The sequence below is a fragment of the Mirounga leonina genome, unplaced genomic scaffold, assembly GCF_011800145.1.
Source record: "Mirounga leonina isolate KUSES-001 unplaced genomic scaffold, KU_Mleo_1.0 Mir_128, whole genome shotgun sequence".
Classification (NCBI taxonomy): Eukaryota; Metazoa; Chordata; class Mammalia; order Carnivora; family Phocidae; genus Mirounga; species Mirounga leonina.
In genome coordinates this window covers 25,655,006-25,799,184 of record NW_023270320.1, presented here as the reverse complement: position 1 = coordinate 25,799,184, position 144,179 = coordinate 25,655,006, and the positions used below count along the sequence as shown (strand labels likewise).

Here is a 144,179-nt window from a genome sequence, read left to right as displayed (position 1 = left end):
CCCCCCTGCTCACTTGCTCTCTCTCTCAAATAAATAAAATCTTTAAAAACTTTCATTTCTTAAAAAAAACTTACAAAACTCAACACCCAAAAGGCATACAATCCAATTAAAAAATGGGCAGAAGACTTGAACAGACATTTCTCCAAAGAAGACATTCAAATGGCCAAGAGACACATGAAAAGATGCTCACCACCACTTACCATCAGGGAAATGCAAATCAAAACTACAACGAGGTATCACCTTACACCTGTCAGAATGACTAAAATCAATGATAAAAGAAACAACAGGTGTTGGTGAGGATGTGGAGAAAGGGGAACCCTCATGCACTGTTGGTGGGAATGCAAACTGGTGTAGCCACTGTGGAAAACAGTATGGAGCTTCCTTAAAAAATTAAACAGCAAATTGCACTACTGGGTATTTACCCAAAGAATACAAAAACACTAATTCAAAGTGATACATGCATCCCGGTGTTTACAGCAGCATTATTTACAATAGCCAAACTGTGGAAACAGCCCAAGTGTCCATCGACTGATGAATGGATAAAGTGGTGTATATATATACAATAGGATGTTATTCAGCCATCAAAAAAAAAAAAAAAAAAAAGAAATCTTGCCATTTGCAATGATGTGGATGGAGCTAGAGAGTATTATGCTAAGTGAAGTCACTCAGAGAAAAACAAATACCATATGATTTCACTCATATGAAATTTAAGAAACAAAACAAAGGAGCAAAGGGAAAAAAAAAAAGAGCAGGAGGCAAACCAAGAAACAAACTCTTAACTACAGAGAACAAACTGATGGCTCCCAGAGGGGAGGAGTGTGGGGGGATGGGTGAAATAGGTGATGGGATTAAGCAGTGCACCTGTAATGAGAACCTGGCGATTAGAATTAAAATAAAAACTTTAGTATATGTGCTGCACGAAACTTAAAAAAAAAAAAAAAAAAGCTTCTCCCTCCCTCCCTTTACCTCAAAGCTAAAACCCCCTTCACAAGCATGTTTTCTAGGATAGTCTGTTGTCAATTATGACTACTTTGGGGCTTTTTAGATTAAATTGGACTGTTATAACTGAGGTAGAACTGACATATATTAGTTTCAGGTGTACAACGTGATCATTTGCTACTGTACACATTGCAAAATGATCTCCACAATAAGTCCAGTTAACATCTGTCACCATACAGAGCTACAAAACTTGTTTTTCTTGTGATGAGAACTGTTCAGACCTACTCTCTTCGCAACCTTCAGACATACAACACAGTATTAGCTACAGTCACCCTGCCATAATACATGCCCAGAACTGTTTTCTAGGACTGAAAATATGTACCTATAATTAGTTACTATAAGTAGTGTTATTTTCTGAGAACAAGTTTTCATGCACCAGTTCTCTTGAGGAAAAACCGAGGTTGGCTCCGAAGATGTTTAGAAAGCTTTAGTTTTATAAGCTTGTATCTTAGAGAGCTTCTCAGAAATCCCATTGACCATGAATAAACAACTGCTTGAAATGTAACCGTACCCTTTCTCCACTTCTTTTCCTTGAGGAGTTGAGGGGATGGACGACCCGCAGTATTCGGAGAATTCTTCTTCATCAGCATATATAGCGGTGCTGTGTAAAGGAGGGTCTACAAAAGATTATTTAAAAAAAGAAAAAATGCCACTTCAGAAGTCTGGCGGCTTGGGCAGTGTCTATGCCCTTTACCAGGGCAAGCTCAGTCTGAACGACTCACCACCACACAGGCGACTTACTCCCCAAATGCTTTTGAGCTCGCACCTCAACACTAAGAAATTTAAACCGTTTCACTAGTACATACATGGACATTTATCAGTTATAACCTGTATTACTGTATTTACATACTATGTGGGAATTTTTTAATGAGCTAAAAGAAATCTAAATAGGAATCCTGGCATTCTCTGTTCTCACCCGATGGAGCGTCACGGCTCTACGTGAGAGACCACTGCTGGGAAAGGCACAGAAAGGACTCAGAGTAAAGGAGGACATTCCTACCTGCTCAGGTCAATTGGGACCTCAGCACGCCAGGCCAGGCTGCTGGCTGACAGGGGGAGCTTGGGGGAGGGCGGGGGGCGGCCAGGGATTGCTGCAGGGTGCCTGGTAAGAGCCAAGCGACCGTTGCTTCATGCTCAAATTTTAGCATGGCGGTGTAGATTTAAAAGACAGGTGTTCAAATAAACAGCTGCTTAAACGATGAACATTATCAATGCACGATTTTAAAGTTAGTAGTATATTCTGTGTTGCTCTCAACCAAGCAAAGGGATTTGTTTACAACTGCAAATAACAAAGAATAAAAGAAATAAACCAATCCTGAATCTCCATAGGTAACCAGTCATCCAAACTGGACTCTCACATAGAGAGAGAGATAACCCAACTTTAATAAGATAAATAATCTGATTTAAAAATGGATAAATGATCTGAATAGATCGCTCTTAAAAAGATACACAAATGGCTAATAAGCACATAAAAGGATGTTCAAGATCATTAGCCACTGGGGAAATACAATCCAAAACCAAAATGAGGTACCATTTTCCATCCACTGGGATGGCTATCATCAGAAAAAACCCAAGTGAGGATGTGGAGAAACTAGAACCCTCATGGACTGCTAGTTGGAAATGTAACGTGAATGTTGCAGCCTCAATGGAAAACGGCATAACGAGGCCTCAAAAAAGTGAACACAGGGGGCGCCTGGGTGGCTCAGTCGTTAAGCGTCTGCCTTGGGCTCAGGTCATGATCCCAGGGTCCTAGGATCGAGCCCCGCATCGGGCTCCCTGCTCCGCGGGAAGCCTGCTTCTCCCTCTCCCACTCTCCCTGCTTGTGTTCCTTCTCCCACTGTGTCTCTCTCTGTCAAAATAAATAAATAAAATCTTTAAAAAAAAAAAAAGTGAACACAGGATCCAGCAACCCTACTTCTGCATCTGTACCCTGAAGTGAAAGCGGGGACTCAAACAGATGATCGTACGTCCGTGTTTACAGCTGCGTTATTCACAGTCATCAAACGTGGAAGCAACCCCAGTGTCCATGGACAGATGAATGGATAACACAGAGGATGGAAGATGATTCAGTTTTCAAAAGAAATTCAGACACGTGCCACAACATGGGCGGACTTTGAAGACATACTGCTAAGTGGAAAAAAAAAAAAAAAAAGGCACGAAAGGAAAAATACTGTAAGAATCCGCTCATACGAAGTATCTAGAGTCGTCAAATTTCTAGCGTGGACAATGAGGAGCTACTGTCTAGCGGGCAGACTTCCAGGTAGGGGCAAACGGGAAGGTTCTGGAGGTAGACAGTGAGGAGAGCTGTACTCTTACAAATGGTGAAAACGGTCAATTTCACGGTCTGTAGAGGTTACCACACAAACACAGTGAGACCGCTTCACGCTCATGGCCAGAATCAGACAGTCAGGTGACAGCAAGGGCTGACCAAGCTGCAGGGAGACTGGGGCCTCGTGCATCGCTGGGTGGGGGGCGGCTGCTCGGTAAAGCAGTTCCTCAAAACGGTGATGGGGCACGACCATACGCCTTAGCAGCTTCCCCCTCAGGTGTGGACCCAAGAGAAATGAAGACACAGGTCTGTACAGAAACTTGTACATGAACGTTCACAGCAGGATAACTCAGACTGGGCCCACAGGGGAAACAACCCAGGTGTACGTCGACTGCTGAGTGGAGAACAAAGTGAGGTATAGTCAAACAATGGATTACTGAGCTACAGCGTTTTTAGGAATGAAGCACATCGACACTTGCTACAATACATACGGACCTTGAAACTACTGCGCTGAATGAAAGAAGCCGATCACAGACGAACAGGGTACGACCACTCCATTTACGTGAGCAGGCACACCCATGGTCAGGAAGGAGGTGGAAGGTTGCCAGGGGCTAGGGGTGGGGGACGGAGGGGTGAGGAGGGACTGCTAATGGGTACAGAGTTTCTTGCTGGGTGATTAAAAGATTCTGGAATACACAGTGGTGATGGTCGTACAATTCTGTGACTACATGAAAATACCACTGAACTGTACACTTGGGGCGCTTGGGTGGCTCCGTCGGTTAAGCAGCTGCCTTCGGCTCGGGTCATAATTCCAGGGTCCTGGGATCGAGCCCCGCATCGGGCTCCCTGCTCAGTGGTGAATCTGCTTCTCCCCCTCCCACTCCCCCTGCTTGTGTTCCCTCTCTGTGTCTCTCTCTGTCAAATAAATAAAACCTTAAAAAAAAAAAAGAATTGTACACTTGAAAACGGGGAATTTTTTGGTAAATGAATTACATTTCAATTTAAAAATTTATGTGGGGGCACCCCAGGGGGCTCAGTTGGTTAAGCGTCCAACTTGTGATTTCGGCTCAGGTCATGATCTCAGGGTCGTGAGATCGAGCTCCGTGCTGGGTGTGGAGGCTGCTTAAGATTCTCTCTCTCCCTCTCCCCCTCTCCTCCCTCCCCCTCTCTAAAAAATAATAAAATGAAAAAAAAAATTATGGGGTTTCTTTTGGATTCCGATCTTTTACATTTAAATTTCCTTTAAATAAGTAATTAAAACATTTTAATAAAGCCATAACAACAGATGTATTCTGGTAATGCTTATCTTATAAAACGTACAATATTCTTTTATTAACGAAAGACTACAAGATCTTAGAGACCAAATTAAAAATATGTCAGAGGTTACAGGTTTTCAAAATGCCCTTTAAACTTATTCCAGCAACAATGTCTGATCACTGCTGATCTCAATGCTGATCTCAAAGCACCTGGTACTTTCTGTTCAGTTTTGGCCTGTGGAGTGGCCAGTGAGGACCCAGCCAGAAGCAGGCCCAGCTGGACAACTCACATACTCCTGGTCAACCGGGTACCAGCCCTGTTTTCCTCACATTCCAAGGAACACAGGTGAAGCTCTCCCCCGGCTCTCCTGAAGGAACCTCTGACTCTGTATTAAGGAAAAGGGAAAATTACCCCTCTTCTCCTCCCTCAATTAAAGCGCCTTACTGAATGACTCTATTCGTGGTATGGAGTGAGAAACACAGTTCATATTCTTCTTGTTAGAGAGTACTGTAACGGGTGTCCTGATCGGACTGGCTTGTTGACAAATGCTACTAGAAGAGTTCCACCCTGATAAATGTTTAACAGAGTTCTTAGTTCCAACGTACCTAGAAGTGGGGAAAATTAACTCAAATTATCAAGTACTCCCCCAAACGCTATAGTCATATGCAGACATAGGGTTTTTATACTTGAAGATATTTCCATATTTTTATCAATAACTAGCCTAAAGCTTTTAGGATAAACTACTTTAAAATTTTTAGGATAAAGACTTAAAATACTAACCAAAGATTTCGTAAGGTTCTTCATCTTTCTCATTTTCACCCAGTCTGCCGATGCTGGAGATAACAGAATTATCAGGAAAATGAAATACATCAGTGGGCTTCTGCTTTGGGCCGGCTTTCTAAAAGTAGACAAAGTCAAAGTCATTGAATTGGCGCTAACAAGCAGGAACATTATAAAGCCGATTTATTTAGCAAGGACAATTCTGCTATTAGTGGGGCTGAATGAAATGATCCTTCACACTTGCTGTGGGGAGAGGCACAGACCACTTTGACAAACCAAGGCCAGGACTGGCGAACTTTTCTGGAAGGGACCAGACAGCAACTACATTAGGCTTTGCATCTGTTCCAACTACTCAGCCGCTACTGACTGAAAGCAGACAGCAACAATGCAGAAAGAATAAACATGGCTGGGTTGCAATAACACTTTATTTACGAATACGGAAACGTGCATTACATAACATCTTCCCCTATCATGAGATGTTCTTCTTTTGACTTTATTTCAACCATTTAAAAATGTCAAAATCATTCTTAGTCCAAAAAAACAGGGGGCAGGCCAGATTTGGCCTCTGGGTCATAGTCTGCCGACTCCTGATCTCGGGAGAGCTCTGGGCCCTCTCTCCAGAAATATGCCCATACACCTGAAAGTTCGTAAGGATACGGGGCAGGGGGAGCTCCCAACCAAAGGAGAGAGACAAAGGTTTATGGTTCCATATACTAACAAGCCCCATGAAGTTTGCTGCCCTAAATCCTCATGAATAGACCAAAACATACAGAAAATGAGAAAAACTTCCATCATAACTCTGGAAAATGAGGAAGGGTGCCATTAACAGATGAGAAAGTATGAGAAAATTCTGGAAGATATAAAGAAGATGGAATAAATTGAACAACAAAAAACAAAACTTTCCCATTTATAGACCTTCCATCTCCCTGAGGCAAACTGGCCTCCGGCATACAGCCACTTCAAGGGAAGAGGTCCGAAGAGCTGAGAAATCCTCCTCGGGCACTGCGGACTTCCTTCCGGCTAAGGCAGGCTGGGAGTGGGGCTGAAGAACTTGGAGAAACCCACGCCAGGTACGCTGGATGTTAGCCACCGAGGGCAGAGAGCTGAGAGAAATCCATCCATAGAACAAGCACGCTAGGGCAGTGTGGGAGCCCAGAGCTGAGCGCAACCTTTGCAGAGGTGTCCCAGGCCTTCCCGCAGGACAAGAAGGGGGTTAGGGCAGCAGGTGGAGAGAGCTCACAGGACAGGAGGGCAGGGCAGAGAGCAGACAAAACCCCCCACTCCCTGCACCCTGAAAGCAGCCACTCTCAGACGTCGTTAATGTAGGTTTCCACTGCCAAGTGGATGAGCCATTGGAAAATAATATGAAATGAGCTATGGAGAGTGAAGAAATATACCCGCCTTTAACGTACATTTATTTTAAGACCCTAAAGAGAAACTATAATGTGAACTAAATCAATAGCATGAAATCATAAACAATTGTGGGAAACAAATGGAGAAGTAGTTAAATGAAAAAAGCAAAATACAGAGAGTTGTACACATTTTTATAGGATATCAATTATCCAACTGGAAAAAAAACCAAAAAACAAAACGGAGGCCCAGAAAAAAAGATTCAAAATGTTAACAGTGGTCATTTCTTCCAATATACTGGCAAAGGTGGGAGGAAAAGGAATATGCTTTTCATCACAATAAAACACTGAGTTTACCCAGTGAAATCTATGAGATTCGAAGCTTCCCACGAAACGTGTTATTTCATATCATCAATTATGAGAGAATCACATTAAAATACAAAGATAACTTACATCTTTTGTGGAATGTGTTCTTCCTACAGTGTTCTTTGAAGATCTCACACTATTAAACAGCAAAAACACAGGAGGAAATATTTAAAATAACTGGGGAAGCACCCTATAACTTGCAACCCTCTCTAAGCATTTTTTCTCCCCAAATTATATTCCTTGTTAGTTGCACGAATAGTGTGCACCCAGTGCAAGTCAGGTTATGGCCAAATCCTTTCAGAAAACCGAACCTGTATCTCACACATATTTTTTACAGGTCAAATCATATCACCGGTGTAGAAAGTCGCACACCTCTCTTCCTCAGAGACAGACACTCTTCATCCTGCTGTTATCCTCGGCCCTGAGGACAAGTCAACAGCAGCGACTGACCGTTTCTGCAGAACTAAGCAAAAGGGAGGTCCACTGGCATTTAAAAAGCACCTGACACCCATTCCACCCCGTGCCTGGCTCTTGCACATACATTTTCTCATTTGGCTCTCACAGTCCTATAAAGCAGAAGCGAAGCCCATGTTGCAGATGTCGATTCACCCAAAGCAGCACACAGCCAAGGAGAAGCCTGCATTAAAACGTGCACCAAAATAAATAAAATCTTTAAAAAAAAGGGCGCCTGGGTGGCTCAGTTGGCTAAGCGACTGCCTTCGGCTCAGGTCATGATCCTGGAGTCCCGGGATCGAGTCCCGCATCGGGCTCTCTGCTCAGCAGGGAGTCTGCTTCTCCCTCTGACTCTCCCCCCCTCATGCTCTCTCTCTCAAATAAATAAATAAAATCTTAAAAAAAAAAAAATAAAACGTGCACCAGTTCAAATCCAGCTTCCCTCCTTCCGCCCCTTCATGCCCCTCCACTGGACATTACGATAAAAGGATAAAGTTGTACATCTTCAAGCTTAAAGTAAACAAGATGTAAAAACAGGGACTAAAATACAAACTGGAAATAAGAGTGGCAGGAAATATTATCGCCAGTGAATGTGTATCGAGTATCCTTTGTGCACCAGGCATTGTACTAGGGGCACTGGGAATGCTCTGGGAAATTCCATCCTCAGCCCCTGACTTTACAACACGCCACGCAGACACCCGTTTGTGGGTAGCAAAATCAGCTTAGTGTGTCTGAATCCATATTTGAGTAATGTTGTATTTGATAAAACTTCAAACTCACAGAAAAATCACAAGTGTAAGAACATTCTGTATATCCTTCACCCAGGTTCACCAATTGTTTCCATTTTGTTTCATATGCTTTCTGTGTGTACATGTAAACGACAGACACCATGCACCTTTACCCCTAAATAAGTCAGTGTGTCTCTCCTAAGCAAGACAGTATATTGCATCGTCATGGTACAATTTCCAAATTAAGAAAAGTAACACTGCTATGATTATATAATCTACAGTCTATATCCAAATTTCATCCGTTGCCCCATCATGTCCTTTAAAAATTTCTTTCTGCGTTTTCAAAAAGGAAATACAAAAGAATATAAAATATAAGATTGGGCGCCTGGGTGGCTCAGTTGGTTAAGCGACTGCCTTCGGCTCGGGTCATGATCCTGGAGTCCCGGGATCGAGTCCCACATCGGGCTCCCTGCTCGGCAGGGAGCCTGCTTCTGCCTCTGACCCTCGCCCCTCTCATGTGCTCTCTCTCTCTCTCATTCTCTCTGTCTCAAATAAATTAAAAAAAAAATCTTAAAAAAATAAAAAATTAAAATATAAGATTGCACTGGACATTGTATCTGCATAAACTCTTTCTTGTTCTACATGTGTGTAGCGCACATTTATGTACAGTGATGTAAAAATATCATTATTGTGACTCACAAACAAAAAAGCTGAACTCCTCAGAGCAGCAGTTTTCAAACTTCTGGCATCAGAATCACCTGGAGGGCTTCAAACCCAGAAGGCTTGGCCCCAGCCCCAGAGTTTCTGATTCAGCAAGCCCAGGATGGGATCTGAGATTTTGCATTTCTAACAAATGCAAGGAACCACACCTTAAGAACCTCTGCTCTACTGGGTTCTCAGCTCCCAAGAAGAAGATAGAACAGGTCTTCATTTTATGGCATTTATGATTCTAGGGTTTCAGAAAAGTGACTTATCCATGGTCATACAGCCAAGGAACAGAAATAGGACTAAAACCCAGATCGCCTAATTTCTTATCCTCCTCCCCACTGGCTCCTGCCTCCTCTGTGTTTAAGAAAAAGTCAGGTTTCCTCCTTACCTTAGCGTAGGAGCAAGGTGAGGTTGCCGAAAGACAGAAACCTCTGTGATACCATATGTAAGATTTTTGGTATATGTGCCCCAGTGTGCTTTAGGGGGAGGGGTGAACAGATTTCAGGAGTCTCAAAGGCAAGAATGTTACATGTATACACACACACACACACATATGGAGAAAGAGGGCGAAAAATGGGGAAGGGGAAGTCGGGGGACAGAAACAAAAGCTACCTGGCCTATCAGAATAAGCTTAACTCTTGTCAGGTGATGTTAAGGCCCATATTCTTTCCCCATCCTCCCCTCCATTGGGAGAGTCTTCCGTTCTTCCCCACCAGCCACAGGAGTCTAGTCTGTTTATTCCACCTGCCTGCTCCGCCCTGCTCCAGCCTTTCCCCACCCTATATTCTGCTTGGCTCACCTTCCACAGTCAGCTCGCATCTAAAATGCCACCTCCTCCAGGCAGTCTTCCCACCGTCCTGGAGAACTCCTGGATTTGTATGACCCTGTGTACCCACTGTGGCAAGCCGAGACTCCTTTAGTGCTCAAGACACCGCCAGTGGGCCAGATGTCAATGAATCCATTAAAAATAACATTTTGGAGAGCGGTTTGGCAGCCTATATTTAAATGCATGCCCTTTTTGATAAATAAAAACCAAGCGCCTGACCCATCCTGGAGCGCCCCTTTTAAAAAATAACAAGCGGCAGCTTGGTCTCCCAGCTGGAGATTTGATTCAGCTTTAAGGTCTGTGTTACAAAACCACCAGGGTCTTGAAAATAAGAATACTGACTACCAGCCGGAGTGCAAACGTTTCTAGAATGTTATGTGTGGCAAGCAGCAGATAATCGATGCGTTATTTATTGGATATTTTGTTTCAAAATATTTTGAGTCTTTAGACTACAACCGCCCCCGCAAAGCTAGCAAACGTCCTTTTCCACCCTCCAGGCACAGGGTTCAGCTGTTAACTCCTTTAAATCTTGCGGCAACCCTAGGTAGTCGGGGTAATTATTCCCATTTTACAGGTGGAAACCGAGGCCCTGAGCGAGTTCCAAAGTGGCAGAGCCAGGGAGCGTCGCTGCGCAGCACAAACAGCTCCGAGAGGCACAAACACCGCAGTAGAGGAAGGAGATAAAGCCTGTCCCCAGCCCGCGTCCCCCCGGGCCGCACAACTCACCCGCCCGGCCCCGGGCACCGCACCCTCCGCGGCGGGGCCATCCGAATCCACCGCTCTCGCCGCAGTCTGAGCCCGGAAAGCTCCCGCCAAACCCCGCGCCGCTCCGAGCAGCCAATCGGGACAGAGCACGCTCGCCTGCCCCCCAAGCCCCTCCCCGGACCTTGAGCGCCAGCGGGCCCGGGGCTCCTCCCCGTCCTGGAGAGCGAGAGAAAACCCGGACTGGACTTCTGGGAAAGCTGGAGTCCACGCCTTACAACCAATTGCTGATGGTCTCTGAGTCGTCAGCAGTTTGCCGGGCTTTTCTTCGCACCCGCGCTCCGCGCCAGTTTTCCAAAGCTCCGCAGTTCCTTAATCGCATGGGCCCGCCCAGGGGGCGGGGAAGGGGAGGAGCCGGAGCTGAAAAGAGGTGGTGCGGTCGCTCTGTGGACCGGATCCAAATCCGGCTAGGAGCTCCTGGTGCTTAGGCTTAGAGCAATGCATCGCAAAAAGGCAGGATTTGACTCCGCCGCTGCCCTCAACCAGATGTGTGAGCTGCGCGTGTTATTTTACCCCTATTCCAGTTTCCTCACTGCAAATGGGGAGGGCCCCTTCTGGAGCTAATATTCTCCTATTCTTTTCTTTGTTTAAAAATGTATTGTCCTGCAAACCAACGTTGGGCCCTAACCATACCGTAAATAAAAATGTACTTAAAATGGATCAAAGACCTAAACTTGAAAATTATACAACTCGTAGACGAAAACAGGCAAAAATTTCATGACGTTGAATTTGGTGATGATTTCTTGGATATGAGGCCAAAGGCACAGTTTGGGACGATGAAAAAGTTCTGCAGATAGGTAGTAGTGGTTGATTGCCTAACCTGAATGTACTGAAGTAGTGTCGCTCAAGTGTAGAGTTAAAAATGATTAAAATGCTAAATTTCATGTTATGTATATTCTATCACAATAAAAAGTTATAACGTATTTCATGCACACAAAAGAATAGAATATATATAATGTACGGATAAAAAGGAACACCCATGGGGCGCCTGGATGGTTTAGTCAGTTAAGCATCGGACTGGTGATTTAAGGCTCAGGTCATGATCTCAGGGTCATGAGATCCAATCCTCCCCACCCCCCACTAACGTGGGCTCTGTGCTGGGCATAGAATCTGCTTAAGATTCTCTCTCTCGGGGCGCCTGGGTGGCTCAGTCGTTAAGCGTCTGCCTTCGGCTCAGGTCATGATCTCAGGGTCCTGGGATCGAGCCCCACATCGGGCTCCCTGCTCGGTGGGAAGCCTGCTTCTCCCTCTCCCACTCCCCTGCTTGTGTTCCCCTCTTGCTATGTATCTCTCTGTCAAATAAATAAAAAAATCTTAAAAAAAAAAAAAAAAGATTCTCTCTCTCCCGGGTGCCTGCTCAGTCGGTTGGGCTGTGCCTTCGGCTGGGGTCCTGATCCCAGGATCTTGGGATTGTGTCCCGCGTTGGGCTCCCTGCTTCGCGGGGCGTCTGCTTCTCTCTCTGCCCTTGCCCCTGCTCATGCTATCTCACTCGCTCAAATAAATAAATAATCTTAAAAAATTTTTTTTCTTTCTCTCCCTCTGACCCTCCCTCCCCACTCCCTCTCAAAAAAACCCCAAAAAAACAAAAAACCACAAAATAAAAGCACCCATGTACTCACCACTGGATTAGAAAATAAACCATTATCTCCCCCCACCCATCCCGCCAGCGATAACCACTCTTGTGACTTGTCGTCAGACCCACAAACACCAGACTTACAAAGCTTTTCCCAGAAAATGGAGCTACCTTGATAAATCCCTAAATAATGTATGAATTACTGTATTGTTCTAAACTTTATATAAATGATATTTGGTATCATTTATATATATATATCTGCAAGTGCTCTTAATCAAAACTATGATTTTTAGATTTAGCCACATCAATGCATGTAGCTGTAGTTCATTTTTTTTCATTGTCTTTGGAATGCATTAAGCAAATATTCCACATTTTATTTCTCCATTCCCCTGTGTATGGCTACATCAGTTGTCTTCAGTCTTTTTGCTCTTACCAACAATGCAGTGCTAAACATTCTTGTGTCTCACATGACATATGTCTGAGAGTCTCTCTAAGGATAGACTCAGTAGTAATATTATCATCTCATCGGGCAATGACATTTTCAGCTCTCCATGGTAATGTCAATTTTTTAAAAAAAAATTTTATTTATTTATTTGACAGAGAGAGACACAGCGAGAGAGGGAACACAAGCAGGGGGAGTGGGAGAGGGAGAAGGAGGCTTCCCGCCGAGCAGGGAGCCCGATGCGGGACTCGATCCCCGGACTCTGGGATCATGACCTGAGCCGAAGGCAGAGGCTTAACCAACTGAGCCACCCAGGCGCCCCGGTAATGTCAATTTTTATACCCTGTTTGGTAGACTACAATTTAAATCCCCCATCAGCGGTATATAAGAGTCCCCTTGGCTCTCTATACTTTTCAACACTTAGAGCTTTCAAGACTTTTACATTTTTACCTAACTAGTGAGCTGAAATGCTATCCTATTATGTTTTTGATTTGCATTTTCCTTAAGTCCATCATCTTTTCATTGTTTATAGGTCCTTGATTCCTCCTTAGTGATATAACCCCACCCAGGAATTACGTGGGCAATTACCATTGGAGAGTAAAATACCTTTGAGGAATTGAAAGTACCTCCCGGCTAATGGGTAGAAATAGGGTTCCTGGAGCCACAGAAATCTGTGGATTTCCTATCCACCCTTAAGAGAGTGGATAGGTAGTTCCATTTTCTGGGAAAAGGGTAGTAGGTCTTGTGCTTGTGGGTCTGAAAAAAAAACAACAAAAAACAGAACTGCCCAACTGTCAAGACAGAAGAGATTCAGCACTCTGGATGAAATAAAAACTCAACCCAAGTAGCGTTTAAAAAATAAAAGGAATTTATGAGCTTGTGTCCAGAGGTAGAATGGCTGTCAAGCACACTTTGACCTAGAGGTTTGACAAGCCATCAGGACTCTGAATCCATTTTCTTGCCCTCCTTGTACATCAGCTTTTTCCTCAGGCTGAATATTATCATCACCATCATCATCACCATCATCATCATCATCACCATCATTATCATCATCACCATCATCATCATCATCACCATCATCATCACCATCACCATCATCATCATCATCATCACCATGATCATCATCATCATCATCATCATCATCATCATCGCTTGGACTTATTGAGCATTTACTATGATCCAGGCATTGTTCTAAGGGTTTAGTACTTATTAAACCATTTAAACCTCTCAATAACCCTATGTGGTAAATACTCTAATCCCACTTTACAGATGAGGAAATGGAAGAACAGCCCCACAGGTGGTAAGTGGGGGTGCCTGCATTAGATCTTAGGATTCGGGCCCAGAGCTGGCACCTGCTAGCTGTTCCAAGTCTCACATGTGAACTCCACCGTTCAAAAAAAGGGGCATAGCCGTGTCTAGCATTCCCAGAAAAAGCCCTAAGCTTTACTCAAATCAGTCCAGCTTTGGTGACATACCTACCTCGGTGAGTCAGGGTTCTCCAGGGAAACAAAACCAATTATCTCATACAATCAATTATAGAGGCTGGTGAGTCTGCAATGAGAGGGCAGGCCAGCAACCTGGAAATTCAGGTTAAGTCTGAATTCTGCAAGGCAGCAGGCTGGAAACTTAGGGAGAATTTTTAGGCTGTAGTCTTGAGGCAGAATATTTTTTTATCATGCGGAAATCCCAGTCTTTGCTCTTAAGGCCTTCAACTGGTTGGGTGAGGCCCACCCACAGCATGGAGAATAATCTGCTGTACTCGAAGTCTGCTAATTTAAAGATTAATCACATCTAGGGGCGCCTGGTGGCTCAGTCGTTAAGCGTCTGTCTTTGGCTTGAGTCATGAGCTCAGGGTCCTGGCATCAAGCGCCTCATCGGGCTCCCTGCTTGGTGGGAAGCCTGCTTCTCCCTCTCCCACTCCCCCTGCTTCTGTTCCCTCTCTCGCTGTCTCTCTCTCTCTGTCAAATAATTAAATAAAATCTTAAAATAAAATAAAGATAAATCACATCTAAAAAATACCTTCACAGCAACACCTAGACCGGTGTTTGGCCAAACACATGACCCCTGAGCCAATTCCTGCGGCCAAAGAACTGGAATAGCATCCAGGAAGCCCATGGATTCCTACTAGAATAGCAGTGGTGGATGGGGGTTGGAAAGTGAGAAAGTGGGAAATGGATGCTGTGGACACAGGCAACTGAAGTCCTTTGCAGAAACTTGCCCAAGCCCATAGAGCTAGTCATAGGGAAGGCAGGATTCCAACCTAGGCTTTCTAACACCAAGCTCACATTTGTTCCTCTCATGCTCCCTTCTCAGTTAAACTGTTAGCTTAGAGCAGAGATTCTCAAATTGGGTGAGGGAAGGGGAGAGGAAAGGGGTCACATTCCAGGATCTCCGGGGCATGCGGAGTATGATAAAACAGTAATACTGTAACATAGAGAAGACTCTCAGTTGCTCTGGTCAGAGGGTGGGTGGGAGGGGCACCTGGGTGGCTCAGTCGGTTGGGCGTCTGCCTTCGGCTCAGGTCATGATCCTAGGGTCCTGGGATCAAGCCCCATGTCGGGCTCCTTGCTCAGCGGGGAGTCTGCTTCTCCCTTTGCCTGCAGCTTCCCCTGCTTGTGAGCTCTCTCTCTCACAAATAAGTAAAATCTTTAAAAAAAAAAAAAAAAGAGGGTGGGTGGGAGCCTCGCCTAAGAATTTAGTGTTGAATGGCAATTTCCAAGCTTCTGTGGTTTATTGTACTGCTGGGGCGAAGACCAGAACTTTCATGAGCATCTGAATGTAGAAAGCCAAGTGTAGAGCCCAGTCTGGGTGGGAGGAGGCAAACACCAAGGCTCATCATAAGACAGTAAGAGAAACGTGGGGGCTGGGGGCTGGGAGCTGGCAGCTGGAGAGGGGAGAAGGGTTGGTCAAGCGAAGAGGAGAAGCCCAGCAGGTGAGCAAAGCTGCAGCCAAGGACAGATCCGGTTGCTGGGAAACTCTTTAAGGAAGCCATGGCCCATATTTCTATTTTCAGATGGCCCCTGTGTTGTGTGTGCTCTCTCCATCACCATTAACCTTTTGCATATTTGTTAAACTCAACAACCTTGTCTCGGTGTACGTAGGGATTAGGGCCAGGGGCCAGGATGGGGTGAAGCATGGTGTTGGAAGGGGGCTGAACACACAGGAGTGGAGGGAGCAGGGTCCCGACTCCTGCAGGCAGCCTGGGACAATGTGAGCAACCAGAAGATGAAAAGTGATGGCAGAAAAGCTGGAGGACATCTTCATGGGTGGGTTGGTAGGTAGGCGGGGGCCCTTGGTAATAGAACATTCTTTCATGTTTGGAAAATGAAAAAAACCCCACAATTATTGCTTTTATAATACACATGCAGAAAATAAAGAACTACAAAGCATCTTGGATGCTGGGATGAATGGAGTGGTTGGGCATGGACACTCCCCTGTGGAAATATATCTTCCCTGTGGATTTGGTTGATATATATATTAGTTTTATGTTTTAGAATTATTAGTTTGATTTTTAAATAAGAATATAAATGAGAATATTATTATTTATCTTACAGGTTTATCATGAAGGTAACAGGTAAAGAATATGGAATCTACATATATAGACTGCATTTATATACATATATATATAAAATATCCATTTGTAATTTATTTTTTAAGAATACAAATTTTTGCCAGGAGTTTTAGGAATTGCTCTAACATTGCTTTGGTTTTTTGTTTTTGTTTTTGTTTTTTAATTTAAATTCAAGTTAGTTAACATATAGCAATTGCACTACTAGGTATTTATCCAAAGGATACAAAAATACCAATTCAAAGGGGCACATGCATCCCAATGTTTATAGCAGCAATGTCCACAATAGCTAAAATACGCAAAGAGCTCAGATGTTCATTCACAGATGAATGGATAAAGATGATGTGGTATGTATACACACACACACACACACACACACACAGTGGAATATTACACGGCCATCAAAAGGAATGAAATCTTGCCATTTGCAATGACGTGGATGGAACTAGAAGGTATTATACTAAGCGAAATAAGTCAGAGACAGACAAATACCATATGATTTCACTCATATGTGGAATTTAAGAAACAAAACAGATGAACACAGGGGAAGGGAAGAAAAAATAAAATAAGATAAAAACAGAGAGGGAAGCAAACCATAAGAGACTCTTAACTCAAGGGAACAAACTGAGGGTTGTTGGAGGGAGGGGTGGAGGAATGGGGTAACTGGCTGATGGGCATTAAGGAGGGCGCGTGATGTAATGAGCACTGGATGTTATATGCAACCGATGAATCACTGACCTCTACCTGGAACCTAATAATGCACTGTATGTTAATTAACTTGAATTTAAATTAAAAAACAAAATCCAAAGCAATCTTGGAGCAATTCCTAAAACTCCTGGCAAAAATCTGTATTCTTGCAAAATAAATTACAAATGGATATCTCACTTCTGGCATAAACAACAACAACAAAAACAAAACAAAAGCGGCGCCTGGGTGGCTCAGTCGTTAAGCGTCTGCCTTCAGCTCAGGTCATGATCCCGGGGTCCTGGGATCGAGCCCCGCATCGGGCTCCCTGCTCTGCGGGAAGCCTGCTTCTCCCTCTCCCACTTCCCCTGCTTGTGTTCCCTGGCTCCCTATGTCTCTGTCTGTCAAATAAATAAATAAAATCTTTTTTTTTTTTTTTAAATCTTATTTATTTATTTGAGACAGAGAGAATGAGACAGAGAGAGAGCACATGAGAGGGGGAGGGTCAGAGGGAGAAGCAGACTCCCTGCCGAGCAGGGAGCCCGATGCGGGACTCGATCCCTGGACTCCAGGATCATGACCTGAGCCGAAGGCAGTCGCTTAACCAACTGAGCCACCCAGGCGCCTAATAAAATCTTAAAAAAAAAAAAAACCCACAACAACTTATCATTTCTTATTGGGCCTCTGTTTTTTTTCAAGGGAGCTTTTCTGTAGAACTGTCTGTACAGAGCCACGGCCACCAGAGGGCAGACGAAGACTGGTCCTGGAGGTTTGAAAATGTAATTGTGGAGTGCTTGCATTTTCAGATGTTGTTAAGGAAAAAAACAGATGAACACAGGGGAAGGGAAGGGAAAATAAAATAAGATAAAAACAGAGAGGGAGACAAACCATAAGAGACTCTTAACTCTAGGAAACAAACAGGGTTGCTGGAGGGGAGGGGGGGGGGGGGATGGGGTAACTGGCTGATGGGCATTAAGGGGGGCACGTGATGGAATGAGCACTGGCTCTTCTATGCAACTGATGAATCACTAAATTCTACCCCTGAAACTAATAATACACTACATTGAATTTAAATAAAAATTTTTTAAAAAATTAGAAACAAAAAGAAGTCTGTTCAAGATTAGTAACACTACTTTTTTTTTTTTTTTTTTTTTTTTTGGAGAGAGCGAGAGAGAAAGTGAGCAAGCATGAGCTTGGGAGAGGGGGAGAGGGAATCGATCCCAGGACCCCAGTATCATGACCTGAGCCGAAGGCAGACGCTCAATCGACTGAGCCACCCAGGTGCCGCAAGACTACATATCTTAACTACCTGTTGCTCAATTCATTTTTCCTGGCCCTGTTATCATCTGTCAACCTCATTCCTATAAGTTTCCCTGAAGGTGAAGGGGGTGATTTGCTATTATGGAAAAGAAAACACAGAAAATAATTTCTTTCTCAAATGTTCCTTCTGTGTTTTTAAACTTCCTGCAGCACCTACTAATTCCTGGGTGCACAGGAATAACCCATTAAACCTGGCCATTCTCTTCGGGAAAAAACTCAAGGCATTATCTGTTTCAAACAGACCAACTGCTCTGCATCTGTGACTATGATGCTGTGAAATTAACCGGAAATGTCCCAGGAGGGCAAGGCCGGGGCGAGGAAGGAAGAGACCACTGCTTGGATGTTCCCTTTCAGAAAAAGAGGAAATTAAACCCAGAAAGGAAGTTTTATTCGGTGTATTTTAAAGTCGGAAGGCAGAAAGGTTTTTCTGTTGTGGCAAACTGCAATGACCTTAGATCCCTCCATGTGTCACAAGCTCGCCGGCATTTCCCTGGCTCCGATCCTCCACTGCTGAACTTATTTGCTCTGCCACCAACGTCCTACTTTTTCCAGACCTAACTGGCACTGCTCCTAGCCAAGCTGAGATCACATGGCTAATAGGTCTGACCACTGCATCAGGACCTGCCATGTCACATGTTTCGGATTCCATTCCTGGCTCCCTGCAGGGCTGGGTCTGGTGCAGGAACCCTGGCAGGAGCATTCTAGCAAAATCCAGGGTTTCTCCGGCCGAGCAATCGGTGACTCCGACCTGCAGGGGAATTTGTTTTATAACTCAAACTTGTAAAAGGGACACATGAGCACATAAGTGGAGAAAGAGAAACGAAAGCACACCCCATAGGAAGAGATTTTCGTAAGAAAACAAGAGACATAAAATTTCTACAGTAGAAATTTGTCTCCATGATTCACTCTCAAGCTGTGGTCAAAAAAAAAAAAAAGTTTCTGAAAACAGTTTTCATCCTTGTAATGACCTTGCTCACTCTGACATGACTTTTGGGTGGCCTGACAGCACACACAGTTGTGCAGATGATTTTGTTCCCAGAGTTCAAGGCAGCTAGTTCCCTACCTCAGGGATCTTTTTCTGCTCAGCCAAGAATGAAACAGTAAAAGAGTCAAGGTGCCATCAGCCAGACAACCTCAGGTCAGACAGGCTGCCCTCTCAAACCCCCAGGTGACACAAAAACCTTCTTTCTGGAACCTTCTGTAGGAGTAAACAGCTCCCCCCACCCCACCACCACCCTCTGGCTGCCACCCTGTGTCTCACAAGCCACCTCTCTAACCCTGTCACTTAGCATAAAGAAAATCATTACCAGCTGCCCTACCCCTTCACCTCACACCACTGCCAGGACACAAACATGCCTGACTTTTTATTTCCTGGGCTTGGAGAATAGGAGAAGACTTCCTAGAGGAAGTGTCATTGACAATCGAGTTGGAATAAAGGGATAGGAGTCAGCTAGGCCAAGGTAGGAGAGGGCTCTAGGGAGAGGGCATATGCAAAGGCCCAGTAGTGAGCAAGAGTGGGATGCATTCTGGGAGCTCGAATACGTTCAGTGTGGCTGGAACAGAGTTGGGGTGGTGGCAAAAGGTGAGGCTAGAGACACAAACAGGGGTTCCCCAGTTCCTTGCTCCTCAAAGTGTCGTACCCAGACCAGCAGCATTGGCATCCCCTGAGGAGCCTACTCAAAATGTACAATTTCAGGCCCAATTCCAAATTTATTGAATACAAATCTACATTTTAAGATCCCCAGGGGATCTGATGCACAACAAAGTCTGAAAAGCCCTCCTCTAAGTATATTAAGCAGTTCAGACTTGGGAGCAACCAGAACTTTCTGAATGATAACACAGGGGAATCACATGATAAGACTTGTGATTTAGAAAATTCATCCTTGCTGCAAAGTGGAGGAAGAGAGGGTGAGTCAGTAGAGACCCACAGAGAGATACAGAGGCCGGTTAAGGGGCTGGTGCAGCTGTCCCAGCGAGAGTCGGCTGCCACCTGCCTGGGCAGTAGGGATGGGAGATGGGGAGTGGACACAGCCAATAGGCTACGGGAGAGCGCATCCGCAAGACGGTGGTGGTGGGTGGAATTCCTCCCAGGTGCAGGGTCCACTGCCCACCCGGCCGGGTGGGGCCAGGGAGCTGGCACGAGCTCAGCAGGGTGGGGAAGGCAGGATTAGTGGGTGTGGGAAAGCACAGGACTCTTAAGGGAGAGTCCCTCTATGTCTGCACATGTTAAAGCAGAATGTGAGCAAACCGGTTTCACGCATGCTTCACACGTGTCCCATTCAGGGCCTGGTGCTTGGGTACCCCTGTGGCAGGGCCCGCCGCCCCCCCGCCCCCGGCCGTCACTCCCATGACCCACCCTCCGATTTTAACTGGCCACGTGCAAAGCAGGAAAGACTGCCTAGAGTTCCGGGGGGAGGGTGAACCAGTAGCCTGAGCATTGAGCAAGGACAATTTCTGTAAGGGAAATTTGACAGGCAAGACCATTCCCCCTTCCCCCATTAAAAATCGCAACACAAGTGAGTGGCTAAGAACTTAATTTAACATGTATTTGTGAAAAACCCCTGCTTCTGGCCAAGAACAGTCCATCTCTGTAGCTTTAGGAATGCTACTGAGGAGCAGAAGTCATCCAGCAAGACTTCTACATGTTTGCAAGTCAACAGTGTGAAGGAGTTAAAAGTCAAAAAGGACAAGTGTGGGTTTCTTTTTATGCCAAATAGGAGGCTCGTGCTAACCTGCAACTGCACTTTCTCAGCTCCTGGCTCTGAGGCTGGTGCAGCCGGGAAGGATGGAGGAGCGGCCTCTGTCAGGGCTGACTGTGGCCACGGCCAACCTCCAGGATAGATGCGGAGGGGGCTGGAGGTGGAGGAATGGGAGGGACGCTCAGTCCAACAGCCCCACGGTCCTCGCCTCCCAAGGTGCCGCCGGGCCTTCTGCCCTCTGTCCACCTGTCCTGCCTGGCATCTAGGGCAGGCTGGCCGGCTTCTCTTCTGCTTATGCTGCCGTGAAAAGAAACAATGGCCACAAATATGGAAGAAAGTTCCAGAGTCCACGGCATTTACCAGTCTCCACCTTGTGACATGGAATAAGATGCAAACAGGTGCATTTACAATGGAGAGATTGGGGGCCCCTGGGGACTGGCTAATGAAGGAAATGTGTCCGACACGGTGACGGGCATCACACTGTGGAGGGGAAGGCACAGCCAAAAAAGGTGACCCAGGCACGAGAAGTGGTGCAGCGGGAAAATTCCGGACTAGTTAGCTGATCTTCCTGACCTCGCGGGAGCCCACGCCCCCACTCGCTCCCAACGGGCTTCTGTCCTCACTGCTCTGCTGGAACACTTATGTCCAGAGTTGTCACCGTGGTGGAATCCACTGGAAGTTCCTCTGTCCCCACCGTATTCCACCTTTCAGTAGCATGTGACGTAACTGATCCCCTCCCTCCCCAAAACTTTTCTCTCTTGGCTTCCGGGACACCACCTGCTTGGTTGCCCACCTTCCTTCATGGCAGGTGATTCTCAATCCCCACTGCTGGCTCCTTAATTCCCTTTCACATATGCAAGGCTGGTTCTGTCTTGGGATCTCCTCTATTTCCCATCCAGATTTTCTGGTTCCCCGGGTTACCTGGCGAAGTCTCTTTGACCTCCCGTACACTGCTGACTTGCCCATGTGTTATCTCCAGCCTGACGGTCTCCTGAGCCATAGACTCCTATCTTCACGGGCTTGTCTAGCAGGCACCTCCAGGAGAAACTGTGTCCAGATTCAACCTCCTGATTCCCTCTCCCAAAGCCCATGCAAGTCTTCCCAGCTCAGCGAGGGCAGATGCTCATCTCCCCACCTGTGTGCACACCCCAATCCCTCCCTTTCCCTGGTTCCACCTCCAACCCCTTTCCTATCTCCGCGGCCACCAACCTGGTTCAAGCCGCCATTATGCACCATGCTGTCCTTGCATGGTCTCCGTGCTTCTCTGATCCCTCTGTGACAGCCAGGGGTGGTCTTTGAAAAGGGTAATTCAGGGAATGTTACCCCTTGCCTCAAAACCCCTCATTGGTTTCCTCCTGAACCCAGAGTCATATCCAGATTCCTGTCTGGTAACCCGGCCCTCCTTCTGTAACTTTTCCCAATACTACACTTGCCCTCGCTTATGATGCTCTAGCCTCACTCGCTTTCTTTCAGGTCCTGGAATACATCACACGCCTTCTCACCTCAGGGCTTTTGCACTCACGATCCTGCTTTTTGAACCCTTTCCCCAAACCCTGTGAAGCTGGTTCCCCTTCCTCATTCTTCAGGTCATCACCATAAGTGTCACCTCCTCAAAGGGACCTTCTCTGACCCCAACACTTAAACCGGGCCCTGTGGTCCCCTCCCCAATACTGTCTCAGTTGTTTTTTTCAAAGCGCCCATCACAATCTGAACTCATTTGTTTGTTGATGGTAAACACATAATTGTGGATTCACCCCCCAGTGGGTCTCTATAAGGACTGAATGGGGACGTAAGTAAGGAACGAACACAGCATAGCACAGGAGTGTACTCCCTAGGATAATCCCACAGCTGCCAGGAACCCCATCCCTGAGGATTTCTTTTTTTTTTTTAAAGATTTTATTTATTTATTTGAGAGAGAGAGTGAGATAGAGAGAGCATGAGAAGGGGGAGGGTCAGAGGGAGAAGCAGACTCCCCGCCGAGCAGGGAGCCCGATGTGGGACTCGATCCCGGGACTCCAGGATCATGACCTGAGCCGAAGGCAGACGCTTAACCGACTGAGCCACCCAGCGCCCCTGAGGATTTCTAGAGCAACTTCTGAGGGATCTCATGAACCTGCTGTATGCCTGTACACGGCCTCACACACACTCTCCGCTAAAACAGAGTGGCTTGTTGTACCAAACTTTTAGTCCTTGATGGATCTGGGGTTACCAACATCACAGAGAGCAACTGTATTTAATTTCGGATAAGCCATAAAACCAGAACAAGACTCTGGGAAGTGATATCAGGCCCTGCTGGGACGAAGAGCAATCGTAGGATAGGAATCAAAACCATTTGTACTGAGGCTTAGAGGCAGAACGGGTAGGGCCGAGAAATAATCCACCGACCTGTTTGGTCAGAAGTTCACGGCCAAGGCGCCTGGGTGGCTCAGATGGTTAGGCGTCTGCCTTCGGCTCAGGTCATGATCCCAGGGTCCCGGGATCGAGTCCCGCAGGGCTTCCTGCTAGGCGGGGAGATTGCTTCTCCCTCTGCCTCTGCCTCTCTCTCTCTCTGACTCTCATGAATAAATAAATAAAATAAAAAAAAAAAAAAAAAAAGAAGTTCACGGCCAAAGGTGGACAAGAAGAAACATCCACAGCATGAGGTTGGAAGCTCAGTTCCAGCTTCTGTTCTGTCTGGTATGTGGCATTGATCCCATCACACGTGTGCTTTGATTTCCTCATTGTAAAATGGGGACAGCGGTAGCATTTGGCTCCAAGGGTTGTAACGTAAAGTGGGGCATCTGGGTAAAATGCTGAGAATAGCGCCTGGCGTGTGGCAACATCGGATGCATTTCAGTTCTTCTTCTTCCAAGTAATTGAAAAAGTGGGAGGCAAACCTATGTACCAAATGCCAAATATCCTTGAAAACAAACTGCCTTTCTGATTTTGGATCTAGAATGTGGGTGCATCGTGGGGGAGGGGTCTTGCAGGAAGGGGCAGGACGAGCTCTGAGCGCAGAGAGACGACTGTGGTTTTAGCTCGCTCTTCCTCACTCCTCGTGCATCCTCGCTCCTTGTCTGTAGGGAGACGCCTGCTCTCTGGCTGTTCCTGAGAGAAGCTTAACACACAGGGGGTCTGGACAGAAGAAAAGACTGCCTCATTCCGAGTCAGCCGTCCTCTTCTGTTCCAGCTGGGTTTGAGACACAGACCACTGGGCTCTGGAGGTGTGGTCTGATTTGTGGGAAGAGGGCCACTAAATATTTACTGCTGTTGAACAGGCTCAGACCCCAAACAGTGCACCACGGAAGTTAAGAATTGAGACAGTGTTTAGGGATTAATATCCAGAATATATAAAGAATGCCTATAGCTCAACAAAACGCACAAATAACCCTATTTGTAAAAATAGGCAAAGGGCTTGAAGAGACACTTCTCCAAAGAAGATATACAAATGACCCGTAAGCCCAGGAAAGGATGCTGACCCTTACTAATCGTTACAGAAATGCAAAGCAAAACCACCACGAGATACCACTTCACACCCATTAGGATGTGCGTTATATCACAAACACAGAAACCAACCAGAGAGCACGTTTACAGACAGGTTGTGGATAAATTGGAACCCTTGTGCACTGCTCGTGAGAACATCAAGGGGTGCGGCCACTGGGGCAAACAGGATGGCAATTCCTCAACAAATTAAGCATAGAATTACCGTAGATATGATCCAGCAATTCCACTTCTAGGTGCATACCCCAAAGAATTGAAAGCAGGGACTAAAACAGATATTTGTCCACCTGTGTTCACAGCAGTATTATTCTCAATAGCTAAAAGGTCCGAACAACTCAAATGCCCGTCAGCAAATGAAAGGATAAAGAAAATGTGGTCTGTGCCTACAATGGACTATTATTCAGCCTTAAAAAGGACGGAAGTCCGGTGATGGGCATTAAGGAGGGCACGCGTTGTGACGAGCACTGGGTGTAACACGCAACTCATGAATCGTTGAACACTACATCAAAAACTAATGATGTACTATACTATACAGTGGCTAACTGAACATAATAAAAAAAAGATCAAAGGGAATTAATAAGAGTGTAACAAAGAGTATCCATTCTCCTTCAAAAAGCCCAGAGGTTATTACTTTGAGTTGGTCATGAAGGCCATATAATCTTGGCACAATAAATTGGCCTGGCACTAAATAAAATGTACTATTATAACAAAAAAATAAGTAAATAAAAATAAAATAAAAGGGAAGGAAATCCTGACCTGCGCTACAACATGGATGAACCCGGAGGATATTATGGTAAGTGAGATCACCAGTCCCAAAGACAGATATGCTGTAGGATTTCCCTGCAGTGGAATTCACGGAGACAGCGAGGACAAAGGTGGTTGCCAGGGGCTGGGAGAGGGAATGGATGAGCAGAGTTTCGCTTTCACAGGATGAAGAGTTCTGTGGACAGATGGTGCTGATGGTTGCACAACAATGTGCATGCACTTAAAGCCTCTGAACGGTGTGCTTAAAAATAATTAAGATGAGGGGCGCCTGGGTGGCTCGGTCAGTTAAGCGTCTGCCTTCGCTTCAGGTCATGATCTCAGGGTCTTGGGATCGAGCCCCGCATCGGGCTCCCTGCTCAGCAGGGAGCCTGCTTCTTCCTCTCCCTCTGCCCCTGCCCCTCACTCATGCTCTCTCTCTCTCAAATCAATAAATAAAATCTTAAAAAAAAAAGTAATTAAGATGATACATTTTATGTGTTTTACCACCTTTTTTTTTTTGAAAAACCCAGCAGGAAGATCAACCTCATTACAAGAGAAGCTTTGTTCAAAATTGCAAGTATTTGTTCACATGAGATTTAATGAACACCTACTGGTTTGCAGGCCGTGTTGGGCACTCAGGGAGGGAAAAGAAAGGTCATGCCCAGTGTGAAGACGCTCACACTCACTCAACTCAGGGGAAGAGGAAGAGAAAGGGGAGACGACGAGGGCAGACAAGATAAGGAGTTTATTAGCTCAAGCCAAAGGCAGAATGGATTAGGAGCCTCACCCGAGATATGTGAACAGGGCTTGGGCTTTAGAGGAAAAAAACAACCATCTCCACACCAAACAAGAGATTTAAGGGAGGGAGGCAGATTTCAACCCCACACACTAGAGAAGGAACTGGGGGCTGAACACCTACAGAAGAGGAAAATCTTTACAATGACAGTGTAGCCTGGAAACCAGAGGAAAAGGAAAGAGAAAAAGTTGGCTGCTACAAATGAGACATCTTCTAAAACAGTGCTTAGTAAGAGAATTACTAAAATACACGGAATTAAATCCACCACAGAACCGCCACCTACAGCCAATGTCTCCAGAAACAGAGCTTCCCAGCAAAGAATTTGCATTTCCAAGAATATCCGTATTATTCACACCATGGTTTCTTCTGCACAACATATCAGGGCTGTTGCCAGAGAACACGGCCGGAGGCCCCGGGTCACCCTATGTGGGGGTCAGGGAAGTGGCAGGCGGGCAGGTCTGTGGCCGAGGGCCCGTCCTGCTCTGCACCCGCGCACGTCCGAGGCTGGCCCGAACACTACCCCGGTCATGAAAAGAGAGGCTTTCACTCGCTTGAAATGCAGAAATATTTATTTTGGTTTCCTTCATTGTTTTTGGAAATTCTGTTTTGGTTTATAAAACATAGAAATAGCCAACACTTAAAGCAAACATTCAAAACCCCAAGGTGACAAATTATTGACTTTTTGTGCAATGAAGAACACACATATGAAGTTAGGCTACCAAATAGTGTTACTATGATGACAGTTCTTCGGTGCCAACCCCGTCGTGCTTGTATAATACACGGAACTCTCACAAAGCCAAAACCAGCTGCTTTCAATGTATAAATGACAACTTAATTCAGTCACACGTAGCAAAGACTTGCAGTCAAGTGAAATGCAGCTAAATTCCCAAATTAACTTTTTCTTTTTTAAAAAAAATCCCTTGAGAAGTTAATCCCAGAAAATGAGTTTTCCAGATTTCTATCTCCTAGAATTTTGGCTTGTCAAACACATTTCATAAAAATCAGGTAGCATTATAAGACCATTTGCTTATTACTGTCCATTTCAATAAGTACCCAAGTATATCTATTCCCTTAATAGGTTTAAAGACATGCCCTGCCTGAGAATTTATTTGAGGGTGGAAAAAGCCACTTAATCACAACACAATCTTTTGATATGAAAACCACATTAAAAATCCGTTGGCCATCACAAAGAATGACTGGTTCAGCGATGATAAAGGGGACAGTTCATGAGGCGTCACAGTTGAGCATGGGCGATCCAGGTAATTATTTCCTTCTTGAAATGCTTGTCTTCACTGCAGAGTCTAAGGCAGATTTTTTAATAACCCCTGGGAGGGAGTAGTGGGGGGTGGGGGACGGGAATCAGGTCTGGAGAAGAGGGTCTGAGATCATTTTGCTCCGCGGGCACCAGAAGCCGCTCGCTCAGGTGAGCGCCCATTCATCCGAGACGACGTCTGTGCTGTTCTGAGTTGGATCTGTTCTCTCCGTCCCTGGGAACCTTTTGCTCCTACAGGACAACATGGACTGCTGAGAAGCACGCGCCGCTCCAGACCCGACAGCAGAAGGCTCGTCGGGGCGCGTGTGAAGTGGGGAAGGCGAGGAGGCAGGGGTTTAAAAAAATCTCTGGCCCGCTTGCCACGTTCTCCAGCTGGGACAGTTCTTGCTTTGAAGGGACAGCTTCCCTCCAGTGCACTGTACCTTGCAGAGCGGCAGAATCTGCAGGAAGTAGCAGACATCTCAGAAATAGCGAAGTCCTAATCCCTTGGTTAGAAAACTGGGCGACAGAAGTTTTCACCGCCTTTTTTTTTTTTTTTTAAACAGAGGAAGTCTCAAATAACTTAGCACGTGGATCGTTTCCCCTTTACGATTTTAAGGCTCATTTTGGAAACTGTGTATCACCATATACATGGTCTGCAACAGGAGGTGACCGTAAGGCAGTGTTCCGTGTCCTCTGAAATTCCTATGGCGAGAACCCCGAATGCACAAGTCAAACGTGGACGCTCCCTTTCCTACGCGCACTCTAGTCAAAATTACCAACGTGAAGGCCATCAGCAGGAGACTGCGGAGGGGTGTGGTTTCTTCCTGGCATTAAACTTTGATGGTGGAATAAAGTTCGTCTATCTGTGCCCTGAAATAATTCCGAAGCTCGGGCCGTTTTGCCTTCATCGTTGGAGTCAGGAGGCCATTGTCGATAGAAAATAATTCAGTGTGGAGACTAATGCCTTTGACCTGCAAATAAACGAGGCCATTAAAGCAAAAACCGAGGGCAGAATCAACCTGGGCCTAAAAGCACGTGGGTCAGAACGGATGGAGACCCCATGGCCGATCCAGTCCCTCCCTGGACTTGGGCCAGTGGGCTCGCTCAACACAAGGCAGGGGCTGCTCCCAGGACAGGATCCGGGCTTGGACCCCGACCTCCAAGGGAAGAGAGTGCCTGCCCTCGGTTACAGAAATCTTTCCCCCCTGGCCAAAGCTCGCCCTTACTCATTCCTCGTGGGTTTCTTTAGGTCCCCTCGTGCTCCATACCTATTCACACAGAACCCTCAGGTCAGAAACCTGTTTTGTAGGGGTGCGTGCACGGTGATGCAAATCTCACCTGTTCAAATGGTTTCAGGCCAGATTCCTTCCCAAGCCTCACCATGTCTTCCAGGATGGCTTTTTTGACGTCCTAGGAAGGTGAGAAAACAACACGCTTGCTGTGCTGCAGGTCTGGAGGCACGTTCAATGTCAAGCCAAGGTACAGAAGCCAGACCACACGCTCCCCGAGCCTTACCTTGTTCCTGCACAGTTCCTCAAAGGAGCCTTCAAATCCTTTCTTTCGGGCCCAGGAACATAATGTCTCAACATCTGGTACCACAATTGCTATGAGAAATGCCTTTAAAACAGACAAGTGAGTTATTATGTGGCTTGATCCAGATGTTCTGAAATAGAGATTCTTTATCATTCTGCATGATGGACCACGGGAGAATCTGATAGATGTTACAGACCCTCTTTTCGGAACATATTACCAGCCCCAGGAGTCTACTGAGCCCAGGTTAAGAGCTCTCGGCTCTAAAATACAGACAGCAGCAGGAATTTTGCAATTAAATGTTTTAAAAGGACCACTAGGAGGGGCACCTCGGTGGCTCAGTCGTTAAGCGTCTGCCTTCGGCTCAGGTCATGATCCCGGGGTCCTGGGATCGAGCCCCGCATCGGGCTCCCTGCTCCGCGGGAAGCCTGCTTCTCCCTCTCCCACTCCCCCTGCTTGTGTTCCCTCTCTCGCTGTGTCTCTCTCTGTCAAATAAATAAAATCTTTAAAAAAAAAAAAAAAAAAGGACCACTAGGAATCAAAACCTAACAAAACCCTAATTTTTATTTACTTTTGCATACATATTTATATATATATATATATATTTTAAGATTTTATTTATTTATTTGAGAGAGAGAGAATGAGAGAGAGCACATGAGAGGGGGGAGGGTCAGAGGGAGAAGCAGACTCCCTGCGGAGCAGGGAGCCCGATGCGGGACTCGATCCCGGGACTCCAGGATCATGACCTGAGCCGAAGGCAGTCGCTTAACCAACTGAGCCACCCAGGCGCCCTTATATATATTTTTTAATAAAACAGTTAAATAAGCAGACAAGATAATGGATATCAAGTAACTGCTTTTAAAAGGAGAGAAAAAAAATTTATACAGATGCTTTTAGATCTCCAATGCCACATTTTTTACAATTTAGTAACAATAAAACTAAATAAAAATCGAAGGCATGTTAAGACTCTAGGTCAAAGAGAGGTGCCTGGGTGGCTCAGTCAGTTAAGCACCTGCCTTCAGCTCAGGTCTTGATCCCAGGGTCCTGGAATCAAGTCCCGCATCAGGCTCCTTGCTCAGTGGGGAGCCTGCTTCTCTCTCTCCCTTTGCTGCCCCCCGCCCCCAGCTTGTGCTCTCTCTCTGTCAAATAAATAAAATCTTAAAAAAAGAAAGATTCTAGGTCAAAGAAAAACAGGTATACTCTCAAAGAAAAATAGGTGCATTCCTTATAAGGTAATAAAATATTCTTCCACAAGTATCTAAAAGTCTCAAGATTCGTAAAAAGATTAGCTTTCAGGAAACAAGACCACTTTCTCTCCCTTGCCACCATCTGCCCAATATTTTGGCAAAAAGACGTTACACTACAATATTGACCTTGGTTTTCAACTTCATGTATACACCGGCTCACAACCCCCACTGCTCAAACATGATTTAGGAGACACAGCATAAATACGCTGGGTCTAATATGTTGAAAATTCTAAACTTTCTTATAATCTATCAATATTTCCTTTCATAGTTTAAATTAGAAGCCTATTTTACCCACTCCCTAACATCTTTATTCAACTCCCCTTGGTACGCCAGACCACTCTAGTTAGGTAAAATAAAAATACGGAATTTAAAGAGAAAAACTTTTCTGGATGAGAAATGCCAAGCAGCAAACCCCAATAATATTCCAGCATGTCACAAGTGAAAGGCAGTTCAATACTCATCGCAGACCTTCCATCGCACTGCAAACATCCAGAGTTCGAGGCGCCGGGCACACCTGGGCAACACGGCTCACACCCCAGAACACACGTACCTGCAAGCTTTCTCCATGGACAAACACCTGAGCGATAGGTTCACTTCGCAGGTAGATATTCTCAATCTTCTCGGGTGCTATGTATTCTCCCTGTGCCAGTTTAAATATGTGCTTTTTCCTGTCGATAATCTTCAAGGTACCATTCTGTTTATTAGAGGGGAGGGGAGGGGAGGCGCTGTGAGTGGGTCTGTGGCTGGGGGACGCCCCCGTCCCAGCCCCATATCAATCACACCCAGTCCAGGGCACTTCTCACATGCTTTCCTTTAATCCTGGTAACACTGCCCAGGGGCCAGTTATCAGCCCATTTTAGAGAGAGGGAAACTAAGGCTTGGGGAGACTAAGTAACCTGCCCAAAGCCAGTGAGTCAAGTACAGAGAGAGAAAGGGACTCCAGAGTCCACGCCCTTCACTTCATCCCTGGTAGCCCACCAGCCGCGCTCTGTGTGCTGTGTATCTGCTTCCCCAAGGATGAGTCATGCTCCTTAAGGGTACAGACACAGATTGTCCTCCTAGAGCACCCTGCACAGAGCAAGGGCTCAGTAAAAGCTCCTATAGAAAGGCCAAATGCCACCTTCGTCATTGTTTCAAGGCGGAGGCAGGGGTGGGGGTGGGAGGGGCTCGCTCCTGGGCCCCTGGGGCAGGGTCCGTCAGCGGCCCACGTGCGGACCGTGGGAAGGATACAACCCCTGCCCTAGACGAGCCAAATGCCATCGTGTCCACCTCTGGTTGCCAAAACCCCCAGCTGACTGTCCACCCGTCCCCAGCCCGGGGTCCTTCCTGTGCTTCCAAGTCAGCTGTAGGCAAGTTTCTCCGCTTCTCTCACTGCACGTTGGTTCTGTGCCATTTCCCCAAGGAGCAGACTGAGGTCCAAGGAGACGATGAAATGTGTTCACTAGAGCCTGAGCCAGAATTGGAACTGACGCCCAATCCCTCTTGAACTTGAAAAGAGGGACTTAATTTATTTCTGAATAACTTGGGTATTCTGCAGTCTGAATTAACTGGGTGGGGAGGAGGAGTATTTTCCAAATCTAAAAATTTCCGAGAGTGTCGCGTACATTAAATCTATAAGAATCGAACGACATGCAATAAGAAAACTTGCCTTAGCCATTTTAGTAATTCAACACAGTGACAACTTAGAAAAAGCAGTGGCAAGCCAAACTGGTCAAACCCATGGGTGGCGCTTCTTGTAGGTTCTTTTCCCTCCTCCGATGGACCCTGGCTTTTGTCTACAGTAACAATTCTGAGACTACCTGTGTTTGAAGGTGTTGGCCTAACCGTGGGACGCTTACCCTGTTTTTAATGAGATGACCCGCCTAAGAAACATACACTCGCAACTTCTTGCCCACCACACCTTCCTGGCCGCCGACCACAATGTCCCCCCCACCTCGCTCAACTAATAAGGCCTTCACATCGAGGCCCAGCACTGATATAGAAAAAGCCATACGTTGTCTCTCTGGATTTCAAATAGGAAGCCGCAACCGGAATTGATGTCACGCATCAAAACCAAACATATTCGCTACAGTTCAAGTGACAACCCTACCCAGGCACACTAAGAGTATAAAGCTGTTCCCTGCAGGAAATGGAAGAGCCTCCTCCTTGCCCCCCTCAGCAGGGAAAGGGAAAAAGTGAGGTCGCACAACAGCAAATGGCAGAAGAAAAGTATCTGTGAACGAACGGGGGAGGTGAGTGCTTACTGGAAGCCACTTTCCAATGTCCCCCGTGTGTAACCAGCCGTCTTTGTCCAGAACTTCTGCTGTTTTCACTGGGTCCTTCAAGTAGCCTTTAAATACATTTGGCCCTTTCACACACACCTGAAGAGAGAAAGTTTGGGAAGGGGGGTGGTTAGGGGGAAGTGGAGGGAGGGGGTCGAAAGTTCCGATTAGGAGACTGGTAAGCACCGGGGACCGAATGTACAGCCCAGCGACCACAACTCACACAGACACGTGATTATATTTAACAGTTAAGAGACAAGATCCTCAGAGTCCTCATCATGGGGGGAAAAAAAACCCTTTTTTTTTTCTGTTTTTCTTGTATCTGTGTGAGATGATGGAATATTAACGAGACTTATTGTGGGGAGTAATCCACCATAGATGGACGTCAACCCATTATGCTGTTTCCTTTAAACGCATACAGCATGTATGTCAATAACATCTCAACAGAACTGCGGGGGACAAAGGTGATCTGTAACAGCATTTACGGGGGTTCTCCAGAGAGAATGAGTGTGTGTGTGGGGGGGTGCGTATCTCAACCTTTAGCAAGAAGCCCTGAATTCCATGATCCAGAGTGCACCAGCACAGCCACACTGGGACCCTGGAGGTACGTCCAATGCCCCTGTTCCCTTGTCCTCAAAATAAATGTCAGCTGCAGTCAAGTTGTAGGGCTAACGCTTGCCTGAGGTTCTGGCTCAAAGCCCCAAAGGGGAGGAAATCACTTTGAAGTCATTAGGCTTTCCTTCCACTAGCCAGTGGCTCACGAACAGGTCTCCAGGGCCATGAGCTGACAGGAGCTGTGCTTCAGGTCTTCAGGCCATGGAGACTTTGCATGCTCTCGAGCCCAAGTCCCTGCAGCGTCTGGTGGAAGAGACGTTCGTGGTCCCCCTCCCCCATAAAGGCCCTTCAAAGAGAAGCCTGTTTGATCCAGGATCACCAATAACGTCAAGTTCAGAGGCTTTATGGGACGCTGCCGAGAAGCGGCCAAGCTATCAGGAGGATGGCAATGTGGATGAGCGACTTGGTGGTTCACTCACCTCACCCTCGCCCTTGGAAGCCAAGTAGTTCATTTCTTCCACGTCCACAAGTTTTATAAGGTTGCAAGGCATTGGGGCACCAACATGGCCTGCATGGTAAATAAAAGAATGATCATTCCCAGGAGGACTCCTACTATCCTTAAGCCAAATGACGTTTATGGCCAACAGGCCTGCTCGTGATGGGAACAGCTGATATAAACGTCTGTTTGCAGCGATGCCAGCCCGGCTCCCCCAGTAAATGAGCACAGAGAGTGTATTTCTAGAATAGAGACAAACATTCACAAGTCTCTTAGGATCTTTCCCCAGTTTGATGCCCCAAATTATTTTTTCAAAGTATGAATAATTTGGCTGTCGACTGTAAGGGTTTCTACAAATACCTGGAAGCAAGCTTTCTAAAACTTTTACCAGGCTCCTATGGTCTGACGGCCCCTGCTCATCATTTACCACCCCTCACTCACACAGACTTCTTCTCAACATCCCCACTTTCTCTAAGAAGAGAAAATACACAACTTTGCCAAACTGGATTATTCTCGCAACGTCACCTGGTTCTGACCAAGATGGTCTTTACTTCCTTAAGTATGGGTGAACACATTTTAAATTTAAATTTATTAAGATAGGATGGTGCAGGGGCACCTGGGTGGCTCAGCTGGTTAAGCGACTGCCTTCAGCTCAGGTCATGATCCCAGGGTTCTGGGATCGAGTCCCACATTGGGTTCCCTGCTCCGTGGAGAGCCTGCTTCTCCCTCTCCCTCTGTCTGCCCCAAGTCGTGCTTGTGATCTCTCTCTCTCTCTCTCAAATAAATAAATAAATAAAATCTTAAAAAAAAAAAGAGCATCACAAATAATTCCTCCTATGTTTTAATGATGTTTGTGTAAAGAGATCACTGTTCCAAATTCTCTAGGCTGGTAAGAAACCAGGGGTTAAAAATTAAACCAGGAAGAAGGTTCAGAGACTGTTAGCACAAGTCCCAGCAGAATTGTGCTTCTAGAGTCTGGACATGAGAATCCATGTTCCTAGACGGTGCTCATATTTATAATATACCAAATAAATTAGTGGCATTCATGTATCAGAGTGCAGAATGTACCACCGTCAGAGCTGGGTTGGAATCCTGGCTCTGAAGCATAATGCCGGGTAAATTCTTAGACACTGTTTATGTGCTTTTTCACCAACACTCATTTCCTCTCAGAGGTAACAGGACTTAGGCCACAGGGTTGGTGCGGGGATGAAATGCACCCATGTGCTTAAGGACAACTGCTCCGTCGATTATTTTCGTATCTGCCTCTCCTTGCGCCTTTTGGGAGAAATGACTTGTTTCTTTCTCTCTGTGGTCTCAACACCCGGCCCAGCACCCAGTGTAGACTCAAGTCAAATTTACCAGCAAATAATTCGACCCCAATCCATTCCCAGAAAGCTCTGTGGGGCCAAATGTTCTGAACCCGGGGGAAAGGGCTTTTATCCCTCAGCTGTCAGCTTCAGATTCTAGGTGAATCTAACGCCACCCACCTTCCAGCTGGCCCTCCAAGCATGGATGCGCTGCCATAGCAGCCCTTTCCCACAAGGATCCCTGATTGACAAGACTGTTCGCCCCAAGGCCTAATCACTCGAGACACAGAACTACCATTGGTCAACGAACCGAGGAGGAACCCAATTCCAAGAACGCCCACCGGAATAAGGAGATCCCCATAAGGAGTGTCCCATGGCTCCTACCTGCTGTCCAGTCCCCAGGTATGGTCAGACAGCAACCGGCGGTGCACTCGGTCTGTCCGTAGCCTTCATAAAACTGGGCCACCAAGAAACGAAACGTTATTAAAGAGAACAGTCACCCTGTGCTGCAAGGGCACAGATCAGGACGTTCTCCTCACTCCTGAGTGATGGCTAACCGTGGTGACACGTCTCTTTTTAAAATCTGTTCAGAACTACTATGATAGCACCCAAACATCTTCACCCCCAACCCGAAACCCCGGCCACTGTCCGTGGTCATCTTCTACTCGCCCTACTGTAGACAGGCGAGGGGGCCAGCAATACAGCCCGACAGGTCACACTGCACATGACCCACCCAGGAGTGCGCTCGGTGCTCTGTCCACTCACGGCTGTGCCTCACACCTGTCCTGGTTGCCCAGTCTCAGCTGCCTCCCCCGCCCTCTTTAAGGCAGGTTCTCTCCAGGGTTTGCAGGTCGGCTTATTACCTGCAACCCATCCCCGTGCCCTCAGGCCGGATTAAAGGCAAGTTTCCTGGCTGTGCTTTACCCGTCTGTGGTGGCCAGAGACGCATCATCTCCTGCCTTGGGCTCTGTAAGCAACCTGGGAATAACGTGATCTTCCAAACCAAAATGAGACACACACTTATGACTTTTTGGAAAGGAGAGGCCTGGGCTTGAAAAAGCCCGAGACAACCAGCCGCGTGACGCCCACCTCACCTGACAGCCGAGCGCTGCTCTCAGAAACGTCAGCACGGTGGCGGACACGGGCGCGGCTCCTGTGATCATCAGCCTGACTTTTCCTCCCAGGCTCGACTTACAAGGCAAGGAGAGGGGAGATAGTGAGGGGCCGATGGCTGCATGGGGGCGGGCTCCTCAAAGACCCCTTCTGGGAACCCGGGGCCCGGATCCACTGGCTCCTTCTCTGCAGGCCACACGGAGCTCACCAAAGCGCAGAGAACTCACAGGCATTCCAAAGAGGAAGGCCTGGCTGGAGCTGGTTTCCTCCTGATGCTACACCCTTCTCTCTCAACGGGTATGAAAAACAAGCCAATACCTCTACCTGCAGGTATTTTGAAGGAATTAGAACAAGACTGTGGTAGGTTGGGAGGCAACCACCACATGTGGCATATTTGGGGACATAGTATTATTATTCTGCATTCTTTATCACTGGTGCCTAAGAAATGAGCAATGTACTTGCTTCAGAAAAGGAAAGCAAGATAAAAAATTAGAAAGGCCCAGGGTGCCTGGGTGGCTCTGTCAGTTAAGCATCTGACTCTTGATTTCAGGTCAGGTCATGGTCTTGGGGTCATGCCCCACGTCGGGCTCTGTGCTCAGCATAGAGTCTGCTTGAGATTCTCTCTCTCCCTGCCCCCTCCCCCCCTCCTGTGCTCCTTCTCTTTCTCTCAAATGAATCTTAAAAAAAAAAATAATTAGACTGATGAATCACTGAACTACTACATCTGAAACTAATGAGGTACTCTATGTTGGCTAATTGAATTTAAATTAAAAAAAGTAAAAAATAAATTACAGAGGCTCTACTCCCCTGAGGCCTTTTCTGCCCTTCCATGTTACCATGTTGTTCGGGTTTGCATGGGACACTGAGGTTTATGTACCGGCTTTGTCCTTAATTTTTAGAAATGTGCCCGGATAACCAACAACGTGCCCTTCTCCCTCACCATCACACCTCGCTTTAAGAAGGAGCCCTCATAATTTTTATTTATTTATTTATTTATTTATTTATTTATTTATTTATTTATTTATTTATTTGACAGAGAGAGACACAGCGAAAGAGGGAACACAAGCAGGGGGAGAGGGAGAGGGAGAGGGAGAGGGAGAAGCAGACTCCCAGCTAAGCAGGGAGCCCGATGCGGGGCTGGATCCCAGGACCCTGGGATCATGACCCAAGCTGAAGGCAGATGCTTAACAACTAAGCCACCCAGGCGCCCCAAGAAGGGGCCCTCATAGACACTCCGAAGCCCAAGGTAGTCTCCCTAGCAAACAAGAGTTGAGAATGTAGCACCTGTATTTTGTGGAAGATGAGTCTGTCCCACAGGCTATTGTTTCTAATGATGCCACTGCGAAGCTCTGCTTCTTTCCTCTTGGAGGCGAAGTCCAGCAGCCATCGCTTCAGCGTGGTGTTTGCCTGCCCAAAAATCTGATGGGTCAAGAAGGAAAAGACAGTTACAAAATGACAAGGATGGTGAGAATCGAAAAGTCAGAAAATAACAAGTGTTGGTGAAGATGTGGAGAAATGGGAGCCCTCATCTGCTGCTGGAGGTGGGGAATGTAATAGGGCATAGTTGCTTTGGAAAGCAGACTGGTAGTTCCTCAAATAGTGAAACACAGAAGTACCACAGGACCCAGCAATTCCGCCCCTTGGTAGAGTACCCAAGAGAAATGAAAACACGGGTCCACACAGACACTCGTATAGAATGCTCGTAGCATCATTATGCATGACAGCCAAGAAGTGACAACAACCCACAGGCCTACTGATGCATGAAGGGATAAATAAAATATGTTCTAGCCATATATGGAATATTACTTGGCCATTAAAAGGAATGGAGTACTGTCACGTGCTCCCACATGGATGAACCTCGTGAAAGAGGCCAGTCACAAGAGAACACGGAAACCAGACTATGCTGTTTTTAGTGATAATCATGGATTCCATTCACATGACAGTCCGGAAGAGGGAAATCTACAGATTCAAAAAGCAGATTCGTTTTGCCTGGGAGTCGGAGGGGGTAGAGGACAGCTACTGGGCAGATCCAGGGTTTCTTTCGGAGGTGATAAAAATGGGCTGTGGTGATGGTTGCAGAACTCTGTGAATATGCCAAAAACCTTTGAATTTTACACTTTAAACGGGTGAATTATATGGAATGTGAATTATATATCTCAATCAAGCTGTTTTTAAAAGTTTTTTTTAAAGGACTATTAAAAAAGAGAGAGAGAGAAGGTTCTCATAGATCACAGAAGCCCTGCCTTACAATAGAGAGCATGAAAACTGCCCCGTCCAAATTTATCTTGAAGACTGCCATGTCACATGCTGGTCTTGCCCGGGATGTGTGGTCCATGCCACAGTGACCCCCCACAGAGGGGCTGGCATTCTCTCCACCCCTGGCTTGGCCTGTCACTTCTTTCCATGTGGCTGAGTAATGTCACATGCTCATGGGCATTACAATTTCTAGAACCATTTCATAATTATAGTTATCATGTGATGCAGTTGGCAGCTTTATGAGCTAGACAGCAGGAGGAGGTAACACAGTCCATCATGCAGATGAGAAAACAGAGGCTCTAAAGAGTTTATGGTACAAATAATATGACCTTCCATCTTCTACCTGTATTGGGCCTTCCAGTTTACAAAGTATGTTCACCTGTTTTCTCTTATCATCTTCACCAAAGGCTCTGTGAGGTAAATGCATTCAGGCTTTACCGCTGGGTAAACTGCACTTTTTTGAGATGGCGTACAGAAGGTACCCGGAGGGCCCAATTCAAACCCAAGTCTCGGACTCTGGGTTCAGTGCTCTGTCCCCAACTCTGCTGCTCCTTGGAACTTACTCGGTCAAACATCCGGTTCAGCAGTCTGGGGACCACAGGAAAGATTGTGGGTTGAAGTGCCTTGAGGTCATCCATAAGCAGCCTGATATCTCCTTGGAAAAATCCTATTTTAGCTCCATGACACAGCATTACACACTAGGGCAGTAAACAAAAATAACCCACATGTCGTCATCAAAGCAGGGACTACGCAACATACACACAGACACACAAGGCTTCTGTTTTAGCAATTTGGTCCAGTTTCCAGAAACCATTAAGTTCCTGCATGTCGACAGCTTTTCAAAAAATGTTCTTGCATTCCCTGGTCATTGCACAACATCAAAGTGTGGTTTTTTTCTCTGGATCCCCCTGAAGATAAAGGAGCTGGTAAGAAACCAGACTATGCTGTTTTTAGTGATAATCATGGAGCTTCTGCTGTTTTAGCTTTAGGATAAATAGCTGGTGAATGAATGACACAGTGTTATGTAATCCAAATATTGTACTTGCCTGGAAACTTTAGGCCTAATTTATTCCCCCAAAACTTAGCTACCTGCAAACTTGGCTATTTGCCAGCTTATTAAAGTCTCATTTTTAAAATCTGAATCTCATGAAGAAATGTCTGAAAGGCCACTGACTCTGTTGCAGTTCAGACACTGGGGCATCAAACAGCAGACTGGCTTGACGTTCAGCTATAATCTACTGCACGGATTTGCTCCCGCCCAATGCAAATCGCCCCGGCAAGCCATATGCACTTGACCCACAGTCAGCCTATTTTAAACGTTAAAAAGAAAGAGAGATTCAAAAGATGATGCCACGGAAGTACACATGGTCTCAGGCTTGAAAGCAGAAACCACTGGAAACGTACACCCTGGTTCCTGGTTTAAAAACTCAAGCTCAGGGAGTGTGCGCCCAGGCACCCTTCCAAAACCATTAGGTGTACATGGGCCATTATCAACTCATTTGAGATCACTTTGGAAAGTCACAAGACCTCCTGAGGTGTGCAGGAACCGAGGTAACAGATGCAAGATGGGAATCTCGTGACCCTTGATTCCTTCAGGGTAAGTGCATCCTACGGGCCAGCAGCCAGTCAAAGGGCTGCTCACTCTCAATTAGTCACCTCTCGATTCGTCTGGGTCACTGACACCTCGCACGGTGCTTGGCCCACAACGGGTGCTCAATAAATATTTGTCAAATGAATGAATGGTGCCCACTGGTTTTTCCTAGAAGTATATGACCCAACATTGTCCCAAGAAGGAGAAGTAAGTGATGGTTCTCGTCACAGTTGTATACACTTGACCCAGGCCAAGGTTTGCTAAAGATCATCCTGCTTTTCCAAGGGCACTTGGAATATTGGTGAAAAAAATGAATCTTAAGCCGACTGGTGCATTATGAACAAGCCAAGTGAAAACCAGAAGCTATTTACAGAGGCAGAAGCTTCACGAGGCTTTGCAGGATGGCGTTCATAAAAATTCTACTTTTTACAGTTAATCTTTTTGGAATCACACCCATGTGCATAGCCTTCAGAAGTCTGAGCATCTAATTTTAAAATGAATGATTAAAGTTCAAGTATTCGGACCACCCCCACTTCCACTCCCAACATTTATACTCTTTTAAGCAATTAGCACCATTTCTAAAATGGGGCGGAGCAAAGAATTCTCTCTGGGGATGACAGTCTGCCCGTGAAAACTTACCTGAAGCAGCTGCTCATACATGTGTGCAAGTGGTAAAAACGAAATGTGTGTGTCACTGGCATTCAAGGCAAGAACTGTCTGTAAAACACAACAACTTAGCAGAACACCAACAAACGAGCAAGCAAGCACAAAGAAAACAAAACAAGGCCTACCTCTACAACTCTTTCAAACATATGGGCGAGAGGCAAGAAAGATATCAAAGTATCATCTGGGGAAGGGTTGGCTGTATTCTGTAAGCAAAGACACCCGCAAGGAGAGAAGCCTTAATATTCCCAGTAATTTCCCATTTTATTTCAGAGCACATAATACCTTAATGCTAAGGACAAGTACCGTTTGCTTACAATCTGCAGTTATTTCTCACCAAAGGATGAAATGAAAAAGCAATACTTTAATTATTCAATTAGAGTGGAGGTCATTCCTCATGGTAAAGTAAACCCACTCTGGGCTTTAGTCCAAATAGGGAAAATTTTGTCCAAATTGGGATATTAAGGGATCATGTACTTTAATCATTTAGTATTTCAAAGTTACCAGACCCCATTGTCCAGCAAGCTCAATTCCACCTTAAGTAAGAAATAAAGGGTCCGTTCCAACAGAACATAGCATATGTTGTGGAAATGGAAGATCTATTCCAACATAAAATAGCATTTTATGTTGTAAAGGGATAGAAGGAGGGAAGATAAGAGAAACTGATTTCCAGGCTGCTTTAATGTATAGTATGAATGCATTTTGAGCATTTTAGTTTGATCAACATCTTTACCTGAATGGCCTGCTTTACACCCCATGAAAAATGTCTCGGTTTGTTTAGTGCAAGCTCTGATCTGATACCATCTCCTATAAAATGCTGATTTGTGACAGAGGTCTGCATCAAGGCTGAGGGGGACATCTGGTTTCCATTGCAAGGCTAAGAATGGGCTTTGCTTAGAGCCAGGCATAGTGAGGGTTTGCGCGGAATGTTCACGTTATTCACATAAGGAATTCTGGCCAAAGCGGAGACTGCCTCTAGCAGCTGCTGCCCCCCCGCAATTAAGAAATGAAGGCCCCGTCAGGTGCCTATGTGACCACTTCCGAGCCATGCCCACCCCCCCCCAAAGTCCTGAGCAAACCCAGCACCCCCAGAAGCACGTGATGTAGCCTGAACCTGCCACAATCTTAGATCAATTTTAGTCAAGTGTGATCTGCATCCCGACTAGTTCATCTCAGGAGGAAACAGTTTATATGAGAAGTCAGACTCAGTAATTTCTACACTTTTCAGTTTTCTGATTTGGTACCCCCAAAAATGTGCATTAGCAAGATTAGAAGTTTTACAAAGTTGAGAATGCCCCGATCTTATCATTAATTTTAAACAAAGTCTGTAATCATTTGCCTCAGTGAGCCACGAGTGTATTTTAAGTTTTTTTCAGAGGCTACTTAGGAAATGAAAATTCCACTTAGGTGAGGTACTAAATGTTGAATTCTGTTTATGAAATATACGCCAAAAAAGGTATCTGGGACTAAGAAAGTGTGGGTGGAGGCAGGCATGTGACACGGGCCTTCTGTAACCACCAAAGACATGCATTCCCCAAAACCATTAAGCATGGGGGCTCCTGTCGTGAAAATTAGGGCTCACAGAAGAACCCTCCCAGAGACTGCAAAAGCAAATTATGTTAAATGTGCAAAGGTATGAGGGAAAGGCATTATATTGCTCAAAAAGTACTTTTAAAACTCAAGTTTGAAATATACCCTTGCTGCTATAACTGAATTGTATCCCCCTCGTCCCCAAATTCATGTTAAAGCCCTAACCCCCAACGTGACTGGATTTGGGGATGGAGCCCTGGGGTAGGTAATTCAGGTGAAATGAGGTCATGGGGTGGGGGACCTGATCCAATAGGGCAGGTGTCCTTGTAAGCAGAGGAAGAAACACCAGAAACCTCTCCCTCATTCTCCATGCACACACAGAGGAAAGAGCAGGTGAGGACACAGTGAGGGGGTGGTTACCTACAGGCCAGGAAGAGAGCCCTCACCAGCAACCGAATTTGCTGATACTTTGATCATGGACTTCCAGCCTCCCGCACTGTGAGAAAATAAATATCTGTCGTTTAAGCCACTACGCCTGTGTGATTTCGTTATGGCCACCCAGAGGACTAGGACACTTGGGGGGACAAACTTTAAGATTATAGGAAACCAACGAAAGTTCAAGGCTTTAATCTTTCTTATAAAATGGAAGTGAAGTCAACTGTGATAAAGTATAATAATTCAGAAACCTTCCGTGTACCATTGAACATTGCATTTGTCCACTTAAAGAAATTATTTTCCCCACACTGGAATAGTAGGTAGATAAGAGCCCAAGAGAGTCATTTCTTTTTGGTCCTGTCCTGGAAACATTTATAGAGCAGTATCCATATAAAGTTGTACCCTATAAAAGTTGTAATAGCTTCTGTCCATTCAGCTTTATGGTCACATGCAGGAGTTGGGAGATTAGGTCCGCAATGAAAACAATTTGAGGGCAGGTGACTTAGACCATATTAAAGCTCAGATCTTATCTCTACCTCAAATACAGCAGGGGCCTAACATGGTGGGGCTGCCTTTACCACTCTCATTCTTGAGGCCTCATGCCAATCAAAGAACATGAAGAAAGAGGACAAAATCCCTAAAGTTTACCTCTGTGACTTTCACAAAAGCTGAACAGTCGCTCACTACATTTCGATGAGTGATCAGTGCTCCTTTGGGGTTGCCTGAGGAACACACAGGAGCAGAACAAAGTTAAAGAAAGTCCATCCAAAAGTGACAGAAATTAAGGAAACCGAGAACCCTGTATAATTGGGTTATGCCTCTAGCCTGAGGTGCACCCAGGAAAGCCAAACATTGGATGACCTGACATTCCGGAACAATCTGCCATACTTTACATGAAACTTCTTATCATAAACAACATTTATTAACATAGGTGACTTTTAGAGGGCACGTAAGAGGAGAAAACCCAGGAACTTTATTTCTGGACATCCAATGTCGGTTTGTCCCAGGAAATGGGGAATCTACTGTTGCCTTCCATAACCATCCGAGGAAGGACACGGCACGCTGAGGTTCCGAGAAGGTTGGATACGGTGACAAGAGAAGAGCGCTCGAGCCCCTCTAGGTCCTCTGCTTTCGGTCCATCTGTAGCTCAACTAAGTCCCCCGTCACCCGCCATCCAAGAAAGGGGGCAGGGGGTACACACTTCCAGATACCATTCAGAAGCGACCACATTTCAAAACTTACCTGTAGTACCACTGGTGAAACAAATGACCGCAAGATCTTCAGGTGCTGGAGGCTACAGCAGATTAAAAAAACAAAACCAAACAAAACAAATCACAACCGAGGTGGTCTAAGGCAGAACCGAAAAGAAAACTGTAAGCCATTTGCTAACCCCCAAGATGTGTACGAGTCTCAGACACAACTAGATATTGGAAGGGCTGAAGCAGGGGGCTGACATTATGAACTTACCTTAGGCCTCTGTCTGTTGGCTCTTCCCAGGTCCTTAATGAGAAAAAAAAAAAATCTTAAATGGAAATATTTTCTAAATGTAAAGAAGGTGACATCCAGTCACTTCAAGCTGACTTTACTGTGGGATTCACTTATTGCTGGCTCAAAGACAGCAGACATTTCAAATGAAAGAAACTGGCAATTTTAATGAACCTGAAGCGAAATGTTTACGCATTGTTCTCAGACGCCATTTTCCAGTTGTCTTCTTTCATATATAAAACCATATAAATGGTATGAGGACTAGTCTTTGAAACAGGATTTACTCAAAAGCCAGTAACCAGAGCCTTTGACGATGGATTTCTTGTCCCCACTCCTACACCCTTTCATGGTCTTTAGCAAAGCCTGGCTCTTAACCAACATCAAACCGTAATTATAATCCAAGAACTGAAGATGTTCTGCATCCTCCCAAAATCACCCAATTCTGGGTAACTGGCATCTTCTTCAGTCTGGAGAGAAAAACCCATCTCTGCCAGATGAAATGCTAGAGGCTCAAATATCTGTACCCCCCACATGGAGTGGATAAAAAAAAAGATTTGGGAACCCTCAATTATAAAACAGTCCTCTTGAACGGACATAAAGAGCAGCAGGTTCATTTCTGAGGGGCGCATCTCTCAGCGGCTGGCTCCCCGTCACTACCAGGGGGTCATTTCGATGCTGTTCAGTTCACTGCATGGAAGCATCTCCATGGCCACGTTAATTAGCTATTAATTTCACTAATGAACCATTTATATTCTTTTCCTATTAAAACTGAATGGCTTGAATGAGCATATGGAGTGAGCATACCTAGAATTAAATGGAAATCTGATGAATGTGCTCAGGGCTCAGGGAGTTTCTGCCCGGTGTGTGGTTTTAAACTGTTTTTAATCTTAATTACATTTTAAATTATATCTATAAACAGACCACTGATTCAAAACAGGAACAGTGAAGTCCAAATAGAAGTCAACCAAGAGCTGAAGCAATGGTAATTCCATTTTTTTTCCCAAAAGAATCTTCATCAGACCCAAATCTCCACTCATCTGTTCAAAATTCTTACATAACTTCAATAGTTACATGCGATTTGGCTTTTAATTTATCAGGAACAAACATTATCCAAATGAGTGCCCTATTAGCCAAGGAAGTCCACAGCCTCAAACCTAAGGACATTATGTAGAAGAGTACAGCAACCTTAAAAATAAACGAGTTCCCATCTTCAGGCTCCAAATGCCAAAAACAAAACACCTTAACCAGAAGAAAAACCAAATTCTAGTTAATGATTAACATGCTAAAGTATTTAGGGGTGCCAAAACTAGAAGTTAATGAAAATGCATTAAAATAATAGATTCACGAATGAATGGAGGGACAGAGTGATGCATGAGTACGTGATGAAGCAAATATATTAAAATGCTAGCTGTGGGGTGCTTGGGGGTTGTACGGCAGTCTACTGTTCAATTCTCCCAACTGGCTTGCCTGTTTGAAAATTTTCATAATAAAATACCAAAAAAAGCAAAAATTTCAAATACCAATATTTCCCTTTTTGATCCTATAAAACTATCTATTACTATAAACTTGATCATGTGACCAACCATAAAGCCAATTTTAAATCCACATCTTGAAAATTAACCTTTTGCTTCCAAAATTTTTAAAAACCAAGTATGAATCATATTACACGGGGAAGTGTGGAATAGCGTCTTTTATAAAATAGAGCTTTTAATATAAACTTTATATTACAATCTTAACTTACCTAAATTTTTTCATCTTAAAATTACTTCATCGTAGAGCCGTCGAAAAACACCGAAAAATTCCTGTGTGTGTGTGTGTGCACATGTGTGCGTGTGCATGTTTGTGTGGTGGGGTTAGGGAGAAGGAGAAAAGATGGGAGGAAACGATGACATTATTGTGAGCGGTGATCACAAGTAAAAAAACAAACGTGCAGGGGCGCCTGGGTGGCTCAGATGGTTAAGCGTCTGCCTTCGGCTCAGGTCATGATCCCCAGGGTTCTGGGATCGAGTCCCCATCGGGCTCCCTGCTCCTTGGGAGCCTGCTTCTCCCTCTGCCTCTGCCTCTCTCTCTCTGGCTTTCATGAATAAATAAATAAAACATTAAAAAAAAATTAAAAAAAAAAAAAAACGTGCAGAAACACTGGGTAAAAAGCTAGCTAAAAGCCCAATTAAATAGTATAGCACACCCGTTCTTAAGGACTCAGCTTCTCTGCTACTGTGTGTGTGTGGGGGGTATGTGACAGAGGCTCTGTTAGAACAAATTACAGTTTCCCTATGAAGGCTAAGTTCCTCCGTAAAGGTATTACATAGACCCTTGTTTGTAGCCTCCAATTCCTTGTAGAAGGAGAACTATAAATAAAATTTGAAACCCTATTTATAACAGTTCCAGGAAAATATTTATAACATTTTCGGAAGGAGAACAACTTACTGTATTTAGCCTATTCCAGTGATATGTACCTGACAAGATCCTCCTCTTACCAGCTTCTTAGGATTAAACTCTAATCCAAATCCTACTGGGAGATTCAGCTTCTTACACGATGTTATGTCAAACAACCGATTTAAACACAGGCCCCACTCATTTTCCTAGAATGGTAATTACCTTTAAAGTGTTGATTAATGTGAATCTTAAGAAATTTAATATAGGGGCGCCTGGGTGGCTCAGTTGGTTAAGCAACTGCCTTCGGCTCAGGTCATGATCCTGGAGTCCCGGGATCGAGTCCCACATCGGGCTCCCTGCTCAGCAGGGAGTCTGCTTCTCCCTCTGACCCTCCTCCCTCTCCTGCTCTCTGTCTCTCATTCTCTCTCTCTCAAATAAATAAATAAAATCTTTAAAAAAAAAAAAAGAAATTTAATATAAAAATAAACCAAATCCAACATCTATGCTGGAAATTCACAACTTGGGAAAAAGAATAATGAGGCAGATTTCTGTAGCTGGCTCTGTTTTAGAAACAAATCAGTAAGTAAATGGCATGAAAGCTACTATAAGGACATACAAACTTAAATCTCCGCCTGAATTGGAAATGCACGTTTCTGCCATATATTGGCGTGGCCTCTCAGTACTCTAGAATAAATATGTGAGCATTGCAACTTGTCTTATGAGAATACGTTCTATGTGATGAATTCACAGTGGGGCATGCATGCAGAATTCTTCTTTCCAGTAAGGAGACAGGAATTTCCACTCTGCGTCTGTTATGGGTTGCTGAGCTGGGATTGTGTGATTGCACTGGATACCGCATTTGAGCCCAAATGGCCACAGGGGCACCTATCAGAGAAGTGGGCAGGATGACTCACCTCCATTGCCTTCATACTGGTGATTTCCACACCACACCTTTTGCCTCGTTCCAACAGATCGATGCCATAGGAGTCCATGAGGACAATGGTTTTAAGGCCTGGTGTTAACTTATTTTCCATACCATCTAATAAGAGGTTGGCCTTCTCTGGCTTGTCAACAAAAACCAGAGAGAGTTCAGCTGGGAAGGAAGAGACACAATGAAGAATGAGCTCTGAGATATTAAAAGCCTGACTGTATCATATCTGACACCAGGTTATTTTAAGGACCACAGTCTTCGAATAGAAAGATAGATGTGCATTTAAACATAAAATCCTGGGGGCGCCTGGGTGGCTCAGTCAGTGAAGTGTCTGCTTTCAGCTCAGGTCATGATCCCGGGGTCCTGGGATCGAGCCCCGTGTTGGGCTCCCTGCTCAGAGGAGAGTCTGCTTCTCCCTCTCCCTCCACCGCTTCCCCGGTTCTTATGCTCTCTCTCTCTCTCTTCCCCTCTCTCTCTCAAATGAATAAATAAAACCTTTAAAAAAATAAACATAAAATGCCTATCAAATCAAATATAACCAAATGTAAAGTGACCAAATCTAGCTGATAACTAGGCCAACGTCCACCCGGAGACCACAGACATACCTTTGTTGACTATGTAGGTGATTGCTTCTGTTCCAAGGGTATCATAGAGGGGAACGACCACCATAGAGTAAGCAAAGCATCCCTGTTCAATGATCACCCACTAAATGAACAGTAAAGATCGGGGAAAGAGAATGAGATGTCGTCATGGAACCACTCCAAGGAGAACAACACTCTAGAGAGATTCAAAGTGGAAACACGAGACGTGACAAAATTCACATTTGTGTGTCTACTACTATGTGCCAGGCACCATGAGGGACTCATCATGAGAACAAAACACCTGCCCCCTTCTTCGAAGGAAAGAGCAATTTGCCGGAAGAACTGAGGCAAATATGGGAAAAGATAATTAACAATACAAGAGAGTGACCGACTTGGACACGAGGGAGACCACGGTGGGCCACCTTTTCGGGGAAGGTAACTGAGCTCACCCTTTGCCAAGGCAGCAAGGTTTGGACAGACAGAGAGAAAGGCAAGGAGACCCCAGTAGTGGGGACTGCATGATGGAGAGCAGGGAAGAGCGGGGTAAGCACCCTGGCCGGAATGGGTGTTCCAGTAGGCAAGTCTATGGTGGGAGGAGCAAGGCTGCGGCTAGGGAGGGGCCTGGCTCCATTCCCCGCGGGATGCACAGCTGCGGAGGGCTTCTCGGCACAACAGAGGCTCTGGGTCTGAGGAAGACCAACCTGGCAGCTGTGTGCAGTAGGACCTGGGAACTGGGGAAGGAGGGACACACACCTGTGTAACAGGAAAAATGTTCTGGCAAAATCTCCCCAGAAAAGTGGTGAAGGGAAAGACGTTACGATACAGTAACTGGTCCCCTTGCCTCTAAACTCATCAGCCATGCGGCAACTACTCAGTCTACACGGCAAACATGGTGAGATCAGCCTTTCACTCAAAATCCTTGGCGGCACCGTTAACCTCCAGCTGCGGTTCTCGAATCCCCTGCAGAACGCCGACGCACAGATAAAGACGTAGCTGCTGTAGGAAGGGAGCACGACGCACTCACATTCACTTGGCCCAGAACTGTTTTTCCCCCTTTGCTTTCCTGGCACCAATTTGAAGCTGTGAACATGGAGGTCGGGTCCAAGCTCCTCAGGAGGGCCATGTGGTACACGTGGTCCTGTCTTTCCTGCACCTCCAAGCTCTACCGTGAGAAAATGCCTCCTTCCCCAACACAGACATGCTGCTTGATGCAAACATGTGGCTGTTCCTGACATTCCCTTGGCTCCCCCACCCTCACATCCTTCAACACGCCACTGGGAGGCCACCTCCAGGAAGTCCTCCTTGACTGAGCTCCCATAATCCTTTTTCCCTGTGTCCACGCTTACCACGCTACAGAGAAAGCATCAGCTTATGGGCCAGTGCTCCCTCACATGGTCCCTTAGGAGGAGGATCCAAGTCACTGTTGTGCCTTGGAGCCTCGCAGTGCCTGGCATATAGTAGGTGCTCAATAAACATTTATTAAACTAGCTGATAAACACAGGAAGGAGCTTACTCTGTGAAGTAAGGAATACCTGTCCTCGTGATAGATTCATTATAAAATTCCACTCACGCAAAAATCTGGGATGTGTTCCCTTGAATGAGTTTTACTTGAGATGAAAGAAACTAAATTTCATGAGCCTGGTCGTCCAGCTGTGGGAAAATGCTCTTTTTCCCGTACCAGTACATAAAACTGTAGGAAACCATCCTCATTTATAAAACAGTCGGTAGCACAGGGATGGAGCCCACACGTCTTTTGGACACAAGAATCAATTCAATTCCTTCAAGCTTAGGTGCTTGAATTTTTCCCAGCCAAGTTATGCCACTAATTTGTTCATCATGAACACTATAAGCAACAGCTCCAAAAGGGCTTCTCACCTAAACTGACCTTTAATGCAAGGATCTGCAGAAGTACGATGCAGCGCACTCGACAGCCAGATAGACTGCACCCCCACATTAAGGCTGACTCACGGTCAAGGCACTTTCCCCGCTGCTCAGGGTATTTTAAATTTTGTAACCTGATCAGAGGGCAAGCTCCTACCTTTCAGAGAGCAAAGAGGAGAGTCTGCAACTGACAAAAATGTGTCCAAGTTTCTCTACAATTTACAGATGCTATTTTTCTAATCACAGACATAAGCCTTAAGGTAAGAAGAGTCCTTGTGAGTTATTTGTTCTAGTAACCTCTTTGTTAGTTTTTGTTTGAGACCTGGTTTTAAAAAAACAAAACCAATAATCCAAAAAGCGATTCCCCCCACCCACCGCAACATAAAGGCCAAGGAGGCCCTGGCTTGGGTTTTCATATGTGGCACTTTTTAAAAAATTTTATTTATTTTTATTTAAATTCAATTAACATATAATGTATTATTGGTTTCAGAGGTAGAGGTCAGTGTTCATCAGTCTTATATAACACCCGGTGTGCTCATTACATCACATGCCCCCCTTAATGTCTGTCACCCAGTTACCCCATCCCCCCACCTCCCCTCCAGCAACCCTCAGTTTGTTTCCTATGGTTAAGAGTCTCTTATGGTTTGTCTCCCTCTCTCATTTCATCTTGTTTTATTTTTTCCTCTCTTCCTCTATGATCCTCTGTTTTGTTTCTTAAATCCCACCTATCAGCGAGATCATAAGATAACTGTGTCCCTTTCTAAGGAGTAACACAGAGACATATATTCTCAGTAGAGATCAGAGCACAAAATCAGGTGCTGGGCAAAGGTAGGTGTGACCTCCCAACTGGCTCTTCCATCTGAGGACTCTCAACACCACACACAATTGTTGTCTCATGGTCAATACCTCGGGTCTGTTCTGAGCGAAGATGCCAATGAACTGATCCGGGGCAGCCTTGAAACCCTTCTGGATGAGTGCTGAGCCCACACACTCGGATATCTCTGCAACCTAGAACGGGGAGGACAAATATCAGGAACTGCGTCAGGCCCAAAGCAAGGAACAAAGCTCACGGGGTGACGGCCAAGCCTGACATCTTGGCCAGCAAGCAGCCCCGCACCAAGGGGGAGAGCGGGAGCAAACAGGCACTCTTTCTGCTCTACATTTTTGTAAAACGCAAGGCTTGATTCACCAGAACACACCATTAAGGGAACTGATCACAGGGCTCCTTCTGCGAAGCGGACGAATCAGATCCCGATAGCTGCAGGTCACACGTCAGTGGATGCCAGGCCTTCTGACACATTTCTATTTTACAGTTTAGTTTTATAAAATTATAAAAGTAATACAAGGACACAGAATTATTATTATTATTTTTTTTTAAAGATTTTTTATTTATTTATTTGACAGAGAGAGACATAGTGAGAGCAGGAACACAAGCAGGGGGAGTAGGAGAGGGAGAAGCAGGCCTCCCGCGGAGCAGGGAGCCCGATATGGGACTCGATCCCAGGACCCTGGGATCATGACCTGAGCCGAAGGCAGACGCTTAACGACTGAGCCACCCAGGCGCCCCAGAATTATTATTATTATTACTGTGACTATTGGTAGTTATAAAGAGCAGCAAAGCAGCCAAAACTTGTCATTTGCTATAAATACAGAAAGAGCAAATTTGGGGGACACCTTCAAAAAACTTGTAACAATTTTAAGTAAAATAAATAAATAAGAAAATAAATACTCTTATTGCAAGTAAAAATAGGTAGATTCATAAAAATTAGGTGGGACTATAAACCTGGCCCTGTCCTCTCCCCATTCTTATCCCAAAGTAACTAAAAAATCATTTTTTTTTAATCTTCAAATTTGGAATCATTTTCTTGATTCTCAGTTGATGGCTTCTCAAGAGCACTTTGAAATTGCACCCACGCCTGTAGGGAATAAAGCCACACCTCTTCTGGCCCAGAATTCTGTTTGTCCTGCCATGTAACATCACTGCACTCTGCCTATGGGAAGGAGGGCTGACACAGGTGAGGTGACAGCAAGAATGATACGAATATGCTGTTTTTCTACTCACAGACTGTTTCACAACCTCTGCTCGCATGTCGGGGATGGGAACCCGTGAAATGCTGCCGTGGTTTGCAGAGCGTATCGGGATAACCTGCAGGCATTTCTAGCTCTAGAAAGAGGCTCCATACCTTTCTTGAGAAAACCTCAAAGGGGCTCCTAGCCCCACAAAGGTCAGAGTCGCTAGGCTAACGAAAACACTTGAATGTACAAATCCAGAGTTGGCTTCCGTGGGTCTAGTTTTATTTATTTATTTTTAAAGACTTTATTTATTTAACAGACAGAGAGCACAGCAGGGGGAGCAGGGAGAGGGAGAGGGCGAAGCAAGCCCCCTGCAGAGCAGGGAGCCCGACTCGGGGCTTGATCCCAGGACCCTGGGATCACGGCCTGAGCCTAAGGCAGACGCTTAGCCGACTGAGCCACCCAGGCGGCCCACCCGTGGGTCTAGTTTTAGATCGTCACCAGCCTCTGGCTGAAATGTACAAAAACACAGATTAACGCCTTCAGAAAACGCACTGATTTTCAACCCGCCTCGAAAAATCCAATCTGCCGTGGACTTGCCTTCTCTGCCTTCCAGCCAGCATACAACAGAAGGAACCAGACAGCACTTGGGGATTCTGTGAGGCCTGAAGCCCCACCATGCAACATTATGTGTCCAACACACATCAACTGTTTATACACCACGTGTGGAAATGAGGAGGCTCCGCAGCAACTTTATTTTGGCTCTGGTAATGCAAAATAAAAGCGGTGGATTCCCTCTGGCCCCTGGGGCTACACAGCTCTTCGCTCCTTCCACAAGAAAGGTACACCGAGGGGCGCCTGGGTGGCTCAGTTGGTTAAGCGACTGCCTTCGGCTCAGGTCATGATCCCAGAGTTCTGGGATCGAGTCCCACATCGGGCTCCTGGCTCGCCGGGAAGCCTGCTTCTCCCTCTGACCCTATCCCCTCTCATGCTGTTTCTCTCTCTCTCTCTCTCAAATAAATAAATAAATAAAATCTTTAAAAAAAAAAAAAAGAAAAGAAAGGTACACCGAGCTGTTTTGCCTCTTTGCTCTCTGTCAAGAGCTACGCAAGCAAAGCCTTTGCATTTCATTCCTCCTCAGAGGAGCGCAGGGGAAGAGCGTGCGGTGTGTGTCTCAGTCTAGGGAGGGCCTCAGGAGTTCCTTGTGGCTCCTTGGGGCTCCTCGTGACCATCCCCTGTCACGTACACTCCAGAGCGCGCCAACTGCTAGAAGCACCCTTCACACCAAACATGGAAGGAGGAAGCTCATTTGTATTCACGAATGCCACAGGACGACCTGCCCCTAGAGCACAGAGCTGTTTCCTGGACAGCTGTGCTGGAAACAAAAGGCAGCAGAGCGGACACTTCCAGGGGCTCCCATACACCCCTGGGGTCCTACGTCCATGGGGGCGGGGGAAGCAGGAGCTTCGAGATATCCTGTTATCACGATAAAAATAAAAAGCAATGTCTTCCTGCTCTGCTCCCTGCTGTCAGAAACTATTTAAACAGCTGCAGCTGTGGATCAGTTGGGCTTGCAGAGGGACAAGAATAAATCCGCCCAGATCCCAGCTTCCTTTGTGCTTGTACGATACTGCAGGTGTCGTCTCTGAGCCTCTGTACCGCTCGCTGTGGCTGCCCTGGGGTTCAGTGTCACACCAGTCCCAAGCTGGCCGGGTTCATACGATGCACTGAAGAGCCCTAGACCAGAAGATGTGGAGCTCACTTCTGGTCCTGTTTCTGCCACTGACCAGCTGTGACCTTAGGCGAGTCCCATCCTTTCCTAGGGGATGTTTTCTCATCTATAAAATGAGAGAGTTGCTCTATATTGGGGCTTCTAAATGTCTCTAGTACCCCGCAAGGCAGAGAATTTCTATCCCCCCCATGGGCTCTGGGAGAGAGTCACCTGCTTCAAACACATTTCTAGAACGTTATCATAGAATTATATTCTACTTGACAATGCATCCACTTCAGTTCTCCAAGAAAGTGCTTTTGACCCACCAATTAAGTTACTTAACCAGTTTTTCCCAAATCTTTGTGTAAAACTTCTCCCTTTGGATGATGCACGTTTACCCCAGAGCTCTGAGCTAGTCCAGTGCACAGATTCTACAGCAAGCTTCCAGCCCTCACAGTCAGGGGCTACAAGAACAGATGGATTTCAGCCCCACGGCATGCATGACGACCCAAAGAACCAGAAAACTCACCTGTTTGTATGAAAGCCATTCATAGGGTTGGTCTGGCTTCCGAGAGCCTAAACATGGGCCATTATCTAAAAGAAGGAAAAAAAAGGAAAAAACAAAAAAATGGATTCAACGTGCATAAATATTCTAATTTGTATCCCACTTTATTCTACAAAGTATCAGGTAGACTTTGGTCCCCCAGATTAGAAATAAGGAGTTCAGATTGGAAATGTGTTCTCCCTGGGTTCTTGTCTGATTTTTTGTTTGTTTCTGTTTGGTTTCTTAAATGGGGCAGGAGAAGAGGAAAGATAAGAGAATATGAGGCAGGGGCGCCCGGGTGGCTCAGTCGGTTAAGCCTCTGCCTTCGGCTCGGGTCATGATCCGGGGGTCCTGGGGTCGAGTCCCACATCAGGCTCCCTGCTCAGTGAGGGGGTCTGCTTCTCCCTCTCCCTCTGCTGCTCCCCCTGCTTGTTCTCTCTCACCCACTCTCTCTCAGAGAAATAAATAAAATCTTAAAAAAAAAGGATATGAGGCAAATACAATTTTTAAGGACACTCAGTCTGTGAATTCTTCCATACCCTATTGGTTTAGAAAGGAGTCAGTAGCTGCATGGTAAAGAAATCCTGGTGTAGGTTTTCAGAAGAAATCCTCAAAATTTCTAAAGTGTAATGCATTCTAACTCAGAATATAAGAAGGAAAAGATGACTCTTAATTGCCCAAATTCTGATGACCTGGGATGTACTTACACGGGTGAAGCCTTAATTGCAGAGAAACAAAAATGAGGAAAAGAGGCAAAATTTGTGAAAGCAAAAACTAAGAAATATCAGGATGTGTCCTGACTCTAATTTACGTACTGAATAAGCAGGAAGCAAGAAGACCCATATTAAGTATTCATGCTAAGGGCTAGCACAGTAATAATATCACTCGAATCATTTATATTTGGAATCATGAGATTTCTTCTACAGATTAACTCCAAGCTCACTTTATGCTCAGTTTGTAGCTATTGAAGGAAAAGCTATGTCCACCTAAAAAAAAAAAAAAAGAGAGAAAAAGCTGCCATGTTCCGATGATCAGAGCTGACCACGTACAAGAATGCTTCCTAACTAACCCAGGCTCGCCCGCCAGCTCTGTGGTAAGCTGGGCCTCATCATTCCTTCTACAGGGTGTTTTTTGTCACCTCCCCTCTGGAACAGGGGATCTACATTTCTGTTTTTTGTTTTGTTTTGTTTTTAAGATTTTATTTATTTGACAGAGAGAGACACAGTGAGAGAGGGAACACAAGCAGGGGGGAGTGGGAGAGGGAGAAGCAGGCTTCCCGCGGAGCCTGATGCGGGGCTTCATCCCAGGACCCTGGGATCATGACCTGAACCGAAGGCAGACGCTTAACGACTGAGCCACCCAGGCGCCCCTCTACATTTCTGTTTTGAGACTATAATGTATGCGGCTTCCCCATTCTGGGTTTGAGTGTCAGCTAAGGTGTCCTGATCCGGTTTGGGGGCCTGGAGGACGGGGGCAGGAAGGCAGAGCACGGCCCCATCAGCAGCTCTGACGAGGCTGGGCCCATGACATGGAGTTTTGTCCTGGAGAAGAGAAGTGGGATGCGCGCGTGTGTGGGTCAGTTGTGAGGATGGGGAGGACCCAGGCTGGACCGATTCACTGCTTCACACTGACTTTTGGCTGTCTCTACTGCTCTGATGAAAACAGAAAGAGCACAAACGGCCTCATTCTCAGACCCTCTGCCATTCACTGGGACTGCAGTGAAGACCAGGCCAGATACCTCAAGTTCCATCAGTTGTTTTCAGACATGTGCCATATGAAACGTTATTTTATTCTTCGAGAACAGTGACTGGCAATGTCTAGGCTGCAGCCAAATCAAGCCTGCCACCTGTTTTTGTAAACACAGTCTTATGGAACATAGCCTCACTCGTTCATTTACATATTATCTAAAACCTTCAGCTGAGCAGGCCTAACAGAGACCACGTGGCCCGAAGAGCCCACATATTTACTATCTGGCCCTTTTCAGAAAAGGTTTGCAGACCCCAGCTCCAGGACAGTAGGAACTTAAAAAAATACCATACCCAGGCCCTACTAACCAAAAATTTTTTAAACTTTTTAAAAAAATTTAAATTCAATTAATTAACATATAATGTATGATTTCTTTCAGGGGTACAGGTCTGTGATTCATCAGTCTTATACAATACCCAGTGCTCATAATAACACATACCCTCCCCAGTGTCCATCACCCAGCCAAATTTTTGATATAATTGGATGGGGATGGAGCCTGGGCCTCAGTATTTTTTCAAAGCTCCCCAGGGGATATTGCAGTGCAGCCAGGGACAAGAATCCACAGATTCACAGGCAGAGGCCTCCTCCTTATAAGGAGCTCCCTGTGTACAGTTTGAAAAGACGAGGTTTAAAAACTCCACGCTGGCTTCTCCTGTCATTCAACAAACTCCCAACTACCTTATCTAGATGCTGGTTTTTGCTCTCCTATACAGGCTTATCTTATGGTAGTCTAGGAAAATTAAACCTTAGAATAAGGGCGCCTGGGTGGCTCAGTCGGTTAAGCGTCTGCCTTCGGCTCAGGTCGTGATCCCAGGGTCCCGGGATCAAGCCCAGCATCGGGCTCCCTGCTCAGCGGGGAGTCTGCTTCTCCCTCTCCCTGCCACTCCCCCCTGCTCGTGCTCTCTCCCTCTCAAATAAATAAATAAAATCTTTAAAAAAAATACTTAAAAAAAACCCTTAGAATAAAAAGCTCCTCTCGGAAAAAAAAAAAAAAGAAGGCAAAAGTGACCTGCAAAGCAGCTTCCTTCAATCAGTATAGGTTAAGAAGAGTGAGCTCTGTTTTCTTCAACTTCTCTGAAACATTCATATAAGACTTTCATTTTCTAAGTACAGAAAGTGACCAAAAAAATAAAGGTACTGTCTTGAGGTCAGAGGAGAGTCAGAAGTATAATGTAAGTCACCATACTACCAGGATGAATTCATTCTCTGCTAGAAAAACGTAAGAACATTTCTACACATGACTTTGTGGTAATGGGAAAGATTCTATATACATATATACACATCTATACATAGAGAAGTGTTTAATATATAAATATTTTGAAGTGGCTATATGGATATTTACTATCACAGACCAACCCTGACCCTGACACTGACTTTGAACAAGTTCATAATAGAGAAGTTTGCTTTCTCTTTAGAATGGGGCTTAATGAATCTCTTACAGCAATACTGGTCAAAAACACATTAGAGCAATCCGATGTTACCAGTACCCAATAAAAAACAGGGCACTTTTGAGCACATGTCCTATGCAGTCCCTGACTGTCAGGGGACTCTAGTCTAGCTAGTTGTAGCAAAAATAAAGGCTAACCACCAAAAGATTTAAATAACAAACATGGATCCCAGAGACCATTTCTAGGGAGTCACCTGGAACAAGCCAAAACTAAGCGGCTAAAACACAAAGGGGGGCACGGGAAGCGGGGGGGTACTCTCTCCATCACTGAGGACACATTAATGGAGCACCTCCTGTGTACCAGTGCCGAGAGAAGAGACGGCCACCTGTTCAAGGAGCCCTGGCGAGTGGGACAGAACAGCAGGTGAATGCCTCTGTGCCCTGGCGGGGCTATTACAGAAATAAGTACAAGATGCTGGGGGAGGGGGGCCCCTCACCTGGAGGTAGGAGATGAAAATGACAGACTAGGGTGGCGTTGCAGAAAAGGGAGAAATGCAACAGGAGCGGCAGAGGGTTAGTAAGTGCATAGCAAGCACCCTGGGCTGGAGGTGGGAAAGAAGACGCTTTATGATCAGGAAAAAGACAAGCGCACAAAGGCGTGGGGTTATGAGAAAGGGGAGGAGGTCCAGGTTTTGGAAGAAGTTCAGCGTAACTTGAGGAGAGTCTACCCGGAGCCTGGCAGGGAGAGAGGCTGGAAAGGTAGGCAGGAGCCGCGGAGGGCAGGCCAGGTTTCTCAGGCCACTGTTAGTACGGAAGCGTTGGTCCCATGAGCCGACCCTTGCAAAGGGTCTCATAGAACGCTGCTTCCTTGGCATGTCGGTGTTCATTTCTCAAAATATGGGTCTCATGGTCAAGTAAGTCTGAAAATGTTGGATCAGGCCCCGTTAAACCTGTCTTTTGACCTCAGGAAATGTCAGAGCCCAATAATGAGCTGATGTATGTGAGACTCTCCATAAAACCCAGGACACGCTGCAAACCTATTTGACCATAGAACCCACTCTACCTGGGGAGCAGCAAGAGGGGCTCATGTGCTTTGGGGCTCACTCTGGGAGATGCTATGGGAGGAGGGGGACTTGAACAGGTGGAAGTAGATGGAAGATGAGAGCAAATACAACTTCCTCAAGAGAGACCACTTGTTTGTTCTGAATGAAAATCGTTAAGCATTAGTCACACAAGTTCAGAAAATGCTTACTTGACACCTGGATGCCCCTCTGGAAGCCTTCATATAAGGTTCTGACATCATCGTAAAAATACACCAAGGGCTCATCGCTATCCAGTAGCGGGGATCTCCGAGCACCATCGCTACCCTGTGGAAAGAGACAGATGCATGAGCACGTTAAGAGGAAAATGTTAAAAATAAAAAGCCTAACGTGCATGCCCACCAGGCCCTCCATAGGGCCCCTGTGGGGGAGCTGCTCAGTATTTGTTGAACGAACGGAAGTGCAGGATTTGCTAAGAGAACTCATTTGTCTGGGGTCAAGTGCAAGCTTCAGAGAATCAAGGCTAAAACCAAACAGCTATCAGAGGGTCCCAGGGGTCTGGCTGGATAAGGCGAAGAGAGCAGGAAGACTGGAAACCTGCGACCAACACACATGCCTTGAGCATCCTCAGACCTCCACCATCAATGGCCCAGGAGTCCAAGGTTGCATCAGCTTGCACGGAAATGACACACCATTCGCTTTTACTTCTATCATGTTATGTATGTTCCTTTTGAGATTACTGCCACTGTTTTATCTCTGTCAACAGCAATCTAACCTGTTAGGAACTTCTGATTCTCCGGGGAAATCAGATGAGGATACAAGAACTTCTGGTACTATAAGAAAGGACCATTCACAAGTGGGAGACATCGTTTCTAGCATGAGGTTTGAAAAAAGCAGAGAGGAAACCCTTCACGAAGAAGGAGCAAAGGCTGGGTCTCAGAGAGCAGAGTCTGAGCACGCAGAGCTGATGGAGAAATGGGATGCATTCCAGGGGGAAGAACCAACATGGAGACCCTTTATAGGTCATGACCACCAGATAGATTTTGACGTATCCTTTTTCTTCTTCTTCTGTTTTTCATTTGTTTGTTTGTTTTGTTTTTAGGATTTAGGTAAGATTCTTCATATTTCCTCCTACAAGCTCTCTCCCCAACCAATTTATCATATATGTACTTCAAAAGAAGCAACAGTACAGAAGTATTTTTTTTTTAAGATTTTATTTATTTATTTGAGAGAGAGAGAATGAGAGACAGAGAGCATGAGAGGGAGGAGGGTCAGAGGGAGAAGCAGACTCCCTGCTGAGCAGAGAGCCCGATGCGGGACTCGATCCCGGGACTCCAGGATCATGACCTGAGCCGAAGGCAGTCGCTTAACCAACTGAGCCACCCAGGCGCCCCAGTATAGAAGTATTTAAAAAAAAAAAATGACTAGCCCCTATTATCAGTTCGATGAGTTCCTTCCAGACTTTTTTCTATGCTTTACATTTATATAAACTCTTTCATTATCTACAATGTACTAAATATGTGTTTGACACTTGATCTAAAGCCAATCATCATTTTCTGGAATAAATATCACCCAATGATATATGTTACTCATCATCACAGTCTTCTCTATCTTGACAGACACTTTCTAATACCTGCAGCCATGATTCCAAACATGATTATTAATTATAACACACTACTTAATAAAGCAGAGAAGTTATTCTTTGTGTGCGCAATGGTGGGAAAATCTCTGCTCTGTAGAATCATGCATTATTATTACCTAATCTCTGAGTCTTGTTTGCTTGTCTGCAAAATGGGGATCCCATGTGTCCATGTCCAGGGTTGTCTTTAGCTAAACAAAATTGGTCCTATCAAATAGGTCCTATAAAATATGTAGAATACTACTCAGACACCCTGTGACGTGCCCTAACTATAATGTGAGTCCTGCTTAGCCTGGATCTTTTCTCCAACAAATACTCGGATTAAAATTCAGAAGCAATTTTGTGGCTTTACCATAAGCACTGGAAGCCTTTTCAACCCAGGAAGCCACCCACCAAAAAGAGCCAGGGTATCACAGCTAAGGTAGGAGAAAAAGGAGCAAGGGATGGAGTGACAGAAATTGGGAAAGAGAAAAAAGCTAAGAAAAGAGGTATGCCCGGTAGAGAGGAGTGGACTCTGCAGTAAGTAATGGCCTGCTGCCCATTGGTCCAGCCCAGCCCACTCCGCCTAGCAAGCATGGCCAGGAGGCACAGGCAGCCTGGTAGCCCAGACAGGTCCTCATGGCCTCAGCTTAGGAATGGGCTCTCCTCCACCTCTCGTCCTGACACTCGATATCACTTGCATGGTATCACTCAGGGGTTTCTCTGCAAAAGCAATGCTGTCCTCGCCAAGTATTCCACTGAGAACTCCTACAGCTGTCAGTGGGGCGGAGGGGAATCAGGTGAGTAAGACACAGAGCTTTTCCCGAAGGAACCCAAGTGACTCTTATCCTTACATCCCCAGAGGGGCTCCACGGCACACTGGTTGAGGCAAGAGTGCTCAGGAAGTCAGAATGAATAGACTGGAGTAGCCCGGAATCTGGAGCACAGGCTCGTCCTCGAGCCAAGCTCCCCGAAGGATGGTCTGGGGAACACCAGGCCCTTCTAAGGAAAGCAAATTAGCTCGCCCTTCACCAGATCTACTGAATCAGAAACTCTGGGAGTGTTATCCAGCAGTGCAGCAAGCCCTCCAGGGGATTCTGGAGCATGCTGAAGTGAGAACCACTCACTGGGGACATTAAGGTCCCAGCAGGAAAGTAGTGAAAATTGGAATCATGCTTCAGAAAGAAATCTACAAGAAGCGAGTAAGCAGCATGAAGAATGGCATGGAGGGAAAAGGACTAGAGAAAAATGTACTCATGTGGGCCTGGGTGAGCGCAGTGGCAATGGGAATGGGGAGAAGGGTGACACCAGAAGTAGGAAGGGTTAATGAATGGGGTCTGGCCAGTCACTGGGTCTAAAGGAGGTCTAAAAATAGCAGTTCCATTTAATCAAAAATAGAAGACTGGGCATGGGCACCAGGTTTGAGAAGAGCGTCAGTTTAGCTTTGGATATATGGAGACCATATCCCTTTCAAGATAGTAGGTCAACCTTCCAATTCCTATTTTGAGAATCGCTGCTCTAGAGTATAATCTTATAACAAACTTTTGGTTAAATAATTCTTTGGCTAAGGTTAATTTTTTGGTGGTATACAATCCTCAAAACTGAGAAACAGGGAGGCAAAACAACCAAATCCAAGTTAAAGAAGTTAATTATATCCCAAACAGCCATCCTCTTGACAAAGTAACCTGAAGACAAGATATTTATTATTATTCTAATTAGCAATTAGAATATTTAGCAAAGGTTTGAGGATGAAGCAATAAATGAACTCTATGCCAAAAAGGTACACCGTTTAAGGAATAGGTGAAACCGGGTAAAAAGTCACACTCACTTACTTGTAATATACTCTGTAATTTCAAGAGAGGAGTCTGAATGAAAGGGGAAGGGGGGGCACTAAGCAAGATTAGTGCTTTGAAATTTGTTGTTCTATGAAATGATCACATGTTCCCCTGAAGCAGCATCATTTTTGATGTGCATATGTGCTATTCTTCCCGAACAAAATGCTATTTGTATACGCTGGGTGTTAGCACCTTAATTATACCTACAAAGGGGAGGGACTGCACTCTGAGTGTTGGGAATCACAGCTAAAACAACTGAGCTCAAATGTCTATATGTGCTACAAATCGAGCCATTTCAAAAGGAGGGCATTCCATTACTGGGTCATGCAAGTGCATGTCGCTATTTCTAGGAACACCTACTTAAATGAAAAAAAAAAAAATACTTCTGGACTTCTGATATAACCTACAGATGGAGGGTAGAGGCCGGGGTTTCAATTCTGCTCAAGAAACAGGAAGAGCGGGGTTCCTGGGTGGCTCAGTTGGTTGGGCATCTGCCTTCTGCTGGGGTAGTGATCCCAGGGTTCTGGGATCGAGCCCCGTGGAGCGGAGGGTGTCCCTGCTCAGCGGGGGGCCTGCTTCTCCCTCTCCCTCTGCCTCTCTCCCCGGCTTGTGCTCTCTTTCTCTGTCAAATAAATAAATAATAAACAAACAAATAAATAAATGAAAGAAAGAAAGAAAGAAACAGGGAGAGGTAAGCAGACAACCCCAATTAAACGTGCAGGAAATCAGTCAGTAAGATCGAGTGACAAGGAGGATTATGCTATACACTTCTTTAATGTAGTTTTAGAGTTTTTCCAATTTAAAAAATTAGAGAAGATCGTGAGTCAAACACACTATGATCACATCAGTGGTCCTGAGTCCATTCGGCAACATCTATATAAGCTAAGGTCCCTCTTGAGGTCAGTCTCCCAACGTGAGCTGAATTAGGACATGAAAGTTCAAGTTCCATGTGGGGCCAGTAAGGGCAGGACCACAGCGGACATCTGCATATCCGTGGTTCCCAAGACCAGAACCTTTGCCAATATGGGCCCTTGCTCCCGCTTTCTGAAAGTTCACTTTATGACACTTGACCTTTATGAAAGACCCACATTAGTAGTACCTGTTTTCACTAACCAGACGAAATCTGAAGAGGAGTTTTGCGTTAATGCGAAGAGGAGTTTTGCGTTCATGCAAAAAGGAGTTTTGTGTTTACGTAGGTCTTTTGTAAAACGGAAGTGGCATAACTTGAACTTTTGGAAAGTGGGGGACACTCTTGCTTTATGCCATTTAGGCTTACAAAAGCTTTCATAGGGGCGCTCTACTTTGGGATAGCAGGGGAAACCTATATTTGATAAAAAGGACTCTTGATGGTGAGAGTCATTTTGTGCACTCTCATATTTAAATGCCAAAAGGGAATTACATCCTTGAGGATTTCTGGGGGATAGAAAGATCCAGGCTTTATAAACCGGTCTCGTTCCTCTCAGTCTAGAAAATGGGTATCTGCAGGCCATGACATTCAAGTTCCTCTTGTGTTACTACTGTTTACTCCTGCAGGGGGGGGAGGGGCAAGAAGTGGGAGGGAGACAAGGCAGGCAAGGAGAATGTGTAACTTGTAAGGAAGCTGTTGAAGATGTGGCTGGATTTTAATGTTAAATCCATCTCCAGGGGGAAAAGCAGCGGGTAGAATCACAGTCCTGGGGGCATGGGCACGGGATTTTTTTGTTGGCTTTTTTTTTTTTTTTCTGTTGCCAATATGTTCCATGTGAAATATTCTTCCCAGCACTTATATTTTTACATGCATCTTACCCTGCCCAGAACACCACTGTCTGCTTCTCAGGCACAAAAACCACTCTTCCATCCAGTGACCTCTTAGAGAGACTCCCTGGCCATCGATTCTCATTTCCAGCAACGCTACATCTTTGCTATATGAGCCAGGGCCTTTAAAGGCCAGCCAGTCGGTGACTTTCCCAACCATACTTCCCGAACGCGAACAGACAAAACACACTTAGACTCCCCATGATATGCTGAACTGTCTATGTCCCAGGATAACAGGGAACCCTCAGGTTCACGGCTCATGCTCACCATTGAACTAGCTGACTTCCCGAGATCCTTTATGCTGAGGGAGGAAAGAAAGGGCAGAACCATCACATCACAATCAGTGCTGGGTTCTGTCATCTGAATGCAGGAAAGCTGGAAGCTAAGTGAGTATTTCCTGAGCGCCTCTTACAGACCAGGGGCTCTTCAGGTGAGAAAACAGCCCCAGGGCAAGGCTTTGGCAGGACATCTAAAATGTCCTGGACCGAGCTCCGTGGACATCTGGTATGGTAAGAGGTTTTTGTGAATCCTGAGCAGGTTCAAACTCACCCACATACCGCTCATCTCTACCTTCGAGGAGCCAGGCCCAGATCACCGGGGGCCGACTCGGTTATTTGGTTCTTCAACACTTTCCTCTAATCCTCAGAAGGGCTTCCATTTCAACCCCCCTCCCCAGTTTCCTACTTCCTGAGCCCCCGCTATCCCAAGGGGAAGATGTGCTTCGGTGGGGATCGGGGGCTGGCACGGCACTTAGAAACTATAGTTCTGTGCCCCCAAGCCCATTTCAATGTCATCACCAGGGCAAACCAGCCAACCACCAAAGGGAAAATAGCAGCCTCCCACCTCCACGAGAGGGAAGAAAGTCTGGAAGCCACCAAATCCAAAACCCACAAACACACATTGTGCCAGCAAAACAAAACTGCCTACAGCATCTCTACATGCCTGCCATTTAGAATATGCGAGACATTCTGCTCCACTTTTGACTATTCTAAAGGGAACCAGTGTCTTTCTTATCCATGGTTGGCCTTCTAGACACGAATGTGAGAAGCAGGGATTTTTGTCGAGAGGCTCAGAAAGTTGGTATTTGTCATTTGGCACGAGTTGACCCTGCCTGGGTGCAGGCTATTTGTAAACTTAAATAAATATTCCAGCACATACTTCTGTCATTTATAAATATACACGTTCCCTGCTTAACGAAGCCTCTGAGAGGCAGCATCCTTTGTACAAAATCAAATTGCATTGTCAGACCTGCTTTACCGTATTCCTATTAAGTGAACGGATTAAGCTTTTACTGCCCAGTTAAATGGAACCGAGGAATAAATCTTTCTAAAACAATCATCTTTCTTTCTTTGAATTCCTAAAGGCAGCTACTTGATATCCTCTGTGGCCCGGTCTTGGCAGGGAGATCAGAAACCCTGCCTTCAGTTCTCTGTCATGCCTGTCCTTCGCTGTTGCGCCCACTCACCCACCCACCACTGCCCCGTGACCAGCACCACCTCATTCAAATCCCTAGTCACTTTCAATTAGTAGATGAGCCTAAAAACATATAGAAGCTCAGTTAAGTTTCCTACAACGTGAGTGTAGTTAAGAAAAAGTAATCAGCAAGGTTTTTCATGCTTGGTCATTAAGAAGCCTGTAGAGTCTTAGAAGAGGTGCTAAAGTTACGGCAAGGTATGAGAATGCTGATGTTTGCACACTCCCAGAATAATACGTCTAAACAAAAACACCCCTCCAAATACATTCCCTCCATCCACTCCCACTGCCCCAACTGCTAGGACTGCTTGTTGAAAATGCCCTCAGATGCCATAACGCTTCAGAAAAAATGTGTCTGAAAACTCTCTGAACACCACAGCAGCCAAGCTGCTAGGGGTAAGATTAAAAAGGCAAATCTTAAAAAAAAAAAAAAAAAGAAAGAAAGAAAGGCAAATCTTTGCATACATCTTTGTTTGACCACACACCCCGTTATTTTGCCATCAGGTGAGAAAACAGCCCCAGGGCAAGGCTTTGGCAGGACATCTAAAATGTCCTGGATCCAGCTCCGTGGACATCCACGGAGTGGATAGGGAGTGGGGGGAGGCATGGGGAGTGGGGGGAAGCATGGGCAGTGGGGGAATACTGACCAGACACCTGCAATTACAAACGGCAAGTAAATGAAGGTTAATGCCCCCAAACAGGGATTTACACAATTATCTGTACATTAAATATATACAATTTACACATTACTGACAGGTTTGAAGCCAGCGATCAAACCAGGAGATTCTCTGCAAGTCCCACCCAGACTTCTAGTCGACCGTTCCAAGTCTTCCCAGGGATGAGAATTCTGTTTTTATTTAGGTTTCTATTTACAAGTGACTGCAGAAACAACTAGACTGTTCCTAATACTCCTCCCTTCCTCTTCACGCTCCCCTGCGACCTCCCACCGGGTTCAAATTCATGAGTCTAACACCCCCTCTTACAGGTGCTCTGCCACAGACCGCCAGAAAGGCGGCCATGCTTCCACCATCTGAACGCACCTGCCCTTCCCAGACAATGTCTCTTCCTGCTCTGCCCTGGCAGCACCCACGCGGACCCTCCCTGCACCTCTGCCTCATGGCCGAGTTTGCCCCCGCCCCACTGGAAAACAGCGCCCCCACTCGGAACCAGCCCCAGCCATTCAAGTCCAGCGCAGTGCCATTCTTTGCCTTTTGTTTCTTCCAGCTTTACTGAGGTGTCATTGATAAAACCGTGAGGCCCCTAGAGTGGACCCAGAGTGTTGCCTACAGTGTGAAAAGATTCTCGCCATGGAGTCGTTAACATCTCATCACCTCAGAATTTACATTATTTTTTCATTTTTCGGTGAAAACACTTCAGTCCTCCTCTCTTAGCGAATTTCAATTGTACAGTGCAGTGTTCTCAACCACGGTCGCCATGTTGTAGGTGAGCGCCATGTTGTAGGTGAGCGCCTCAGGCCTTGCTCAGGGGGCAGCTGAAAGTTTGGGCCTCCAGCCCCAGGCAACCCCCCTTCTCCTCACTGCTTCTGTGAGTCAACTTCTTTGGGTCATTTTCACTCTCTGGATTGCCGATGTCATGACCCCAGAGGCAGGCCGTTTGTCTGTGCAAGTCCCACGCGAGTCTTCATCAAGACCTAAAACCACGCTATCTGTGGCGCATTGGTTCACAGGCCAGATGTGTGACATTTAGTTTGCTCCTTTCAGAGTTCTTATGGGAGAATGAACCAGAGTTCTGGCTCGAGGGCAGGAGTCCTTGGTGGTACTGCCCTCTGGCCTGTAAACTGCAGGAGGCCAGCGGCCTCTTCTTCCCAGGGATTGTGCACACATTACTTGGCCGACGTTCAAGTGCTTCTTAATGGATGTCTGTCAAATCATTACTCTGTGACTCACGGAGGATGAAATCCAGAGTGTCACATCCTCCATAAGAGACCATCTGGAGTACGGGATTAAAATGCTACGGCAAGCTGCTAACCGTATATAGCCCACCATGTGGACGGGTCAATCCCAAGCTCTCATGCTGAAGGAGGAGCCAGCCATCATGCGCCTGAAGGTCACTAGCTCACCTGGTGTGAAAGTCATCTAACTTAGACAAGATGACTGACGCCCAAAGAACTGGTTCTGCATCTTGAAAGATATGAACCCACACTAGAACCAAGGAGCCATAACTAACAAGTTTAAACAGTGAATCTGTTACAGACTAATTGGTTTAGTTGACAAAGGTAAATTTGAAATGAAGTTCTGATATTCTTAAAATGAAGTCTCAGAAAGGCTATGGATTTATTGGTATAAAAAAGTTTTTGGGGGGCGCCTGGGTGGCTCAGTCGGTTAAGAGTCTGCCTTCAGCTTGGGTCATGATCTCGGGGTCCTGGGATCAAGACCAGCCTTAGCTCCCTGCTCAGCGGGGAGTCTGCTTCTCCCTCCCCCTCGGCCCCTCCCCCTGCTTGTGCGCTCGCTTGCATGAATAAATAAAATCTTAAAAAAAACACAAACTTTTTGCACCCTACAATTTACTTCCTTCTCTAATATTTAAAAACAAAGCAAATAAGTCTTCGTCAAGACTTAAAACCACGCTATCTGTGGGTTTTCATTTAAGTACATTATAATCTAGCAGTAGTTACCCAAAATCTTTCCATCTTAATTTGACAAGTAAGCTATCTCAAGGCCTATCTCTCACTGCTTAAAGGAATTCTCATATTCTTTCTACTACCTCCTTCAGCAATTACAATGATTCCTTTTTATACTTTGGAATGGTTTGTTGCCTTGATCCCTTAAACTCTGGTAGGTGGGCCTATGACCGCATTAGCACCAAGTTTTGCTCTGACCCCATCTATTTCCAACCTGGTGCAGGGGCAGAGGAGGAGGGGAGGCAGAAGCTCACCAGAAGTCCACTTTTGCTGCTAGCTCAGTTCCATGTTCCCAGTCCCGGGCCTCACTCCCATCCCATCCTTGATGGTGTCTGATCCCACACCCAACCTGTGCGGGAAGCTCAGACTCTATTCTTCTATTACCTGTTCCTTTTCTTCCTTCCATTCCATCACTACCTGCAGACTCATTTGCCTGCAATACCCATTTTCAGAAGAGGCTGCTTCTGGGTCCAAAGGTCTAGCCACTGGCTCTTCAAATTAATGTAGATAGGGGTACCTGGGTGGCCCGGTCAGTGAAGCATCTGCCTTCAGCTCAGGTCATGATCCTGGGGGTCCTGGATTGAGCCCTGCATCAGGCTCCCTGCTCTGCGGGGAGCCTGCTTCTCCCTCTCCCTCCCACTCCCCCTGCTTGTGCTCTCTCTCTCTGTCAAATAAATAAAATCTTTAAAAAAATTAATATAGACAGACCCAAACTTTCCTTATTATCCTTATTTTCCTCCTCCCCCTGCCCCTGAAAAGCCCTAGCTATAATATATAACTTTCAACTACCATAATGAAGGCAGCAGAACAGAGCTCTTGATATTCTACTAGCTGTATGATACAATTTTGCTTCTTTGGATTCAGCTGTTTTCTTGTATATAAAACATGACGGTTAAAAGAGGAGGCCTTTTCAGAAGAAGAAAACTAACATTTACTGAACACTTAGTATGGGCCAAGTGGACACTCTGCAAGTATCTATGCAGTCCACTTAACGTCCATGAGGGAGGACAGAAACTGTCACTCCTGTTTTCCAGGAAGCTGAAGGTCAGGAAAGTCAGGGGAACGTGCCCAAAGCTGCCTGGTCTAAGCAGAGGAGCCAGGCCCAGCCTCTACCACATCCGCCGCTTCCCTGGTCCCTTCCAGCACCATCATGCTCTCCTCTGTCCCTTAGCCGCAACCACCACGGCCTGGGCCCTCACGGGTCAAGGTCGAAGGTCATCCTCACCAAGGGACATGGGGCGAAGGTCATCCTCACCAAGGGACATGGGGATCTCAGGCAACAGGCAGAGGCAAGCTGAAACCTGGAAACATGCACGTCACTTGTGAAAGTGATTAAGGGCCACACGGACACAGGAAAACTCTCTTCCCTCCACAGCTCAGAGTTCAGGCAGCCCTTTGGGCCCCGAAACCACAGGCATAGCCCTCTAAACTCGGTCCAGATCAAACATGCCTGAAAGTTAGGAAAGGCTTGTTGGATTCTGTTCCAAACTCCGGTTTCTCTGTCCTGTTCCTCAGCCTATGTCCTCACTGCCTTTCCTACACGGGGCTACAGCTCGAGTGCTAACATAACTTTTTTTTTTTTTAAATTTTCTTCATTTGAGAGTGAGAGAAAGGGGGAGAGAGACAGAGCACAAGTAGGGGGGAAGGGCAGAGGGAGAGGGAGAAGCAGACTCCCCGCTGAGCAGGGAGCTCAATGCAGGGCTCAATCCCAGGACCCTAGGGTCATGACCTGAGCCTAAGGCAGACGCTTAACCGACTGAGCCACCCGGGAGCCCCTTTGACCCTGACTTATAAAAGGAAATGTCAGAAGCTGCAACTTATCAAGAACTTCTGTGCTGCTACTTTACGAAGGTGTAGCTTGGAATCAGCCGCTGTGAGGAGTAATGAGATGCAGCAAAACTGAAAAGTGCAGATTCCTCTCATTTTAATATCCAGGTAAGGTTTATGGGAAAAGGAGGGTAAAAATCTGGATGCGAAATCGGGGCAGGGGGCGGGGGATCAGGGTGTGGACTGGCAAATGGCACTTACTTGTTTTCAAAGTAGGAACAAAACAACATTTTATTCTGGCAATCAGTTCCTCGGACCATGCCAGATATGCCGGCTCTTCATGAATACGTAATGAAGTGAATTCGGTGCTTCCTTCTGCCATAGCAGTCCATATGACCATGCTAGCTATATAAAAGCCCCTATAATTACCGAGTATCAGAACTCAAAGCTCGTCTTAAATTCAATATTTTAAGTTCTTTCTTAGAAATGCAAAGCAAATTAACTATTCCTAAGACCTAGAAGTTCTGAAAATCAGAGCTAAATCCATTTCTATAAGCGAAGAGAAAAATCAGGAGGCCTCTCTGCGAGGTAGTGGAATTGGAGATTTTAATTTTCTTTCTGCTTATCGGTAATTTTTAATCTGTCCTACAGAGGACATGCATGCTTATTTTCCCAAGTCTCACAATGACTTTATGCTTAGCTGGAGCTTAAAAAGCACACTGTAAGCACCTCCACAATTTCTCATACAATACGTATTAGGCATTTACAGTTACTGCTAAATTATAAATATCTTAAATCTGCACTTGCCAAGTACTCTTTCCGTAGCAATGGTAATGCTACTATGAGACACCAGGTCCTCCTCCAGAAAAAAAGGAATGTCAGAAACCTCACACACATCTATTAGGAAAATTGAATTCTACTCCTTTATGGTTTGCGATTAGCTGAGGTAAAATATTAAGTCACATTCACCTTCTAAATAAGGTATAGAACCAACTTTTCTTGGCAATAATTCAGTCATTCTATTTTTACATTTTGGCATGAATTAGACTGACATATCTTCCATATATTTTAGAAGTTTCAAATTAATGAATCCAATCAATTGTCTAAAGGAAAGCAAAGAACTAAAACCCTATAAATAACAAAGAGGTACTCAATGAAGGCCAAGGCTTCATTTGAAAGGGTACCTCTCCTGCTCATGGCCATCAGCCTGGGGAGCAGGGCAGGATGGGGAAGAAGAAACATTCTTTACGTGTGTTGAAAGTTATAAATACTGAAAATCGATTCTGCCCTGGGTAGGGAAAAGCGAGAGACTACAACGCAGAGAGTAGGCCAAGAGGCCCAGCACCAGTGAGAACCTGGCTGCTTCATCTTTTCAACCCCTCATGTTTTGTACTGAAGAGATTCAGAAGAGAAGGAAGGCAGAGCCAAAGCATTAAGAAAGAATCTTTCTGAAAAGCGTCCTTAGCTTTCCCTGTGCCATCCCACCCATTCAGCCGTAATGAGGGAACACACGCTCTGGTTTCATTTTCATGACGACATGAACATGGCCTGTAATTTGCCCAAGTTCTATACAACCATGGTCTTCAACAACTCAACCTTCGATATCTCCTGAACGCCCTTGGCTTGTTCATGTCCTACCTGAAATTCTGTGGCCATGTTATTCTGGCAAGTTCCTAGCCTCACCGTTTCCTAGGCAAAATCTCAGAGTCCCTTTCAAAAGCTGGGGGAGGTGTTCTAAGTATCAGGTATACCACAGATGAAATCCTTCCTTCTGGAACGTTTGTTCGACAACAATCTTCTCTGTGAGCCCTGCAGGAGCAGCAACTCTATGCCTATCCTTTCCCACTCACGGAACCCTCTGGGCCTCCTGCAGCGCCTGGCATAGGGTTGAAACTCAATAGGATTTGTGCAATGAGCCTCTGTGTGACTAAAGGGAGACACCCCACCAACAGCACCTCCTTTGTCCCTCTGCCCTATATTTTGGCCCCTACCCTCCATCTACTACCCCGTTGACAAACTTTGGTGTGTTGAGCACATTTTGGCTTACAAAGCGCCCTTGCAAACAAGTCGACTGATGTCGACCAAGATAGCACTCAACATGGGAATCCGGGGGAACACAGAGAAAATGCACACGGCAGGCAACCGGCCCCTCCACTTACCGCCACCTCCACAGACTGCATGGAGAGGTCGCATGGTGGCTTCAGGGCTTTGGGCCTCGTGGCGTACCAGAAGGTGGTGAGGGCTGCAAAAGCTCCAAAGCCCATGAGCGTGTTGGTCGGCAGCGTGCGAACGTACTGTCGGAAGTCAGCCAGCTCTGGCATTCGAAAATACCGGAACAGCTCGTGGGCTTGCATCGTCCCGTGTTGGTGGTTCCCTAAGCTGAATTCTGTCAAAAGAGAAAAATGTCACATTCCTCTCAGGAAGGCAAGACTCGTCTCCAGAATTCCCAAAGGCCAGCCATCCGGCTTGACGCCTGGCGGACCGATCAAGGCATTAAACCCACAGTCTAATGGTCCAGCTCTTTTCTTGGCTGTCAAATGTCATTTCTCTAAAAACCCTTTAGAAATTCATTTTATGTCTATCATTTTGTGTCGAGCTTCCATTCCCCACATTAAAAAGGTTTCGCTCACGAAGAATTCTTGTCACAACACGCTCAAGTGGCGTAAGTTACCACCTTCTTCCCTGATACCATCTCTGTTCTCTTCCACCTGATCAGATACACTCAACTCTCCTTATCATGGCTAATGAGAAGAAAGGGACAGAAGTACAAATAAGCCCACACCACCTAACGGCCGTCCGCGCCTGCTTCTTTCCACGCATCTCAGAACTAGCTCCCAATGGGTAAAACACACCAACCTAAATTCCAACATGCCTCTCACCTTCCCCATACTCTGTACCACAAAAGCAGCAATACAAATGCAAGGCAACTGTAGTTCGCTATTCTGATCAAACAATCTCCTTTATATTTCTTGAGATATTATAGCTAAAATATTATAATGATAAAAGGGTGCACATAAACTTTAAACCAACCACCAAATATCTAGAGAGAGATTGCAGCATAGTATCTGAGAAAAAGTACAGAATGGTACTTAAGATCCCAGATTCAAGAGCCAAATCCTGTCTTCCCAGCTTATTAGCTGTAGGATTGGGGACACACTACTTCGCCTCCCTGAGCCTTGTTTCCCTATAAATGGAGGCTGAAAATAGTAGCAATCTCGTGGGGCTTTTATAATGACTAAATGATTTACACCGACAGCTTAGAATGGCATGGGGCACCAGAAACTGCTCAATACATTCTAGGTACTACCATTATTTCACCTACCAAGATTCTGGGATTAGTCCTGTGTGCAGAACAGGAAGGGATAGAGTTAATTAAAAACAACGCTTGCCCACAAAGAGTTTACAAACAAAATTAAGAAGCCAAAAACACACAGAAGAAAACTAGATGAAAAGCCTCACGCTGGATGTTACAGACAACTTATATATACATCAATATAAAAAGTGTGCAGCACAGATAATAAATAAGAGTAATTCTAACGAGAAAACTATTGATGAAGAAGTGCTTTAAAGCGCCTTTGACAGTAAAGGGAAGGGCATCATAGTGAATGCTCTGAAGGCTTTTCTCAAAAACTGCCTGCCAACCTGCCAAGTGCTAACATTTTAGCTATCATTCAGAAGGTATTTGTGAGCTACTTATTATATGTTCTTTTAAATAGCTAGGTCACAAGGCTGAAGATAATTTTTTTTTTCAAATACAGACATCTTTACATTTCAATCTATACTATCGTTCATTTTTTTTTTAATCGAGTAGCAGAGGATTCAGCTTTCACTGGCCACCAATCCTGTAGTATATTTGCTCAGCTCAGACAGTCTTGGGCTACAACAGCTCTGTGTAGGCGCACGCACACACACACACACAGAAGAAATTTCCAGGTTTTACGTAACAGTCGAGAAGGAACAGATAAGCAAGACTTCTTCAGGTCATAATCGTGGAGACAGAGCTCCAGGACTTACAAAACCACTCACCATCTGTGCCACCCAGAGCTGACGGCTAGGTGACACGCCATGCAGCCATGCAGAGCAGAAGAGGTGGTGACGGTGGGGGTGGGAGGGGGGCTGGAGGAGCTCAGCTGCCGCTTACCGGACCTGCCAAGGTCTCTCAGGGCATTAGTCACATGCCGACTCCTGCACTGGGCTAAAGGTAACTAGCAGACAAAATTCATACTTGACTTCCCAGGAGGAGACAGGGTGGAGGATGGGCCAATGAGCAGCTGGGAGCAGAGTCACCCCACTGCTCCACCCATGGGCAGGGACAGGCATCTGCCAGTGCCAGATCTGAAAACAGACACTGTTTTCTTTCTGCTTGGCTTCCCAATAAGAAGAGACAATGGACAGAGTTTTTTTAAAAACACCAGCGAAATACATGATCAGATGTTGGGTGGTTATGTCAGACCAAGGAAGAAACAGATTGTCCGTAGTATACTCCCAGCAGATTCATTCTAGATGAATGCATAGGAACTGAGCTACTCTAGTCGGTGCCCAGGGCGGAGCACCCGGCGTGTGCCAGGCCCTGTGCCCAGCAGCCGGGAGGGTGGTGCTGATGACCCAGTGTAGGGTCTCCATGGGCAAACTGGCTGGTGGGGAAGCCACGAAATAAAGCAAGAAGCGTTACCACCAGTGGGAGCCGGGATGAGGCAAGGCCTCTGGCAGGAAGGCACGTGCGTACACTGAGACCATGAGGATAAGCAGACAAATCGAGTCCGGCCCCTTTTGGCACCGAGTGGGCAGGTTTCATAAACAGCATTGCCACCCTAAGAACGCGAAGCAAGCTGACGTGTACAATGTGCAAACCTGCCTTCCCCTCCAATCATCCCACCTTCCAGCCGTCCTCATACCCACGGCACCCCAAATCTGAAGAGGACTTTCCCACCCCTCACACACACACACACACACACACACACACACACACACACACCCCTGCCCTTGTCTCTTCTCTCCCACAGGTCCCTGAGGTGATTTCCATAAAACCTAGATAGCGTGAATTTGCAGGGGCTGCTCAACAGAATCCCATCTCTGCGTGAGAATACGAAATAATTCCCCCATGAGCAAATGCACTCAGAAGCTGGTGATTTTTTTTTTTTCTATTTTAAGCATCAGCAGTAGCCAAGCTGTAGACAGCATTAGACTAAGAAAGAAAGAAAAGAAAAAGTCTATTTCTAGAGATAAGAAATAAACTAAGAGACTAAAAAACTAAGAAAGAAAACCTGGAAAAAAACAAAAACTTCAGAAAATGACTGATTTAGTAGCACCTATGCAAGAATATTTAATCTGACATGAGTCTGTAATGCTAAGGGTTTAAATCCAGCTACATTCTTATCTTTAGTGGGTAATGACAAGGTATAGCAGTTTAATTCATGCCTCTCAGTGGGCAGCCAGGTGACAGGCTGCAAACCAGCTTCACTGAACCCACCGGTTAATGCTGTGCATCAGAAAACTATAGTCCATCCAATAAAGAACTAAAGAAAATCCTTCTTTTAGATCCACGTGAAGAACAATTCGTCAACGTGAATGGAAAGCATTATAAACCTTCTCCCTTCTATGGAACTGCTATTAAGGAAAAAGTACTTGGGGTATTTAGAAATGGAGGCAGACCCACATTCAAAGAAAACTGGCCACAATAAATAGCCTTTCAAGGCTGCAGGTGAATATAAACACCACGCTTTAAGACAGTCCCCCAACAGGTCTCAAAGAAGAAGAATCAAGACTCGTACGTGCCAACACATGATTAAAAGCCAGACTGACTTTATTCTTATTCCAATGGTGTTCCCGTTGGAATATTTTTAAGATTCTTTCAAAAGCAAATTTCCACACATCCTCTCTGGATGTTTGCAGGCCAGGCAAATAACAATGCTACTGTTGGCTAAGAATATGATTCAATCGGCTTAAAGGCTTAAGCTGTCAGTATTTCTTGGTCAAGAACGCACAAGCCTGTGGGCATCTAGCTTCTCCTTCCCCGGCAGCTACTCCTGCATCTCCTTCCTCCCCACACCTACGAAAAGTGGGTTTGCTCACTCGGGTCCTGGAGTCTAAAACCACAGAATGACAGAAGACATAACAGTGGTCAGGGAAGCATGGTGCATGTCCGGGGCAAAGAACCAGAGGGAAGGATGCCTGGGCAGAAATAGCTATACGGGGCCAAGTAATAGAAACTGGATCGCATGACTCTCAGAAAATAGAAATCCTGGTACTTATCGACCCACACTTTGGGAAGCGTAGCTAGCAGCCCAACAAACGCTGATTTAGTGTTTCGGGAAGGCTTTCACATCCTGTATTGCACTGTCTTGCAGGACAAAATGATCCTAAGGTAGCTGAGGCTGGAGATTTAAGAGGCTTTCCCGAGGTATGTCCCATGACGGGGATACCGACCTAACACTCAAGTCATGCTTTTTCCTCTAGGCAAACAATTCCTAACCTCTGCAGAGCCGCTGATCCTCTGCACCTGGAACACGTGGGTACTCCTTTGCATGGGGGGCTGGGAGGCCCCCGCAGCCCACCCCGGCCCAGGAATGGTGAGGGCAGGTGCTCTCTAAAGGTCCTTCCGGCACTCACATTTCATGGCATGATGAGAGCTTAGCATCTGAACTCCATGCTAACGCTCCATGTCTTACATAACTGCTCGCGTTTGCCCCATCGTCCTGGAGTCTGAACATATGGGTCCAAGGCCACCCAGACACAAACAAAGGTTCACCTCTTACCATTTTGTTTACACCAGGAAAAAGTGCTGTGGGGCAAAGGTGACTCACAAGGGCATCACTCTCTAAGGACACAGGGATATGCGCGCACACACACACACACAGGTCCTGTGATTCCATAGATTTATACTTACATCAGCATTTTATTTTCTTCCTGTCATTTACAAACCAAAAAAAAAAAAAAAAAAAAAATGGGTGATCTGGACGTGTCTCCCCTTCTAAAGTTCCTCACGCTTTCATTCAGCTGAATAACAGTGGTCTGATGGAATACTTCACTAGGAATGCAGCCTCCAAGCAAACCCACATAAATAGCACCCTTGCCCCGGCAGCCGCAGATGAAGAAATCCTGACATCTCTCCTTAAAAGCAGCAAGCTAAGCTGGCAAGATGCTGCCTCCCTCCTTGCTCCACCTCCTCCGCTTGTACAATAGGCTATTTACAGAAGGCTGAAACTGCCCCTTTGTCCCGGCGCCGGCTGGGCAGAGCTCGGTCTCGGGGAGGAACAAGGGAGCAGGCGGCCAGACCGTGCACTGTTCTTTCAGTGTGCCACTCCAGAACCGCTGGCCTCGTGCTCCTTAACCCTGGCTGGCAAATCACCTAACGCTAGATTTGCTTAAGCCATCCCTTCCTGAACCAAAAGAGCAGCCGGGCTCCCCCTGAAGAGGGATGTACGGGAGCTCCACAGGGATGCCAGAGTCCACCAGTTAGAGAGGAAAAACAGAAGTCGCTGTCCAAACCTCATTCTATACAGGACCTCCAGACCACGGTCACTGCCCTGGGACCATCCTCCCATTTTGAGCATGAGAAAGAAGAAGACCACCCGGGGAACTCCGGGATCCCACACAACAGTGCGCAAGTCATCCCCCAAGGAATTAATTACTTCCTTCCACTGCCTTGAGTGTTTCTTTCCAACTAAGGATAGTAAAACTTTTTTTTTTTTTTAAAGATTTTATTTATCTATTAGAGAGAAAGAGTGAGCACAAGCAGGGTGAGGGGCGGAGGGAGAAGCAGACTCCTCACTGAGGAGGAAGCCCAATGTGGGGCTTGATCCAGGACGCTGGGATAAGGACCTGAGCCAAAGGCAGATGCTTAACCCACTGAGCCACCCAGGCGCCCCAAGTAATAGTAAACCTTAAGCGCGTTTGATTTCCATGAAAGTGATTCTCTGGGTCACCAATTCAACTTCCAAGAAGATTTGCAAAGGAGAAATGAAGCAGAGATGCTCTGCTTTTAGAAACCTGATTTATGGAAATATTCAAGTCAAGTTGAAAATTCTCTACTAACCCACTCCCACCCTGCCCATCTCCCCAAAGTCAGAAAGAGTAGTACATAAAGCTTTTAAAGCATCAAGCTCGACCAATTTGTAACCAGCAAGATTAGCGCGATACCTCACCTGTTCATATTGGCCACCAAGCCACAACTACCATATATGTCCCCAAGTGGTGAGATTCCAAATATAATGTGGGTAAACAGATAGGAACATTTAGGGATGATGAAATGGTCCAATGCCTACTTACGACAGTTTCTGTATTCAGTAAGCTACATATATACTTAAGTCACATGACAAAATAAGTTACTTGAGAAGTGTGTGCTTTTTCCCTATTTACATTTCACTGATATTTTATTAAAATTCTTCGAAAATGCTTCTTCAAACAGGATTTTGTGCAGTCATGTGTGTGGCCATCACTGAACAAATTCTCCCATGTCACAGGAACGTATTTGTATAATGTTAGGACAGTTTAAAAAATGTGTCTGATGGGTCCATATTCATATAACTCAACCTCATACTTGATTGCTTTTTAAACTGACTTTTTAAAAGCTTTTGACAGTAATATCCACCATTTGCCTTTGTAAGGTCAAGCCTCCAGAAATAACAACCCAGCTACTGTTAAATTTCTTTGCCTTAGAAAAGCCTGAAATCAGTTAGGTGGGTTTTATGAGAACCCAAGACTAGGACTGGCAGAGGTGGTTTCGGGAAAGGGGCCTTCTCTACCTGATGGGTGTTCAAACTGAGGTGACCGACAGGACCCCTCACAAAATGAGAGCCTGGGTGACATATGATGACTGACAGAGTTTGGGGGAAACCCTCACCCTCTCTCGGGGCATGTACATTATTTACTCTTCATGTGTGGACCCCATTCAAGAGGCTTGGAAGTAAAAGATGTAACACAAATATACATATACAACATAGTGAAAAACAAGGCATCAGTCAGTGCAAAAGAAACGAGAAAAGAGGTCCACACCCTCAAGGAGGACCCGCATGCAGAAGACACAAGGGAGGCTGGTCCTCAAGGGATGAGTGTGGTCTCAGAACATTAGCTCTGCTATAGGGCACAGGGGCCAAACAGGATGGCAAGAAGCAACTCCCCAGCTCAGCTCTAGGATTTTTGGCAAATTAATCTGGAAGGAGTGACAGGATTAAATTGGGTTCAGGAGAAGGGAAGGAAGACATTCAGAGAAATCAGTCTGAAATTATGATTTCTTTAGGAGCCATTGTGCTAAGCAATCACAAACATGACTAAATGTAATCCTCACAACAGTCCTCACTGTAGGGAGATGTTATGAGCTTCAATTCAAAGACAGGAGACTGTGCCCGGGAAAAGTTCAACGTCCTGCCCCAGCTCCACACGAGAACGGGACTAGAGGCCAGGTCTGAAGGCAAAGCCTGTGGACATTGAAAAGCATGTGTTGCCACCAAGGCACGCGGTGATTCATATCTAGACAAAGGTGGGAGGCGACGCTCGGAATGACAAAGAGCCATGACACACAGGGCTTTGAAAAGCCGGGATCTGAATCCCAATGCTCATCAACAGATGGAGGGACACCCAAGAAGTGGTACCTGCAGACAACGGGGCATTATTCAGCCTTTAAAAAGAGAAGAAAATTCTGGTGAGAACTAAGCAAGATGGCAGAGGAGTAGGAGACCTGGTTTTTGTCTGGTCCCAGGAATTCAGCTGGATAGGGATCAAACCATTCTGAACACCTATGAACTCAACAGGAGATCGAAGAAAAGAATAGCAACAACTCTCTGAACAAAAAAGCGACCACTTTCTGGAAGGTAGGACATGCGGAGAAGTGAATCCGAGGCAATATTGGGGAGGATAGACGGCGGGGGAGGGGGCCTCCATCGGCTGCTTCTGGCAAGCGATAGAGCAGTGCAGCACAAAATTGGAACTTTTAGAAGTCTGCTCCGCTGAGGGACATCGCTCCAGTGGCTAAGTGGGGGGGGGGGGATCCTCGTGGGACAGTGTGGTCTCAGGACCTTCGGGGTCACAGAAAGACCAGGGGTGCCTGAGTGTGGCAGAGCTCCCAGGTATTGGAGCGGGGAAGCCGGCTGCAGAGACAGAGCAGAGGAGTGGGCTCTCAGCTCGGGGTTGCCATAAACCGTGATCCGAGGCACAGTCAGGCCACTGCTCCTCCAGCAGGGACCCAACAAGTGGCAGATCCAGGGAGACTTCCCTTCCTCCCCCGGGCACCGCAGGGATCTGCTGGGTTTGGAGACTCCACATGGGGTTGTGTGCAAGAGATAGAAACCCTCAGTCACAGGCCGGGTGAGCAGGGAGTGCGGCCTGAGACTGGGGAGATGGGAGTGATTGCTTTTCTCTGGGGGTGCACTGGGGAGTGGGGCCCCAAGTTTTCGGCTCCTCTGGGGCGGAGATTGGGAGGCCGCCATTTTCACTCTCATCCTCCAAAGCTGTACGGAAAGCTTGCAGGGAACAAAAGCTCCCGAGAGCAAACCCGAGCAGATAACTTAGCCCGACCGGCAAGGGTGGGGCAATTCCGCCTCTGGCAAAGACATTTGGGAACCACGACAACAGGCCACTCCCCCAGAAGATCAGCAAGAACAGCCAGCCGAGACCAAGTTTATGGATCAATGAGAATGGCAGAACTCCAGTGCAAGGGGAATACTGCACATAGAATTCATGGCTTTTTCCTCATGATTCTTTACTCTTTCAAAGTTAATTTTTTTAATTTTCTTTTTTTTCTTTTTTTTTTTAATTTTTCTTTTTCCCTTTTTCAACCAACATCTTATCAATCCCGTTTTTAAAAATCTTTTTTATTTTTCATTTTTAGAGTCATATTCTATCCCTTCATTGTAGTTAACCTTATTTTTGGTACATATCTAAGTTGTTCTCTCTTTAAAATTTTGGGATACAGTTTCTTCTAACAGACCAAAATATACCCTAAATCTCTAGTGTATGACTTTGTTCTAGTCTTCTCCTGCCTGATCACATTCTCTCCCTTTTTCTTTTAAATTTCTCTTCTTTTTTTTTCAACAAACTTATCTTATCAATTCCTTTTATAAAATCTTATAATTTTCATCTTTACAGTCATATTCCATCCCTTCATCGTATTTACCCTTATTTTTGTACATATATAAGCTTTTCTTTCCCAAATTTTGGGAGGCAGTTTCTTCTAGCAGACCAAAATATGTCCAAAATCTAGTGTGTGGCACTGATCTATTCACCAGCCTGATCATATTTGATCATATTCTTTTTTTTTTCTTTTCCTTTTTTTCTTTCTTTCCCTTTCTCTTCCCCTGGTTTCAGGTCTCTTCTGATTTGTTTAGTGTATATTTTTCTGGGGTCGTTGTTACCCTATTAGTATTTTGTTCTCTCATTCATTTATTCTCCTCTGGACAAAATGACAAGATAGAAAAACTCACCTCAAAAAAAAGAACAAGAGGCAGTACTGACTGCCAGGGACCTAATCAATACGGACATTAGTAAGATGTCAGAACTAGAGTTCAGAATGACAATTATAAAGATACTAGCTGGGCTTGAAAAAAGCATGGAAGATACTAGAGAAACCCTTTCTGGAGAAATAAAAGAACTAAAATCTAACCAAGTCGAAATCAAAAAGGCTATTAATGAGGTGCAATAAAAAATGGAGGCTCTAACTGCTAGGATAAATGAGGCAGAAGAGAGAATTAGTGATATAGAAGACCAAATGATGGAGAATAAAGACACTAAGAAAAAGATAAACAACTACTGGATCACAAGGGCAGAATTTGAGAGATAAGTGATCCCACAAGACGAAACAATATTAGAATAATTGGGATCCCAGAAGAAGAAGAAAGAGAGAGAGGGGCAGAAGGTATATTGGAGCAAATTATAGCAGAGAACTTCCCTAATTTGGGGAAGGAAACAGGCATCAAAATCCAGGAGGCACAGAGAACCCCTCTCAAAATCAATAAAAATACGTCACATCCCAACATCTAATAGTAAAACTTACGAGTCTCAGAGGCAAAGAGAAAATCCTGAAAGCAGCTCGGGAGAAGAGGTCTGTAACCTACAATGGTAGAAACATTAGATTGGCAACAGATGTCTCCACAGAGACCTGGCAGGCCAGAAAGGACTGGCATGATATATTCAGAGCACTAAATGAGAAAAATATGCAGCCAAGAATACTATCTCTAGCCAGGCTGTTATTGAAAATAGAAGGACAGATAAAAAGCTTCCAGGACAAACAAAAACTAAAAGAATTTGCAAACATGAAACCAGGCCTACAAGAAATATTGAAAGGAGTCCTCTAAGCAAAGAGAGAGCCTAAAAATAATATAGACCAGAAAGGAACACAGACAATATACAGTAACAGTTACCTTACAGGCAATAAAATGGCACGGAATTCATATCTTTCGATAGTTACCCTGAATGTAAATGGGCTAAATGCCCCAATCAAAAGACACAGGGTATCAGACTGGATAAAAAAAAACAAGACCCATCGATATGCTGTCTGCAAGAGACTCATTTTAGACCCAAAGACACCTCCAGATTGAAAGCATGGGGGTGGAAAACCATTTCCCATGCTAATGGACATCAAAAGAAAGCTGGGGTGGCAATCCTTATATCAGACAAATTAGATTTTAAACCAAAGACTATAATAAGAGATGAGGAAGGACACTATATCATACTTAAAGGGTCTATCCAGCAAGATCTAACAAAGCAGCCCCTTATATAAGCCAATTAATAACAAAATCAAAGAAACACATTGACAACAATACAATAATAGTAGGGGACTTTAACACCCCCCTCACTGAAATGGACAGATCATCTAAGCAAAAGATCAACAAGGAAATAAAGACTTTAAATGACACACTGGACCAAACAGACTTCACAGATATATTCAGAACATTCCATCCCAAAGCAATAGAATACACATTCTTCTCTAGTGCCCATGGAACATTCTCCAGAATAGATCACATCCTAGGTCACAAATCAGGTCTCAACCAGTACCAAAAGATTGGGATCATTCCCTGCCTATTTTCAGACCACAATGCTTTGAAACTAGAACTCAATCACAAGAGGAAAGTCAGAAAGAACTCAAATACATGGAGGCTAAAGAGCATCCTACTAAAGAATGGGTCAACCGGAAAATTAAAGAAGAATTTAAAAAATTCATGGAAACAAATGAAAATGAAAACACAACTATTCAAAATCTTTGGGATGCAGCAAAGGCGGTCCTAAGAGGAAAGTATATAGCAATACAAGCCTTTCTCAAGAAACAAGAAAGGTTTCAAATATACAACCTAACCCTACACCTAAAGGAGCTGGAGAAAGAACAGCAAATAAAGCCTAAACCCAGGAGGAGAAGAGAAATAATAAAGATCAGAGCAGAAATCAATGAAATAGAAACCAAAAAAAGAACAGTAGAACAGATCAACAAAACTAGGAGCTGGTTCTTTGAAAGAATTAACAAGATTGATAAACCCCTGGGCAGACTTATCAAAAAGAAAAGAGAAATGGCCCAAATAAATAAAATCATGAATGAAAGAGGAGAGATCACAACCAACACCAAAGAAATATAAACAATTATAAGAACATATTATGAGCAACTATATGCCAGCAAATTAGATAATCTGGAAGAAATGGATGCATTCCGAGAGATGTATCAACTACCAAAACTGAACCAGGAAGAAATAGAAAACCTGAACAGACCCATAACCATTAAGGAAATTGAAGCAGTCATCAAAAATCTTCCAACAAACAAGAGCCGAGGGCCAGATGGCTTCCCAGGGGAATTCTACCAAACATTTCAAGAAGAATTAATACCTATTCTTCTGAAACTGTTCCAAAAAACAGAAATGGAAGGAAAACTTCCAAACTCATTTTATGAGGCCAGCATTACCTTGATCCCAAAATCAGACAAAGACCCCATCTAAAAGGAGAATTACAGACCAATATCCCTGATGAACATGGATGCAAAAATTCTCACCAAAATACTTGCCAGTAGGATCCAACAGTACATTAAAAGGATTATTCACCACTACCAAGTGGAATTTATTCCTGGGCTGCAAGGTTGGTTCAACATCCGCAAATCAATCAATGTGATACAATACATTAATAAAAGAAAGAACAAGAACCATATCATCCTCTCAATAGATGCAGAAAAAGCATTTGACAAAGTACAGCATCCTTTCTTGATTAAAACTCTTCTGAGTGTAGGGATAGAGAGTACATACTTCAATATCATAGAAGCCACCTATGAAAAACCCACAGCAAATATCATTTTCAATGGGGAAAAACTGAGAGCTTTCCCCCTAACGTCAGGAACACGGCAGGGATGTCCACTACCACCACTGCTATTCAACATAGTATTAGAAGTCCTAGCCACAGCAATCAGACAACAAAAAGAAATAAAAGGCATCCAAATCAGCAAAGAAGAATTCAAACTCTCACTGTTTGCAGATGATATGATACTTTTGTGGAAAACCTAAAAGACTCCACCCCAAAACTGCTAGAACTCATACAGGAATCTAGTAAAGTGGCAGGATATAAAATCAATGCACAGAAATCAGTTGCATTTCTATACACCAACAAGACAGAAGAAAGAGAAATTAAGGAGTCGATCCCATTTACAATTGCACCCAAAGCCATAAGATACCTAGGAATAAATCTAACCAAAGAGGTAAAGAATCTGTACTCAGAATACTATAAAAAACTCATGAAAGAAATTGAGGAAGACACAAAGAAATGGAAAAATGTTCCATGCTCATGGATTGGAAGAACAAATATTGTGAAGATGTCAATGCTACCTAGAGCAATCTACACATTCAATGCAATCCCTATCAAAACACCATCCACTTTTTTCAAAAAAATGGAACAAATAATTCTAAAATATGTATGGAACCAGAAAAGACCCCGAATAGCCAGAGGAATGTTGAAAAAGAAAAGCAAAACTGGGGGCATGACAATTCCAGACTTCAAGCTCTATTACAAAGCTGTCATCATCAAGACAGTATGGTATTGGCACAAAAACAGACACATAGATCAATGGAACAGAACAGAGAGCCCAGAAATAGACCCTCAACTCTATGGTCAACTCATCTTCGACAAAGCAGGAAAGAATGTCCAATGGAAAAAAGACAGTCTCTTCAACAAATGGTGTTGGGAAAATTGGACAGCCACATGCAGAAGAATGAAACTGGACCATTTCCTTACACCACACACAAAAATAGACTCAAAATGGATGAAAGAGCTAAATGTGATACAGGAGTCCACCACAATCCTAGAAGAGAACACAGGCAGCAACCTCTTTGACCTCAGCCACAGCAACTTCTTTCTAGAAACAAGGCAAGGGAAGCAAGGGCAAAAATGAACTACTGGGACTTCATCAAGATAAAAAGCTTTTGCACAGCAAAGGAAATAGTCAACAAAACCAAAAGACAACCGATAGAATGGGAGAAGATATTTGCAAATGACATATCAGATAAATGGCTAGTATCCAAAATCTATAAAGAACTTATCAAGCTCAACACCCAAAGAACAAATGATCCAATCAAGAAATGGGAGAAGACATGAACAGACATTTTTCCAAAGAAGACATCCAAATGGCCAACAGACACATGAAAAAGTGCTCAACATCGCCCAGCATCAGGGAAATCCAAATCAAAACCTCAATGAGATATCACCTCACACCAGTCAGAATGGCTAAAATTAACAAGTCAGGAAATGACAGATGCTGGCGGGGATGTGGAGAAAGGGGAGCCCTCCTACACTGTTGGTGGGAATGCAAGCTGGTGCAGCCACTCTGGAAAACAGTATGGAGGTTCTTCAAAAAGTTGAAAATAGAGCTACTGTACGACCCAGCAATTGCACTACTGGGTATTTACCCCAAAGATACAACTGTAGTGATCCGAAGGGGTACATGCACCCCAATGTTTATAGTAGCAATGTTCACAATAGCCAAACTATGGAAAGAGCCAAGATGTCCATCAACAGAGGAATGGATAAAAAAGATGTGGTATATATATACGATGGAATATTATGCAGCCATCAAAAAAAAAAACAAAAAACAAAAAACAATGAAATCTTGCCATTTGCAATGACGCGGATGGAACTGGAGGGTATTATGCTGAGTGAAATAAGTCAATCAGAGAATGACATGTATCATATGATCTCACTGATATGAGGAATTCTTAATCTCAGGAAACAAACTGAGGGTTGCTGGAGTGGTAGGGGGTGGGAGGGATGGGGTGGCTAGGTGATAGACATTGGGGAAGGTATGTGCTATGGTGAGCGCTGTGAATTGTGTAAGACTGATGAATCACAGACCTGTACCTCTGAAACAAATAATATATTATATGTTAAAAAAAAAAAAAGAAGATAGTAGGAAGGGAAAAATGAAGGGGGTACATCGGAGGGGGAGATGAACCATGAGAGACTATGGACTCTGAGAGACAAACTGAGGGTTCTAGAGGGGAGGGGGGTAGGGGGATGAGTTAGCCTGGTGATGGGTATTAAAGAGGGCACGTACTGAATGGAGCACTGGGTGTTACACGCAAACAATGAATCATGGAACACTACATCAAAAACTAATGATGTAATATATGGTGATTAACGTAACATAATAAAATTAAATTTAAAAAAAGAGAAGAAAATTCTGATACGCGCCATAACATGGATGAACCTCGAAAATATGATATATGTTCTAGGGACTTCAAATGAGGCAAATTCGTAGAGACAGAAATAGAGGCTACATGAGTGGAGGGTGGGAGGGAAAGGGAGAGTTATTGCTTCACGGGTACAGAGGTTGTGTTTGGGATGATGAAAAATTCTGGAACTCCATAGCGCTAATGGTTACACAATATTGAGAACTTAATGCCACTGAATTATATGCTTAAAAATGGTTAAAAGGGTAAATTTTATGTTATGCCTATTTTATACTAAGAAGTTTTTAACAACTTAAAAAAAAACACACAGATTTTGGTAACTAAATGGATATAAAGGGGAAAGAGAGAAGAAATCGGAGGGCTGGGTTTTTGAGACCGGGAGAATGAACTGCGGAATGAGGTCCTCTCCTGTGTCTCTGGGTGAGCTCCCCTCCTGGCACCTCGCAGTTCCTCCACTGCGCTCCTGCCCTTCCCTGGAACCCACCAGAAAGTCCTCACTAGGCCTCCATGCCCACTCTGCATCCCCCTCCCTTGCTGTCTCCTTCACCTACAGCCCTTTCCCTGGCCCTGTTTTAAGATGTCCAGCCTTACCCACATAGCCACTTTCTCTCATTAACTCGTAATTACATGACCTAGGAGGTCAGAAGCAGTCAATCCTCCTCTGAATTCCAGGAGTATGTTCCTTGTAGCCCATGGTGCGATCCTCAGCACCTCCTACTTTACACTTGTGGGGGGTGTATGCGTCTCTCTCTTTCAGGGCGAGGGCCTCTTCCCATCTGTCTTTCTATGCCCCTGATGCCTTGCCCAGAACAGGTGCTTCATTAACCGTTACTGAGCTATGAATGACCCTCTGTGATTCTGCCCAATTCTCTGCTACCCATCCCAGGAGGGTGTATTAATAGAACAATGATTCTTCAAAGAGAAAGGAGGAATTCAAAGTATTTCTAAACTTTAGCATTCTCCCTCTATACCCCACACTGCGGTGGCGGCTGCCATGAGCCCATGTGCTAGAAGGTGATGTGGAGGGGCGATTTAAAGGTGGAAAACCACTGATTTAAAGCTACATAAAAATACTCTCCTGCCCATCTTCCCATGATGTTTTTCAATTCTCAGACTGTTTCACTTATGTATAATGTCACCCAAGGTCACCAAAGGACCAGGGTCCTTTGGAGCCCGATGCGGGACTCGATCCCAGGACCCTGAGATCATGACCTGAGCCGAAGGCAGACACTGAACCGACTGAGCCACCCAGGCGCCCCAAACAAATACCTTTCTTAAGGAGAACTGCAAATGTCAGAAGAAGGGCTTGAGTCCAGAGCCTTACACCAGGCTGGCATCCAGCTTCTGTAAGCAAGTCTCCTATGACACAAAAGAGAAGCCTCGAAACCAGAGAAACTTCCCAGGAGCTGCTGGGGAGCAATGGCGGGACTGCAGTGAGGAGAGCCCTTGGACACGCCCAGGGCACCAGGTGGGTGGCCATCTGAGACGTACGGAATGCTGCAAGTAGGACCTGCCTGGCATTCTCTGGAGAGCAGGGAAAGAAAGCCAAAGAGTTCTCCTTCCATCACCCTTCAACATTGATATAAAGACATGTCACGTACAGCCACTTGGGAGAATGATAATTACAGTTTGCACTTGCCCCAGTGAAGACATCCAGGCAATGTGAGGTGGCATGGACTTAAGAGAAGTTTCCATTCGAAAAAAAAATCCTAAGGGAAGCAAGAGTTTTCCATTGGTCTTCAAACATGGATTTAATTTTGTTAAGTGAGTCCTCGGAAGCCATGAGCCAGGGACGTTTCCTGGTATGAGTTTGAGAAGGGGCAGGCTGGGCGGGACAGGCCTCAGTCAGTCGCCTCACTTGAGCTGATGGACACAAGACCCGCTGGCTAGGCCAGCCCAACCCTTCTGCAGGAACCGAGACAGAAGAGCCTTCTGTGGGTCCGGCTTCCCAATCATCCACTGGATCCAACAAGGCATGATACTCAGTTGACATGTGGTACAGGGAGAGCCCTAATTATGCCTGGAGGACTGCATTTTAAGAACATGACACCATGGTCTGGGGGATAGGGCAACCCAAGGAGAGACTATTATGACAAGAGCTAGGGAAGGAAATATAATTCAGAACGTACTCTCCACCTTCCTGGCCTGTGATGAACTACAAAGCAAGCCCTGAGACAGGAGGCTCCACCTCCTAACAGGGAAAGAACTTAATAGGAAAGAGGACAAATGTCCTTTTACAAGAGCCACAGCTGGACCCAGCGAGGCAGGAACTCCTCTCCACTCAGGGCCCTGGGACGGGAAGGAGGGCCCATTTGTTTGAGAAACTGCACACAGAGAAGGTACCTAAGTCCCGGGTTCCCCTCAGACATTGTGTCCAAGAGAACACTAGTCTCAGAGGCAAAAAGTTCATTGTTCTAGGTACCAGCTGTGTCCGATGAGCTGCAGAATCTTGCACCCGCTTCACTGCTGCCTGTGTGGACCTCAGAGGGGATAAAGGAAGGATGGGAAGAGAGGAAAGGTACACCCCCTTCTGTCACCAACACCACGGAGCATCTCCAAGAAGGTGCTAGAGAAAGCAAAAGGTGGCCACAGAGCCCTGACTCTGGGGACTCCATAACAGGATTCCCACCTCCACGCAGAAACTCCAGAGGACGGCACAGTGCAGAAAGAAAACAAGCAACATTAGAAACTGTTCTACGCTTGTGCCCCATAGGTATTTGTTTTGTGACTTTATTATTCTATGTATCTTGCTGTGTTATTATTATTTTTTTTTTATTTCTCAAGATAATGGCCTCCAGAAAATGGCCTAGCGTGGCAACCTCTCCTCTAGGAGAGTGACAGATGGGTAGAAGCCCCTCCCAGGTAATACACACCAAGGCTTTCACCGTCCGCCCTGTGTGGGACCCTGGCGCAGCCACTGACCAGCTACGTGGCAACTTCCACATAAGGGTCCCTTTGAGAAAGGTCCCACTGCGAATGAACAAAATCGCAGGGGGAAGAAACCACTCCCCCTCGTCCCTTGCCAACAGAAGGCCAACCGCATGAGGACGCGGTACTCCAAGCTCTTCCTCTGCCTTCGACGAGTTTAGGGTGTCAGTGAAAACAAACACACCTGCAGGAAAGATTTAACCAAACTATCCAGACAGAAGGTGAAGAAGTAAGCAGTGGAGGGCTTCGGGAGGGAGAAGGCAGGATGGATGGGCCTGAGCATGGAGGCAGGGCCTTCTAGAGAGCCTGCTGGAAGCAGGCAGAGACGGTGGGGGTGGGGAAACAGCCTGAGAGCCAGCCCAGGCTGGCTGGGGTCGGGGGGGGGGCGGGGCAGGAGTGGCTGGCTCGTTAGGAACCACGGTTCCACAAACCAGGGTCACGGTCACGCCGCCAGGGCTCAGGCTAAGCCGCAGCTGGCTGCAGCAGCTTGTCCCCCTGCAGCGGGGAGTCGTCCGCAGAGTATCCCGTGTCCCCACCAGGACAAGGCCTGGTGCGGGAGACAGAGAACAAGGCCCAGTCCTTGCTGCGCACAGAGGTCGCGACGATCAAATAGCAGTGACCTGGATAAGAAGGCTGAAGGCACACAAGGTTGGGTAGAGTTACTTACACCTCTCAAAATAGACTGCGTCTTCAGGGGGACTGATAAACTAGAGGGACGGCTTAGCCGCGCAGGGTAAGTGGGAGACAGAACACAGACAGACCTCTCCCCACACAGAGGAGGGCCAGCCACTCACGGATGGGGACGCTTTTGAGTGTACCGATTTCAGCACGGAAATTAATTGTTTCATTTAATTGTCTGTGTCCCTAAAAAGCAGCGATGAAGGGAACCTACCAAATATCCGTAAGCGGTGGGCTTCCTCAAGATCAAACGGAGCCTCTGAAGAGCGTGGGACCCCATTGTGACCTCTAGATGTCGTCAGCTCTGTGGGAGACCTCGGTGGTGGTGCAGGAAGCCACACGTGAGACACAGACAGGGTTGAAGGATTAAGCTCATTGTAGGTGGAGGGAAGAGGGCGGGCTTGGTGACAGCCGCGGGACAAGAGCTAGAATAACACCCAGAGTTTAGGTAACAACAAGAGGAGGTGGGTGGCCCTAGGAAGCTACAAACAGAAATCCAACAAGTTGCAGAGGACTGTTGAAAAATGACGCTGTGTTCAAAGGGGGAGGAAGAAAAAGAGATGGTCTCATCCAGCTATTACCTACTTCCAACAAGTGACACGAGTTTGGGGTCTCTATTTTCCCCTTGTGTTTTGTTTAAATTTTATTATGAAAATGTCCACATGGATTCAAAGGTATATAGAATAGCATAAGAAGGCACTATGTGCCCCTAATCCCAGCTTCAGCTTTAATCATGATCAACGTTTTGTGACCACTGTCTCCTTTTACACCCATTAAAAAAAAAAAAAAAAGATTTTAAAGCAAATCCCACACATCTTCTCATTCAGGTGACACTTTGGAGGCCCATCCAGCACGATGCTCCTTCAGCTCTGCGAAAGGATCTGCTGGGAGTCACGCTGACTGACACATTCCCTGCGTCCTGCCAACTGACTAAAGGTTTCAACAAAGAAAGCCAACCTAAATATTGACACAAAGTGCCATACCCAGCGTGGTATTTAATTGTCACACAAGGAAAGGTCCATAAGTCCAATTTGAAAATATTTACTGTGCATGCACTCTATATCAAACATTGCTCCAGCCTCGGGCGACACAGTAGTAAATAAAACAGAAAAAATAAATAAAATCTTTGTCCTAGGAACGCATGGGTGGCTCCGTCAGTTAAGCATCTGCCTTCAGCTCAGGTCATGGTCCCAGGGTCCTGGGATCGAGCCCCGCATCGGGCTCCCTGCTCAGTGGGGAGTCTGCTTTCTCCCTCTCCCTCTGCCCCTCCCCCTCCTCATGCTCTTTCTCTCTCTCAAATACAAAATGAAATATTTAAGAAATAAAAAATAAATAAAATCTTTGTCCTGATGAGGCTTCTACATTGTTAAGTTCTGGTCCAAAGTCAAAATATACTCTGGATTTAACATGACTCTTCTGACGTCCGAGGCCAATTTGACGTGAATCACAACCCAGTTTTGCAAAGCAGTTTTGATCCCCCCTTAACTGACAAACTGAGTTCTCCCTCTCTCTCTCTCTCTCTTTTTAATGGCATTCATAGGTATCTTGCCACGCTGATGTAGAGAAGGAGTTTATTTTCTGGTTCTCTAAACTTTTTAAAATGCATCCAAAATAATAAATAAATGTGTGCTTAATATGTAAATGCACTCATCTATGAACTCTAGACATTTGCAAATATTTTCTGAACATTGTAAAATATACATATATGAAGTTATGCTAAAAAATAAATATCTACAGAAGTTCTAATACGTCCACTCTGCACGGTGGGTGGTCTACCCCCACTGCAGGGCACGTATGCCCCATTTTGGAGACTACTACTGAGCAGTACCTAAATTCTCTGGGCGCCTGCCTGGCTAGAGTCTCTGTCAGTTCCTGAGTTTGAGAGGCAATAAATAAAAGGGCTAACTGGAGCACCCTGAAAAGCTTGCCACGGCTAGGGGGCAGCGTAACAGTTGCAGCCAAAGCCCACACACAGACTTCCCACCTAAGAGGGAGACAAAGATACTCAACGTTGCCCATGAGGGCAAGAAGTGTTCTGGAGACGACAGGACATTGCCAGTGACGTCACTGGTCAAGCGTGAGAGCCCAAATGGACTGGGCCAGTTAATCTGGAGGAAGGAGAATCAAGACCTCAGGGCCACGGCTGACCAAGAGGCTGGCCTCATCTGAGGAGGCCTCTTCTGGGGAGCCCCTAGCTTCAGCCCCTGCCTCAAGGGCCAAGGGTCTTCAGTCAGCCTACACTCTAGAGAGGTGTGAGCATTGGTTGTGCTTATCTCTGAATCCTGTCCGGAGAGGAAAACACTGGCTGGCTCTGGCTTCGGAGTCTAGCCTAACTGGGCTGCCAGCCACACCTCTCTGGATCGCGGTTCTGTCCTCTGGGAGGTGGTTGGCTGGACTGCTTGACAGGCAAGTTCCCTGCCAGCTCCACAATCCCGGGTGCCTCAGAAGCTTGCCTGAGGCACAATGTGGGTAACTGTCCCTACAGAAGGAACAAATAGCTATCTGACCATTTCACTAGTAAAACAGAAACAAGGTATGGTTTTAAGTAGAAAAACCAGGTAAATGAAGACTACAGTACAGTTACGTAAGATTATCTGGAACTTGACACTGATCTGCCTGCCTCCCACATCCTGCAAAGCCTACAACCACCTGCTGCTCGAAAATCTCTGAAATACCCTGAAAGAGATACCCCAGATGGACCCCTAGCCACTAAGTTCAACCCGATGAAAGTTCAGGCTCTGGTCTAGTGATTTTTGATGCTTGATCATAATACACAAACCTGGAACATTTAAATGTGTATTCTTGTCAGTGACCCCCTTCTATAGGACACCTGACCATCTGAATGTCTCCTGGTCTCAACCAACCATCAGATGATATTTAGTGCTTACTCACGGTAAGGTCCCATGTTAAATGCTGCTGAAAACACACAAATGACAATGACTAGGTCTCTTAAATGCCCAGGGCCTAGAATGTAGCTGAAGAGCCTATGTGAGGGAGCAAGATATGTTCACATGAAAGGCAGATGAAGGAGGGAGGGAGGGGTGCTATTCCAAACGATGAATAACCAGTAAAGCCAGGCATCAACCTGGGAAAGAAGTAGGCCACTAGCCCAGAACAGGCTCAGGAGATCCTTGGATGGACCAGGTACTAACTCTTCCAAATCTGATTCAGGGGTGGGGGCACTTGGGGTGGCACTTATTTCTAACCAATATGGGAGTGTTTCGGCATTTTATCCATCCTTGTGGCTGCTGGTGCACCCCAGCTAACTGAATATCAGCCTAGGGTTCCAGTGAGTGATCTGGAGTTTCTAAGGAGCAGGGCTACGAGGAAGGAGGGTGCAATGAGGAATTGCAGACAGGTCATGCTAAATGAACAGGGTCCATGAGGCCCTTCCAGGACATAGGAAGTCCAGTCAGGCAGAAGAGAGAGCTCATGGAAAGGGTCTCGGGATGCAGAGATCTTGAATGCAACCCTGTGCTTCCAGAGTCTGCTTTCCAGAAGTCCCAGGATGTGGTAGTTTGGGAGAGGCACGGGAAACAGCAAGTTGGAAGCAAACTCTAGAAGTTCCCAAGAGCCAAGCTAAATAAAGACTTGGGGCTTTCTAGAGGAAGCCCTGAAAGGCTTCTGAGCAGAGGAGGGATTCAATCAGAGTTCTGCATTAGGAAAAGTAATCACCCCTCCCTCTTTTTTTTTTTTTTTTTTAAATGAAGGGTCTCTGCTAAACCAGAGGTGACGTGCTATGGATTGGCAGTGATGCCGAGGAGAAAAAGGAAGAATGGGTATGTGTTGTGCAATACTGTACAGAGAGTAAATTAGGAAAAGCAGATTGCAGGGCACAAATCAAGGAGTACATTGAGATCCGGTCATTCCCCGAACCCGCCCAGGAACAAACTCCACTGTGTGCCATGGCCAAAGGGGAACACAGGTTGTGTAACCGGGGCTAAGTCATCCATCTCCCACACAACAGGTCTGCCCAGGGAGCAAGTTAGGCTATTTCAGTGTTCTGGGGGCCTGGGGTCATTTGGAAGTCCCTCAGACCGGGGTGACCGAGGAAGCGAGCATTATGTGTGAGCTGGGGTTCCCTCCCCTCCCCCCTTCGACCGTGGCAGTCCTGCTTTTGTATGCTATCTTGGGGTTCTGCCTAAAATTTTACTAGAAAAAAGGCACCTGCACCCACTACACGATACCACCATTGTGCCTTCAAACCCTGAAAATTCACTATTCTGTTCTCTTGTCTAAAACATGCTGAGAAAGTCTGTTTCTGGTAAAAAGCACCCTAAGATATGCAGCAGAAAGCAAATCTGTGTGTCATGGCGAGGCCGATCTCTTCCTTAAGTGAGTGGCGCTTGACCATCTCTGCTAAGCCTTGGTCCCTGTTCCCAGCCATGCACTCTCTTCCTTCCACACACTTGATGCATTAACCATGCGCCTCAACTGTTCGCCCGTCTTAGGAGACCCACTTCCAGGGCAGGCAAAGCCTTTTACTCCTTAATTCTCTAGAAAGTCGTAGCTGTGTAGCAGGTGATCCTGCCGCTCACCAAACCAAGCTGAACCAAAATTGTTGTCATTTTCAGCACTCTGGTGGTATAAGACAGAGTGTAAAAGTGAGACAGGGAAATATCAAGGAGCAGTGACATGGAAAAAGAATCCTCTCTGTCCTCAGTCTTGCCACTAGCTGGGTAACCTGGAACTTTCCAGATACTCCTGGACTAGGAAACTTTCAAGCTCTAGGGAGGCAGCCGAGCCAATTAATTAGGAGCTCTGACCCTGAACCCTGACTGTGTAGGTTCAAATCCTGGTTTGGGCGACTTAAGCCCTGCACCTGTTTTTATATCTTTTGTAAAATAGGGATAATAGTAGGACCTCCCTTGCAGGGTTGTTGGGAAGATTAACTGAGTTAAACACGAGAACCACTGAGAACGGGGCCTTGCGGGGTTGGCTGTTATCACCACCTATCATGCCCTGAGCCTGTCCCTGCCCGGGCTGTGGCCACAAGATTAGTCAGCTGATAACTGCCCTGCTTTGTAGGTGACAGCTGAGCCTTGAGGGAGAAACTAGTCTCTGCAGCAACTTTCTCTTTACTCTAGTTATTAAAAGAATAAATGGTATTCGAGGTATCTGGGCCTTAGATATACAGATATTTCTCTCATAACAAACCTGAGGGGGGAAGTACCCATTTTTTCCGCAGCCAAAACTGTGCACATGGACAGATAATACATTTATCAGAAGGCCTTCCCGAATGAGGAAATGGTATAAACAGCAACCCACATTTCCTCTTTTGATGCCCTAATTTTTTCCATTTCTCTCTCCAGACCATGAAATCCTTATTTCAACAGCTTCGGACTAGAACACATGAACCCAAAAGTCCATTAAAATCATTCACCAACAAAAATAATTTTCAGGGGGCACCTGGGTGGCTCAGTCGTTAAGCGTCTGCCTTCGGCTTAGGTCATGATCCCAGGGTCCTGGGATTGAGCACCACATCGGGCTCCCTGCTCAGCAGGGAGCCTGCTTCTCCCTCTCCCACTCCCCCTGCTTGTGTTCCCTCTCTCACTGTGTCTCTCTCTGTCAAATAAATAAAATCTTAAAAATAATAATAATAATTTTCAAATCATTGTCAATTTCAACAGTTTTAGAGCAGAACATGCCCTAATTTTTAAAAAAGATACATTTAAATACATGAGAAGCTTGGCAAACTGTCCTGAAATAGTTATTCTTAAATATCCAACAATATTGGATTGAGCCTGGGCGGCTCAGTCAGTTGAGCGTCCAACTCTTGATTTCAACTCAGGTCATGATCTCAAGGCCCTGGGATCAAGCCCCAGGTTAGGCTCCACACTCAGCAGGGAGTCTGCTTGAGGATTCTCTCCCTCTGCCCTTCCCCCTCCACATACACACACATGCGCCCTCTCTCTCTACAATAAATAAATAAATCTTAAAAAAGATATATATCCAACAATAGGAGAAGGGTAAATAAATCGGGACATATCCCATATACCACATTATGCAATCATCCTCAAAACTCATTTTTTGAGGAGCAGGTAACAACATGGAAAAATGTTCACAATATAACTTAGGTGATTCAAATTAAGTTATTAAAATTTTTATCTTCAATTAAAACTATATGCTTAAAGTAAAAAAAAAAAAAGTTTATAAAAACACAGATAGGGGGGCGCCTGGATGGCTCAGTTGTTAAGCATCTGCTTTCAGCTCAGGTCATGATCCCAGGGTCCTGGGATGTAGCCCCAGGTCCCCAGCTCGGGCTCCCTACTCAGTGGGGAGTCTGCTTCTCTCTCTGCCTCTCTCCCCGCTCATGCTCTCTATCTCTCTTTCAAATAAATAAATAAAATCTTAAAAAAAAAAAAAAGCTCTCAGAGCCCCTTTAAGTATGACAATGTTTAAAACTAAATTCAGCCACTGGCAGCGTCAGATCAGCTCTGTTCACTGAGATGTAATCTCCAGGAGTGAGTGTCAAAGAAAAGTGACCCTAAGATGTTTGTCTGCCTAAGCTGGAGTGATAACCTTCAGTAAAAACTCTGGCACCTTCAGTCTGTCTCCTCTGACTGACCTGCCCGTGAGAGAGCAAGGCTTGAAGACCAAGATTTCAGGTTAGGCCACAGGATACCAACAGCTTAGAGCTGCCTTAAAGGAAGTTCCTCTGTATTTTTTAACACAAGAGTCTAACCCATTGCATCATCCAAACAATACTGTTCATAAAACATTATTAATGGATCCTAACTCAACAGAATTTGGATATAAGAGAGAGTAAGTGCAAAAGAATAATGGACATATGCTTTATGTGGCAAACTTGCATAATAAATTCAGCAACTGACCTTAAAAATTATATATTCATCTCAGGTTACTGAGTATCAACAGAAATTACTAGTATTCTCTTATAGTCTTGCCCTTTCCAGAAAAGTGAAACTGGAAGAGAGAGAAGAGAAATCCCTAACTATGATGACAGAACAATCTGATCTTTCCCCGGCCCCTCCTCTGAACACGTCTGTTTTCCACAAGACAGCTACATCAAAAACGAAAGATGGAGTAAGGCCTGGACATGAGGCATGACACTGTGGCATTCGGGGACACTTTCAGTTCTTTCAAACTTCATTCAAAAGAGAGATAGCTATGAAAACTCTACCTCTGTGATGCAAACAGAAACCCATCCCTACCTGCATTTGTCCAAAGTAGCTATCTCTTAAATGGCCCAAATTAAAAAGCCCAGAGATCTCTTTTTAGTCGGGCTGCCTGCAAGAATAATAAAAGTACTGCCAAAATATGCGTAACAGAGACAGGAAGGAAATAGGTCAAAATGCTTATAATTGTGAGGGAAGGGTGATTAAAAAAAAAAGTCTTCTCTGTTTACAGTAAATGCAGAAAACAGATCTATAATATATGGTCTATAATATGTCTATATTATTTTAAGTGAGGAAGGGAGGTATGAGGTTTGCTTCTTTTAAGGATCTTCTTTTTCCAGTCACAGAACCTTAGCTCACTAAAGACTTTAGCCTAATGCAGTCCTTCCACAAATAAGGAGTCAAGTTTCAGACTGGAAAGGGATTCTTCCAGTTGAGTGAGGACAAGAAAGAACGTCTCCATAGACTGGCTCCACCGTGATGGGAAGCAAGTTTTCCTTTAAAAGTTCGACCTCCTCGACCCCACTCATCTGCCAATCGAACCTGCCATCTCCACTTAAAAGTGCAGAATCAACCAGAAATTTTTGACTGACGTTTTGTCTGTGTTAAGCAAATAACTGTTTACACTGAGATAATCACAGGTGAAATTTGTGTCGGAAACTGTGAGATGTCATGTTTTTCTCATGCTAAGCAAAGACAAAAAATAAATAAATAAAAGGAAGGATACTGACAGTCGGGGGCACTCTGGATACTCCTGCACCAAGAAGATGCTTTTTTTTTTTTAAAGTGTCAACTTTAAAAGGCAAAGAGCACTTTTATAATGGTCTTAATTAAGCTCCATAACCTTGAAAGTAGGTGGACTGGGGCAAGGGTCTGAGATTATGATTATGATTAGTGTCTGTCTCTAGGTTCTAGTCCACGTGTCCATTCAAGTCATTTACCACCACTCTTCGTCTACGCTGCAAGGAGATCGGTATCGTTTCTGCTTCCTAATTTCAAGACACCAGGCTTCGTACACCAATGACTCCAACACGGCTATGTGCCGCGGCTATGGGCACTCCTCTGGAGACACCGCGAGAATTTCTACATTTGGCAACCGGCTTTTGATGCTACATTTGACCCTCCTGCAAGCGCTCCGCGCAGGGGCCACCATCACGCCGAGGTAGCAGCACCGTCCGGCTCCGATGCTTCCAGACGCGGTCCGAGAGCGCCTCAAAAACCCCTCCACGGGGACAGGAGGGACGCGCGTGGCCGAGACACCACCGGCCCCAGCCCCGCGGGATCATCCCTCGCATCTGAAGCTGGGGGTCCGGCTTCTGGGCCGGGCCGGTCCCCGCCGCCACACAAACAGGAGGCCGGTCCCGCGGCGCGCGTCACCCGGACCCCGCCGTGCACCAGCCCCGCGCCCGCGCAGCCCGCGGGAAACGGCGGCGGGGCATCCCCGGCTCAGGCACAGGAAGCGGCGGCTGCTCCGGCGGCCCGAAGGCCTCCGCTGCCGCGGGAAGGGGAGCCGAGGGCAGAGGCCGGAGAAGCAGAACGTCCCCGGGAGCCGAGGGGAGGCTCACGCGTCTCCGCTGCGGCCGCCGCCTCCCGGGCTTGGGCCGGCGGGGCAGCCTGAGCCCCCGCGCCTCCGCCGAGACCACCGGCGCCACAGCCGGAAAGGACGCGGCTCCCCGCGGCAAGAGCACTCACCTCGGCTGGCCGGGCCGCTGCGCCGCCGGCTGTCACCGCAGCCCACTGCTGTCCAGCCCCGGTTCCGGATGCTATTTAAGGGCGCCGCCGTAGCCACTGCGCCCTGGCTGCGCCCCAGCCTCCGCCGCCGCCGAGCCAAGCTGCTGCCGGTGCGCCGGCCACGCCCGCCCCGTCCGCAGGCCCCGCCCCGTCCGCAGGCCCCGCCCCCGCCAGCAAGCCCCGCCCCCGACGCGCGCCCGCCTCCCGTCTGGAGAAGCGCGAGCGGGGCTGCCTGCTGGCGGGTGCAGGGAGGCGGCGAGCGAGCTCAGCAAGAGTCGCTTCGCGTGCCCTCGCTTTCATAGCGAATCTGTGGAAGGGCAAAGGGTCTATTGTAGGGCCTCAATCTGGAAGCCCGGCCGGCCTTGGGGTCCCGTTGCTACGGAGACCGGAAGACGCCCTTTCGCGTCTTCCACTCCCAATTGCCTGCCTTGCTCACTGACTTCTTGGCGGACCGGGGCGGGGCGCATTCCAGCGGAATGGAGACCCAGCGTTCCTCAAGGGCAATATCCACCTGCCAAATTCTTAGGGCCTGTGTATCTTACTTAGCCCTGGCTGTGGTTCTGAGGGTTTCTGCATCCGTGCGATGCCCATTTGGCATGAACATTTTCCAGGTCCTATCCCAAATGTTACTTTTCCTCCTAACACCTGAGGCCTGCCAGTGTCCTTAATCCCTAATAACGGTTCGGGTTACGGTGGGACTTGCGCCCAGTATTGGGAGGAGGGCTACTATCTTTGAAGAATGAGAAGCATTATTGTGATGATAAACCCCTCTGATAACAACAGCTACAGTTTATTGAAACAGTTCACACACATTGTCTTCTAGAATCTTCATCATAACCCCATGAGGTGGATGCTGACACGATTCCCCATTTACAGATGAGGGAGAAACTGAGGCACAGAGGTTGATGCTAGTGCGGGCAAAACCGCACTCGGAACTCACGCAGTCGGCTTCCAGAGCGTGCACATCATAACCACCGGACTACATTTTGTCCTTACGTTTTTGTGAGCCTGTGCTCACTGGAGGCCACAAGCGTATCAGGTTGACTTGAGCAAGTAATATCCTAAGGACTTTCCCCCCAAAGTGTGCCGGGCACCATAGAACAGTGATGGTGAGGGCATCTGTAGCAGCTCAGTGCTCTAAGACCCCCTTCTACACATAGACTGCCTAAGATTAAAAATGGACTCCACTTTCCTTTCTGTTGGTTTCCATTTGGATAATCCTTGGTTTCTCTGCTCAGGTCTCTTCCTCCTCACCCGTGATTTCATCATTGTAGCCTCTTCATTTTTCTCTTGCTTCTCCAACCCCTTCAGTCCTTCAGCCCCTCCTTAGGCACTTCAAAGTTGTCTGCTGTCGTGGTTTGTCAGGGCTGCCATTCTGAAGGATCACAAAGCAGGTAGCTTGGACAATAGAAATGTATTGTCTCATAGTCCTAGAGGTTGGAATTTCAAAATCAAGGTGTGGGCAGCGTTGGTTCCTTCTGAGGGCAGCGAGGGAAGAATCTGCTTCAGGCATCTCTCTTTGGCTTGGAGAAAACGGTCTTTTCCCTATGTCTCCTCACCTGGTTTTCTCACTGTATGTGTCTGTCTCCATATTTCTTCTTCTTATGAGGACACCAGTCCTAGTGGATTAAGGTTCACCATAAGAGCATTCACTTGATGCCTTCTGTGAAGACTCTGTCTCCAAATAAGGTCACATTTGGAGGTACTGGGGGTTAAGACTTCAACAAATAAATTTGGGGAGAGGATGGGATGCAATTCAACCCACAACATGTGATAGCTGTCACTGACTGTCTTCCCTAACCCTTCCCCCTCCAAGACACTTTTCTCCTCATCCGTATGCTCTTCCTTGGTTTCTAGCCCTAATGCAGGTAACTGACCACCTGAGAGTGGGAAAAGCACACAACCAGGGATTACATCGCAATTCCTACTCTCTCTGGTAAAGCTGTTGTGTGACTTAGGGCAGCAAGTTTAGGTTTCTCCTCTGGAAATAAAGGGACTAGATGAAATAATTTCTCAGGTCCCTTACAGTGCTAACACTTAAAAAAAAAAACAACTTATCTCCCTAAAAGTTTCACAATGTATGGGGTTGTCTCATAACCATGAAATAAAGACTTTGAAGGTAGGCAGTATTACACAGTGGTTAAAAACATAGGTTTCAGAGTTGGGCATTAAGTCCCATCTCATCCTCTGTAAGACAAGAATAATGGTACCCACCTTAGAAGGGTGTCAGCCCATGGCCTCAGTTTTCTCATTAAATGAAGGTTCCAGACTCCATGGTTGGGGGTTTCATTTTGTGACTCGGGAAGACGTAGGAGCACAGTCTTAAGTCTCTTTTCCACCTACTTTTTTCCCCAAACGTTTCTGTAGCCCCCAGAACAAAAGCCAACTGGATGTTGCAGTGGAGTAAGTCTCCTAATGGAAGTTTGAGTCTCTGATCAGTTGTTCTCAGCCCCATTTTGGCTTGATTTAAATGTTGTGGCTAATTCTGGCTAGATCCAAATCTATTGAACACCGATTGAACCATCTTCTAGAGAAACTAAAGAGAGTCAAGGTCCTTTTTGGGACAAGCTGAGGGACAGGTTGACCACGATCTTGTCTCAAAAGCTCCCACTTGTGATTGCCAACTGTAGAGTTGTGACTATTATAGATCTTCTGTATCTACTGCTTTTGAGCATGGTCATCTGAAGATTAGCCACATCAATTAATAGTGGCCAGTGTGCTTTTAATTCCAGGATAGTTAAAGAAAGGGTTGGCATCAATGGCTGGGTGCTCCTCACTCAGTCTGTTTTGAGGCTGCATCTATGTTAGGCATATATCCATCTCCCCCATGAAACTGTTAATGCCTAAAGAGCAGGCACTGTGTGCCATGAATCTCAGATTTGCTGGGCTTCCAGCAATAGGGAAAAAGGATGTTTCCACCAAACTGACACCGTTCTGTAACTATTGGTGATTATCACATGGTCTCCAGTGACCCTCATTGAAGCCATAGTCCTCCCTTCTCCCATACTCCTTTTATTGTTAACGTGCATTTGATCCTCTGATTTCATTAACTTTATGAGGGCGAGTTAGTCTACAGCTCTCTAGGCAATAACTTCCACGGGTGTACCCCTCTTCCCACTGGGAGGCTCCCAGAGGCTCTCCGTGGCTCCTGTCCAGCTGGATGGAAATACTTGCAGGTTAAGAGCAAAGGCTTGGAGTCAGACTGCTTGGATTCAAATTCCACAACTCACTGGTTCCTTGGGCAAGAAAACCTCTAATCCCTAGCTTTCTTTCTTTCCTTTTTTTTTTTTTTTTTAAGATTTTTATTTATTTATTTGAGAGAGAGAGTGACAGAGAAAGCATGAGCCGGGGTGGGGGTGGGCAAGGGAAGAGGGAGAAGCAGACTCCCCACCGAGCAGGGAGCCTGACACCGGGCTCCACACGGGGCTCTATCGCAGGACCCCGAGATCATGGTCTGAGCTGAAGGCAGACACTTAACCGACTGAGCCACCCAGGCACCCCTAATCCCTAGCTTTCTTATTTGCCAAGTGAGTATAATATTGTATGGCATCCAATCTAAGTCACAATCCTTTGTAAGATGAATCATTATTTTATGTATCTCTGAGAAAGAAAAAAAAATGCTCCACATTATAATTACAACATCACAGTTGAGAAATGCACCCTATGTTGCTTAGCTTTTACTGCATAGCAAATCACCTTAAATCTTAGTGGCTTAACGTCTGCCTTCGACTCAGGTCATGATCTCAGGGGGGTCCTGGAATCGAGCCCCTGCATCTGGCTCCCTGCTCAGCAGGGAGCCTGCTTCTCCCTCTCCCTTTGCCTCCCCTGCTTGTGCTCTCTTGCTCTCTATCAAATAAATACATAAAATCTTAAAAAAAAAAAAAAAAAGAAAAGAAAATCCTGTATCTGATTCCTGAATAAACACTGGGATAGATATGGATAGATAGGTAGATGATGATGATGATAAATAGACAGGTAGATAGATAGATAGAGAGGGACAAAGAGATAGATATGCTTGGAGTATAGTGGGCCTTTTGGGGACCAAGTGTCATCCTCGATCCAAGAAAGGATGATTATATTTAAAAAAAATGGGGGGTGGTGTTGAGTTGCTCTGTGAGATAACTTAGTACCGTGCTTGGCCCCCCATGAATGCTCTATAAATACTATTACTTTTGCTTCTCTTTGGAAAGTCTTTGTAGCTTATGTTTCTTTCTACCTGCAACCCTGTAAAGTCTTATTTATCATCCAAAACCTAACTCAGGCATCCCTTTCTCTAGGACACACACACACACACACACACACATATACACACTGTGTTGTCCCCAGAGCGGTGCTAGCCTGCTCTGGTCGCCTGTTGTAACTAACAGGTTATCACTTCTGTGCTTGCAGGCCCATGGGCCCGGCTTTGAGCTCCCTGACGGTGGATATTCTGTGCCTAGCCATCTCCTACCCTCATGCCAATCCAACGCCTGACACGCGATACACGTTTATTCAACTGAACTGCTATGTCCCCTCCAATAGACCTGCTTCTCATTCCCCTAGATATAATTGTTCTTTCCTCTGGAGGTGCTCCCACAGCTCTTTGTAATGTTTCCGTCATAGGACTTGTCACATTCAGGTGTGATTACTTGTTTGTGTAACACTCACATGCATAGAATGTGGCTTAGTCTCCTTTACATCACACAGAGACACCCCCCCCCCTTTCCCTGCACTATGCCTGACAGGTAGGACTCTATAGATTCCTGTAAATGAATAAAAACAGTGTTTCAAATCCCCATTCTAGTTACACTCAGGATGGCCTGTGGCCTAGAAGTCCGGAGGAAAATTAGATTTGGTTATGTAATTCATCAATAGTTACTTCTAGTTCTTTTCTAGAACATGAGGTCCTTGGCTTCCCTCTCCTCTTAGGTCACAATGCTGCTCCCTCACCACATGCTTGAGGCAGTGATCAGTGGAAGCCCATCCCACCATCCCTGGGGCCTCTCTGACCCTCCCACCCCCACCCAGGGAACTTTTACGTGGCAGGCCCACAACACCCAGCAGTATTTTAAGTTTCTCTCAGTGAATAGAATGTGTCTAAAAAAACCATGGGGAGTGTGGGGGACTTGGACCAGATCATTGGTCACCCCATGTCCCTGGGGCCAGGACACTGGTAACTTCCCTAGGGTTGGCACATCAACTCTGAGAGGTGTTGAAATTGGGTGAGTGGAGCAACACGCAGCCTCCCTCAGATCTGCTCTGGCCTCTCCTTCATCCCCACTGCACAAGCCCAGCCCCTGCTTGCCACCCCCAGCCCACACCTCAGCCTTCTGGAGGCCACCGCCCACCTTGAGAATCGGATGAACGATCTGGATCCTCACTTCATAAATGTTTACCGTATGCTGTCTACGGGTGTCCGAGGGTCCCTAGTTTAAGAGCCTCTGATCGAATAGAAAGAGTATTCAGTTTGGAGTTATAAAGATTTAAATTCAAGGCTGGATGCTACCTCTTGGCCGTATTTTAATTTATTTTATTTTATTTTTTTTTTAAGATTTTATTTATTTATTTGAGACGGAGAGAATGAGATACAGAGAGCATGAGAGGGAGGAGGGTCAGAGGGAGAAGCAGGCTTCCCGCTGAGCAGGGAGCCCGATGCGGGACTCGATCCCGGGACTCCAGGATCATGACCTGAGCCGAAGGCAGTCGCTTAACCAACTGAGCCACCCAGGCGCCCCGACTCTTAGCCGTATTTTAAAAATGGTTAAAGAAGACCATTTAAGTGATATTGATGAGGGAGCAGAAAGGAAACTGAGGGCAAAGCACAATCTGACACCCCACAACAACCTCCCCCCCACACACACACTCCACATGGGATCCGTGTGGCATTCCTCAGGCACTCCTGACTGCCCTAAAATTAAGGGAAGGAAAAAAACAAATGGTTAACTAAGAGCGATCACAGTCCTGCAAGACCTGAGTCTCTATCAGTTTATAAACGTCTTAGTGATTTACAAGAAAAAAGCATTCTTATGGGTCTCTGGAAGTTAGGTTATTGATAGACCCGTAGATTCAATTTCCTGGAGCCCCAACATCACCCTCCATGGGAAACAAAGGTAGAAACAAATGTAAATAAAATAGAGTTTCCTTACAACTTGCAGCCCATTGACAAGTACTTGAGACCAGCAGCATAGAACCTTCCTCCAGGAAACTCCCAACTGTCTGAATGTTAATGCTTTGCTAGAGGAAAAAAAAAAAAAAAAAAAACCCTAGCTGGACAATAGCAAGGCCTCCAGGATCCTGAGAGTCTTCTTTAGCGTATCAAAGTCCTTTTGGACACCTTCCTTTTTCCTTACCTCCCCCAACTCCCAAGTGTATCATCAGCCTCACAAGCCGAGTGCAGCAACTCTTTCTGCCCAAGGGTCCTGTCCCCTCACTTTAATAAAATCACCTTTTTCCACCAAAGATGTCTCAAGAATTCTTTCTTGGCCCTCGGCTCCAGACCTCACCTACATTCCCAAACTACGTCAATATGAACAAATTACTTGTCCCATTCAACAACTGTAAAGTAGGGAGGAAGGTGGGAAGCATTTATAAGATAAATAATACATAACAGGGAAGACAAAAACAGAAAATATCTGATTGGCTGGGGTTACACAGTTAACCTTGATTGGAGTGAGAAGGAACAAAGAAATATGTATACGTGTAGAGCCCGAGTTGGCTTGGCATTTGGGGATTGGCCGACTCAATATACTGCGTTTCTGGTCAAGTGGAGCATTTATAGGGACACAAAAGTTATCTGAATTTTGGTTTACTGATGGTACACCCTGGGCAGGAGCAGATCCATCTTGGGCTTAGAAATTTGTTTTAACGCTAGCCTCATTTCCCACATCTGAAACTACGGGTTGTAAGGGGCCTGCCACCTAATAGGTCCTTGGTTCTAGGTTCCCCAGCCCAACATTTCAGGTATGCTGTAGCCATTTTTAAGTGAATAGTGCTATCAGTTTGGCATGTGTAAGCAGCGAAGGATTGATGTTTTATTCGAAGTTCAGCTCTGCATACCTTCGCTTAAAAACATTTGCTGGGCATTTACTAGATGCTATCCAGGAGGCTGGTGCTGGAGCGTGCAGGTATGTGTGTGTCCACGTGTGTATGCACCTGCTCATGAAAGACGTTCAGAGTTGACTAACGTATGGGACCGCAGCTCACAGTATGACCTCGTGCCTCTCAATCCCTAGAATAGACTCTCTCTCAAAAATTTTAGCACAAAATATTTTGCCTAATTCACTCACTAAAAAGACCTGGTATGGGTGCCTCCAGCATTTTGGCCATGTGATCAAAGTTGGACCCTTGTTTGGTGCCCACCTCTGTCTGTGAGTACCTTCTCTTCCTTGACTCTTAAATTCAAAGCCAAGAGTCTCCATCAGGAATATTCTTACATAGTCAGAACTGAGGGAGATGTCTTTGGCCTAAATACACAGAATACGTGGTTTTTCGAAATTAGTTCAATGTGGTAGATATCAATGTTCTCACTGACTGAATAAAATTGATTATAATATTCGCTCTGCCCAGCTAAAGGCTATTAAAATGTGTTTTGCAGAGGACTGGTTTTGCATCACTGTAAAAAATCCATCTGCTTTTTCTTTTTTAGAGCTGACAAGCTATTCTTCAATTTCAAATGCAGGCAGCTCACATACATACAGGCTTCTGGTCATTTGGACTCACTATTAAAAACATTTAGATGCCTCTACTCTCATGGGGTCTTCTTCGAGTCAGTCAATTTGCCAAAATTTACAAAGTTCCCATTTTGCCAAGCACTTGGCTTTTTGGTAACCTGGAGAGATTACTGAAGACTTAAATAATCATAATTTTCTGAAATCTCTTTCTGCTGGGTGTTGTTCCTACTGAGGTACCCCATGCTATTTAGTTTCTGTAACTTTCATGTTAGATGAAAAAAAAAATAGCATAGTCTAGTCTAAATGTTGGGTTAATAGGTCTGCTTTAATTGGTCTCCTTTTCAAGTTTATTGAAAAATCGTTCTACCATCCACTCACATTTACTGAGCAGGCCCCATCTGGGGCTAGGAACTGTTGTGGGTATTAAGACATGACTTCTGTTTGCAAAGGTTTTTAAGTTAAATTGGGAAACTGGGATATAATAAGGAATATATTTGGTCTTTGTCCTTGATTCCTGGCATGGAATCCCTAAAACCCTTGGAATCTCCCGAGTGATAAGTGTCTTTTATTACTCAAAGTGAGTCCCTTTAGCTTGAGTTTATGCTAATGAGGCGATTTAGAGTGGTCTCAGGATAGGGTTGATCTTCCAGCCTCATTCATTGACTTCAGGAAGGGGCAGGGGTCTCGAAATTACGTTCTATAAAACCTCTGAAAAGAAGAAATTTGATGAGCTTCTGGGTTAGTGGATGCATTCACCTGCCGGGAGGGAAGGAGGGTGGTATAGCCTTACTCCACAGAGATAGACACTCCTGCACTCAGGACCGTCCTGGACCTTGCCCTATGTACCTCTTCATCTGGTGGTTTACTTTTATCCTTCATAATTTCCTTTAGAGTAAACCAATAAATGTAAGTGTTTCCTTGAGTTTTATCAGTTGTTGTAGCCAATTATGGAACCTGAGAAGTGGGTCAAGTTGTAGCCAAATCGGACATAAGTGTGGGGCCTCGCTACTTGCAATTGACATCTGAAGCTGGAGGGCAGTCTTTTGGGACTGAGCCCTGAACCTGTAGAGGTTTGTGCTGACTCTAGGTTAGGCACGGAATTGATTTGTTGACGTCAGCAGAAAATTGGCTGTTGGTGTTAGAAAACATCCCAGGAACACAGGATATATTTATTTAAAGATAACTAAGAATACCAAATAGCTCATGAGAAATGTAGAATGAGTGGTGCCTCAGTCAGCTTATGCGAGGTTTTGCTACAGTAACATGAACTCTAAAATGTCAGTGGCTGATATACTTGTGTTTATTATTCTTTCTTATGACAGCTGAACTAGAGATCAACTGTGGATGCCACAGATCTTCATCTTTCTAGGACCCAGGTTGGAGGGAACAGCTTCTCTCTAAGCAGATGCCACTCGTGGCAGAGAAGAATGTGCAAGGGAAGGGCCACGAGATCACTCTCAAAGCTCTGCTTGGACGAGGGGGTGGGGCATATATCACTTCTGCTCACGTTTTATTGGCCTTGGAGGTTATGAGGGTGACGTATAATCCTTCCACAGGCTTCGAATAACAGGGCCCAAGAAACCCACCTATCATAAATAGTGTAGGGAAAGAGCACTCCAGGAACGAAGAGGGGGTACACTCTCTGGAAGAGTAGCTATGGCGGGCCCTTCAGCTGGAGCCACTGAAGGGGCCTTGAAGGATGGTTGGGATTTAGATAGATGGAGTGGTGCTGAGCCCTTAGATGCGGTGGCCAAGTGCCCAAGACATATTCAGATGACAAGAAATAGACCATTCAGAAAGAGTAGGGTTGGAGGAGGCAGGTTGTTTAGGAGAAAGGTTGAACTACTTGAATCACTACATATAGATACATGATAGCAACGGCTATTTATTGAACTTTGCACTAGGAGTTTCAATAAACATACTCTTCTTTAATTCTACCATGAGATTTCTCCCCATTTTAGAGAAACTGTGAGTTCGAGAGGTCGAGCTCCTGGCCCGAAACCACAAAGCTGGTGAGCACAGAAGTCAGGATTCAAACCAAGACAGTCTGTTGCAGAAACACACAGTCTTCACTCCACCACTGCAGGGAGCGCCTGGAGGGATTAAAACACCTGCCCTATGCCCTATGCCAAACCAGTTGGTTTCTTAGCTGTAAACAATAGAAGCCCATTATGACTGATGTGGATAGATCTGGAACACTGGAAAGAACTCACAGGACATTCAGGACATTCACCTGGTATCTAAGCCAAGAAGCAGGAAGAAGCCTAGCCATCTCTTAGCAAGAACAGTCTCGTTAGAAGGCCACCACCACAGCCAAGGTAACTGCCAACCCTCCCTTTGTGTCTGTTGTCTTCACTCAAGAGTCCAAATTGTAGGATGAGCTTCTGGCTGCCAGCCTCTGGCCCTGGGCCTGTGCCCTGGCTGCCAGGGGTAGAGAGAGAAAGAGGGAGGATCTCTCTGCTTTGTCATCGGGAGTTGCCAACAAGGTAGCTTGACCCCACACCCCCAAATAGGAGGAGGGTTGAAGACTGCAGAGTAAAAAATGACAAATGTCCACCACATTCTGTAACCCCGTTGGGGGGGGGCGCAATTTTGTTACATATACCATATATATCATATGCATATATATGCGAACATATTCATATATAACCTATGCAATGATAGAGGCAGGTGCTAGGATTGGAATTAATGTACAGGAGGGGAATTAATTATTTCTCAAGGGCTTGGGGCGTTGGGATTGCAGTAGGCCTCAGGGTGGGGTAGCCCCTCAAAGTTTTGAAGGATAAATGCATAAGAATCATCAAGCTGACGATAACAAGTCCAGGCTCCCATGAGCATGTAGGGAGGTACAGATGTGTGAAACAGAACCGACCGTGAAGTACCGGGAGTAGAACAAGGACTTAAGGCCACCATGACAGTTGCTCTCAGTCAGCCCAGCTGGTTGCCCTGGGTGATGGAGAGGTACTCAACAGTTTCAAACAGAAGGGGCTCACATTTGCATTTTAGAAAGTTCACTCCGATCCCTGGTGGAGGGTGGACAGCAGGAATGGGTGTGGGTTGGGGTTAAGACTGGTAGGCCATGGGAGATCAGGTTTCTATTTCTGGCTCTTACACCAATTAACTGTGTGATTTGGCCTCCAACTTAGGCTTTGCGTGTTTAGGCCTCATGATTCTCATCTTTAAAATGCTTTGGATGGCTAAGATACTTTTTTTAAAGATTATTTATTGGGGCACCTGGGTGGCTCAGTCATTAAGCGTCTGCCTTCGGCTCAGGTCATGATCTCAGGGTCCTGGGATCGAGCCCCGCATCGGGCTCCCTGCTCCGCGGGAAACCTGCTTCTCCCTCTCCCACTCCCCCTGCTTGTGTTCCCTGGCTCCCTATGTCTCTGTCTGTTAAATAAATAAATAAAATCTTTTTTAAAAATTTATTTATTTATTTTAAATGTGGGGCAGAGGGAGAGAGAGAGAATCTCAAGCAGACTCCGTGCTGAGTGCAGAGCCTGAGGCAGTGTTCGATCTCACGACCCTGACTGAGATATGACCCGAGCAGAAATCAAGAGTCCCACGCCTAAATGACTGAGCCACCCAGGCGCCCTGGATGGATAAGATCATCTGAACGTGGTCCGTTCTCCCTTCAGAAGTGCAGGTTTAGTCATCCCAAAGGAAGATTGGAGTACAAGTATAAAAGGCCTTCAATTCCAGGGTAAGGTATTTGAACTACTTATTTACTTATTCAAGAAATATTTATTGAGTTTTCTATGTCAAGCACTGTTCTAGGGGCGTAGCGGAGGACAAGAAAATTCTCCAACACTGTGTGGGCTTTTTGGAATAAGAGCTTACATTCTAACAGGGTGGGAGGTCAACAGTAGAGAGACATGTCTAATAATATAAGGTGGCAATACGTGCTATCAAGAAAAATAAAGCAATGGAAAAATAGAAGTTGGGGGGTTTGAGAGTGACAGGAGAGAGGCATTCCCTACACGCTGTGGCAGGGAAGGCTTCTCAAGGAAGCAGAAGAGATTTTGAGAAGATATGTAAATGAAGGAGGGATCAAATGCCATGAAGACAGGTGGGAAGAATTTTCCCAGCAGAGTGAGTGAATACATGGCAACTGCATTTGCAGTGACGTGAATGGAACTAGAGAGTATTATGCTAAGCGAAGTAAGTCAGAGAAAGACAAATACCATATGATTTCACTCACATGGGGAATTTAAGAAACAAAACAGATGGACATAGGGGAAGGGAAGGAAAAATAAAATAAGATAAAAAGAGAGGGAGGCAAACCATAAGAGACTCTAAGCTCTAGGTAATAAACTGAAGGCTGTTGGAGGGGAAGTGGGTAGGGGGATGGGGTAACTGAGCCACCCAGAGAAGGCACATGATGTAATGAGCACTGGGTGCCACTTGCAACTGATGAATTGCTAAATTCTACCTCTGAAACTAAAAAAAATACAAAATAAAAAAATAAATGGCAAGTGCAAAGGTGTCAGGGAGTTATGTTTAAGGGAGAGCAGGAAGGTCAATGAGGCAGAGCAGAGTTAAGGAAAGTTTCAGGTAAAGGGAAGAGCGAAGGCAAAGGCTCTGAGTCATGTCTCAGGAAGGGCAGGGCTATCAATTCGGAAGAACAGAGCAAGCCAGAAAAAGGGTTTCAGTAGATGACTTCGGAGAAGTGGCTATGGGCCAACCTTCCTCCATGATTTGTTTTTATTCCATTATTTCAGTGTGGTAGGCATGAGGCTAAGCTCTGGGAACACACCCATCAACTGGCCATGCCTTCAAGAATCTTAAAATGCTTCTAATGCACTCACAGGTTGTCAAACACATTTTTAGTCATCGACCGTATTTTCCAGCACTTCATATTTTGCCAACTCAGTCAAACTCTTCTCATCTATCAGGCTCTTCCTTAACATGTTTGCTTTGCCCAGCTTTGCCCTTATTATCAACCCACATATCTAAAGCTTTTTTGTCTTTAAGATAAGCTCAAATACCAGTTTCTTCAGGAAATGTCTTATAACCTAGGTTGGAAGAAATCACACTATCCATCGATTTATCCATCCATCCATCCATCCATCCATCCATCCATCCATCCATCCATGTGTCCATCCATAATCCTATTCTTTGATTCTTTTTCTTTCTAACAGGAAGCAGATCTGTGCTGGGCATTGTTGATGCAGCAGTAAAAAAACACAATCCTGCTTTCAATTAAGTCAGAACATAATGGCAAAGTTTGACAAGAAAATCAACCATTGAAACACAGGAAACATTACAATTGATTGTTTTTTAATCAGGCACTTCCTGTTTGCCGAATGCCAATATTAAACACAATGAATAATAATAAAAAGTGAAATATCAAATCCCAACTTTAAGCATATCTCCTGTTTTACAAATAGAATTTATAAATAATTTTTCAACATAGAGAAAAGATATTAAATATCTGTTGATTAAAGGCTTCATATAAAGTTCAAATAATAGAAATTCAATTGGATAATTTACTATGATGACAAAGATAAATACAGTTGACCCTTGAACAATGTAGGAGGCTAGGGGTACTGACCCTTCCCCACACAGCTGAAAATCTGCATAAAACATCCGACTCTCAAAAAACTCAACTACTAATAGCCTACTGTTGACCAGAAGCCTCACCGATAACATAAATAGTCGATTAAACCATATTTTGTATGTTATATATATTATATGTATAATATATAATATATATATAATAAACCAAGCCAGAGAAAAGAAAATGTTAAGAAAATCATAAAGAAGAGAAAATACATTTACAGAACTGTATTGTATTTATCAATACTGTAACTTTACATCATGTTTACAAAATGAATCATCTGTCAGTACCTACCTCAATATTGTCTTATATGATACAAAAACACTGTAGATGTTAATACATATTAAGAACACTAGACATCAACAAATGAAAATATTATGTAAAAAATTCATATTTACTTACAAGTATAATGATTCATGCATTGATAATGAAAAAGCAGCTAGATGATTGTTTTATGGTAGCCTAGTATATCCTGTATGATTTCTTCACAGGAGCCTAGCCCATACGTTAATGAATGAATTGCTATCAAATTTTTATGGCACACAGCATTATAGTTACATTCACAACATAGTTACACAGTACTGAAAACACTGTTGCATTGTTTAAAACCACTTACCCATGATTGGCCAATATGTAATTTCTCCAATTATGAGAGAGAGGCATACTGTACGGTGATGTAATTCTTTGAAAGCAAAGTTATAAAACAGTAAGAAAACTAAGACATTATTAATGTTATATTAAATACTACTCATGCTATGCCTACATAAGGATAGGCCATCCATTTCCATACAAGTCTTGCACACGGTATTCTATGCAGTGAATACCTAGCCCACAGCAAGGATGATGACACAGGAACATCTCATACAGTTCTTGCCCTACTGATGTTAGATTTTCACAGACGTCACATACACATTCTTAATGGAATGGCGTGATAATGATATACTATTCATTAAATGGAAGAGAGTCATCACAAAGGTCTCCATTCTCATTATCTTCACATCGAGTAGGCTGAGGAGAGGGACGAGGAAGCATTGGTCTTGCTGTCTCAGGGCGGACAGAGGAGGAAGAGGTAGAAGAGGTAGAAAGGGAAATCAAGAGAGGCAGGCACACTGCGTGTAAATTTATAGAAATATATTGTAATTTCTGCCTGACTTTTTTGCTTTTTCATTTCTCTAAAAATGTTTCTATATGGTACCAATCTTTTTTCCACTGTTTCAGTTTCAGTGTCTGTATCATAGAAGGGTCCATGTCATTAAAAAAAAAAAGTCAAAAACAGTCTTGATCAGATTGTTTTCTGCCTGATTGTCCAATGACCATTGGACCAAAAATGGTCCAATGACCATTTTTCGGGCACTGCCCCTCCTGCATCTTTTCCCTCATGGTCTGGCATTGGTTTGGAAGCATTCATCTCCATCAGGTCATCTCCTAATTCCCCTGATGTGGCATCTATTCGTTCTTGAATTTCTCTAAGACCCATATCTTGAAACCCTTCATTCCCTTACCTTTTCCTTCCATATCCATAATCTCTTTCCTGATTTCCTTGATTGGCTCTGTTGTAACTTGTGTGAAGCCACGCACAATCTGAGCAGGTTTCTCCAGCAGGAATTCATTGCTTTGGGCTTGATGGCCTTCATGGCTTTTTCTATAACAATGTCTCTAATGATGTAAGTCTTCCAGACTTTCACGATTTCTCTCTACTGGGGTTCTTTTATATAGCTTTGGCAATCCTTTCTATAGAGTAATGTGTGTAATAAGCCTTAAAAATCCTTATGACCCCCGATCTAGAAGCTGAATTAGAAATGTTGTGCTTGGTGAAGTGTCTGCCTTCGGCTCAGGTCGTGATCCCAGGGTCCTAGGATCGAGTCCTGCATTGGGCTTCCTGCTCAGCGGGAAGCCTGCTTCTCCCTCTCCCACTCCCCCTGCTTGTGCTCTCTCTCTCTCTGTCTCTTTGACAAATACATAAATAAAATCTTTTAAAAAATTTAAAAAACCCGTTCGGGAAGATCTTTGTCCTCAATGATTTTCTTAATGTGTCTGGGAACTTATCTGGTGCCTCTTGGTTAGCAGAAGCTGCTTCTCCTGTTATCTTGAGATGATTTAAGCCAAACCTCTTTCTAAAATCAAACCATCCTTGGGGCGCCTGGGTGGCTCAGTCGTTAAGCGCGCCTGCCTTTGGCTCAGGTCATGATCCCAGGGTCCTGGGATCGAGCCCCGCATCGGGGTCCTTGCACTACAGGAAGCCTGCTTCTCCCTCTCACACTCCCCCTGCTTGTGTTCCCTCTCTCTCTGTCAAGTAAATGAATAAAATCTTTAAAAAATAAAAATAAAAAATAAATAAAATCAAACTATCCTTTTCTGGCATTAAATTCTTCAGCTTTAGATCACTTGCCTTCCTTTTGCTTCAAGTTGTCATGTCAGGACTCACTTTGTCTTGAATCTTGTTAGAGGCTCTAGGTATGCCTTTCTTACAGCAATCCTGCACCCTGATACAAGCTGCGTTCTCGGTGCCTGGGTGTTGCAGTCCGTTAAGAGTCTGACTCTTGATTTCGGCTCAGGTCATGATCTCAGTGGCATGGGATCAAGCCTCAGCGTGGAGCCTGCTTGAGATTCTCCCTCTCCCTCTGCCCCTCCCCTGCCCAACTTGCACATGCACACATGTTCAATATGAGATAAAGGGTATTTAGCAAGGCGTGCAAGGTTTTCATGCCTGTTGGCATAAGCGTGGCGATGGCGTCATGAATTTTCTTTTTTTTACAATGGTCCTTATGCTGGATTCACTTACTTGAAACCACAGGCAGTCACAAACTATAGATCACAATCTCCCGTACATATCAAGAAATTCAACTTTTTTCTTGTAAGGTCAGGACTTTTCTCTGCTTCTTGGGAGCACTTCCAGCATCACTAGTGGCCCTTCCAATAGATTCCACGGCATCCTATAGAATTTAAAGTAACTAAACTAAAGTAAAATAACATTCCATGTTATTTAAAGTATTGCACTAAACATGGTGAAAAACACGCAAGACCTGTGAGCGATCACTTTTTACTGCGATGCACAGTTTACTGGAGAGAGGAGTGGCCAACATGGAGATAATTGGCATTACAGGGCATTTTCAGAGGATACGTGCAAGAACAGCAAGAGGTGGCTATGAAATTATTAGTGTGGTGCAATATGTACTACAGTTAGTTTAATGCAGTTATGATTTAATACTGCCTCTCTCTGTTTGTTTACATTTCTCACGACTGCAAATCGTGGCATGTAGAGTCTGTGTTTGTGCGTGTTTTGATCAATTGTGACTTTTTATAATAGATTTGTGTATATTCTATGGTAGCAAGTGATAAAATAGGCTAGTCTCTACATATATTTAATTCATTCATGACATAGCTTTTCCTGAATTTCTTCGATTCGTCCAGGCTATGTGGTTCGTCTATGAGTTTTTTCAAATTGCCACAACTCTCCAAATATCTTTCCAATATTTCATTGAAAAAATCCACGCACAGCGGGGAGAGGGGATTGGTTAGCCTGGTGATGGGTATTAAGGAGGGCGTGTACTGCATGGAGCACTGGGTGTTGTATGAAAACAATGGATCATGGATCACCACATCAAAAACCAATGATGTATTGTATGGTGACTAACATAACATAATAAAATTAAAAAAAAATATTGCGAAACATTCTACCAACTAGACACTGTGGGAGAACCCTACTCAAGGTATTTATATTTATGTTTAACTGTGGGGATAAGACCCACACATATGAAAAAGTAGCTGCATTAAAAAAATAAGACGGTGAAGGATAGCAACCAAATTAGTAGTTTACAGAAAACAAGTGATATAAATTCAGAACAAGCATTGAAGAGGGAGGCTTTGAATTGGTCTTTCGCGATGAGCAAGATTCATAGTATGAATACAAGTGAAGGCGGAACCCCCGTTTGGGGAAATAATGACAGCAAAGGCCTGTTTGAGATGGGAAAGTATTAAAAATCACAGGAAAGAGTGTGGAGCTCATTCAGACTTAGGGAGTTAGCGCTGGTCTGTGTTGTTCATCATCATCCCCAGCATATGGCCTGACATAAACGTATGTTGCATGCATGAATTTTTAAAAAATGAATGAATGAGCCATAGGAGCTACGCAAATTCCTATTTAGGAAAATGACTTAAAGATAATGGTGCTTCTAGAAGATTCGCCTGCCACAGCAGAGTAGGAGAGAGTGAAGAGAGGGCCACCCTGGGAAGTGTAGCATTACATGGAAGAGCCAAAAATCACACCAGAAAGAGCCAAAGATGACACCAGGGATCAGAGGGATGGCGGTGTGTTTGTAAGGGAGGAGGATGTTTGAGGAGAGTCGTCCTAGGAGAAGGTGAAATTCGGGCGGAGGGGGGGCGGTGGTGAGCATCAGGATATAGAGCCCCCGGTCCAATCCCAGAGAAGAGCATTGAAGGTTCCTGCTCTCCTGTATGGAAATGGGCAGGCAGAATCCCATGGGAAATATTCCAGCTCAGCGTGCCCTCTTCCTTCAAGCTAATTTCCCCTGCAATTCTGTAGCAATACGAACTCTTTAAATAACGAAATCAGCAAAGCGTGCCGGTGATTTATTTCCATATGTGTTTGATATCTCCTTCATCTTATCTGATCCAGCAGATGAAAGCTATTATTTTATGTTTTGTTATGTTTGTTTATGTTTGTTAAGTGAGGGGCAAGGGGTGCTTGCTTGCTTCTTGCTCTGCTGTTGTACCCAACCCCCAGGAAAGGCTGGGGTGATACAGCTAATAAAGGATGGGGTTAAAGCCTCTGCCGGTCTGTCTCTGGATCCCCCATCCATGGAGAGTTTTATAAATAGAGCAGAGTTTTGTCTGGACAAGCTTGAGACCTGTCCAAAGGCTGGTGTATATTTAGATGACTGCCCACTTGTATCCATCCTGCAGTTTTTGTGCTCTATTGAAACACGTTTGTTAAATACAAATAAAAGTCATCTTACTGTAGAGTTCATTGCGCATCCATTTCTTTATCTCTGTCAGCAGGATAATAATGGTTCACAGAATTTCTGAGCGCCATGGCAGCACTACGTGGACCAATTGGGAACAGCCGTGCCAGTGACGGATGATGGTGGCTTCTACCAATGTGGCAGCAGGGATGGTGGAGAAATCTGGTATATCTGGAATATATTTTGCAGTAGAACCAATAAATCTTATTTCTTGGTTGGATGGGGTTGGGTGGTGGTATTGACAGGAGAAACAGAGGACTCCAGAATGACTAGGTTTTTTTTGCCCTGAAAGACTGGTAGATCAGGGTGCCATTGACTGAGAACCAGGAACCAGTTTGGGAAGAATGTAAAGAATTCTGCTCTGGAGATGTTAAGTTTGAGATGTCTGTTACCCACCTCAGTGAAGTTTCTGAGCAGGCAATCAGATATACACTCAGGGGAGTTCAGGGCTGGAGGTTCAAATTTGGGAGATGGATTTTTGCAAATCTCCTGCCTCTTCCTCAGATGTTAGAGGGGGGCTAGAGGGGGTAGAAATGCCTCTTGCTTCAGAGAAATGAATAACTGATGTCCATTTGCTCATTCATATTGTCATTCATTCCTCAAATTATTTATTCAGTTCTTTTCAGTGCTAGATACTGTGTTAAATTCTATGAGTACAATGGTGATTCAATGAGCACAGACAGACGCAATCCCCACCCTCATTGAGTCTGACATCTAGAACAGCACTGTGATATAATCTGAGCTTCCCGACGTAAGTTTAAATTTTCTAACAGCCACATTAAAAAAGTAAAAAGAAATAGACGAAATCATTTTAAGAATATACATTAAACTCAGTATGTCCCAAATAATGTCATTTCAACCCATAATCAATATTAAAATGATTAATAAGATATCTTCCATTCTTTTTTTTTAAATTTGGTTTTCAAAATCCATTGCGTGTTTTATGCATAGAGCACGTCCCAGTTCAGATGAACCCCGCACTTCAAGGACTCAGTAGCCCCATACAGCCCAGATCTACAGGGTGTTGTACAACTTTGCTCTTTGATGTCTAAACCCCTCCCTTCTGCCCGCTGGTCATCTCGGGACACTGGGGACCATTTGGAGCTCCAGGATGCTGTCAAATAGTGTGGCCGAAGCTCTGAGGGTCACAGTCCCAGAGCCTGCTCCCCGAAGGGCCGGCAATGGAAGCCTGATGGAACAGGCGCCATCGAGACACAGCCCAGTATCCAGCTGTCCCCAGCCACACCCAGAGTAATTGTTGACCCACTGGAGGATAATTGCTGTGTGTTTGTAAAATGACAACATCACCACCAGGGTAAATACGTGTAATAGTAGGGTTAAAAAAAAAAAGTTGATCTTCAGTAAATCAAGCTGTCTAAATCCCAGGGTCTCCCCCAGACAGCCCCCCTTGTCTTATTTCCTGGCCATGTGGTAGTGACTCCATTAGTCAGGCTGGGATAATCTGGGGCACCTGAGAAGCAGTAGCCGAGGATTTGCTTCGGGAGCTGGAGAAGAGTGGGATTCCCGTCAGACTGTCCTGCAAGTGTGACCTTGCGTGAAGGAGGGGAAGGAAGGTGGAGTGGACACTTCCTCGGTTTTGGTGCAATCAGGAAGGTTGGGCAAGGCCCAAGGGCGTCCTGAGACAAAGTCACCAGTCAGACCAGTCCCACGGCTCCCAGGAAAGGGGCCCGTTCCCAGTGCCCGCCACGTCAGTCATCAGTGGGGCACAGCCTGTGGGAAGCATGGCCTCGGCAAGGCAGAGATGATTGCAGAGCAGAGTGCAGGGGCAGGTACCCTGGGCCAGTTGCGGCCCCGAGTAGTTGGAGGTCTGCATCCTCAGGGGCCCCCTGTAGGCCCACATCCAGGCTCTCTCTCAAACGAGCTGTGTGGGCCCAGCTTGGCTTGTACACAGAGCAAGTCCATGTGACATGGTGGAATGTGCCCGAGGAATTGGCATCGAGGTTCTGGGCAGTTGAGCCCAGAGTCCCTGATTGTCACTGGCCCTGTGACCTTAGATGAGTCACCTAACCTCTCGGAGCCTCGGTCTCTTGATTTTAAAGTAACACCTATCTCACAGTGTGGTGAGGAATGAAATGAGCACGCATGGCATAGAGTGCTTTTTACGATGTTGATACGAATGCACATGTTGTAACAAAATCAACAAAGCGCAGTTATTAAAGACCGATGACAGAAAGTCTGGAATTTTGCCCTCAGAAAAGTCTGTGGCAATGATGGGGATTTGCCCTTCTTTGTGGTCACATTTGTACAACACTGTGTCCTCTTCCAGGATTCAGATTCTAGAGGGTCTCATCATTTACTAGATGTCAATTTCTAGATTATGCTCTAGGCAGATATTTATTAAAAGATTTAAAAAGGCCCAGGGATTGAGGGGGGACAAAGAGTATTTGCAGAAAGAGCTAACATTTTATAGAAGAGGGCTATTCTGCTGCTCCCAAATAATTCACGGTTGATGATAATTCATGGTAAGTCAGTGGTATCAGCTCACTGCTTCCCTGCTTTCCTTTTCTGCCTTCGAGGATCAGCAGCATTTTCCTGCTGATGCAAAGCTGTTTTAGTTAAAGGATGTCCCTCGGTTTATATTCTTGGCAAATACTGAGGTTTGAAAGGCAGGACAGACACCTCTTAGACGCTGCAGGGCATAAGATGACAGGCTAAGCAGTGGCTCTGAGACCTCATCCAGAGACTCAGATTCCAGATCACTCATTTTGTGAAGGATTCTAGAAGATGGAGTGCGGAAAGCTGGAAGAACAAAGCTGGAAAGACTCCATGGATTTCTTTCTAAATAGTTGAAGGATTTAGAATGGTGTAGATTTCATTCTGAAAGAAAAGAGGGGGGTGTTGGGGGTTTGAAGTAGCTAACCTGATGTTACACTCTTGGGTTCTAATGTTGGCTCTGGGGTTGTGGGTAAGTGAAATGAGATATTGGACTGGTAGGAACCAGGTAGCCAAGGGTGGAGGCTGAACTGTACCAAGTGATTCAGCCCAGTAATAATGTACTCAACTATGAAGAAACAGGTCACTCCACCCAAGGACACCCCCAGAGAGAAGGCTCCCCAACCAGGCTGCTTATCTCCCTGCTGATCTCAGTGAAGCGCTTTCATTCATTTTGCCACCACCCAGAGATTAAAGGCGGTGATTTCTCCTTCAAAGCCAGCCTTAAAGTTATGGCTTTCCCAACTTCTCCTTCCTTCTGGCCATGCTACTTCTTCTACTTTATGGCAGTCCTGCATCCATGGCCAGTTCAAAGGGCACATGACTACAGCAAGAAGGAATAAACTAGACCTGGACAGAGGGGGTCTGACTAAGCCAGAACTTCTGACTAAGTGAGGTCCACCGACCACCTGCATCAGAGTCACCCGGAGAGCTCATTAAGGAGGCTTCATCACACTGGGTGTTGTATGTAAGTGACAAATCACTAAATTCTACTCCTGAAACCAATATTACACTACATGCTAACTAACTAGAATTTAAATAAAAATTTGGAGGAAAAAAAAAAGAAAGCTTCCTAGGAGTTGCAAATAAGAAGCAAAATGAAAGAAAATGTCAATCAATCAACCAGCATCAAAGTCATTAGCTAACAATGGTAAAAATAAAAATAATATTACTATTGTTATCATTAAAAAAAGAGAAAAATTGCAAATCATGTATCTGATAAGGGGCTAATATTCAAAATACATGAAGAAATCACACAGCTCGTTAGCAAAACAACAAGCAATTGATTAAAAACTGGGCAGAGGATCTGAATAGACATTTTTCCAAAGAAGACATACAGATGGCCAACAGGCACATGAAAAGATGCTCCATCGCTAATCATCAGCAAAATGCAAATCTGACTCTTAAATACAGAGAACAAATTGATGGTTGCCAGATGGAATGGGGGTGGGAGAATGGGTAAGATAGGTAAAGGAGATTAAGTACCAACTTCCAGTTATAAAATAAATAAGTCACAGAGATGACAAGTACGACATGGGGAATATAGTCAATAATACTCTAATAACACTGCATAGTAACAGATGGCAACTATAGTTATCGTGGTGAGCACTGAATAATTTATAGAATTGTTGAATCGGTATGTTGTGCACCTGAAACTAATATAACATTTTATGTTAATTATACTTCAATAAAAAAAAAACAATGAGGAAAAAAAGAAAGAAAGAAGAAGGAGGCTTCATCAGTCCCACCCAGACCTACTTATTCAGAATGCCTGGGTATGGAATGCAGATCTGTGTTGTTTCCACACATACACTAATTTGGACCCACACATACGCTAATTTTTCCCCAAGTGATTCTTTGCACACACAAGTGTGAGTACCAATTAGATGATGTCTAAGCTCTCAGATCAAAAGATCCTGTGGCTTCATGACCCTGGTTTGAGAAAATTTATCTTGTTTTTCAGTTATTTACAGTTTTAAAGTTTTAAGCTCCTTTTTCCCTTGGGTGTTTTCTCTGTGCCTTCTCTTTTATTAGTCAAAGATCTATTTTTTAAGTCTTAGCAAATTATTTTTAAAAAACATACATAGCACATTACATGCAAGATGCTATGTTTTGCATGGGGGATGGGATACTTGCAAAAATATATGAGGTGCCTGCCCTGAAGGTGCATACAGGCCAGAGAAGGAGCTAGGATCTTGTGGAACCAACTTCGTTGCACGGCTGAGGTCAATCCCCAGGCTGATAATTCAGGAGGCCCCCCCCTTCTGATTTGTCAGTCCTTGGCCATGCCAACTGATATTCTGAATATCCATCCTGGCAATAAGCACTATATAAATAGTAGAAATGAAGTTCTTCAAGATTTGAGAGGAGGAATATATTTTGACCAGCTGGGGCAATGAGGAAGCTCCATAGAGAAAGAGATAATTGAGGGAGACCTTTAAAGATAGATAAAATTTCAATGGGAAAAGGATATTCCAGTGGAAGAAGTGTTATGACAAAAGGCACAGGTGCAGGGAATTGTAAGGTGTGATCGTGAGATTGAGTTTGGAGTGAGCAGAGAGGGGTTTCATTGGAAACATGGAGTGGTAAGACCTGAAGGAGAAGACGAGAGTTCACAGAGGTCAGATGAAGACTGTGGACCTAGTGTTGGGCAAAGGGGACATGTCCATGAAGAGATATGCTGTGGGAAGGGGTGGGGAGAAACTGAAACACACTCTGAGGATTATTAGTGGTACTGGCCTCTCCAGAAAACAAAAAATAACCTCCTGTGTTTCCTTTGCTACTACCTCTGGCCATATTAGTTATCTAGTGCTGCATGACCAACCACTCCAAAACCTAAAGGCTTAAAATAACAACAATCACTTCTCTTGCTCAGGATTCTACAACATGGCTTTGTCCCATCAGTGTCAGCCTAACTGAAGCTGGGGGATGCACTTTCAAGATGGCTTCCTCACATAGCCGGAAGGTTGGAGGTGGCTATTTGTTCTTCTGTAGCTCAGGCTTCCTCACAGCTGTTAGGTTGCAAAAGTAAACATTCCAAGAGAGCCAGGTGGAAGATCTCTCACCTTTTATGACATTTTTGGGGGGAGGCATAGTGTCGCTTCTGCTGTGGTCACAAGCCCACCCAAATTCAAAGAGTAGGAACAGAGACTGCAACTCTCAATGGTAGGAACGTCAAAGTCTTTGTAAGAAGAGCGTGCAGGAAGGGAGATATTGTTGTCAGAAAATATATGTGAGAAGAAACTCCAATAATGCATTAAATAGTAATATCAAGTGCTTTTTAAAAACATAGGTGATTTAGGGGTGCCTGGGTGGCTCAGTTGGTTAAGCAGCTGCCTTCAGCTCAGGTCATGATCTCAGGGTCCTAGGATCGAGCCCCGCATCGGGCTCTCTGCTCAGGGGAAACCTGCTTCTCCCTCTCCCTCTGCCTGCTGCTCCCCCTGCTTGTGCTCTCTCTCTCTCTGTCAAATAAATAAATAAAATCTTTAAAAAATAAAAATAAAAACATAGATGATTTCAGTACATATGTCATAACAGCTTTCCAAATAAGCAAAGCAAAGAGTATTCTTATTTTACAGATGAAAAAAAAAAAAAAAAACTCAGAGAGATGGCATGGGAAAGTGGGTTTACTAGGAGTTTAATGAAGCTTTAGCTTCAGTGCCCCTCACTAGCACTGACACCTTCTATCAAAGCCCTACAAGGGGTCCAGAATTGTGGTTACGTAGTCATACATTTGGTAAACGTTCAGAGGTAAGCTACATTAACTGCCATTGGTTAAATCTACCGTACTTTTTCACTTCAACCTCTCCTCCATCACATTGTTCCTTGTGTCAGGTGTCATTGGAGTGGGTATTGGCATTTTGAAAATCTAGTTAAGGAGAAATCAAATTATGGATACATTTATTTTTGGTGGATAGATTGATGTGTTTTTCAGGAACTTCAGCGTATAGTTAAGGTATTACTGGGAATCCCAAAGTAGAATGACTTTCAGGAATACTCCTAGAGCTTATTGGCTGACTCACCCAGCCCTGCGATTCTGAAGTCTGGGACGTGAGGTTATACTGTGATATCTGGAATTAGAGTGGAAATATACGTGTAGTGGTGGAGAAACAAAGTTAAAATGTACATAACCAGAAGCTTGTCCGTGGAGAATGCTTCTGATTAGGACATCATTGCTGTACCTTTCCAAAGGCAGAAAAAAAATGCAAGGAAATCAGAAAACATTATGATACAAGTGTTAAGAAAGAGGGTCTGTCCTGAAAGTCTCTGAAAGGAAGACAGGCTCTCAGAGCTGCTGACAGGTAAGAAGTGATGTCTGCAGTGGGTTGGCAGGAGGTGAAAGAGAAATAAGGCTACCTTGTTGTCACCATAAAGAGGAACCTGCAGAGAAGAGGAGTGGGGTCACCATCATTATCAACCAGCAACAAAAAGCACTTATAAAGTACCACTCTTTACATGACACTGGGTGGGGATACAGGAGTGCAGAAAGTGACTGCTAGTTAGACACACTGAATTAGACATGGTTTCTGACTCGTATGATACAAGGTAATGTCAAATGAAGCTAACTCAAGCTAGCCTATTGGATGAAACCAACAAAAGAAGGAAAAGTAAACATTACTTATACAAATGTGGCAATTGTGCCTACATTATTCATTGGCACATAATATTTGTCACTTGAGATGGAATATAGGTGTCATGTTTGGGAAGGGGATAGATGGAAAAGAATCACCAAAGTCCCATGCTTCACCAGGGCAGGAATTCGAGAAATCCAACAGGAGAGGCTTTGTGGAGGAAATATGATCCTAAAAACCACTTCCAAGTGGGTTGGGGCAGGGAGGTTATTCCCATGACATGCTCCAAATAATAGTTGGGGGGTACAGCTCATGATGGAATTCCAGGGTAAGAGGGGAAGGAACTTTGAGTGTGTTTGAGGAGTGATCTAAAACCCACAATGATAACAGTTGCTATTATGTTTTTAGACACCTGTGTCAAACCAGAAAAAAAAGAACTTAGGTAAAATAACCTTCAATCCTGATGATGCCTTTGAAAGAGAAACAATCTTTGATGTGGTTGTTAAAGGTCATAGGCCCCAGGATATCATCAAACATGGTGGGGTTGGGGTCAGATGGGTCAGGTTGAAGAGTGGTAAGACCTGAAGGAGAAGATGAGAGTTCACAGAGGTCAGATGAAGACTGTGGACCTAGCGATGGGCAAAGGGGACATGTCCATGAAGAGATATGCTGTGGGAAGGGATGGGGAGAAACTGAAACACACTCTGAGGATTATTGGTGGTACTGGCCTCTCCAGAAAACAAAAAATAACCTCCTGTGTTTCCTTTGCTACTACCTCTGGCCACAGCCTGGTTCTCCAATGAATGGATGAATGGGCAGTGCCTGCTGACTTTTATTACCACCTGCTTCCTCCCAGGCTGGGTTCCAGCAGTCACCTCACCAACTGCAGAGTTTCTTCCGAGTCCCCTCAGTCTTTTCTCTCCTCAGCAGACCTCTCTCTCCTTTGGAAAAATCCCTTCTCTGTTTTGTGACTTCGGCGATCTGCATTGTCTTTTTTTCCCCATTATTATCTTCTCTCTCCCCCTACTCCTTCGTTTGGTCTTTCAATGGATCCTCTCCCATCTCATGTGCCCCAACTGCAGGCACCTCCAGGTATCAATCCGAGTCCTCTAGTTTTCTCTCTTTATATCAGGCTCGAGTTCATTTTTGTTTTTCAAATGAAATACAATTATTATAGCAATCCCCAAATCTACGTGTCCAGAGTCAACCTTTTTGTCAAAGTTTCTAGTGCCTAGTCCTCAATGCATTACCATCATTTCAAACTCAAAATACCCAAAACTTAACTCATCACCTAACTCCTCAAACTAACTCCCTCCCTCGCTTCCTAATTTCTGGTCATATTATCATGCTTCTCCGTTGCTTCCAAATGTGTGTCTTCGGGCTTATCTTTTCCTTTGTCCCCTACATCAGCCACCAGGTCCCATGGACTCATCTTTGTGTTTATGTTTGTAAATTCATCCTCACCTGTCTCTCCTTCTTCCAAGAATCCCAGGCCCCTCATCACATGTCTCCAGGGTATAACCTGTAAGCTGTTTTCCTCTAAATTATCATCTGGAAATGTTGTTTTGGCAGCAGTGATAGTAGCAGAAATACTACGTGTCAAACGCTTACTGTATGTCAAATACTTTAGCAGAAGTTTAAACACATTACCTCCCTTAAGAATGGGTGCTACTGCCAAACACATTTTATAAGCGAGAAGACTGAACCTCAGCAAGTTTAGCTGTCTCCCAGAGTCCTTCAGGTAACGTGGAGGATGGCCTTGAACTCATATCTTGTCTAATTCCAAAGTCTTCCATGCTATGTATGTGCTAAAATATCTCCAGCGGTCTCCTGTTACTTATCGGGTCAAGCCTAGCACCGTTGTTCAACACCCAGTGTCTCCATAATCGAGCTTCACCAAGCTGTCTAGTTGACTGGGTTCTTCAAGATTTGAGAGGAGGAATATATTATGACCAGCTGGGGCAATGAGGAAGCTCCATAGAGGAAGAGGCAATTGAGGGAGACCCTTCTTCTTAACTGCCCCTACCTTCCTGTGTAGTGGGTGGAGCACAGACATTGAGTCACAATTCTGACATTAACTACTTCTCTGATTTTGAGTTCTCTTATTTGTAAAATTCCCCTCTCAAAATCCCAGATTGCTGTGAGGATTAGATATAATGAATATACAGGGTGTGGCATGGTGCAAGGCACGTAACAGGTGCATAATAAATAGGACCCACTGTGACGGGTGGTGTCATTTCTGCCTCTGTGCATTTGTTCATGATCTTACCCACATATAAAATGCTTGTCCTTCCTATTGGTCTAACCTAACAGTTCTTAAAGGCCAAATCCCACCTTTATGAAACTCTGCTCTATTCCAGCAAGCACTGATCTCTCCCCTCTACAATTGTGAATACACTTTTTGTATACACAAGATGACTAGTATTATATACTATCTTATTCTCTAATGGTTTCCTGTAAATAAGACTCACATGTGACTTGTGCACTTGCTTGTATTTCTTCTGTTCTTATCTTCTTTCCATTCCCATCTCAAAGTTCCTGGCAAAGTGTATGAAGTGATTTGTTAATCGATTGATTGAGAAATTTAAACATTAGGAGAAGCATGAGAGAAAAGAGAGCAAATTGGGCATTATCTTGCTTGATTTGATTTAGCAATCAATGATCTGTGTTTAGTTTATCCTATAAGATAAGGCCTGGACCGGGACAGGTGGTTCAGAAAAAACAGTTGATAACAACTATGGTCCAGAGAAAGAGCAACAGTAGATCTCTATATTACTGAGCTCTTACTTTGAAGAAATGACTTGAGATACATTTTCAGGGAATGGTAGTGAAAGAGACACAGATAAGAATGAGGATGAGTAGCCTAGAAGTAGTGAAAGGGGGATCCAAGACATTCATTTTTTTTTAATAACAGAAAAAAACAGGAAATACATTTCAACAGAAAACCCGGAAGTTATATTACAGAAGTAAGATAGTGACTGACCTCAAGAGTAAGAGGAGAAGCCTTAAATGAGCTCAGGGACTCAGTAAATTGGGTCATGGGAAGCCAGAAGCTTTGCCTAACTAGCTACTAATGAAGGAAATTATATAACCATATTATTTTGAAAGAAACCAGATTATGTTTATTGAGTGATCTGAAAGAAATGAAGGGGCTAGATATGGAGGCTTTGTGTTGGTTTCTGAGGCTGAGACCCACCACAGAGCCATTTTGCCGTATTCGCGAAATTGCCAAAATGGGCAACGACCTTGACAAGCTTATGAGGTTTGACAGGAGGGACTGGCCACCATGGCTGAGCAGCAAAGATAAGTTGAAAGGAGAGAATGTGTTCATGACTTTGAACCCCTTCTAATTCTGCTGTGGAGATGTAACTTGCATTCCTTAGAGTGAAGACAGAGTAAGTACCAGGAGTATCGTAAGTCACTCGTAAAGCACCATCTTTGACTGTGCCACGTGGCAAAGCTGTTTATTCCCAAGACTGCAGTGCATAAGTTCTTCAGCGTGAAGGAGAAGAGGAATGTGTCAGCCAGGTCTGCTAACTATCAAACCATCCCAGAACTCCAGTGATTTGCCTCACATCCAATCACGTGGAAGGCATGTGGTCTTTCCCATGATCATTCAGGGACATGGCTTCTTTCATGCAGTTCCACTGTCAACACAGGATTTCAAGATTGTCCTGGTATCATCCAGTCAGCATATGGGGGAGTGGGGCAGAACTTCCTCAGCCCCTCATAGCCAGTACCACTTCCACTATATTCCATTTATGAGCACTGGTTATACCACCTCATGCAGATGCTATGGCGATTGGGAAATTAATTCTACTGTGTTCTTAGGAGGATGAAAGAGGCTGGGTGAGTCAATCTCTTAGAGAAAAAATATAGTATTGGGTTGGGTAAAAAATAAATCCAGGTAATGATTCATATTTTTCTGCCCATCAGCATACCTATAAATGTGGGATGATTTAACTTTCTATTTCAAACAGATATTTTGAGCTATGAAAACCCAAAAAGCAGAGGGATCCCATATGCTTTTTGGTAAAAGCATCTGAGTAAATGAAGATTGCAAGAATTTATTTGTTGAATGCATGTGTTATTAAATCAGTGAATCTTCTATCATGATACGGTGGAAGCTAATTTTGCCCCACCAAGAAACAAAGAAAACGTGAAACTCTAAGAAGCAGAAATGAGAACAGAGCTATGAAAATGAATCAGTTAGCCAACAATTAGAGCGTGTATTAAAAGACAAAAAGTATACAGCATTGAAATGTTTGAAATCTAGTGACTTTAAGGTTCCATAATTGCATTTTAAAGGTTATTTTTCTTGTTTTAGGTCTCCAAAATACTTTCAGACTGAAGGAAATTATTATGATTTGCATGCAAGTATCTTAATGTACAAAGCTCAGGGAATTTTACAGAGGTGTCAAAGGTAGATTTGAAGGTAAAAACACCTGACCAGTATGATACAGCTTATAAAGATGGGAAAGGTCATTCTGAAGCAATAGCATGAGGGATAGGAGTTGGAAATAGACTAGAGCTGTTTATCTGCGTTGATAATTTTCAGACTCTGCTGGAAGACACATAGATCTACTTAAAGAGTTAGTCCAAGAACCATGCTTTCTCCCCACAGAGTTCTCAGGTAACAGAAAAGATGTCTCAGCTCTAAACTCAGCATTTTATAGCAGAAAGAGGTCATCTAATTTAATGCCCATTTTAACTAGAAGGCAGTTTCCTCAGAGCGGGAAAATGATTTGTCCAATGTCACAGATGGAGTGGATAGTCTAATTCCATTCCAAAAGGACATAGGAGCAAACCCACGGTCATGTTCAAATTGAGGCTATTTGGATGCAAAATATCATAGGTCCTTTGGCAAAATGGGTGATGCGGAGTAAGAAAGAAGGAGGACCCTTGTTTTTGAAGCAGTGGGTAAAGAAAGTCTATAATCGGGTGCGTGAGGCCTGGAGCTGAAGGGGATGCAAGTGCTCAGAACTGCTCTCTGGAATTTGACTGTTTATAGCAGGAAATGACACTATGGGTCAGTTCAAGCCCCAGAGATGAGGCCACGCTGGGTGCCAAGGCCACCAACAACTGAACTGGAATTCAGAATAAGGCTGGCCTCCCCGTGGCCTAGAGACTAGAGAGGGCAATAGATCAGGCATGAGGAGGGAGTACCCAGCTGGAGATGAGTGCAGGGAAAGAGAGGGCTGGGGACTATGGGAAGTGCTTCTGGAAGCCGCCAGGTCAGACAGACAGCAAGGTCCCTTGGAAGTCACCTGAGCCCAGATATTGTGTCCAGGCCACAGGACTGGGTCTGGGCTGGTGGCTTATTCTCAAGCCACACTAGGTACGTGAGGAGGGTGGAGAACCTTATGTGTTGGGTCTGTGGCATTCGGGGCTGGCTCTGGGGCTGGGGGTATGAGAGGATTAGGAAGCTGGGAGGGGATTAGGAAGCAAGGGCCCCAGAAGCAGGGAAGATTAAATAGAAATGAAGAACAGACCCAGAGCTCTGTGTATCCCAAAGGTCCTAGATTTGTCCTCTAAAGACCTTAGAATCGCCACTCAGTGCTATCACTTAGTAGTTTGCTTGACCCTGGGCAAATTTTCTGTCCTCTCTAGGTTGTGGCTTCTTCCTTTTAAAGGGAGAAATAACATAGCTGATAAGTAGGGACACTGAATCTCAGCAAGTTGGTGATGGCCCAAAATTCAGTCTGTTTCGGTGGCCCAGCGGCTAGAGCATCAGAGGGGCTGAGGCTTGGGGAAGTGCTCTCAGAGCTGGAAGGTGATGGGCGGGTGGAGTGCCACCCTTCCCAGTCACCTCTCCTCTGGGGCAAAAACCTTCTCCCGGATTTTCCCTCACAGGTCCATTATCCATTTCTCCTCATCTGATCAAGTCTGGGGTTGGACAAAGGCCGTGAAGAAAGAACCACCTACCAAAAAACTGTTATAGCCTATACCCATTTAGGGAACCTCACTACCAATGACCGTGTATTAAATCCTTCCATTGCCAGGTTCCGTGTGAGATACATGTATCCCCTAACAGCCCTGTCACATAGTTTCTGTTATTAGCCCCGACTGATGAATGATGTCACTGAGGTGCACACAGAAGTCGCCAAAGTGGTGGAATCACACCCAGAATTTGAACTCAGGCAGCCTATGCTTTTGAGTCACCAAACCAGTCTTTCTCTCTTAGATTAAAGCTGCCGGATCCTGAACAAGTAGCAACAGAGCGTAGAGAAGGAATTTCCCACAGGAAGGACTGATAGCTGGAGATTTGGGGGAGATGGAGAGGAAAGGAATTGAACTGGAGAAGAAAAATATCCGTGTGTGGGGGGGAAACAGAGTAAAATTTGTCTGGGGAATAGGATGAAGATGAAGCCTTCAAAGCTAGGTTTATTCATGCGCCGTCATATACCGATAAATTAAACCTTCATTGAATAGTTGGAAGGAAATGTGGTATCAGCCTTCAGGAGACTCACAGGCTAAAACCAAATGTTTGCACACCTCTGAAGTCTAGTTTGGTGACAAAAGAGATTTCTGACGGAGTATGGAAATCACTGCCTAAAATAGATCCTTGGGCCAAAGGTCACAGGAGAATTACAGGAGGGCTTCAGCAAAGATGCGGGGGGGAGGGGAGGTGGGGGGAACCTGTCTCTCTCTCTCTCTCTCTCTCCCTCTCTCTCACTCAGAGGATCCCTCCTGTCTCTGCGCAGAGCAAGTGTGGAGGGGGGGTTTCTGTGTCATGATGAAGAAACTCAAACTCCATTCATCCAGGTCAGGCTCCCTCCCCTAATTTTGGCCAAGATCAGACAAGAATGAACAAAAACTTAGGGTCAGTGACTTGGGGCCAGAGAGGACATGTACAAACGAGGCCACTGGGGACCTTTTTTACATTGCAAAGCCCTGAAATTATTCTCAGTTTTGCTCTGTTGTAAGAGGTGCCAAAAATTAGCAACCGTTTCTTGGTGGAGAGATGCAAAGCCTGGAAGTCTACTAACCTCTGCCCGATATTTTCAGATCAGCTCTGTGAGTCTCTAGAAGATGCGTAATGTCCTATTGGAAGTAGGCAGAGGGACAAGACAATTATTCAAAAGTTATTGCAGACCTGTTTTTAAAGGAAGAAAATCCAGATACCAGAAAAGTGGAGCTCTTAGTCTTTTGAACACTGATGTAAACTATGATGGTGATGGACAAGAGTGAGCAGGATTAACAGGGTAACTACGGTCCACGTGCTTCTAGAAGCCAGAAAGCCCAACACATAACAAGGAGAAGAGCAGGATGGTTGACTGAGCAGGAATGACAGGTCTCATTCCTTAAGTTTTGCACCCCACCCTATGTCCTTGCCCAGCATCACCAGACCTGCTCCTCTCTATGAGCGGATGAGTTTACACCAAGGGAGAAAACCCCATATTGAGCTAGTATTGTTTTTCATAATTGCTTCCCTTCTTCCACTTATGTTTTTTTCCCAAATATAAAAATAGCATACTTGGGGCGCCTGGGTGGCTCAGTCAGTTAAGTGTCTGCCTTCGGCTCAGGTCATGATCTCAGGGTCCTGAAATCAAGCCCCACGTCAGGCTCCTTGCTCGGTAGGGAGTCTGCTTCTCCCTCTGCCCCTCCCTCTGTTTGTGCTCTCTCTCTCTCAAATAAATACATAAACTCTTTTTAAAAAATAACATACTCATTGAAAAGGATTCAGGAAATAGAGAAAGGGTCAAAACAGAAAATTCCTTGTAATCTCAATATCTGTTATCCTTTGCACTAAGAGTAAGGGGTCATTTGTCTTGTTTACCAAGTTCTATCCCCCAGATCCTAGAAGAGTAAGCGGCACACAGTAGGTGTCCATTATAACACCTTTTTTGGTATGAATCAATCCATATTGATCCATTAAAACGAATCAATCAGTATACAGAGATTACATCTTAATATCTAATTAGATATTATCCAATACTTCAAAGCACACTTTTTTGGGTAAACTTGTACATATAATTTTTTTCTGTGCATTCTTATTGTGGTAAAATACACATAACATAAAATTTATGATTTTAACCATTTTCAAGTATACATTTCAGTGACAGGAAGTACTTTCGCAATTTGTACAACCATCACTGCTGTCCATTTCCAGAAATTTTTCATCATCCCAAACTGAAACTCTGTCCCAATTAAACACTAACTCCCCATTCCTTCCTCCCCCAGTGCCTGATAACCTCTTTTTGCTTTCTGCCTCTCTACATTTACACATTCTAGGTACCTCTTATAAATGGGATCTTACAGTATTTGTCCCTTTGCTTCTGACTTATTTCATTTAGCATAATATTTTCAATGTTCGTCCACACTGGAGCATGTTAAGGCTGAGTACTATTCCATTGTATGTATATTCTGCATTTTGTTTATCCATTCATCTATTGATGAACATTTAGGTTTTTCCAGTATTTACCGTTTTGCAACTCCTTTTTTGCACTTTATAATCTCTCACTCATGAGCATTCTCTATTTGTGTTATATATTTCTTGTTATATATATGCTATATATTATATATATTCAATATATTATATATACTCACAAATATTATAATCATATCACAAATTTGGTTATTATTGTCATATATAATTATCCATTTTATTATTTTATTTTGGGGGAGCACATTCTATCTGATTGAGTGACAATTTCCTTATGAGTGCACAAGAGATGACCTAATCATTCTCCTATGTTTGAACATTTAGGTTACCTCAGACTTTTGCCATGGTAAGTAAGGCTCCCACATCCTTGGACATAAAGCTCTGTCCGAGTGTGTGATGGATAGTACTGTTTCCAGTAATAGATTTCTGGAAGGTGCATTACTGTAACAATTATGTTATCTAAACTTCTCTTGATGTTTTCTTTCCAATTTGTTTCTCGTATGGTTTTCCAGAAAGGCGCATGGGTCTTCCACTTGTGCATGAGAAAGTTAATCGTATTCTTTCCACACTGAGTGTTATCATACGACATGTCTTTGCTGATTTGATTGACGAAAATGGTATCTTGTTGGCTGAAGTTGCATTTGGTGGGTTACTGGACCTCACTCAGACAATCTCTAATATGTCCATGTCCCTCACAGCAGTTCTCATGACATGGGCAGTGGAGAAGTCTGTAGCAATGGGGGTGGGGGTGGGCAGGGTGAAAGGATAGGGAACAGGTGGAGCGGGGGAGTGGGGACTAGTTAGCTGTAAGTATGACCATGTGGGGCTCTGATAAGTTAGACTCTACCTGCCTTTATAATGTACTGAGTACTTAACTAAGCTCAGCCCTCTGCTACAACCTCGGTCATTACAAGCTGAGTCTTCTCAGTTTCTCAGGCTACTAGGCCGGCTGCAGTTTATCTGCGGTCCCAAATGATTTCTACACAGTTCCTTTGGCTTACCACCAATAGGTGTTATTATTTGCTTTTTGCAGATGAGAAAATCCAGGCTTTAATAGCTTAAGGAAGTTTTCAAGGAAACACAAGTGTTAAGTAGCCAATCTGGGATTTGAGCTACCTGACTATAAATCTATGCTTTTCCCCCTACATTCACTTTTTTAAAAAGATTTTTTATTTATTTGAGAGAGAGTGAAAGAGAGAGAAAGAGTACGAGCAGGGTGAGGGGCAGATGCAGAAGCAGACTCCCCGCTAAGCAGGGAGCCGGATGCAGGGCTCCATTCTGGGACTCCGGGATCATGACCTGAGCCAAAACTCAACTGACTGAGCCACCCAGGTGCCCCCCCACCGACATCCACTTTTAAAAAGCTTCACAAAGTTGACAAGTGCTGTTAATTTATACCAGGTACATAGAAAAGAATATTTATTTTTCATTTTACTTAGATGTACCTTTTTTATAGCATTTTTATATAGATCAGTGAGATTCCCAAGTGAATTGGTAAGTGTTAGAATTTTCTATTTTTAATCTTTGGATTTTAAAAGCACAGTAGAATGCAGCAAACACACCAGAATCTAATCCTGGCTCTTCTGCTTGCTGTTTGTGTTCGACTTCGATAGATCACTTAATCGCTCCAAGCCTCAGCTGTAATGACATCCAATTCACGGAGCTGTCGTGACGGTTCAATGTGACAATATATGTAACTGAATCTAGCAACGTAGGGGGTGTGCATTTGGTGGCCAATAAAAAATTTTAAAGGTCATGGTGAGATGGCAGTTGGCAAAAGGGAACAAATTGGGGACAATTCAGGGGCAAAGGAATCAATGTATTTATCGCTAGTCTATATCTCTAAGGGAAAGGAAGATACATTTTCTTTAACTTTTTACAGAAAAGTGAGCAAATCGTCGTATGGCTCAGTGAACTACCCCAAGGAATCACACTCACGTGATCACCTCCAGGACAAGAGATGGAACATTACCAGCAATGCAGAACCCTCTTGGTTTCCTCTCCCGATCATTTTCCCTTCAGGCCTCCCCAATGGTAACCAGCCACTTGCTTGTGGATGTTTAAACCAATGGACAGAGACCCCTATCTCAGACCATATATAAAACATAAAGCATCTAAAAAAGTATGGATGACTCTCACAAGCGCAATTTTCCGGGGGGCGGGGGTAGCCGTTCAGGGAAGAATATCATTTACATAAAGTTGAGTAACAAATTCTTAATGTAGTCATATTTGTCAATCTTTTCCCTTACAGTAATACTTTCTGTCTTGTTTAAGACTTCCTGTCAAACGATGATAAAGAAGAAGAGAATATATAATAGGAAAAAAAAGAGCCTCTTCAATAAATGGTGTTGGAAAAACTGGACAACTACATGCAAAAGATTGAAATTGGACCCCCATCTTACACTACCTATGAAAATAAATTCAAAATGGATGAAAGATTTGAATGTAACACCTGAAACCATAAAACTCCTTAAAGAAAACATAGGCAATAAGCTCTTTGACAATAAGCTCATAAGTACAGAGAGCAGATGGTGGTTGCCGGAAGAGAGGGGGAGTCGGGTGGGCAAAATGGATGGAGGGGGTCAAAAAATACAAACTTCCAGTTATAAAATAAGTAAGTCATGGGATGTAATGTACAGCATAGTGACTATAATTAATAACATATTGCATAATTGAAAGTTGTTAAGAGAGTAAATCTTAGAAGTTCTCATCACAGGAAAAAAATGTAACTATGTATTGTGACTGATGGTAACTAGACATTGTAGTGATCTTTTTGTAGTGTATATACAAATATGAAATCATTATTTTTTTAAATAGGAAAAGCATTTATTCGAACATTTTACTGTTGTCCTAAGAATTTCAAAAGTGGTTCATGCTTGTTGGAAAACAATTAGAATCATAAAGATGCATATAAAGTAGAAAGTGAAATTCCTTTTTCCTTCATCTCGTAATCCCTAGAGATGAACATTGTGAGTTTGGAGTTTTTTATCCTCCAAGAATTCTTGTAATCCTATATTATAGACTTCATTTTAATAATAGGAATCCATTATAATATAGTATTTTACAACTTAATTTTGTACTTAATAATATATTATGGCTATTTTTTTCCATGTCCTTACATGCTGATCTACCTAACAATGTATTTTATTTTTTCTTTTTTTAAGTCGTTACATTGCACACTTGAAATGTTAATTATGCCTCAGTAATAAAACAATCAAAAATAAATGAAAATAAAAAACTTAATTTTTGCTTGTTAGGCTAGATGGATACAATTGATTTTTGTATATTGGTATCCAATAACTTGGCTAACTAAACTCACTAATTAAATTTAATAATTTATCCGTAGATTTTTTGGGGTAGTCTATGTACATCACCAAATTGTGAATAGGAGCTGTTTTTATCCTTGTTTTCATATTCTTATACTTGCTTTCTTTATCTTGCTTATCAAATTGGCTAGGACATTTTTGTCTTACTCTCAATTCCAGAGGGAACGCTTTTAACATTTAATCATGCTTGTGTAAGATTATTTATAGGTGCATTTTATTAGATTCAGGCAATTTTATTTATATTTGCTAGAAGTTCTAATCATGAATATATATTGAGTTTTGTCAGGTTCTTTTTCAGCATTTATTTAGAAGGTAATATGATGTTTTCCCCTTCATTCTGTTAATGTGACAAATTTCATTTTTTTTTTCAAACATTAAACCATTCTCTCTTTCTTTGTTCCAAGCATGATGGATTTATTTTTTTTTAAGATTTTATTTATTTATTTGGGAGAGAGAGGGAGAGGGAACACAAGCTGGGGCAGGGGCAGAGGGAGAAGCAGACTCCCCGCTGAGCAAGGAGCCCCATGTGAGGCTCAATCCCAGGATCCTGAGATCATGACCTGAGCCGAAGGCAGACCAACTGAGCCACCCAGGCGCCCCCATGGTGGATTTATTTCATTTTACTCTGCTGTAAAACCAAGGATTCCATTACAGCACAGAGACCATTATATTTCTAAAAGTCTTGAAAAAGTGGTGTGGCACATGCAAGACATGAAATACAGACTGGAGGATTGGGTCATTTCCTTTACAAGACGAAACTACACTGTCACTGAGGCACGCATGTAAACTAACAGTGCAGCATCAGGCTGAAATGTACCACAAACATGACAACTTCCAGGCATGCCTTCGAGCACTGGCCTTAGGATGGACTTCCAGTCTGTAGACTTCAGTGTGGGGAAGATTACCATTCTTTGGAAGAATAGAAAGTTCACACTTCTGAAATTGCACAGGAGAATTTTAAGGCCAAAACACAGCAGGTTCATGTCTCTTCATCTCCAGGGACAAAACTGATGCTTTACTCAAAACCACATTAAGCTTCTTAGTTCAAATCCCACCCCAACCTTGTTACCTCCTGCACTGATGTTCTTTTTAATCAGTTAAAGCTGATGGGGTTGGTTTGATGCCCGGTTGAAAGGCTGGAGTATAACCCAGTCCAATCAGGCTGGGATTATTTGTTTTAGCAGATAAAGGAGTTCTACAAGCCAGTGTGTAGTTAGCAGCAACGTCAAAATAGATGTTAGTGCTAGTTATGTAAGCAAGGCTCATTGGTGGTCCAATCTTCTCATTTTAAGCCCCTCGTAGATAGAACCTCCAAGTTCAGTGCCATCATTTACTTGAGGGTGCAGCTGGAGGTCTGTAGCCTTGTAACCCAGGGCAAAATTATTCTGTGACTGTTTAGATTTGGCTCTGTCAAAACTCATCTGAGAGCCAGCAAGCCAACCTTCAAAGGCGAACACAACCCAATCATAAATGGTTGGTTCAGAAAAATCTATATCAACATTACTGTTGAGACAGAAACAATCTTATTTATAGGGGACTTCAATTTCCCACTCTTCTTTCCTGTGTTCAGTACAAATATGGTATCAAGAGTCAGTTTCAACCCTTCAACCAACTTACTCTCCAAAGACATTTCTGCCCCAAGGGTGTTGTCTCCTTCATTTTTGGTTGAAAATAAGTCCCTCGTTACAGATCTTACATTTGGTCTCTAGGTTGTCTGATGCTTTCCCTGTATCTGTGGAAGCATGACTGGAAGTAGAAAATTCCACTCAGCTACAAGATTGGGTTCTCAGATCTACTGACTATACCAAACACAAATCCTCTGTTGAAGACATCCTTCACAACCATTTCTAGCTCACAGTAAGTCAGCGTGTCACATGTATCTCCAGCCAGAGGACCTCTCTCCATTCTGCCAGGGCAACCCAAATGGTAAACCATTCTTGCCTTCCTGGAATAGTCCACTTTGGTCACAGTGTATTCACCAGACATTGCTGGATTTGTTTTGCTAATAGTTCACTTAATTTTTTTTTACATTTATGTAAAACATGTTATACTGGCCTATTATTTTCCTTTTTTATAATGTTCTCATCAGCTTTTGGTATCAAGGTAACACTGGCCTCAGAAGACAAAATGGAAAGTGTCTCACTTTTTCTATTCTCTGGAAAAGTTTATGTACAATTGGCATTATTTCTTTCTCAACTATTTGGTAAAACTCACCAGTGAAGTCATCTGGATTTGGGGGTTTTTTTATGGAAAGTTTAAAATTATTCATTCCATTTCTTTCATTGTTACAAGCCTGTAGAGATTTTCTTGTGTCCATTTAGATAAACCGTGCTTTTCTAGAAAATTGTCCATTGGTAAAAAAAAAAAAAATTCTAGTTATTTACATAACATTGGCTTTAATATCCTTACAATATTTCAAATATTTGTAGGATCTATAACAGTGTCCCCACTTCCATTCTTTTTTATAAAGATTTTATTTATTCATTTGACAGAGAGCATGAGAGCACAAGCAGGGGGAGCAGGAGAGAGAGAAGCAGGTTCTCCACTGAGCAGGCAGGGACCCTGACGCTGGGCTCCATCCCAGGACCCTGGGATCATGACCTGAGCCAAAGGCAGATGCTTAACTGACTGAGCCACCCAGGCGCCCCATCAGCATTCCCATTCTTAACATGGGTTATTTTTACCTTTTTTTCCCTTGATCTCACTAGGGAATTAGGACTTTATTAGTCTTTTCTTTTTTTTTTTTTAAGATTTCATTTATTTATTTGAGAGAGAGAATGAGATAGAGAGCACATGAGAGGGGGGAGGGTCAGAGGGAGAAGCAGACTTCCTGCGGAGCAGGGAGCCCATTGGGGGACTCGATCCCGGGACTCGATCCCGGGACTCCAGGATCATGACCTGAGCCAAAGGCAGTCGCTCAACCAACTGAGCCACCCAGGCGCCCCCTTTATTAGTCTTTTCAAAGAACCAACTTCTAGTTTTGGTGAGCCTCTCTATTCTGTATCTTATATTCCATTCAGTTCTCCTCTTGTCTTTATGATTTCCTCCCTTCCACTTTGAGTTTGATATTTTTGCAACTTTTTGAGGTAGATGCTTAGATCACTGCCTTTTCAGCTTTTCTTCTTTTCTATTGTATGTGTTGTAAGCGTATAAATTTTCCTCTAAGTATGGCTTTAGCTGCAACTGACATGCTTTGCAGTATTTTCATTATCATTCCGGTAAAATATTTTCTAGTTTCCATTGTTATTTCTTCATTGATTTATGGGTTATTTAAAGGATAATTCTTTCTTTTCTTTTTTTTCCTTTTAGTTAGAGAGAGAGCAAGCATGGAGGCTAGGGGCAGAGGGAGAGGGAGGGAGAGAATCTTATGCAGGCTCCATGCCCAGCGCAGAGTCCAATGTGATGCTCAAATTCATGACCCTGAGATCATGACCTGAACTGAAATCAAGAGTTGGTCACTTAACTGTCTGAGCCACTGAAGTGCCCCTTAAAGGATAATTCTTAATTTCCATACCTGGAGGGATCTTCAAATGATCTTTTTATAATTTATTTCTAGTGTGATTCCACTACTGCCAGACAACAAACTGTATGATTTCAATCCTTTGTTTTTCATTGAGATTTGACTTAAACCTAGCATGTGGTAGTTTTTATAAATATTCCAAGTGTAATTTTAAAAAATGTAATCTACAGGGTTAGGTGAAATATTCTTTATATATCAGTTAGGTCAGATTTGTTAATTGTGAAGTTCAAATCTATATTTTTTTGCCTCCTTAATGACAAAGGCATGTGAAAATTTTACACTATGATTGTAGATTTATGTATTTCCTCCTGAAGTTATGTTGATTTTTGCCTTTTGAGGCTATTTTATTAAGTGCATACAGTTTTAGAATCATTACATATTTCTGGTAAATTAAACTATTTATTATAAAATAGTCTATCAATAATTTTTTTCCTTGAAGTCCACTTTGTCTGATATTAATATAATAACCCTCGCTTTTTTTGGTTAATGTTTACATGGTACATCTCTTTTTTACTCCCTTACTTCCAATATTTCCTGTCCTTACCTTTGCGATGTGTTTCTTGTAAGCAGCATATAGTTGTTTTCTTAATCCAGATCTACCGTCTTACCATTTGCTTTCAGTTGTCCCACCTATTCTATATTTCTTACTTTTAAATCGATTGTTTCTGTTATTTCATTTTCCCATTTATTTTGGTATTAATACATTATTTTACTATTCTTTTAGTAGTTACCTTAGATATTATTACATACACCCTTTTTGAAAAAATTAACATCAAATACAAATACTTTTATCTCTTCCTGGACAATGCTAGGACCTTGTAGCACCTTAACTGTATATACCTTCTTACCCAAATTAGATGCTATTTTTTCCATATGTTTGTCAATTTAATTAACTTTATTAAGATGGAGTTGACACTCCATAAAATGTTCCTGTTTTAGGCATATAGTTTGATGAGTTCTGACAAATGTATGCACCCATGAAACCAACATGATATAAAACATTTACTTCACCCTGAAAAGTCATCTCATGCTCAGGTATTTATTGACCTGATTTTTGTTATTATAGGTTTGTTTTTGTAGTCTTTTGTGTTTGACTTCTTTAAGATCATCATGTTTTGAGATTCATTTATGCTTTTACAGATATCACTAGTTTACTGTTAATGTATAGCTGAATGATATTCTACTGTGTTAATAGTCCACAATTCGTTTATACAGTTGCAATTTGATGGATATTGGAATTGCTAGGTCACATATAGTGTATGTTTAGTTTTTTTCAGAAACTACTGAATTGTTTTCCAAAGTGGTTTTGCCATGTATTTAGATTTTTATATATTTCAACCCCAGTAAATTTTATTACCATGATTGCAATCATCAATATTTATTTATATTTCTTTTTCTGTGCATCTTTTATTTTTCTCTTCATGCTCTTTTGCATCTCTGAACTGCTATCTGGAATCATTTTCTTTCTGACTAAAGAACACCTTTCAATCTTTTCATTAGTGTAGGTCTGTTGATGATGAATTCTCTCTATTTTTGTTTGTCTGAATGTCACTTACATTTTTGAGGATATTTTGGCTTTTATTGTTTCTACTGGAAAAGAAACTGTCAGTCTTATTGTTACTATTTTGAAGGTAATTTTCTTCTTTTATGTGCTACTTTTAAGACCTTTTTTACCCTTCATTTACAGCATTTGTACTGTGGTGGGCTCAGGTGTAAACGTTTTTATAGTTACCATCTTGGTTCTATTGTGCTTCTTGAATCTGTAGTTTGATAGCATCCATCCATTTTAGAAAATTCTCATTTGTTATCTTGGCAAATAGCAATACCATCCAATTCTCTTCTTTCTTCTCCTTCTGGACAGCAATTATGCATATCATAAAAATTTTCTCTGTATCTTTTATGTTTCTTAGTCCTTTTCTGCATTTATTATTCTTTTGTTTTCTGTGCTTTTATTTTGGATATTTATTACTGATCTTTCAGTTCCTTAGTTCTCTCTCCAGCTGTTAAACCCATTATGTTTTTTCTGTTCTAGAAGTTTCATTTTTAAAATAATTTCCATTTCTCTACAAAAATTCTCTGTAAATTTATCTCTGTAAATATATTAGGTACAGTTATTTTGAGGTCTCTGATTATCCAGATACCCGTAAGTCTATTTTTGTTGTGTTTCCCACTTTGGTTATCTATCACAGTAACTTGTCTCTTCATAGTCTTGAATATTTTAAAACAAATATTGGATATTGTATATGAAAAATTGTAGAGAAAAATTGAAGTTTGGGATGATAGTCTCTTTCAGTAGAGAGGATTTATGTTTTTCTTCTTGTTAATAGCTAAGGGTTCAAGCTATCCCAGACAACCTGAGTTCAGTCAAGGATTGGGATTATTTGAAGCTTCTTTAGTCCCTTTGAGATTAGGTTATTTATAGTTCACAGTTAGTCCCCAGGTGCAGCTGTGTAGCTTATCCAAAGCTTAGAGGGGTATTTGGATCCTCCTCTTTGGTAGCTTCTGAACTCCAGGTTTTTCTCCTTAACTTCTTGAGTTCGTCACCCTCTGTTGAAGTCCTAAGCCTCTCATCCACCTCTTCTGGAAGCTCCAGAGACCCAAATGCAATGCCCATCTCCCTGGGTTTCCTTCTTTTCTAAGATCTTGGCTCCCTGATTCTTCACTGACTTCTTAATTCCCTGATGCCTTCAAACACTTCTAAAAAAATAATTTGTCAGCTCTTCTAGTTCTTAGCAAAAAGAGTAATCTGAATTACTTAGATTACCCACAATCAGAAGGGGAACTCCCAGAACAAAAATCTTTAGGTATAAATGAAAAGAATCAGAGTGAAGAAAAATGCAGGCTACAAAATATTAGAAATCATATGCGTATGAACATACCTATGAAGAACATAAACAGTACAAGTGAAACATAGCTGTAGCTTCTCAGTAGTCTTCAATACCTCTGTTATCTTCTACATACTATCTTCTATATATTTTATCTCCTGTATATATTCTACCCTATGACTAATCACCTCCCTACTTTGGTACATTTGCCTGGGAAATGTAATGAAATTTATTATATAAACCCCAATTTTCAATTATTAGTGAAAATATAGAAGAAATTGAGAGGGGGCAAAAATTAATGATATGTATTACAGTTACTTAGGTAATAATATAAGATTATAAGATGCAAATGGTCAATCAATTATTAGGGACAAAACAATTGCCATTCAAAACATGAATTGATAAGAAGATGTGAGAATAGTAAAGATTTAAAATATAAAAATTAGGATAACTCTATGGTTGCTGTTAAGGGTAGGGAATAAAAGCCAAACTAAGAGCAAAGTAGTATTAATAAAACAAAAGCACAGTAGCATTTGAAAAAAAAAAGAAATCAATCTTCAAAGAAGCTTTATCACCAACAAAAATAATAGAAAATGAAGTGGTGGTAAAATAAAAATTAAGGAAATAAAATTTCTTAAACAGAAAACTTTCAATATCAATTCTTGTTGAAAAATCAGTTTTCCATAGTTAATCTATTATTTTCTGCCTCAACAGTTACAATGCATATCATATATTTCAAGAATTTTTGTTGCTTTAGGACTTTATCATCAGTTTTTTAGGATTAGCACTTTGAATATAGTCTTTATTGAGCAGATGGAAATGTCAAATGTGTATGGGAATCAGAAGAATCTACACAGACCCAGTTGATCCTGAACAATGCTTTTGGAATAAATTCCTGGTATAATTTGTGTTTTCCTTGTATTGGCTTCTTTTCCTTAAAAATCTGCTTACGAAAGGATTCCAGTGAAGTGGTTAAGCAATGACTTTAAAGGAAAGTACAACTTCCAGAGTTGCAACAATTTAGCGCCACTGTTCCAAGTCAAAAGATGCACTTGTAAATGCGGGAGAGGAAAGGAATCAGAATTACTGAGAATGAAGGATGAGAAGCAGTCCAGGAAATATTTTAACTTAAAGTCATTTCTTGGTTATTAGGACAAGATAGTGTACTGAATGAGGTTGAAAGCCAAAGTAGCCAACTAAAGCCAGGACCTAAGAGCTTCGTGATCAGTTTACTTGAGAATGAAAGAGAACACCAAATACAGCACAACAGGTACTCAAGCCTGGTACATTCTAGAAATCAACATGGAGCATATAAAGCTAGATAGACACAAGAATGTTCAGCTCTTTTAGTCTTGCTTTTATAATGGAAGAACAACTTGATAATATGGAGAGTATATTAGAGAACATATATAGTAATGCAGAACACAAATCTGGTGTTCGAAAGCTGAAAACTAGGTCCGGAAAGACTTCACACAAGCCATCAAAATATGAGGTCATAATACGAGTGAAAATGCAAAGATTGTACTCTCAAAATAGGATATAATTCTCTCTCTTTTTTTTTTAAAGATTTTATTTATTTATTTTAGAGAGAGAGAATGAGAGACAGATAGCAAGAGAGGGAAGAGGGTCAGAGGGAGAAGCAGACCCCCCTGCTGAGCAGGGAGCCCGATGTGGGACTCGATCCCGGGACTCCAGGATCATGACCTGAGCTGAAGGCAGTCGCTTAACCAACTGAGCCACCCAGGCGCCCAGGATATAATTCTCTTAACCTGAACTTCTGACTCGATGTTTCCTCTATGAGTTTCTTTTCACTTATTGTTATGAAGAGGTTTGATGAAACCATCCACTGTAGTGCCCCACAAATTCTCCTCTTGTTTTTGAGTTATCCTAAGTTGTCTTCAGTTGTTTCAAAGAATGGTATGAAATCCACAAACAAATGAACTAATAGTTTTTTGGTTTGTTTTTTTTTTTTAAGATTTTATTTACTTGAGAGAGAGAACACAAGCAGGGGGAGCTACAGAGGGAGAGGAGGAGGCAGGCTCCCCGCTGATCAGGGAGCCAGTGGGCTTCATCCCAGGACCCTGGCATCACGACCTGAGCCCAAGGCAGATGCCCAGCTGACTGAGCCACCCAGATGCCCCAAATGAATTAATCGCTTTACTTTGCTTTAACTACAAACTAAATATATACCAGAAGGGATTTAAGGAGATCATGTGGAGTGTCATAAAACAAAATAACCCAAGAGTACATCCTTTCTAAAAAGTGTGGTAATCACTGCATTATCTAGAGTGTATCTGAAAACACTATATAGTTACCATACAAGTGTCTTAAAATGATCTGAAGCTACAACACATTAAAAAACAAAACACAACACCAATGAACTGAGCGAAAAAGGCTTGCTTCAGGGATACAGAATCAAAACGATGGATTTATGCTTTTTTCTTTTCATCACATGCTACTTGTGCTACAAGTGCTACTTGTAAAACTACTGTCTCTCGGGTTCTGACTTACCTCCTATGCTCCGCTTTGTAACGCGGGGGCTGGGACTCTACCCACCATTTTCCTGTGCCAGCTGTCTCCCTCGTGGAGTGCCAGTGAGGAACACCGGAGAAAGGCTAGGAGGCAGGAGGAAGGAAAGGGACCTACTGCTTTGGGTAGCTCCCTGTTCTGGTCAGCGTCAGAAGCCCCGCTTTGTCCCCGCTGAAGCTGCACTTTGTTGCAGAGGGAGCGGGTTGCAGTCTTCCTAACCTTTAGCCCCTTCCTCATTGTCCCCTCAGAGAGGCCACCACTAGTTGCTGGCCTCTTGTCCTCAGAGCTGGAGGCTTCTGCTCTGTGGGCCTTTTCTTTAAGCTCCTAAATTTTCAACATGCCAACAGCTTCCCTTTGTTGGAACCCTAGGGGGGCCCGCTGCTTCCTGTAGTTGCT

At 44.4% G+C, this 144,179-nt stretch overlaps 3 protein-coding genes, 1 long non-coding RNA gene and 1 pseudogene across 7 annotated transcripts in view; 1 reads left to right on the top strand and 4 right to left on the bottom strand.

The window, feature by feature from the left end:
* Nucleotides 1-22,625, bottom strand: part of CENPU (centromere protein U) — a 47,878-nt gene extending 25,253 nt beyond the window's left edge. Inside the window, exons 1-4 of one of the 2 annotated variants that reach the window (XM_035004254.1) lie at nucleotides 21,705-22,625; nucleotides 7,108-7,156; nucleotides 5,306-5,423; nucleotides 1,511-1,616 (exon numbers count right to left, since the gene is read on the bottom strand). In XM_035004254.1, coding sequence (XP_034860145.1) covers nucleotides 1,511-1,616; nucleotides 5,306-5,423; nucleotides 7,108-7,156; nucleotides 21,705-21,874 — 443 coding nt within the window. In that variant the 5' untranslated portion in view covers nucleotides 21,875-22,625. Of the gene's footprint in view, nucleotides 1-1,510; nucleotides 1,617-5,305; nucleotides 5,424-7,107; nucleotides 7,157-10,461; nucleotides 10,527-21,704 lie in introns of those variants that run through there. The other variant, XM_035004255.1, reaches the window with a different exon arrangement.
* Nucleotides 22,626-26,354: 3,729 nt separating this feature from the next.
* On the bottom strand, nucleotides 26,355-98,096 carry ACSL1 (acyl-CoA synthetase long chain family member 1). Of its 3 annotated transcripts, none has more exons than XM_035004249.1 (21): nucleotides 97,943-98,096; nucleotides 71,025-71,251; nucleotides 57,950-58,064; nucleotides 53,550-53,614; nucleotides 50,203-50,304; nucleotides 47,440-47,539; nucleotides 46,818-46,996; nucleotides 43,510-43,542; nucleotides 43,285-43,336; nucleotides 42,691-42,764; nucleotides 40,206-40,283; nucleotides 38,387-38,521; nucleotides 36,852-36,986; nucleotides 35,549-35,644; nucleotides 34,839-34,911; nucleotides 33,131-33,219; nucleotides 32,079-32,195; nucleotides 30,386-30,529; nucleotides 28,574-28,675; nucleotides 28,397-28,468; nucleotides 26,355-28,029 (listed from the first exon to the last, which is right to left on the bottom strand). In XM_035004249.1, the coding sequence occupies exons 2-21, from the start codon at nucleotides 71,217-71,219 to the stop codon at nucleotides 27,889-27,891; spliced, it is 2,097 nt and encodes a 698-aa protein (XP_034860140.1). In that variant the 5' UTR covers nucleotides 71,220-71,251; nucleotides 97,943-98,096; the 3' UTR covers nucleotides 26,355-27,888. The 3 variants fall into 3 exon arrangements, with proteins under 3 accessions (XP_034860140.1, XP_034860142.1, XP_034860141.1); XM_035004251.1 differs by lacking the exon at nucleotides 40,206-40,283 and adding an exon at nucleotides 40,054-40,131; XM_035004250.1 differs by lacking the exon at nucleotides 97,943-98,096 and adding an exon at nucleotides 72,892-73,364.
* On the bottom strand, nucleotides 47,546-49,780 carry LOC118010071. The gene has a single exon (XM_035004252.1). It carries the CDS (start codon nucleotides 48,648-48,650, stop codon nucleotides 47,700-47,702), a length of 951 nt encoding a protein of 316 aa, XP_034860143.1. The 5' UTR covers nucleotides 48,651-49,780; the 3' UTR covers nucleotides 47,546-47,699.
* A 34,005-nt stretch (nucleotides 98,097-132,101) lies between the features above and the next one.
* On the top strand, nucleotides 132,102-133,889 carry LOC118009873. Its single transcript, XR_004679047.1, has 3 exons — nucleotides 132,102-132,227; nucleotides 133,466-133,617; nucleotides 133,835-133,889. It is a non-coding gene; the product is annotated as an uncharacterized LOC118009873 (long non-coding RNA).
* A 1,592-nt stretch (nucleotides 133,890-135,481) lies between these two features.
* LOC118009810 lies at nucleotides 135,482-136,895 on the bottom strand (annotated as a pseudogene).
* Between the last annotated feature and the right edge of the window lie 7,284 nt (nucleotides 136,896-144,179).

Bases quoted from the DNA above. Each gene is read 5' to 3' on its own strand.
- LOC118010071 (XM_035004252.1), bottom strand. From the start codon at position 48,650: ATGTCAGGAACAGCCACATGTTTGCATCAAGCAGCATGTCTGTGTTGG.
- ACSL1 (XM_035004249.1), bottom strand. From the start codon at position 71,219: ATGCAAGCCCACGAGCTGTTCCGGTATTTTCGAATGCCAGAGCTGGCT. The intron at 36,987-38,386 runs GTAAGTTCCAAG...TTGACCCATCAG, and splicing joins TGAACCGGATGTTTGACCGA to ATTTTTGGGCAGGCAAACAC. The intron at 35,645-36,851 runs GTGCTACATTCT...TTGCCTTGTAAG, and splicing joins TCATCTTCCACAAAATACAG to TCGAGCCTGGGAGGAAAAGT.